This window comes from Pangasianodon hypophthalmus, chromosome 11, assembly GCF_027358585.1.
Source record: "Pangasianodon hypophthalmus isolate fPanHyp1 chromosome 11, fPanHyp1.pri, whole genome shotgun sequence".
Classification (NCBI taxonomy): Eukaryota; Metazoa; Chordata; class Actinopteri; order Siluriformes; family Pangasiidae; genus Pangasianodon; species Pangasianodon hypophthalmus.
This window is the reverse complement of record NC_069720.1, coordinates 20,671,468-20,815,646: the sequence shown is the minus strand read 5'-3', so window position 1 is coordinate 20,815,646 and position 144,179 is coordinate 20,671,468. Positions and strand designations below refer to the sequence as shown.

General features: G+C 38.3%; 7 protein-coding genes across 10 annotated transcripts in view; 5 read left to right on the top strand and 2 right to left on the bottom strand.

Annotated features, from left to right (window-relative positions):
• Positions 1-13,505, top strand: part of homer3b (homer scaffold protein 3b) — a 17,864-nt gene extending 4,359 nt beyond the window's left edge. Inside the window, exons 2-9 of the mRNA XM_026927301.3 lie at positions 2,303-2,459; positions 2,548-2,679; positions 3,359-3,466; positions 7,094-7,233; positions 8,425-8,581; positions 10,173-10,283; positions 11,044-11,124; positions 11,215-13,505. Coding sequence (XP_026783102.1) covers positions 2,303-2,459; positions 2,548-2,679; positions 3,359-3,466; positions 7,094-7,233; positions 8,425-8,581; positions 10,173-10,283; positions 11,044-11,124; positions 11,215-11,400 — 1,072 coding nt within the window. The 3' untranslated portion in view covers positions 11,401-13,505. The remainder of the gene's footprint in view (positions 1-2,302; positions 2,460-2,547; positions 2,680-3,358; positions 3,467-7,093; positions 7,234-8,424; positions 8,582-10,172; positions 10,284-11,043; positions 11,125-11,214) is intronic.
• A 146-nt stretch (positions 13,506-13,651) lies between these two features.
• On the top strand, positions 13,652-22,644 carry si:dkey-13m1.5 (uncharacterized). 2 transcript variants are annotated; one of them, XM_026947945.3, is made up of 9 exons: positions 13,652-14,628; positions 15,069-15,694; positions 15,794-15,900; positions 16,063-16,157; positions 16,629-16,729; positions 18,737-18,855; positions 18,990-19,179; positions 19,538-19,626; positions 19,869-22,644. In XM_026947945.3, exons 2-9 carry the CDS (start codon positions 15,157-15,159, stop codon positions 20,007-20,009), a joined length of 1,380 nt encoding a protein of 459 aa, XP_026803746.2. In that variant the 5' UTR covers positions 13,652-14,628; positions 15,069-15,156; the 3' UTR covers positions 20,010-22,644. The 2 variants fall into 2 exon arrangements, with proteins under 2 accessions (XP_026803746.2, XP_053094050.1); XM_053238075.1 differs by having other exon boundaries at positions 13,652-15,694.
• Positions 22,645-22,786: 142 nt separating this feature from the next.
• arrdc2 (arrestin domain containing 2) lies at positions 22,787-30,340 on the top strand. Of its 3 annotated transcripts, none has more exons than XM_026919482.3 (9): positions 22,787-22,900; positions 23,081-23,347; positions 27,515-27,584; positions 27,699-27,846; positions 27,942-28,044; positions 28,143-28,399; positions 28,541-28,703; positions 28,801-28,955; positions 29,054-30,340. In XM_026919482.3, the coding sequence occupies exons 2-9, from the start codon at positions 23,086-23,088 to the stop codon at positions 29,105-29,107; spliced, it is 1,212 nt and encodes a 403-aa protein (XP_026775283.1). In that variant the 5' UTR covers positions 22,787-22,900; positions 23,081-23,085; the 3' UTR covers positions 29,108-30,340. The 3 variants fall into 3 exon arrangements, with proteins under 3 accessions (XP_026775283.1, XP_034164606.1, XP_026775275.1); XM_034308715.2 differs by having other exon boundaries at positions 22,813-22,900; positions 23,084-23,347; XM_026919474.3 differs by lacking the exons at positions 22,787-22,900; positions 23,081-23,347 and adding an exon at positions 23,383-27,113.
• Positions 30,341-54,872: 24,532 nt separating this feature from the next.
• Positions 54,873-58,229, bottom strand: si:ch211-1a19.2 (uncharacterized protein LOC100142650 homolog). The gene is made up of 3 exons (XM_034308861.2): positions 58,066-58,229; positions 57,891-57,976; positions 54,873-57,025 (listed from the first exon to the last, which is right to left on the bottom strand). Exons 1-3 carry the CDS (start codon positions 58,104-58,106, stop codon positions 56,685-56,687), a joined length of 468 nt encoding a protein of 155 aa, XP_034164752.1. The 5' UTR covers positions 58,107-58,229; the 3' UTR covers positions 54,873-56,684.
• Positions 58,230-59,734: 1,505 nt separating this feature from the next.
• sid1 (secreted immunoglobulin domain 1) lies at positions 59,735-61,104 on the bottom strand. Its single transcript, XM_034308874.2, has 2 exons — positions 60,962-61,104; positions 59,735-60,378 (listed from the first exon to the last, which is right to left on the bottom strand). The coding sequence occupies exons 1-2, from the start codon at positions 61,008-61,010 to the stop codon at positions 60,044-60,046; spliced, it is 384 nt and encodes a 127-aa protein (XP_034164765.2). The 5' UTR covers positions 61,011-61,104; the 3' UTR covers positions 59,735-60,043.
• Positions 61,105-66,723: 5,619 nt separating this feature from the next.
• On the top strand, positions 66,724-71,462 carry si:ch211-1a19.3 (uncharacterized). The gene is made up of 5 exons (XM_026927865.3): positions 66,724-67,181; positions 67,940-68,036; positions 69,052-69,205; positions 69,359-69,471; positions 69,602-71,462. Coding segments are annotated over exons 1-5 (690 nt in total). The 5' UTR covers positions 66,724-66,857; the 3' UTR covers positions 69,604-71,462.
• Positions 71,463-74,440: 2,978 nt separating this feature from the next.
• On the top strand, positions 74,441-143,961 carry wdr18 (WD repeat domain 18). Its single transcript, XM_026922371.3, has 10 exons — positions 74,441-74,688; positions 82,583-82,693; positions 84,138-84,271; positions 97,963-98,104; positions 112,095-112,238; positions 118,743-118,807; positions 120,431-120,555; positions 135,030-135,196; positions 139,395-139,463; positions 142,628-143,961. Exons 1-10 carry the CDS (start codon positions 74,479-74,481, stop codon positions 142,754-142,756), a joined length of 1,296 nt encoding a protein of 431 aa, XP_026778172.1. The 5' UTR covers positions 74,441-74,478; the 3' UTR covers positions 142,757-143,961.
• The last annotated feature ends 218 nt before the right edge of the window (positions 143,962-144,179 follow it).

Below are 144,179 nucleotides of genomic sequence, written 5' to 3'. Positions count from 1 at the left end.
GCAGAAAAAGCGAGGACTAGCAGACATTGAGGATGAATGCGCACTTTAATGGTGCAAACACCCATTCACAAGCATGCCAATACTTTAATCTTTAGTGAAAATACAGAAGAGTTTAAGTGCAAACTTTCCCAGATAACACACAGGCAGTCTTGTGAGGCTGAATCTCAAATGTCTTTATACACTATTCAAGTTGGGCATTCAGCTGTATTGTTCTATCCTATGTAGGGCACAAACAAAGTGAATAGGAAACCATTTGGGATTTGCTCTAACTGAAAGAGTTGGCTCATGGGAAGAAATGTAATATCAAGCTATGAGAAATTGTCACTATGGGTAAATCAATAAAAATTAATATGAAGCATTAAATTGCTGCTTAAAATTGTGATGCCTTTTAAATCCAGGAAAAATAATTAAAAAAAAAGAGAGAAACGTTGGCAAACACTACACTAGCCTACTATTGAAGATTTTTGTGCTGGCAGAGAATCAGTTCCAGCCAGAGATGTTACAGAATGGTGAATGGATGCTAAAGAAATTTTACGTTTGTGTTACTTCATATTTATATCCCAAGGAAACAAGCTCTAAGGCATTTAGCAGTTGTTTTCCTGTAGGGCAACTTAAAAATGTTCAATTTGTTTGCATTTAATTTAAATATTCTCTAGAAGTGCCTTTAATTGTGCCACATGTTTTATAGATAAGTTACTATTCTAAAAAAAAACAAGGCCATATGAAAGTCTTTTTTACTTTTTTCCTGCTGTTTGAGTGGAAAATCAAAATCATTGTGTGTAATGTTCATTTTATGCCATCCTTTTGCCCATTATCTTGAAGGGTGCCAATAGTTCTGGAGCTGACAGCTAAATTGCTTAGCATAGTTTTGTTAATGCAAAAACATAGATGCTCAAAGGTCTGTATCCACTACAGTATGTTACTACATTATACTCTGTCTGCACTTTCGCTGATTGGGAAGTTTGAAACCTGAGGAAGCTGCAGAATCAGTTTTTACGAGCTCATTACTGAAGCAGACAGGACACACACTGTCTATTATAACGACTTTCAAAACATCCAACAAGTGACTTGCAATAAAAATCACAGGAATGCCTCACTGCTGCAATTAGGAAAGTTAGAATCAGTACCTAACCGTTGGCTATTAGTGATTCAATCCATGTGAAATCACTGGAGGCCTCATGACTGACCATCTCAGATTTGCTTCATACTTTCTGGAAATAATGTCACTCTTCCCTATAAATAGTGTGCAAAATTTCAGGCTTGTATCTGCATTAGTTTTTGAGATTTAAAAAGGGGGCTCGGCCCTAATTTTACTGTAAAAATGAGTGCTACAGAAAAAGTTATAAAGTTTGATAAGTTGTTATTTTTGAATTATTCATGCTAGATGCAAGAAATTTTCAGGGATTGTTGTCTAGTATAAGATGTCTTTAACTCCTAATATATTGCATATTTGTTCATTTATGGCCTGCTGAATATGGATGGATGGATGGATGGATGGATGGATAAATAATTACAATTCTTCTTTCATGCTTTGGAGCAACTTTGGCCCTCTATATCTCCACACTAAAGCACATTAAGTCTTTTAAATTTTCATAAATATTACTCATCTTACAGTTTGTTTTTAGCAACTAGGTGTATGTCTGAAAGAACTCAAACTTTCTTATTTATGAGGTGTTAAAAAATGAAAAAATAAAATCATTTCATGTCTGTATTTCAAATGCATATTGCCCATGTATGACAAGGTCTACCATAAAATGAAGTGTACCACTTGAAAGAGCATATTGTAATTAGGAAATGCACAAAATATGAAGTTGGTACCTTGAACCTATTTTTGAAGTGAAAGACATCTTATACTAGACAACAATTCCTGAAAATTTCATGCATCTATCACGAATAGTTCTAAAGTAATTACTTATGGAACTTTGTAACTATTTCTGTAGCACTTGTTTTTACGGTAAAATTAGGGCCACACACTCTTATTAAAGCCTCTATATCTCAGAAACTAATGCAGATACAAGCCTGAAATTTTGCACACCGTATACTGGAAATAGTGACATTATTTCCAGAAAGTTTGAAGCAAATCTGAGATGGTCAGTCAGGAACATTTTTTAAAATCTGGTGATTTCAGGTGGATTTACCATATTGTTTTAAGACTACTGGCTCATGACGTGGTAGATTTTCTCCACTTTTTTTGCTTTCATGTGTCTTTTGATTTTGAAAATGTATGTTTCTTTTAAGAGTGCAAATTATTCTTAATGAACTCTTTGAAAAGATTTAATGTGAGTGTTGTGGTGTACTACAGGGAGCAGCCTCTCTTTAGCACAAAGGCACACGTCTTCCAGATTGATCCGGCCACTAAGCGAAACTGGATTCCTGCCAGCAAGCATGCCGTCACTGTGTCATTCTACTATGACGCCAGCAGGACTGTGTATCGCATCATCAGTGTAGGCGGCACAAAGGTAAGACCGCTAGATCCAGAGCACTACAAGTTGTATGGTCTTTGTTTTGAGTTAAGTGTACCTCTTGTTGCCATTTGCTTTGACTCAGGCAATTATAAACAGCACCATAACACCTAACATGACCTTCACGAAGACTTCACAGAAATTTGGGCAGTGGGCAGACAGCAGGGCAAACACTGTGTATGGATTAGGCTTCACTACAGAGCAGCATCTTCAACAGGTAAGTAGTTTTCTGAACAAAGATTTATTCTTTTGCATTTCTTCCTGGATTATGATTATATGATGATATGATTATGAAGTGGAGTTAAATAAGTAAAAAGTATAACATGCAATAAACCCATTTTAAAAATGTGACTTTAAATTGCAGTTGGATGACAATTTGCAATTACAGTTGTCTTGATTTTGAAAAAAAATTATGTTGAGATTGAATGCTGCTTATGGACTTCATTTATGCATGGTGCTTTCTTTGACTGCTATAACAAGCCAGTTCCCTTAAAAGATCAATAAAACATCCATCCCATACCCATTTATCCATCCATACCCATTTATCCAATCTCATTCCCAGTCCCATCTCAATCCCCTCGCAATCCATCCATCCCAATCCAATCCATCCATCCATCCATCCATCCAACTATCCCAATCACATTCCAATCCCATCCAAATTGCAGTCCACCCATCCTTGTTTTATTCTTCCCAATTCCATGGATGGAATGGAAGGCATCTATCCCAATGCCATCTAATCTCAATCCCAGTCCCATGCATGCCAATGCCAACTATCCCAAACAATCCATCACAATTGCATCCAATCATCTATTCCAATCCCATCCATTCCAATACAATCTAAAAAATATTTGCTGAAACTAAGGTTTATTTATTTTTCTTTTGTGTACACTGTATAGTTCTCAGAACAGTTCAAAGAAGTCAAGGAAGCTGCACGTCTCATGAGAGAGAAATCACAAGAGAAGTTTGAGCTGATCGGTCCTGGTTTAAACATGGCTCCTCTACAGGTCTGTTACCCTGCTTTATATTAAAACACTTTATTATACATTCATACTTATAATGTAGTGACCTTGATTCCTTCATGCAACACTATGCCTAAATTAATAGTTAAGTTTATTTGAAGTTGTGACTTGAAATTTACTGCACAAGATTCATACTCAGTATGAGACGCGACACTATCCAATGCCCTTAAGATTACCTTGGGAAAATGAATACATTTTACATATAAGGTTGAAAATGCTAGGCCAAATACAGACAACTGTATACTAAAATGTATCCAAAATGTTGTATCAAATCCTTTGTAGCTTCCAACACTTACCGAACATCTTTATATAAAGTACTTTTGCTATCTCTAGCTAAGACGTTTCTATGCTTCTCTTAAGCCATATGGAAGGTCTGTATGAGTCGGCCAATGAATGAGAATGATTCATCTTTAATCTGACCTGAGTATTATGAATGATTCAAGTAAACAGAGTGTGTGCCTGTAGCTGGTAAAATGGACATCTTTTCAATTAATAAAAGCCATTTTAGAGTGCTGCATGAAACCAATGGTGCATAGACACAAAGAAACATGGAAACATACATAAATGAATAAGGAGCCCCCATGTAAAATCTATGGCTCTATGACTTCACTCACTGTTAGTGGTTCAAAATTTTATTTTAGAATCTCTTTCTTCTGTGTCAGGTTTTTATCTTTGAAGATGTAGCATCTCAGCCATTTATAAAGTTAAGTTTATTTATGTATTGCTCCTCCATATCTTTTTTTTTTTTAGCAGTTAATCTTTTATTTATTATTGAAATGTATTACATATACAGTATGAATAAGAAAGCATGATGTATAATACATACTTTCATTCCCTCACATGGCTCTCTTCTTTATGTGACTATGGGACAGCAATAAGCCCTTCAGACTTCCCTTTAGTTTCAAATGTACTTTATCTTGTTGGACCTCAGTAACCCAGTTACTGCTTATCTGATGTCTTCTTATAATGTGTAAGACCTAGTTTGCTTGACCTCTATGCAATGGATTGTGCCCAATCTAACTCTTGAAGGAGGTGTTTTTCCTAAATATGTCCTAGTTAATATACTTTTATTATCATCATTTTATGTTTGCAACGTCTTGAGCTTTTGTAGGTATAATTCATAAGTCCCTCGTTCCCATCTATTGACGTTAACCAGCATGGAGCTGTCTTTGATGAGTTGTCCATCACTGATGATCAATTCTTTCTGTTTGAAATTGTTTTAAAACATGCAGTGAGAGCAGGCCTCTAAATCTCTTGCCTCTCGCTGTCAGCTAAGGAGTTGATGGTATTGAGCCCTGCAAGCAAGAGTGAGCTCTTCTGGCTGAAGCTGGCGTTTGAGATGGATTAATAATAGAAGCTTTTTCCTAAATGAAAGCGCACAGGACTTGAAAGAGCCAGTACAACACTGACTTTATAAGTCATGCTGGTGTGGTCTGTGGTGTTGAAAGAGAATGTAAACCCATAATCTTTCAAAGCCACAGATTGAGTATAGGGACACTAATAATATGAACAGTATTAAATTGGTCATGTAAACATACTAAGATAAGTAATGAACTGATTATGTGGTTTGTTTAAAGAAATGTGTTGATTCACCCTGCATCAATGTTAAATGTGTCTCATCTGTTCAAAGTCCATGGAACCAGTCAAAACTGGGAACATGATGCACCACTGTGGAACATTTTACATTTACAGCATTTAGCAGACACCCTTACCCAGAGAGTTTAACATTCACCTCATTTATACAACTGAGCAATTGAGGATTAAGGGCCTTGCTCAGAATACAACTAAAGTGGATGGTCACAGAATTGTTTCCTTGTTGAAGGAAAAACCCCTTCACAACATCTAGCCAAGTCAAGAACACTCTCGAGGAGGTAGGCGTATCATTGTCAAAGTCTACAATCAAGAGACGCCTTCATGAATGTAAATACAGACGGTTTACCTCAAGATGCAAACCACCGGTAATACTCGAGAACAGAAAGGCCAGATTAGACTTTGCGAAAAACCTCTTTAAAAAAAAAAAAAAAAAAAGGCTTGCCCAGTTCTGGAACAAGATGAACCAGAATGTTGGGAAGAGAAGAGTATGAAGAAGGAAAGGAAGAGCTCATGATCCAAAGTATACCACATCATCTGTCTAACATGGTGGAGGCAGTGTTATGGCATGGGCATGTATGGCTACCAGTGGAAATGGGTCACTGGTGTTTATTGATGATGTGACTGCTGATGGAAGTAGCAAGATGAAGTGTATAGAGCTATACATTCTGCTCAGATTCAGTCAAATGCTGCAAAATGCCGATAGGACGGTGCTTCACAGTGCAGATGGATAATGACCCAAAACATACAGCGAAAGCAACCCAATGGCTTCTTAAGGCAAAGAAATTAAATGTTCCTAAATGTCCGAAGACCTCAACACCAAGTGAAAAGCATGCTCAACTGGGAAGACAAAACTGAAGGCAGAAAGACCCACAAACAAGCAGCAACTGAAGGCGGCTGCAGTAAAGGAAACTCAGCATTTGGTGATGTCCATAGGTTCTAGACTTCAGGCAGTCATTGACTGCAAAGGATTTGCATCCAAGTAAAAAAAAATAAAATAAAAAACTTAATATTTATGATTGTTAGTTTGTCCAATTACTTTTGAGCCTTTGAAAATGGAGGGAGTCTGCAAAAAAATGGCTGTAATTCTTAAATGGTTAATGCAATATTTTTGTTAAACTTGAATTAAAGCTGAAAGTCATTACATCTTGATTGCTTCATTTCAAATCCATTGTTGTGGTATACAGAGGGAAAATTACATAAATTGTCACTGTCCAAATACTTATGGACCCGACTCTCTCTCTCTTTCTCTCTGTGTGTGTGTGTGTATGTATATATATTTACATGTATAGGTAGCTTAGTGATTAAGCTGTTGGACCTCTGATCAGAAGGTCGTGAGTTCAAATCCCAGCATCACCAAGCTGCCACTTCTGCGCCCTTGAGCAAGGCCCTTAATCCTCAACTGCTCAGTTGTATAAATGAGATGAATGTTAAACTCTCTGGTTAAGGGTGTCTGCTAAATACCATAAAGGTAAAATGTTCTATAGAGGCGACTTAATGTACCATTTGTTAGCTTTGTTCAGTACTTCATAAAAATAGTTGAACTATTTAAGCTAAAAACATAACAGTATGGCCTCGCTCATGAAAATATAAATAAACCTCTTCACTACTTGCAGTGATGCAACTAAAAGAAATCTTGACATGTAGGCCAAATCCTGACATGCTAACTATCTGTAAATGTGTTTCAGATTATTGCAAAGATTTGATTTTTTTTTTTTTTTTTTTTTTGCATTTTTTTCAGATTTTTCTGTGCAAAAAAAAAAAATCCCACTCTTCTAAAAGTGCTTTGTGTGGTTTATTTTTCATCCCCTGTCTTAGAAAAAAAACTGTATGTGTTTTATTTCATTAATGCATCTACCAGTAAAAGTGTAACATTATCTTCTACATAGCAGACTACTTTGCAGCAGTTAGTAAGAATACTAACTAATTGTAAGTGAAACTGTGGTCTGTTATTCTTGGAGTCTAATTAGGGATTCTTATCAAGCCAGAATCCTTTTCACCTCTTGGCTCTCCTTTGTTCAGGCTCTGTCTGAAGATCGCCACTCTCCAACAGCGCTTGTGTGTGTAAATGGCTCTGGGGAGGACAAGCTGTTTCGCAGCAAGAGCGCAGACCTCGAACTGGCCTCGAAGAAGGAGTGTGTTAAAAAGATCCCCTCGGAAGGGTAATACACTGACTCTTACCCTGAAACATCAGTTGGAATTTATGATTTTATGTTTAGGACATTACACCTGTCTTCACTCATGGCAGCATCTCTCCAGTGAACGAGAACATATATATATATATATAATATACACGTGTGTGTGTGTGTGTGTGTGTGTATATATATATATAGTGAAGGGGTTGTTCTTCAATAAGAAAAGAATTCTGCAATCATCCACTTTAGTTGTTTTCTGTGGTCTCCCAGGCCTTTTGGTGTTGCTGAGCTCGCCAGTGCATTCCTTCTTTTTAAGAATGTACCAAATTGTTGATTTGGCCCTCCTAAAGTTTCTGCTATCTCTCTGATAGGTCTGTTTTGGTTTTTCAGCCTAATGATGGCCTCCTTCACTTGCATCAACACCTCTTTGGACGGCATATTGAGAGTTCCCATGAACAGCTACCAAATGCAAATTCAACACTTGGAATCAACTCCAGACCTTTTATCTCCTTAATTTATCATGATATAAGGAGATATATATATATATATATATATATATATATATATATATATATATATATATATATATATATATATATAAAATGTATGTATATGTATAAAATGTATGTATATTTTTGATGCACGGCACGTCGAATCCCATTCATGTCTCAGCCATGCCACAAAAAAAAAAAAAAAATTTACAGTTCCACCAAATTGGCTGAGCTCTCTGGGTGGAAGGGATGACATACTCTCTCTCCCTGTCAGTCACAGCAACACTAGCCAATCATAGGTATCTGTCAGCTCATATATGCAGAAGAGGGCAGATCTTTCCTCTGCTTTCCCTGGTGTATGTTACACTGCCCTGTGATGCAGCATAAGCCACAGTTTGAAAAGATGTGGTTAGAAAGCATGTACTAACCCTCACCCTTCCCATCTGGTAGCTGTTGTATGATAAGGAAGAGCTGGCTGGCTGATGGGTGGGAATTGGCAAGTGACCAAGATAGGGGGGAAATGGTGGGGTAAAAAAAAACCATGGATGTGAATATAACAGCGTTTACAACAGAACTACAGGATGTCTGTTTCAGGACATGTTCAGATGTTCAGTTCATACTTATATTATATTCATTACTGCTTTACCTAAATATGTGTTGCTCTGACTATGAGTTTGACTCTGAGTTCGTATAATACTCTTACCATATGTGCTCTGGGTTTCTATAGATCGATATGTGAGACAAACATGGAGACCGAGCTATTCACTCTGAGGGAGCGCAACGCTAAGCTTGTCACGGCGCTCCGTGAAGCCAACAGCAGTATTGAACAGTGGAAGAGTCAGCTTGCTGAGTATCAGCAGGAGACGCACAGACTCCGAGACCAGGCCAGTTGTTTTCTTCTGCTTGATTTTGTTCACAGCAGAATCTTCATGGCCGTGTATCTTTGGCAAGCAGCACACCAGACTTGGCTGTTGTTCAGCCTACTTATAATAGAAGTCTAAAGACTGTTTCAGATTCTCTTGATGAACCCGACTGTATTACACACATTCAGAACTACAAAAAAAGTATAGTAAAAAGCAATTCTGAAGACTTTATGGTGTTTCTGAGTGTAATCAAGGAGACACAGAGGCATGCTGGTAATACGTAACCACAGATTCTTCCTTCTGAAAATGTAACCTCATCTCTGAATTAGCTTTAAACATATTTTGCACTTTATTTACAAATAAAGAGGAGTGCTCACTCAGCTTATCCTTCAAACCTTCAGCATGTTTTTTATGATTGCAGTGCAGTTGATTTATTTATTGATCTTTTTATGGTAGGTATTATTCCTGCTGCTTTCATCCTGCAACTCTTTTCGAGTGACCTCTTACTTCTCTTACCTCCCTTATTGTTAATCTGAGCTGCCAGATATAAAAATGTATATATAATTAAAAAATAATAATAAAATGCTAACTAATAGGATGTGCTGGATCAAGTGGTATTTCATAAGCTTCTGAATAATGAGAGTGAAAGCCATATTGTTAAATTAAACCAAATTTGCAGTGATTAATGTGAAAATCACAACTAGAACTATTCATTCAGCAATATATTGGCGATATGCTACACTCCTATTAGATGTTTATGTCAATGCTTGCAATCTTCTTATTCATAATCATTGTGTCAGTTTTTAAAAATATTTTTAAATTGTCTTTTGCTTGTATGCTGCATTGTATTATGTTTGACAGCAAACAACAGTCCACATTTTCTCTCCCTGAATTTTTTCAAGCTTAAAGCCAAGTGCTTGTGTTTAAAGGCAGTGGTTTAGACACTGTTGAAAAACCCTGCTTAGCCAACTTAAGTAGGTGCTTAACCCATCTCAGAATATGTGTAACTTTCCCCCCATAAATCTTTGAACTTAATTCGCCTACTTTGAATGCGGCCCATGGTACATAAAGGAAAACACAAGTAGGTGATGCTATGTAGTTCAGGTCTCATGGGAAGTGTTGCAGGAGAACAATGTATCATCCTGACTGTAATGTAGGAAAAAGAAAAATGACTGTGGGGAACTTGGAGCTGTTAGTTTGTTCTAATATAAGCAGAAACATGATCAGTGCTCTAAAACCTGAGTGTGCTAAAAATGACCCTGTTTTGCCTTGCGTCAAGGGTTTTTCAGCAACAGAGCAAAGATTTGTCACCTCTGAATTGGGCACACACTTAAGCTTTGGAAGAACTGTGTGTAGGTCATGGCAAGATTACTGTGTGAACTGTAAGGAGGGGGAAACAATTTAGAGACAGCGGCCAATGTGCAGGTTGTGCTTCAGAGCTGCAAGGTTTCTGAGGTCAGTGCTTGTGAAGGGACTTGACTGATGTGCTGCTAGTATTATGATAATATTTTGTGGGGAAAGTGTTTTTTTTTTTTTTTTTTTTTTTTTTGGAGAAGAGGAAGTGGATGATTTGTGAGGAAGTTATTCACGGTCGTCTCATTCTGGATTTCAGGTGGCCGAGCTGGAAGAGCAGAGTGGACATACTGCTTCATGTGAGAACAGGAACGAGGATCTCTACCAGTCTGTAGAAGATATGGAGGCCCTTCTAAAGGCTAAAGATGAAGTACGAGCATTCTTCATTTGTAGCACTTTATCTATTTTCAGAGAAAATGTGAGCATATTTATAAGCATCTTCACGGTTTATAAGATCACTCTGCACATATCATAGTCATTACAGTAATTTGAATGTTGTGAAGCAACACTGCTACATAGCCTCCTTGCTGCTTTGTCGACAATTTGTTTGCATTTATTTAAACTATATTGGGGTGGGTCAATTTCTTTGTTTGTGATAAAATACTATTATTTAAAAAAGTGATTCTAGTGAGAATAATTTTTGTTAGAACAAAGAAAGATAAATAGTTTCTCACTGATCGAGTGGGAAATTTGTATTATTGTGTGTAATGTTTATTTTTATTTTTATGGAGGTGCCAATGATTTGGTACTTTAGGTGCTACTTGAGCAATAGCTCTCCCTTGTGGAGAATCTTCAGCTTGCTAAATGTGACTGAGTGTGTGAGATACAGATCCAGGGCAATCATTTTTTAACAGTGCCTGCTCACAAATTTGTGATAATTTGTGTGTATGGAGTGTGAGATCAAAGAGTGATCAAAAGCGATGTTTGGATACAATTGCCTTTAACTTTAGACAAAGCTTTCAGGTTTAGCTATATGGATGACATAAGGATTTGTTACTTTATTATTTAATTACTGCATTACTGATTTGTTTACTGATTCTGGCAGCTGTTTGGGACACACACACGATTTGTACATTTTGCAAAACAGTCCAGTTCTGTCAGAAAACATTTGGATAAATATATGCTTGCAGGAAATTAACAAGCTACAGGGCAGGAAATCAGATTTCCAGGATTTGGAGAAGGAGAGGGAGGAGATTAATAAAAGAATGCAGGTAAGCTTGAGCTTCTTTGTTAATAATCCTTCTTGGTGCAGCAGGGAAGTTGATTTAATGTAACTGGAAGCGTTTTTGCTTTGTCATTAGGAGCTGGAGCAGAGGAACTTTGAGCTGGAACAGCAAGTGCAGAAAGCAGAGCAGAATTTGGCGTCTTCGCTGGACGCACGGCAGCAGGCGGAGAGTGAAGTGCGGAAAGTCATCGAAGTGCTGGATGTCAAGATTTTTGATCTAAACAGCTTGAGACAGAGCCTGGCCAACTTTCTAGATAAATAGCAGCCATCACCTCAAGCATCAGACTGCTGAATCATACAGGCATGTAGAGAAGAAGCATGCCACTTAATTCCTCTTAAACATACGTCAGCTACAGTGGTATACCTAACTTTCTTAATCTCAGAAGAAAATTGGTAAAGTTGCATTGCACTTGGTCACTAAGATTTAGAGGCAGACCCATGTGCATAGTAGAATAAGACTGGGATTTTATCCTTCACCATTTCCGTTATTCTTGTAAAAAGCATGTTATTTGTTACTGCATTTTTCCCTGATGTTTTCCCTGCCTCCAGTCTCTTCATGTCCTGATAGATCAACACCCCCCATGACTTATTATTTTCCATAAAACAGCACATGAGGATATACAAAATTGGACTGGAAAGTGAAGTGAAAGATCAGCTCTATATTCAACAATCATCCTAAAAGGTACAAGCAAGATGAGTGTGTTGTAGGCTGTACGAGTCAGCTAAAAGATTCCTGTGTTTCTCTGATTGCAGAATATTTCTTGAGTGCTTCATCTAAGTGTGCACATAGGCTGTTCTTTCCATTTAAAAGCACAGTGTAATTAATGGGAGTTCACAACTTGGGGGTTAAAAGTCTTGCATTAAGTAGTAAAATGTGCATAACTGGGATTAAACTAAAGGTATTAGGGATTAATTTAGATCTCTTTAAAAAATTGTAATAATATGTAATAGTATGTATATTACTGATATGATTTGTGTATTATAAACCATTGAATGATTCAAAGGACATGTAGTCACAGAAACACTAGTACTCTATATAAAGTTGAACTTGTAGCAAAAATTAATGTTATGGAAATATTAGATACCTCTGCCAGAGTTTCAGACTTGGCCATTGATAGAGCTTTCAACAAGATGATGAAACACTAAGCCATTAGTTTACAGAACCATCGCCGTTAACTTACCGCTGTCATCATTATAAAGGCTGCTTTTCTTTTGACTTTGTAGATCTATATATTTAACTGACATGAAGCTGATACTCAATTATTGTTCATATAATCTACTCTATTGCATATACACTATATGGCCACAAGTCTGTGGACACCTGACCATCACATTCATATGTGGTTCTTTCCCAAACTTTTGCCACAAAGTTGAAAGCACACAATTGTATAGGATGTCTTTGTATGCTATATCATTACAGTTTCCCTTCACTGGAACTAAGAGATCCAAAAATGTTCCAGCATGACAATGCCCCTGTGCACAAAGCACGGTATATAAGGACATGGTTTGCCAAATTTGGTGTGCGAGAACTCAAGTGACCTGCACAGAGCTCTGACCTCAAACTCCCTGAACACCTTTGGAATGAACTGGAACACTGACTGAACCCCAGACCTCCTCACTGATCTCACTAATGCCCTAGTGGCTGAATGAGCACAAATCCCCACAGCCATGCTCCAAAATCTAGTGGAAAGCCTTCCCAGAAGAGTGGAGATTATTATAACAGCAAATGAGGGACTAAATCAGGAATGGGATGTTCAACAAGCACATAGGGGTGCGATGGTCAGGTGTCCACATACTTTTAGCCATATAGTATACATGTTTGACTGTGGGATATTGGGACAGCTCGGACATCTAGAAAAGATGATTTAGAGAAAGTGGAGAGTTCCTGTGAACTGGATTGTTTCAATGCTTATTTATAGTACTTTAGATTACATCTGATTCTTAACACTTCCTTTACTTTTGGGAGGAATAACTGACATATCACTGCTTACCCTTTACAATTCTTTGAAGAATATGCTGTCACTCCTCAAGGACTTTAAACTAACTTCCTGCTTCAGCTGTGAACTCATAAAATTAATGTTTATGTGTCATATTGTGTATTTGGATAAAAAGATGCTATTTCTACTAACATCAGTTAAGCAGAGCGATTAAAAATGTGCTGAGGTTCAGACTTACAGCTGCGCACCAGCTCTGGTTCCTCACCAAGCAAACTATTAATGTTGATCATTTTTGGTATTACCATTCCTTCCTGAGCAGCTCTTTGCTCTCCATTCACAGTAACTTTTTGCATAAATGCTATTTTTCTAATGCTTGAATGTGAGAAATGTTGTCATTTTTTAATGGTTTACAATAAAAGGTACTGCCTTATCTTCTGTGAACAACTGTTTACACTGTTACCTCTGCATTATATCAGATGTAGGCCAATTACAGTCCACTACCTTATTTCATTCGGCCTGTGTGAACTTACAAAAAAATAATACTGAAACACCTTGTAGTAGGAATGAAATATTACCTTTAAACTGCTTTTTACCATCTGCCTGCATTTCCTTACCATCTGAAAGTAAGGCAGAAGGGTAGAAGGGGCTCTTAGTGGGGCAGCAGAAAATTATTTGATCTATTGTCGGTAGATTGCAAGTTCAAATCTCGATGATGCCATAGCCATGCGTGGCCGCGAGTCTAGAGAGCAAAATTGGTCGTGCTCTCTGGGTGGGTGGGATGATGTGCTCTCTCTCTCCACTGTCAATCAGAGTGAGACTAGGCAATCGTGGGCATCTGTGAGCTCTTATATGAGGAAGAGGATAGATAGCACTTTCCTCTGAATGTGTTATACAGCACTGTTCAAAAAGAATTCAAAAAGATGTGATTGGCTGGCTTCACGTGTCTCGGAGGAAGCATGTGTTAGACCGCACCCTACCCAGTTGGTGGTAGTTGTATGATAGGGGAGAGTTGGCTGGTGGGTGGGAATTGACAGATGACCAAATTGGCGAGAAAATGGGGGGAAAACCACTCGCATACTGAAGAAGACATGTAAATTAGTGACGTATCACTGTGTCACTATCATAGGTCACTGTTTCGCTGCAGGTTGGAGGATTCTTGTCAAATGTCTTGAAAATCCCAAGGCATTAATCATAAGGAGAATGGCTAACAAAAAAAAGAAAGAAGAAAACAAAATGTAGTAAGGTTACACAGATCTTGGTTCATTTGGAATTAGGAGACTGGTGAAGGTTTTTTTTTTGTGTGTGTCTATAATGCAGGTTCGATTGCCACCTAAAATTTTGTTGACTTCCATTCAAAAGGATGAATTTTTACCTCACTGAGATCTACAGTTCTAAGGAGAATCTCAGGCTATTTATATATTTCAGGAACCTGAAGTCAGAAGAGATGTTTTGGTTGTCTGGGGAAACCATTAATAATTAAACCTCCAACAACAAACTGCACGTCTGTGCTTATCGGACAGGTTATATTCACCTCTTGGTGGACGCTCTGTAAGGTAAAAATATTTCAGTGTATCTCAGTATGTAATGTAAATATAGAAGTGTGCTAAAACGTACTGGACTTTAATTGGGTATGTTTTAATGACTTTGTTGTTTGTTTTGAGGTGTCACCTTTATTTGGTGAAGTAATAATTAGATTTAAGTTAGGCATTCGAAGTTAGTGTGGTGTTCTGCTCTGCAGTGTAAATAACAGATATAATAGAGGGACAATAATAGATGGGACAATATTTTCTTGACCAATACATTCAATCATTTTATATATGCCTTAATCAAAAGTATTATCAGAGGCAGGTTGGGTGAATTCTGGTGTTTCTGGGATTTCTGATGTCTTTTCTTGCAAAAAAACAACAGAACGTTCTTACCTGGTATTACCTTGGTTTCAAAAATCCTTCACATTTTCCATCTCAAGTTCCATCTCATTTCTGCACACCTCCAGGTCAGACATTATTTTATAGCAAGGATCCTCACCAATAAGTAGATGTTGCGATCAACAAAACTGGCCAGAGTGACCTAAAGGCTTTTAAATGGCTCTCACTGTAAATGTGGGCGCGTCATTGCCTCATCCTTCTTTTGGAGAGAATCTCTCCAGGTTATCAAACATCCCATTTTGGGGTGGATATCAGACAGATGAGAAGCCTTATGAGACGACTTTCCGACAAGATTTCAAATCATTTGCCTCCTTAATAAAAAGAGCCGCTATTCATCACCCCTCTCTGGCGAAAGTAGAACACAAGGATCTTCAGCACATCAGGGAGTACGAGACAGAAGTTGCCAGCTCCTTCACGCCTCATCGTCTTTCACCTCTCAGCCGGATCCCAGCATGGACCAAACTTACCACCAACCTGAAAATGCATTCAGACCAGAGATACAAAGAGTTCCACACCACACAGGCTGAGAGTTTCCAGCATCTTCCCATGCTGTCAGCTGTGCCCAGGCCTGTTCATTTATTCTTGGCTGCCAGTATGAAGCAGGGAGATGACAAACTTCCTGAAACCACTCAGAGAGCGTCGTATGTCTCGCACAAGGTCTCGCCGGTTGTTAGAGCAGATAGAAAGCACCAAGGTCAGTGAGGTCTATTCATGTCCTGATTAGCATCATCTCTTCATACTTCGCCTTGACAGATATTTATTTTCAGTGTTCATATTACTATTTGTGGGTTAGATGCAGCACCAGGAATCACAGGAGACAGAAAACGCTCATTCTTCAGCTCCTCTTATAATGATGCCTTCCAGTATAGATGGTCCACTCCTCCACCAACCACTGAGACGGTAGAATTCAGTTCAATTGAATTCGGTAGAATTCAAAGTCAGTTTTCAACTTTTTGTCATTTGGTTGCTCAATACAAGTTCTTGATTCATGATTCTGTAACCATATCTGTGACGTGACAGTGACAGTGACAATGTCCCAAATGTATTCCAAATGTCTTGCAGCAATTCCACTCTTCCTTGGTAATGGGAGACAAGGACAAAATATCAGAAAGTGAAACAACTCATTCAGCCTCATTCCATTATACAGGTGCCCAGAGGTATGTTTCCTCATGTATTACATATTTTTGAAATTGGTGGTGTTTTATGTATATGGTGGTGTGTATGGAGTTTGGGTGTTTCAATCCATTTAGACAATTTTATTTTTTAAGGAATACGATCCAGTTAATGATCAGAGCACCATGCACACACACACACATTCACACAAAAACATTTTCAAGAAAATGAAAGCAAAAGTCTGCAGAAGTATAAAACTGCATAACTGTGCTCTTTTAGAGAATGAATGCAGTTTTATAGGCAAAGGGTGGTCACACCCAACAGTCATGTTTTTTACTGTTACTGCTCTTTACAGTAATTTTTTATTTAGAATCTTTTGTTTCTTTACTTCTGAAAATATCTTAAAATTTCAAACTTTTCTTTACATGTGCCTAAGACTTCTGCATATTGCTGTTAGTCAGAAAATAATATTTGTATAAAATTGGAAATGCCTATGGCCTTTCTCATTACTACAGCCCTGTATTGCTAAAGAAGCGTCTGCATGTCAATCTTGGAGATCTTCGAGATCACGAATGGACCACAACTACATCTGAAGCTTTTAATGCAATCAAGCCTGGTATGTCTAAAGAAATGCACTCTCTGAATTCTGTCTGAATAATGTTTATTTACTGTACTGTAGAACTGCAAAGTCTCAGATACACAAACAGTCTCACAATTTTAAACAGCTTCAATTTAAGGCAAGACACTACAGGCAGAAATGACTTTGTTCACATCAATTTTTCAGATAGCATGTCATCTAGAGCATGTCGTCTAGAGCATGTCATCTCTTAAACTGTAATAATAAAAATATCAAAACTTACAAAATCATGTCATGTGTCCCTGAAAAGCTTGTTTCCTGGTACAGAATGTATGTCAACTTTATAGACATTATAAACCATACTTACCTGAGTGGAAACCAATTAAACCACATGATACCATTTTTCTCAACATCATTTTTTTCCTACATTCAGAACCAGATATTTCTGTTTCTAGATGCTGTTCATTCCAGTCCCTAATTACAAGAATATTGCAGAGGAATTTCCTAAAATGTTGGTTATTGTTGGATTTACCATAGATTTTATACTTAAAAATGACCTGTAATATTATTGTATACCAGTGCATGGTATTTTCTTGAGTAAACAATAAATAAATGACATTCCAAAAAAAAGTCTTTCTCCTGAGAAATCTCAATTGAGTGAAGCCAAAAAGCTCATAAAGATTATATTGGGTTTATCACAGACTTATGGACAAATAAAACTCAGTACAAAAAAAAAGAAAAATCAGATGCAATAGAGAGCCTACACCAGCTGTACATTTGAGACACTTATTTGTAATGGGAAACAGTTTTAATCCTGCAAAGTTAAATATGCACTCATTTAAGAAGTGACTTGTGGCCAAGTATGGTGACCCATACTCAGAATTTGTGCTCTGCATTTAACCCATTCAAGTGCGCACACACACACCATGAACACACACCCAGAGCAGTGGGCAGCCTTTTTTGCTGTGGCGCCCGGGGAGCAGTTGGGGGTTCGGTGCCTTGTCTCACCTCAGTCGTGGTATTGAGGGTGGGAGAGAGCGCTGGTCATTCACTCTCCCCCCACCTACAATCCCTGCCGGACCCGAGACTCGAACCCATGACCTTCAGGTTCACCTTCGGGCTGCAAGTCCGAGCCGCTATCCATTAGGCCATGAGGTTAAAGCCTAATATGTCCATGCTAATTACAGAGCAGTTTCTGAAAAGCACTGTAAAGTTAAGATAATCTTAACTGGAATAGAATCTGTTAAATGATGTAGTTTGTGCTGCAGTGGTTTTGGGATCAGGTTGTTTAGTTTGGACCAGCAGGTGGCGCCATTTCAGCTGTTGCTGACCCACAAGACAAGCTCTAAAACATTGTGGTTCAGTTTGTGAAAATTGACACACCACATTTGACCGGAAACCATATGTCTTGGACTTGTAGATATAACTTTGGTATGTATGCACACTCACTGGCCACTTCAATATGAACACATGTACACTGAAAATTGGGAAAAGATCAGGGGATGTTTATCCAGTTTGGGTGAGTCTGTGCCTAATCTAGCCTCAGATTCCTGTTCTGTTCCTGTTCTGACAGAAACAGAACTCAATTTGGGCTTCTCCTGTTGTAGCTCATCTGCCTTAAGGCATGTTATGCACTCTGAGATGATTTTCTGCTCACCACGGTTGTAAAGAGTGGTTATTTGAGTTAGCTCCTGTCAGCTCACACCAGTCTGTCTATTCTCCTCTGACCTCTGTCAAGAAGGCATTTTTAAAAACAATATTCTGTGTAAACACTAGACACTGTTGTTTGTGGAAAATACCAGGAGATTCTGAAATACTCAAACCTGCCTGTGTGGCACCAAAGTCACAGTCAAAGTCACTGAGATCACATTTTTCCCCATGTTGATGTTTGTGGACATTAATTGAAGCTCTTGACCTGCTTCTGCGTGTTTTTATATAAGAAAGCTACTGTCACATGATTGGATAACTGCATGAATGAGCAGGAGTGCAGGTGTTTTTTTTATTAAATCTCTCCTGTTTCAATCATTGTTTTCATTTTTCCACCAGAACAAGTTCATATACAATTAGGAAATGTGACTCTGAGCTCAATTCCTAGAGGAGACACGGACACAAAGCGCAACCAAGAGCGATCAACAACTACAACCAACCGAGTCTTCTTCTCAGAGGTGCAATTCAATTTAAGTTTCTTTAAGTCAGCACTTCTGACTAATCAAAGTTTCAGTCTTTCAGTGATAACACCGGTATGTTTGTTCCTCAGTGCCATTTCAACGTGTGCTAAACGTCTTTTGTGTTTACTCAGGAAAACCACAAACATTTCCCAGTTCGCATGGACAACCCTAGCCTAAGGACCAAGAGTAATGTTGAGTTTGGGAGGCTCAGTATGGCAGGAATGTTTTACAGCACCACAGCTCAGGAAAGCTATCCACATAAATATGCGATTCGAGTCAAGCCTCGGATTTATCCGTCTGGTCGAGTGCTGGCAGATCAAGGTGACACCAGATGAGATGAACTCAAGTAAAACAACACTTGTACAGTACTAGCATTGGAAATGCAGCCTGTGGAACATTCTGTCAGAAACTGAAATCGTTGACTCTTGATTCTGTCTATGAATAGTAAAGGGTTTCAGTTCAGAAATTAATTTGAATGAATAAGTGCATCACCATCATCCAACAACACACAGCTACCAAGGTAGCTGTAAAAGTTTATGTACAAACAGATCCAGCTAGCTAAAGATAGAAAAGATAGAAAAAAATCTAAGAAATCCTAACTACCATGTAGCATGTCTGATAAGACCTGGGAAATATGTATATTGTAATCTGTGTTTTGTCTTCTGTTTAATATCTGTAGAGCCTGGTCCAGCTGTTACTACTGTACAAAGTGACTATGTTCCACTAAACACTAGAAGACGTATTTTAAATCCTGAGCAGCTATATCAGGTAAAACATTTAGTGTGCAAATCATTGAGTTATGATTTTTTTTGTTTGTTTGTTTCTCACTTGCATGCAAAGATTCAGTAGGAACAGTCCATAAAGTTTTGCGTTATTTTTCTGCTACTAAAATTCCCTTGTCTTGTGTTTTATAGAAATGACCGTTGACTATTTGGAAACTAAGCCATAAGTGTAAAATGGTTTAGAGATTTAAGAACCTTAGTATGTTATCTCTTCTGCTATCTTTCTAGATTAAAGCCAGTCACATCAGGCCTCCTAACAGTGAATTTTACTTCACAACAACCCACAAAGAAGCTTTTTCACTTAAGCCTAAATCCAAGGTCTCTTTGGACAACCCACCAAGACAGCATTTCAGCCACATGCAATTTTGAAATAAATTATTAAATAAATAAATAAATAAATACCCCACACGCAATATATTATGGAGATATGTCCTCCCATGCTGTTATATTAGTTAAAATGCACTTCACAGTGCTGTTGAATCCTAGTTTCTGACTGTTAAGAAGGTGTTGATGTTAATATTCTATAACAGCAGCTCTGATAGTAGTTCTGGCTGCAAGGTTTATATTAATGCACTCATTCTGAAAGAACGAATTCTATGGCGGACGCTCCACATCTAAACAGATTTTTAATCATCGATATAATGAAGCTTTTTGTAAGGACACATTTATTTAGCATTTTTGGAAGGTGTCCCCAGCGTCAGCATAGAACCTTTTGGGCATACGTAAGTAAAAACATATATTTTTGGTGCAAATACAAGACCGCTTATCACCCAAAGAACACCATGACCACAGTGAAGCATGGTGGTGGCAGCATCATGCATTGTGGCTGCTTCTCTTCGGCTTGGCAAAAAAAAAACAAAAAAAAAACTGCAGGGCTCTGTTAGACAACTGAAGATGAAGAAAAATGTCACCTTCCAGGATGATAAAGACCCAAAGAACAAATCCAAGTCAATAAAGGAATGGCTTCAGAAGAAGAAGATCACCGTTTTGGAATGGCCCAATCAGAGGGTAGATCTAAATCCTATCAAAAACCTGTGAAGTGATTTGAAGAAAGCTATGCACAGGAGATGTCCTCACAATTGGGGCATTTTTGCAAGAAAAAGTGAGATAAAATTGCCAAATCAAGAGGTGCTAAGTTGGTAGACACTTACGTAAAAAGCTTGAGTGCTGTATTACAACTAAAATGTGCTTTAACAAAGTATTAGTTAAGGGTTGTCCACACTTACACAATCAGGTTACTGGAGGTATTTTTCCCAAAACATTTCAATTTTTTTTTTCACTTGAATCCTCCTGGTTGTTATATCACATTAAAGGTGGAAAAAAAAACAATCAATGGTTTCATTTTTTTACATCACAAAAACCTGCCATTTTAGCAGGGATGTAGACTTTTCATATCCACTGTACGTACATATAACTGGAAGCTGTTTTGAAACTTGCTGTGAAATCATTTATGTCAGAGATCAGAGCTTGTTGATAGCAGCAGATGGTTCAAGCAGAGACAGTAAACATTAACAGTATTGTAGTTTATATGAGTTTTGAACTAATATGCTGAATGAATCTTGTATACGCAGGTCGTGACATGCAGACATGGTATGTCAAAATTTAAACATGTAGCTTCATAATACAGACAGTTCTGTACACTGCTATGTGGAGACAAAATTATTTGCTGGGGCCCATCAACCCCCTGTTTCTACTGAACCGTTTGCCGCCCAGTCTCTTGGGACATTCCTGTTGATTTTCCTCTACACAAACAGTGAATCGTTTGCTCCTAGGACAGTCATATAACCTTGAACTTGGATAGATTTTGTTTTACAAACTATCATTGTTGACCAAAACTGTATCAGCTTTCTTTAGCCTGACATCACCTCTAAGGGCAAATAAGATTCATTTTCACTTTGTTTTGTGTTTAGTGATTACATTGCCTAATTAACATTATACCTTACCAAAACATGAAGAGCAAAAGTCTGTGAACTTTCAACAAATAACAAGCTTACCAACAACTACTCTATTAAGCAATAGTTCTAGAAGTAGACTATGTATTTGCAAATCTTTTCTTTAATCAGTGATAACATCAAGGCTATGAATATGTATGGAAATGTGGTCACGTGGTATAGAAGATCTGAATTGTCTCAAGAAAATCTGTGATGGTGATGATGTTGATGATGATGATTAAACATCCATCATCATCATCATCATCATTAAAGTGATGAAACGACTTCGTTTAATCAACGAAACACAGACAGTCTAGCCGATGATTTTGGAACCTGTATGGATTTCCAGGCATCCCAAGAAATCAAGGAGATATTTTTGAGTGAATTTGTGTAAATGCTAACTTGTGTAACAGTAAGAGAAGTGGAGCAGGGAAAGGTGCTCGCAGCAGCTGTGATGAAAAGCACACTGTACCTGATCCAGAGGAGGAGCAGAAACACTACAGTGGCACTTCTTCAGTAAGATGATACCCTTTATTAAGCTCATCTAGCTGCACTATTTGGTCAAAAGTATGTGGACACCTGACCATCACACCCACATGTGGTTCTTCCCCAAACCTGTTCCAGCATGACAATGCCCCTGTGTGCAGCTTCTAAACATCTGTCCTTTAGATAAAAGTGACTTTATCTTAATTTACATTAATCACACTTTTTTAAATCACCTGATAACATTAATTATGCCGTAAATAAGCATTTTTTTAATTTTAGCATTTATTTATTGATTATTAAAAAAAAAGCAACATATTTAAGCGCTTACCTCTTCCTGTTTTAAAATAATAAACTGGAAAAAACTGGAAAACAACAATAAAAAAGACTCGATTAGTGAATTCACCCATTTATTTCCTTGGAAATGATTTGGTTCGGGTGATTACAGCAGCGGAGAGGGGGCGTGGTCTAGGTGGTGGACGGCACGACAGGGGGCGTGGTCTTGTTGGTGGATGACGCGGAGAGGGGCGTGGTCTTATTGGTGGACTGCGCAGAGAGGGGGGCGTGGTCATATTGGTTTACTGCGCGGAGGGGGCGTGGTCTTGTTGGTGGATGACGCGGAGAGGGGCGTGGTCTTATTGGTGGACTGCGCAGAGAGGGGGCGTGGTCATATTGGTTTACTGCGCGGAGGGGGCGTGGTCTTGTGGGTGGACGGCGCGGAGGGGGCGTGGTCTTATTTGGTGGAGGGCGTGGTGAGACAAACAGTTGGCGCGGATATATTTCACTGGCCCTGAGTGTGAGAACTGAGCAAGTCGCTCGTCCAGGGCAGGGTGTGATCGACTGCAGGTAGGTTACTTTCCTAACTGTCGGCTTTCCGGTACTTGTTTATGAAACTATGTTTCAGTGATGAGAATTAGGTTAGATGTTAGCTGCTGGTTATGGCGACAGTGTGTAGATAGTAGGCAGGTTACTGTAACTAAGAGAAGAGGCTTCATGTCTGTTTTCATTTCCTCTTGTAAAATCCAGCAGCGATGGATGTTAGAAGTATCCGGCGCTTTGCTGTGGAGCTGGACCGGCCCGGGGGCGAGGCGGTGTACAGCAGCGGGGAGACAGTGAGCGGCAGGGTGCTGCTGGACCTGCACAGGCACATGGACATTAGAGCTCTGAAGGTGCAGGGCACAGGAGTCGCTTCTGCACACTGGCTGGAGCACAGGGGTGTCGGTGTCAACACCGTCTACAACGACTACACGTCCAAGATCACATACTTCAGGAAGAGACAACATCTGATCCCAGGTGTGTAAATGTTCCTGACTGCTAGGCTTCGTTTTCGGGAGTGCATCTAGTCGGTTTGTGCGTGAATTTGGTGATCTGTCGCTCAGTATGTTTCCACTTTGGGAACTCATGGTAGAGAAGTAGAGCACCAGTAGGGGGCGCCTTTATCTGCCCTGCAAGTTTAACGTCAGCTCCAGATGCTGACAAAACACCACGTCCTCCATCGAGCTGCCTGGAAAGTTGCATGGTGGAGAACACTTCTCATTTCTGCAGCCAGGAAGCCCTTATTATTATTATTACTATTATTATTACTATTATTATTATTATTAAGTCACTGACCACCTTAATATCTCAGCATAGATTTATTTTATCAACATAATCCAAATAACATGCACATTAGGCAAATATGTACCCCCATCATATTAATTTATAAGGGTACTTATGGGTTATAAGGCTTGCTGGAGTGGTACCCTTATCTTTTCTCCCCCTTAATATGCATCTTTCAGCTGGACATGTAGATATAATGCACCTTTAAAAAGACTTAAAGTACATCATTGGACTGTAATTAACTGTAATGAACTTTTCTAGGTAAAAGATACACACTAAATGTACAAAAGGTACACGCTGAGGGTATTACAACAAAGAACGGTAAAGTGAAGAATGTTTTATTTCAAAACGTTCCACCCACAGAACCCAAAATTATCATCAGCAGCACTTTTCCTAGTTCAGATTAAACTAAAATTGCAGTAAGATTCAAGCAGACATTATTTATGCTTGTTTGAAGTTATTGGGCTATAGACTGAATCCATTCAATCTAGTCAATCTGTTGCATTATTAAGTATAATAACCAGATAATAACTAGAGATCACTATTAGTGAGCTCCACCACTATTATGTCATTAAAAAAACAACTCAAAATAACAGTGCGAACCCTCTGGTTATACATGACAGATCCCTGTTAGTTTGCACACTCCAGTAGTGTAGGACATTCAGATGTTTATAGCAGTAATTCTGTAATAGTGATTTGTAATAGTGCTTGTAATCAAGGTGGTTGTAACACTTCTATCTGATAAAGAAACACACTTTAACCTTGAGTCTGGCATGTAACGTAAGTGGAAAATAGATGACATTGAGGCTATAATCATGTGTATGATAACATTTTTTCCACTTATAATATGACATTATAAAACTCAGAGCAAGACGAATAGAGATGAATAGAGAGGAAATACCTGCTGAAGCAGCACATGGTGTTTATTGCTAATGTTTATTACCAGATCTCTCAGGCAAAAGGGATTTTAACCTTCACGGACCGGCTGGGCTAAATAAAGCTCAATCAATAAAGAAAAGCAAACTGAAGAGATTTTCTGGGCTAAATAAACATTAAATAAGTAAAAATGTTCCAACTATTTGAAGTTAATTATTTACATCCCAACAACAGACTAACCTTTAAAAACAAGATTTTTTTTTTTTTTTGTATTTAATCTTCCACTAAAGTGCAGTAAGGGACTACAAGTACAGTAAGCATCCCTGCATTAATGCTCGACAGCATACAGTTGTCACTTAGCCGTGTGCCTCTTATGTTCGATGGAGATCCTGCTCAAGCCATACGCAGACAGAGCTAGTCACATTGTGTCATTTCCTGTGGATGCAGATTAGTATTGAGTCTTTTGTAAAAGCTCTGATTAGAATTGAGGCATTTTGTTTACATTACATGGCAAAAGGAACATCATTGCTACAAAAAAGAAAAAAAAAAGTGAGTCAGCTCTCAATGTTCAGCTAAAGAGTTGAGTCACTCGTGAACGACACGTCACTTTGGTCTCAGAATTTGAGTCATTCTGTTTTTATTTATTCACTGTTTTCCCCTACCATAGCTATTACTAAAATGCTGAAGAAATATATCTAAGTGGTTGTTCTTTACAACAACAAAAAAAAAAGATACCAAATGGCAGCACCAGGTACCAGGCAGCAAGACAGACCATATTTTTATGTAAATTTGCGTGGCAGTTTGTTGAAGGAAATAAACGGTCCATATTGACATTCGCTCATTAGAATGATATCTCTAGTTTTAGGTTAAAAAAAAAGAATCTCTCTTGCTTAGTGATACTTTAAATCTGATCTGATTTTGAATGAAATACGATACATGGCCAAAAGTATGTGGACACCTGACCATCACAGCCATACAGTATGTTCGCCTTCCCCAAACCCCAAACCTTCCCCGAACTGTTGCCGCTAAGCTTGAAGCACACATAGCACGACAATACCCCTGTGTACAAAGCGAGCTCCATGAAGACATGCTTTGTCAAGGTTGGTGTAGAAGAACTCGAGTTGTCCTGCATGGAGCCCTGACCTCAACCCCACTGAACACCTCTGGGATGAACTGGAACACCGACTGAACCCCAGACCTCCTCGACATCCCAACATCAGTGCCTGATCTCACTAATGCTCTTGTAGCGGAATGAACACAAATCCCCACAGCCACGCTCCAAAATCTAGTGGAAAGCCTTCCCAGAAGAAGCAGCAAAGGGAGGACTAAATCGTATATTCACATACGAGCGTGCCGGTGAGGTGTTGACATACTTTTTGGCTGTATAGTGTTTGTCATGTTGTGGAAGAATAATGCGTTTCTTCAACAGATTGTTCTTGTGAAGAGATTATGTAGTAAACACAGGAAAAAGCTTGACTTTGATCACTTTTAACCAAAGAGAATTATTCTTTATTTGGGACTGGTAATGATGGTGACTTTTCTTTCTGCATTCTGGTTTGTAACCACCAGAGGGAGCCAGAGATACACGGGAAGCCCATAGCACAGGCGCAGAGGCAACGAGGAAGCCAGATTTACTTTACTTTTCTGTGCACAGAGAGTGGAGATGGCGATAAGAACTTTTTTTTTTAATAAACATCTCTGTCTTGTTCTTGCTTGTCGACTGGTACCTCTGTGTTTAAACACTAAATACTCATACTGAAACCCTTTCATCGACGACACGAGAATGCACATATTTGCCTCATTCATTTCAGGGTGTTGTGTTTTATATGAGTTTTATATGAGACATCATCAGAAAGTTTTATAGATGTACGTGTTACTAGTGCTCCAGTTTACCTCCAACTCTTAAGCAACATTTGACTTTATTTCGACGTCAGGTCTAATTTACATGAAACAGTTGTGTACACTGTGTCTCGGTGTGTTTTGTTTTGAATGGCTGCTTTCGGGCATGCTCAGTCAGCTTGTTTTTCACCAAGAACCTGCAAGCATCAATCATCGAGCAGCGTCTGCCCCCGCGCGCTCTCCACACCCAGTGATGTTTATTAGGCGCAGCCAATCATCACTCCGAACCGCGCATAATTATGACGATTTCCCCGCCCCCTTCCCTGCCTCCTAGTTAAAGGACCTATTGAGCTATGAAGCTTTTCAGTTTTGTTTTGAATCGAATGAGAAGCATCGCTACTAAGGCACTTTAACAACTTATCCCGGATAGAGTTTGGAGCCTTTTTTCTTTCCCCTGCATCACCCCTGAAGATGATTTTCGACAAGGTGAAAAAGTTTCAAGTCGTCTTCGACTCTCCTGATGTAGACTCTCCGCCTGTGTTCAGCAGTGGAGATGTGGTGTCTGGTCGAGTCGTGCTCGAGCTCTGTGCACAAACCCAAGTGCACTCGGTAAAGCTGCATGCTGAAGGTTATGCGAAAGTTCACTGGACTGAGTCTCGGAGTGCAGGATCCAGCACGGCTTACACGCAGAACTACAGCGACGAGGTGGAATATCTGAACCGCAGAGAAGTGCTGCTGCAGGCAGGTCTGTCCCATCAACATGCACAGGAAGCTGACATGGCTTTGTTTGTGTTGATCGCTTTAACTCACTGCTCTCTGCCACTTCAGAGTGCTGATGATAGCCTTGAGCCTCTAAAGAAACTACCTTTCACATCCTAAACCCTCAAACTGAAAGAGTAGCTCATTCAGGACATGACAGTATTGCTAGAATACCTACATGTTAATGGCTCTTGTTTATTGACTTGTTTTTTTGTGCTTTACTTTGAAATGTGTGACCCTCTGACCCTCTCTCTCTCTCTCTCTCTCTCTCACATACAACATTTTAGAAATCTCTAAGATATAATCTGAAGCATGATTGTCTTTTCACATCTTTAAGTCATGAGTTTTGAAGTTTCAAATAACAACATGCAAATCTTTTCCTCACAGATAATGGAGAGCTGACAACCCTTCCTGCTGGAAGACATGAATACCCCTTCAGCTTCCAGCTTCCCGAAGAGTGAGTTTGCTTCATTTTATATTTCTGCATCTTAAATAACATTTCAGATATCCTCAACCAGGTTAATTTGGATGTGAGGAATAACCTGATTGTCTGTTTTCTCTTCTCTTCCAGGACACTGGTGACTTCCTTTGAAGGCAAGCATGGCAGCATTCGCTACTGGGTCAAGGTGAAGTTGCACCGGCCGTGGGCCCTGGTGAAGAAGATCAAGAAAGAGTTTACAGTTATCGAGCCCATTGACATCAACACACCGTCCCTACTTGTAAGCTTGAAAACATTCTTGAGGACTTGAGGCGTAATTTGGAGTTTGTTATAGAAGAAACACATTCTGAGTATTGTATCTGATACAATTTGCAGGCACCTCAGGCTGGAACCAAAGAGAAGATGGCTCGTGTCTGGTACCACAACTTTGGACAAGTGTCTGTCACCGCAAAGATCGACCGCAAAGGCTACACACCAGGTGAGAGCAATAACCTTACGCACATTTGGAGAATTCTGAAACATGAAAAGTGAAGTGAGAAAGTCCACAAATGCTGACGCGTCGTTATCCTTCCACAGGTGAAGTGATTCCAGTCTTCGCTGAATTTGACAACGCCACTTCTCGATCTGTGGTGCCCAAGGCTTACATCACTCAGACTCAGACCTTCATTGCGAGGGGCACCATGAAGCAGAAGCAAGCCGTTGTGGCCACCCTGTGTGGAGATGCAGTAGGAGCACGGCGCAGAGAGACCTGGCACGGCCGCGCCATCAAGATCCCTCCAGTCGGTCCCTCCATCCTTCAGTGCCGCATCATCAAAGTGGAATACATGCTCAGGGTGAGTTTGAGGTTTCTGCATCTGCAATTCTCTCTAATTTAGATATAAAAGAGGCGTTCTTTATGTCTTGTAAGTTATTTATGACTTGCGTTGTTTAGCCTTAGCCAGATGCTTAATGATTCACCGCTATTCATTCATCAGGTGTGCGTGGACATTCCTGGCACCTCAAAGCTGTCTCTGGAGCTTCCACTGGTTATGGGGACCATCCCTCTCCATCCTTTTGGCAGCCGCACCTCCAGCGTCAGCAGCCAGTACAGTCTGAACCTGGACTGGCTCCGCATGGCCATCCCCGAGCAGCGTGAAGGTGAGCGCCTCCTCACGTCTTCCAAACCTACCTGAGCCCTTTCCCTGTATAAAATACATATTGCTCACATTGGATTTTCCTGCCTGTTTTTCCACAGCCCCTCCTGACTACAGCTCGGTCGTCACCGAAGAGGAGGCCGAGCAGAATTCTGCAGCTAGCCGTATTGAGGAGGATCTCAGCGCAGTGCTGGAGCGCCCCTTCATGGCATATGTGCAGGAATTCCGCTTTAGGCCACCTCCAGTGTATAGCGAGGTACGTAGCACGCAGGTATTTTTGAACAAGGAAAAGCATAATGAGGTCCGTATTAAAGACAATACGTCGTCCGTTCTGAATCTTATTTTTGTTTCCAGGTGGACCCGAATCCACAGCCTGTCAACATGAGACCACGCTGCATGACATGTTGAACATCACGCTGAGCATCACGCACTGATGTCATGACTGAAATGAAGCAGAGATTTGCTTTCTGCCAGAGGCTCTGGATGTCTGAGACTGGCACACGCTCTCGGGAGCTGCGTTCATCACCTTAGGATATGTGTGGTGACGCCAGTTAAGGATGAGAAGGAGGAACTGTCTGGACTGATGGTCAGATGGATTCTTGAGTCTTTGCAAGAGATAAAAAGTAGAAGAAGTGCAAGACGGATGCATTTTTCCGCTCACGTATCTGTCTTTAATCTATCTCTGAGTAGACTTTGGTCAGTGCCCGCTAATGACTAACAACCTCTGAAGCTTATTTTTGTATTATGGAGGCGGCTAGACTGAGAAAGGTTTGCTTGTGCAGGAGCCTTTTTAAAGTAATGCCTAACCATGTGGGCTAAATGTTTAGGTGACTTTTCTGTACTTAAAGTCAACATTGGTGCCACTCCATATCCTGTAATCACCATCTGCTAGGCTGGAGCAATAATGCTTTAAGTGACAAACCATTGTTGGTAGTCAAAGTGCTTCCGAATGCATTATTTCTCCTTTGTATATCTACCATCAAGAACATAATGTTAATCTAAGCTCTTTTTGGTGTTTGTTGTATGCGGGTAAAAAAAATAAGAGAGTTGTGCATGTTTAGACCTGCCTGAATATGCACGTGTAATACTGGGCAAAAGGAAGTTAAAGCTTTGAGTTGAGGAGTCTGATCCATCCTGGAGGCAGGATGTTTTCCTGAATAGAAAACTGCCCATGTGATAATGTTTGTTAAGAGGGAATTGTGCTGATGGCATGAACAAGAATATAAACATTTAAGGCTTTAACGTCACTCTAACAAGGTGCTTTTCTGTGTTTTTGCCAGCGGCCTTATATGACGATTACAATGCTGTAGCAGGCACAAACAGTCTTAAAGTCATTAGCTGGATAACAAGCCATGTTTGTTCAAGGTGCCTTTTTCTGTTGTTACAACAGCAGCGCGACTGGGTACAGGGATTATGCATGATGATGCATTAAGCTTTAAACTTGTTATACCACTCTGAAGTGTACTTAACATTCCAAAGATAGCTAATTAAATTCCAAATTGTGAAAAACAACATCAGGTAATAACACATTGAATGTACTGTTTATGGCACTCATGGAAAACGAATGTATTTTATAGTTTTTTTTTCATGTCAAAAATATATTTTCTTAATTGTTTTCTAATAAAAGTAAAACAAATCTGATTTTCTTTGGTGTGAGTGTTTTTACTAAATTGCTTGTGATTGTATGATCTCAGTTATACCACATGTCTAGTCCAAAGTAAGATATATTTGTCTCCTACTACATCACTTTGTCTTATCTTGGCAAAGTATAGATTATATTTTGAAATTCAGATGCTTCTCTTCTGTAGGTCCTAAGGCTTTGTCAAACTTGTAATAGTTCAGTGTTGCTTCTGTGTGATAAAGGCAATTTAATTTAATCAGCTGAATCAAGTAAGAAGCAGGGACACACACAATCTCGGATATTTCATAATGTTTTGTTTAACTGATGAACTGAAAAACGGATTTGGCCTGCAGCCAAGTACTCGGTGGAACCCAAACAGCGCAAGTCTGGTAGTTTTCACCGTTCATTTCCCATAAAACACAAACACCCCATGTGCTTTATGTGCTTTAAAGAGAACAGAAAGTAAATCAGATTAGGTTATCGTTAATCACGTTTATGCTTTCTTTCCTGCTTACCTCGGAGCACGTGACCTCAGTTGCTCAACTTTACTGAAAGAGGAACAACAACAAAAGGAAAACAGAAGTTTCTGTACTGAGTAAAGCATCGTTGAGTGGTGCTTGAATAGGGGTTTTGGTTGGAAAAGGCTATTACAAGACAGCTGCTCTAACTGCTGTTGTGATTTTCACTGACACACGCTATTATGGATTTCATGCACAGTTTCATACATGGCCATGTGATCATATGTGAGTATACAGTACATATGACCTGTGGGTATACGTATATACACTGTGTATCCAGTGATGCAATCCACAAGCATTTTTTTCTCCTTAAAGATACTCACTCATACTGACTCTGGTGCAGTAGGAACCACTACAGTATGGAGAACATATGGAGAATTTGAAAATTAATGTGCACACAGCACATTAGTGTGTGCACATAAATGTACAAGTAGTACAAGTGTGTGTACTCAATTTAATGAAGGATACATACATATATATATATATTAATGTTTCCAAATGGGAAAATGGGATACAAAAGGGTAAACAGTTCCTCTGTGGTAGACCGGCAACTTCCCAGCCATGCGATCATGACTTAATAACTAACTTTGCTGATTTTTTTATAATCTAACATAATGGCAAATGTATTTTAATACAAATATACTTACACTCAGCATTTTCTTTATTAGAAGCACCTGCACCTGCTCATTCTTGCAATTATCCATCAGCCAATCATGTGGCAGCAGTGCAATGCATAATATCATGCAGATACAGGTCAAGAGCTTCCGTTAATGTTCACATCAAACATCAGAATGGGAGAAAATGTGATCTCAGTGATTCTGACCGTGGCATGGTTGTTAGTAGTAAACTGTTGTTTAAAAATCCCTCTCCTGGGATTTTCAAGCACAACAGTCTCTAGAGTTTACATGGAATAAATGTAAAAAAACAAAAAACAAACAAACAAAAAAAAACAAATTACTAAAAAGTCTGTTCAGATGAAGCCGTCCACCAAATGTCAGTGACCAGTTAATGAGGGCATTATTCAGAGAAGCAACCAAGAGGCCAAGGGTAATGCTCAACATGATGCTACCACCATCATGCTTCCTGTAGGGATGGTGATGGTGATCTCAGGGTGATGAGCATTATTGGGTTTCCAGTAAACATAGCAAGGCCAACAATTTCATTTTTGGTCTCATCATACCAGAGAACCTTTTTCCACATTCTTGCTGAGTCTTCAACATGTATTTTGGCAAACTCCAAATAGGATTTCATAGTGTCTTGGCTATGGTTGTCCTGTGAACAGGACAACTCTTCTCCCATCTGAGTTGTGTATCTCTTCAGCGCCTTCAGCTTTTCCCTAGGCCTCTTGGTACTTTCTCTGACTAATGTCCTCCTTACATGGTCACTGACATTTGGTGGAGTTGCAGTTCTACCATATCCTTTCCAATATTTAAATAACAGTTTTAATGGTGGTTTGTGGATTTAAAAAAAAAAAAAAAACAACCCATGATTGATACTTTTTCAGAACTTTGTCTTGGACTTGTTTTGATATCTCCTTGGTCTTCATGATGCTCTTTGAGAGATGCTCTTCCAATAACAGGTGTATTTATCCTGAGATCATATTACATGTTAACTGCACTCAGGTGGACTCCATTTAACTAAGTATGTAAGTGGGTTCACACCAGTGGGGTAGATTCCCATCTCACCACTTTAATCTGGTCTTTGTATGGATTAATGACATATAATCCCAGTTAAGTCCATTTCAGATCCAGGTTGTAACACTACATAATATGGCACTTTTGAAGGAATTTCTGCAAAGTACAGCAAGAGAATGAACCAGAAGGCTGCAGAATTTATTTAAAATGCTTACACTATTATACAAACAACTGCAGTCTAGTAAATAGATCAAACCCAGGACCATCCTGTTTGGTCAAATGTAATGAGTATACACCTTTCAAATCCAAAGCACATAAAAATAAAAATAATTTTTCACACATGGAAAAAATTTGGCATTAAAATGTCAAGGTCAGCCTAGATCTCAATTACTCACATTAATGCTTTGGTAAAGATATGAGTCCATGACATATCTTGGCAAATGCTAGAGAGTGCACAGGCCAAATGTCTACTATCGAGGTTAGCAGTCTGGTATACAGACACATATTAGTAACATATCCCTAGTATATCAGACACACACACACCTTAATAATTCAATATATTGCATTAATGCTTTAAATAACTCCTGGACACAAGAGGTACTTGTATTAAGTCTATTCAGTACCAAGTACCTAATTCACTTCCATTCAGACTTCCATGTCTATATCCATAAATACACAGAGAAACTTTTAATTTTGCAAAATTATTGAGAGGAAACTGCAACCAGACACATGATCAAATGAGCAGTGGTTATTTTTTTAACCTTCTCGCATGCAGGCTAGGTTTCCTTACATGGGACGGTGACGTTTAGAGGTGTGCATCTGGAGTCAAGCTGTTTACTGTGCAGAGGGAGGATTTGGTAACAGATTCATGGAAACCACGAGAAGTTCCTGAGCACACCAGGAGGCTCCTGTAACACCTCCAAGAGCCAGTTGGAACATACCCAAGAAAAAAAAAAAAAAACAGCAGGCTGCAGTGTCTTCATTCTGATGTAATAAATCATGTTAAACTCTTTTTTTCTTTAAATCAGGGCTGTTTGCTAAGCTGAAGAGGTCAGAGGTCAGAGGTTCGTATTTTGGGGTGATGTGTTGTATAACTGCTTGAATGCTTTGTTTTCCAAACAGATCCTCTTTGTTTGTCTTCCAAAATTATTCTGATTCAAGCCTACAATCATTACCAAATGGATTAGGTCAGATTTTCAGCATGGATGTGACACAAGCAAGTCTCACACTCCATGCCAAGAGAACTGTGTCAATGTCAAGTTAATAAGTCAACAGTATCAGCATTACGCTAGCCTGTTTTTACAAACAAAATGCTTTTATTTGTTACTTAAATTAGGGTTATGCTTAAAGAAGTAACAACAGGGACTTGTCTGTTTATAAAGCCTTAAATGTGAAAGGCACGGGTCCGTGAATGGTGCGCATGCGCAGTGTTGGAATATGATGGTCTTTTTTGGTTGGATTTTTCAGCAAAAATAAACTGATTGGATTTACTGTCAATTTGGGGTTTAAAACATTTATAAATTTTGTCGCATAAATATGCTTACTTCACATCAAATTAAAATTACTAACTGACGTAAATTGTTTTCTCTTGTTGGGATGAGATAGGCAGTGCAACATCTTTGCTGGAAAATCTGGCAAATGAAAATGTTCACATTAAAAGACGTTATACAGCTGACAAATGGGATTTCATATTCCATTCACATATCTTATTCAAAATTGATATGGTCTAAAATAACAAATATAGCTATTAGGAGGTGTAATGAATAGCAGCCAGAGTAGAATTAAGCTCTGTTATTTGTTAAAAATATACATAAATCATTTTAAACTATATCAAATTAATAATTAGACATGCCTTAAATTTTACAGATATGCAATGACATGCAGCAATAATAATAATAATAATAATAATAATAATAATAATGATAAAGGCAGGAAAGAATTCTGCTCTGAAATGATCCCACTACATTAACATATTGGTTTAGTTTGCTGGCTTCAAACTAAACCACTAATGCAAACATACAATTTTCATATGACAATCACTGCTATTAACAATGACCATATGGCAATGACTATATCAGAATTGTAATTTTTTACATTTCTAAATTTGGATCCAAAACTATACACTCACGTTCAGTTATTCAGAACAAATATTAGATGTATATAGACTCAGCTTTTGCTAGTCATGGTTACATTCATATCCTTTTTGATATTTTTATGACTACTAGACATTTACTGTTCTCTAACCAATCTTTGTCCAAATTATTATTTTCTATGCACACCACATATAAATAACATAATTCATCCAGTGAAAAATGGAACAAAATGGTAATAAAAAAACATAAAAGAAGGCATCTAGGGGTGGGAATATTTCCTTCATACTCTTTTATCATTTTATGATAGCCTCAGGGGATATAATGCCCTTTAGTCTGCTGACGTCAATCTGTATGTACAAGTAAACAGCAGTACACAAGGGGATGCAGCAGATGTAAACAGTCTTGTAGTGACTGTCAATAAGATTAAAATTTTGAAAAGAGCGCAGGAAAACACGAAGAGCTCAACAGGACGAGTCAGATGATGAGAAGACCAGGCTATGAGTATTGTCTCACAACGGAGATGCTGATTATTTTGTTTTTATTAGGCTATGTTGGGAAACAGTAAGAATTTATAATTCAGTGTTGTCACATATCGTTGAATTATATTGAAAATGAGTCAAACAAAAAGTCTGATTTATTCCTGCAAAGATAACCTGTTGGCCTGCTCAGTTCTTGCTGTGGCAAAAGTATGGGTACCCTGCTAGTTAAGAAGAAACTGGTGTGTGTGTGTGTGTATATCTGGGTCAAACTGCCCTGTGCAGACAACAGCCAAGTTCATGGTATTTTCTGTCATCAGCTTACATAACATGATGGGAAGTGGTAGCTCAGTGGTTAAGATGTTAGGCTTTTCTTAACTGGAAGGTTAAGAGTTCAAATCCCAGCACCAACAAGCTGCCACTGCTCGGCCCTTGAGCAAGGCCCTTAACCCTCAATTGCTCACTTGTGTAAATAAGATAATTGCCCTGGATGAGGATGTCTGCCAAATGCTGGAAATATGAATTTAACTCTACACAGATGAGACACACAGTTTCTTAAGAGAAGCTGGGGATATTATTATATTTCTGATTCGCAGATCTACACTTGGTTCATGGATAAATGAGAACGCAGTGTTGCATCCCAAATAACATATTGTATAACCCTCCTTCAAATGGTATTGTTGTTCACTTGTTATCATTTAAGTAAGGAAAAAACATGACGGGGTGTGCTGTTATACAAAAAATAATCACTGACAGTGTGCTGAGTTTCTATTACCACCCCAAAGTTGAGTATTTTCCATTCCATCCATTTTCTGGACCACTTATCCTACACAGGATTGCAGGGCACAATCACACACAACAGACAATTTGGAAACACCAATCAGCCTACGATGCATGTCTTTGGACTGGGGGAGGAAACCGGAGTACCCAGAGGAAGCCCCAAAGCACGGGGATAACATGCAAACTCCACGCACACAGGGCAGAGGCAGGATTCAAACCCCAACCCCAGAGATGTGAGGTAACAGTGCTAACCACTAAGGCACCATGCCCCCGAGTAGCTTCCAATGCCATAATTATTTTCTTATACCACATATTACTTATACCATAACAATTTGCCAATTATTGCAATTTATAATTAATTAAAGAATATGTCATGCATTTTATCCATTTATAGTTACAGTGCAGCTTGTCATGTTACAGAGAACCTGAAAAGCCCTCACTCTTGAACACTTTCCCATGTTGGAAAACTTAAAGGAACAGCTTTACTTCAAATGTTATAAAGCATTGACACTGGAGACTCCTTGCTAAGATATATATAACTGAACACTACATCTTATTAAGTTTCGATCCTTTTATGTGAAGCTTTAAACATACAAGTCCCTGTGAATGACCTGTTACGATAGAAACAATAAATTATTACAGTGAGTGCATTATTATAAACTGTGTAGCCAGAACTACTGAGCTGCTGTTATAGAAAATTAATCAACACCTTCTAACCAATCAGAATTGATCATTCAGCAGCACTGTGGTTCAATTATAAAACAACACCTGGTTCTAATCATGTTATAAATGCATGGACAATAAGGAAAATTAGACTGTAGTTACATATGCATTTCAAATGTTTTTACATGTAGCAAAATCTCACTTGCCTGAAAGTTACAGCTGTTATGTCTAATTGAAGCGCAGGAACACAATGGATGTAGAAAGGAGCGAGTCATTGTGACGGCAGCCCTCTACATCCATAGCAGTTTGAAACCAAGAAGCCATATTCTGGCAGTAAAAAGAAAAATTTACAGGCCCCTTCTGAAGTCCTCCTAATGTCAAAGACCAAAGTGGCATTCTTATGAGAGCTACACTAAGAAAAGTAGTGTACAGGATGTGTATTTGTAGCTAGTAATTGAAGTGACTGGTAAATAATATCAGGAAAAGCATGGTCTTTGGAGTAACAAGTAAATATGTCTGATTAGCCCATTTTCTACTTCCCAATCCAAAATAAATTGATGTGTGACTTTCAGTCATAACAGCACATACTGTGGAAAGCAAATCCACTGAATGAAAGCTGTAAAACAAAACATCAGCCCATTTTTTTCAGTGTTGGATCATGGGAAGATGGGAAGGTACTGTGGGTTGGTTCATAGCGAGAACTTGGCTGGCAGTATGGATAAAATGTTCATGGGCAAGCTGCCAAGACGAGTGCACACAAAACATCTCAGATTTTTATCAGTGCTGTACTTGGACATACTTCTGAATAAAGGCCCTAATTCCATACACAAGCACACTGAAGAAGAACAGGGCTGAAGTTCTTAATACTGTCATTACATCCTATCAGAGAGTTCAACGAGGGCACTGTGAGCATGCCCTCTGAGCATGAATGTAACACGTTCATTGCTTGAATCATGTGGCTGTGGACTGATTCATCAGGTCATGTGACACAGGTGGAAACTGGCTGACTATGCATTCAGCTGTCCTGAGTCACGCTTGTTAGGAGGCATGTGTGAAGATGTCCACATGGCATGCTTGACGTTCTCTGGAGGCTTACACTGCAGGACTGTAACACCATCCTTAAAATTCTGTGCTAGTTTAAACACTATGTCCTCTCATGTCAGTAAGCAGAGTACATACCGCATTATGTAGCATTTTCTAATGTGTTGAGCGCTGGGTGAAAGGGGCATTTGGACATGCCTTCATTTGAAACTAACAAGATAGTCGGGCATCAACTGCGAAACAGCACGGATGTAGGGTAAGCATGTGATCTTGTACTGTTTCCTCAAGCGCTAGAGAAATAAGAGCGCTCACAGATAGCTGGTCTTACAGCAAACATCCATTCCTGCGAAAGCCAGCCTTGTCTCATGGCCGGGCCAGAGGAGGTCATGAAACAGAGCCCTGGTGTTTTTCTTTCACCTGCACGCCAACATGGGTGATGAGTGCTTCAGTATGTTCAGTTCTCCTCTGGCCTTGCCCGTACTTTCCCCTTTTCCATGTTTGCTTTTGTCGCTTGTGAAGGAAATCGAAACCTTTCATGTTTTCATGACCAGAGGAATGTTTTGATGGTGTCCACGCCTTGCAAGCGGGTGTCAGATTACTGAAAAACACAGTTAAGTATAGCTGCTGGCAACAATTCTACAGACTGGACTATCATGCTATACACAGATTTACCATGAATTATGGCTAAAATGAGGAGAACACAATGTTCCCATTCAAAAGTAACTCTGCTATGTTGTAAACAGTGTATTCTGTCATGCTCAGAAACAGTAAAGAAAATCACTAGTCTGCTGGACAAAAAAAACCAAGTCTTGTTCTTTGCCAGTGCATTTGTCTCAGTTGTCAGATCCTGGAGTCAGTGCCAGGGATACCAGCAGGATTAACAAGCTTATTCTCAAGGCTGGATCTATCATTGGACACAAACTGGAGACGTCTGAGTCAGTGAGGAACAGGAGGTCACTGAACAAACTGCTCTCCATCATGGACAATCCGTCTCACCCACTCTACAACACACTACAGAGTCAGCAGAGCTCATTCTCCAAAAGACTCATTCAAATTCGTTGTCACAGAGAACAGGAGTTCATTCTTACCATTCGCAATAACATTGTACAACAGCTCACCCATGTGTGACAGATGATAACACTTTCACATTACACTACTACAAGAAAGCTATTTAGCTATTTACTATTTAGAAAGCTGTCATTATATTCTACATTCTCAAGGTTCTTCATATTCATTATTCACTGCCAGTTTTCACAAGTGTACTTATGTAAATACTGATGTAAATCTGGTTAAATCTACGACTGTGTTCCATATCTGCACTACTACATTTAATTTAACTTATTGTATTTTATATTTTGTATGTGTACGTGTTGTATCTTGCTACTGACCATGCTGCTGTAACACAAGAATTTCCCTCATGGGATCAATAAAGCATATCTATCTATCTATCTACATTTACAGCATTTGGCAGACACCCTTATCCAGGGCGACTTACAATTACCTCATTTATACAACTGAGCAGTTGAGGGTTAAGGGCCTTGCTTAAGGGCCCGGCAGTGGTAGCCTGGCAGTGCTGGGATTTGAAATCACAGCCTTCCGATCAGGAGTCCAACATCTTAACCACTGAGCTACCACTTCAGCTGCCTCTGTCTATCTATCTATGCATGAGAAACATCACATGGTACAACAAGAACACAAGGAGAAGATCAAGATTCCTGCCAGTTCATTTTTAGATTAAAAGAGGAAAATAGGGATCTTTCTAGATCACCAAGCATGAACACGGACCCTTAAAGAAGAATTTGGACATAGAAAAAGAAAGACATTGGCAGGGACAGTCCTGAGGACAGCTGGAGATTCTGGCTAATCGCAGGGTGAAGTGGTGATCACATGTTAATAACCTACACTCCTCACAGGGTAGAAGGTTTAGCATATGAGGCGGAGTGTTTGTGACGTTTTCCCATCCTCAGTGTTGAATTAACACCTACAGCAGGGATTCCTTTTCCCGCCACATCATTGGTGCTGTCCATTCAGAAGTGATGAAGTCTGCACAAGAGGTTGGGAGGAGAGGCAGCCCCCATGGCAGCCATTTGGAGTGTCACTGGAAACCGAAGTGCTGAGAAACATTTACTTCAAAGGGCCCTACTAAACAGGGATCAAGGGTACCAAATGATGGACACTTTGTCCCTGAAATTTTTTTCCTTCTGTTATTTCTCTGAATTGTAAAATATTTTGACATATACATAAATTTATTTCAACTTCAAGTACAAAAAATTATGTTTTTTAATAGTAAATATTAGCTAAAATAATGAAATGCTAAAATGTAAGCTCTCTGGTATTGGTTCTCATTGCTACGTAACAGCCCATAGTTTAGGACAGACCATGGGAAAGCCTAATGACATTTATGTTATGTGTGGAAGCCTGGGAAAATCTTTCACATGGTGAAATATTGCCTTTTTCTACTATACGACGTTCTGAAAACTACATGCTTCCCCAAACTGAAATATTTCTTTTGCACATATCTCAACTAAAGTTATAGCATTTTTTAAAGTCTGATTATCCCCAATAATGAAAAGGGAGAAAAATATTCCATTTTTGGATTCACTCCACTCAAAGACACAACACACTGATTGTCTAAAAGAAACTGCTATTTATTAATTTACTTGCATTTGTAATAAATAAAACTGTTATTATAAGACTGTAGGATAAATATGACCATTAAAACTATACCGATACAAAATTAAACCTAAATGATGAAATGGCTCTGGATGAATTGCATCACTTGAACTAGTACAGGTGTAAACTTGTCAGAACAATGTTTTCTGTTAGAGAGAAAACCAACTCTTATTAAACACTGCTGTAGTTTCACTTAGCTAATGTTAGTTCAAGAATGTTACGAAGAATTAACAAGGTAGTTAGCTATCTGCCAGTTACTTAACATAAAAATTTACATTGCTTTACACACTCCAGGGTCCGTGGTTTGATCCTGAGCTTGGGTTACTGTCTGTGTGGAGTTTCTCATGTTCTCCCAATGTAGGTTTCTACTGGATTCTACAGCTTCCTCCCACTGTCTAAAAACATGTAAGTAGGAACATGAATGAGGTGGATTTACTCTATGATCTGTTTTTTTTTTTTGCCAAAATGCCTTTTGGAGAAGAAATTCAGGGTAGACAGGCAAAGTGAACATTGTCCAATGAAAGTACAAATTACACAGAAGGACTGACACCAGAACTTTAGCCAGTATTGCATTACATATTTAAAACACTTTTGAAAAATTTGAAATAATGATTGCAGCTGCCTAACTGCCTTTAAGTGTGTGATAGCTTGCCGCTCATCATTCTTACTATGCCATTAGTGAGACCTTGACATAATGATGCTAATGCATTGCTCAATCCTAATAGATTCATGGTCAAGCTATTGATATATATTAGATTTTAGCCCAATCATCTACTATCACTACCAGCCCTCACAGCTTAGGAGAGCTCAGATAAGCCTTTTGTGGCTTGTGGAATAATGTGATTAAGTTTTACAACTGGTCAAGTCATACAAAGAAGGGTGTATATCAGATAAAACAGCAATCAAAATGAATAGCTGGAGTCTGCTATAGTACCCAGGAAAGATTTTAAGGGGACAGAAAGTCAAACAATGGATCCTTTTTTTTTTTTTTTTTTTAATAATTTATGGAATTAACATGAACATTAATCAATGGCAATTAATTATAATGCCATGAACATCTCACAATTTTTCAACTGTATCAACAGTGACAGGAATCTTAGCTTTCTGAGATTGAATCCCTATATTACCAAGAGGTCATTATTGGAGTGATGTCTACATGGGAAGGGTGACGTTACTCTCTTCCCTGTCAATCAGTCAATCAGAAGGACATTAGAAACTTGTGGGCGTCTGTAAGCTCATGTATGTGGAAGACGGTTGTTAGGACTTTCATTTTTAATATTCTTTTAATTGCAATATTTTAAATACTATATAAAACAAGGTTTTTACAGCTTGTTTGTTAGTTGGTGCTTTCATCGGAGGGTCTTCAGCTGTCATGTGACGTAGCATGAGCAGTACTTATGAAAAGATGCTGTGGTTAGCTTTATATGTTTCACTCTCCCCTACTGGTAGCTGTCATGTGATGGGGAGAGTGTGTGGGAATTGGCAATGGCTAAAATTAGGATAAAAAATAAGGTACAAATATATATTAAAAAAGCATTTACAGGAGTTTTTCATTCCAGACTGAATGACTTACTTTGCCCTGAAATCAAATCTCATGTGTGGCAGAAACTGACAGGGTAAACCAATCAAAATGATTTGGTAAGCTTTATATGAAATTGGACAATGAAATTCTAAACATGAAGACATGTTTTATTTTTCCATTCTTGCAAACAATGCAATACAGAAGAAATAAGTGTGTAAAAGAATAAATTCATTAGAAGACAGTATATATGCAAGCAGCCCTGTAAAAATGTGAGAATATGGTGTATACGTGCAACTAGCCTCGACTACACTGCTGAACATCGTCATTCATCAGCTGAGTTGCACAATGAGTTACACTGGTGTTGCAACATGAAGTGATACTTCACTACGTCAGCTGGAATTTCCCTATATTTCTCCACACCCAAAACTTCTGCTTTGAAAATACAAACAGCTAAGTTATGCATAACTAACACAATAAAAGCATTCAGTTTCAGTTTTGAGTTTCTCTTATTCACACTCGGTCTTGACATTCTGGATATTACATTGTCTCACTATTCATAATCAACCCACACTGAAATTGAGGTAGAAGCTGATGTTCTCATCATGTGAAGTAGCCATGCAGACAATGATCACAACATACCAAAATCCACTGTACTCTGACTCATACCCATCAGGCACCAGTCAAATCTGAAGAAGGCGTGTGAAAAAATTGTGTGAAATAAACAGCATGTGAAATATAGTCGCAGACATAATAATAAACATCAACGAGGTGGATATAATTATGATCATTTTTTCCCCAAAATACCTTTGGTGAAAAATTTCAGGGTAGGTTGACAAAGCACACATTGTCCGATCAAAGTACAAATTACACAAGAACAGATGGCGGAACCATCAATTTTGTGTTTTTTTTTTTTGGTTTGAACAAATAATTGTTCTGCTTACCAATTGGTATTCGGGGAAATGAAGCCAGTAGAGCATTACAGACTTTGAAAAAAAGCACATAATCACTTGCCCCACATCCTTCTTATTATGCCATCAGTGAGACCTCATGGTGTAATGCATTGTTTAACCCTGATAGTTTCATTTTCAAGCTACTGATACATGTGAGATTTCAGCCCTCCCATCTAATATCACTACCAGCCATCACTGCTTAGAAGAGTTCAGATAAGCACGTCTCCTTTTGTAGCTTGTGGAATAATGTAATTAGGTTTTACAACTGGTCAAGTCATACAAAGAAGGGTGTATATCAGATAAAACAGCAATCAAAATTAATAGCAGGCCTGCTATAGTATAAGGAAGATTCTAAGATTTTAAGGGGGCAGAAAGTCAAACAATGGACCCATTTTTTGGACTAATTTACGGGATTAACATTAACATTAATCAATGGGATTAACATTTCTCAGCCGTGAAACTTATTGCGGAACCTGCTCAGCTCTCAAAAGCATGTTTTTCTTCAGTGTTTCATATGGTAGTGTTTTAAAAACATGAATGAACAGACTAAACGAATATGGTCAGAGTAGGAACATAATGTACAAAGTTTGTCTTTGAAATGAAAGCAAGGCGATGCTAATAACTCAAACCAGAGGATTAGCACCTGATACATGCTGCATATTGAAATATTTCTAGCTTCAATTATTTTGATTCATCTGTGCTTAAAAATCCAGTTTATTCTGACCAACTACGTACTGCTGCCAGAACACAGGCCAAGCTGGTTAGAAAGGAAACAGTATCTAAAATTCCCTACATTCACGCTAGCAAACCCAAAGTGTCAAACCCTGTTGCTTGACTGACAGTGGCTATATACATCATTAAACTGTGAAAACACAACCTCAAAATTGCTTATTTGAAATAGTTTTTAGTGACCTTTAAGGTTAAAGACCTTATGGCAACTTGTAAGTTTGGTGTTACAAAACAGGCTTTGCTCATTTCTATAACTTCGTGTCCTACACAGACGCGGGCCTTTGCGAACAATAAAGAACCAGCACAAGCCTTATCAGCACTCTTATCTCAGATTTCAGCAGTGACACTAGACTGGAGCTGGGTACCAATAAAATTGTTTGAATAGTGAGAAAACAAAGCCAGGTGCACTCTACTGTATAGTTCTGTGCCTAGAACTGTACAGAGGAAGAATGCTGTGCCAAAAACAAATGAATCCAAAATTGGACACAAAGGCCTGCTTGTACCACAGACATCCGTGCCAGATGCAGTCACAGACAGACACTTATGTATAGAGCAAGCATCTAAAACAACAGACCTGAAGTTCTGTGTTGGTGTATTTTCACCAGGTAAAGTATGTCTTGGAAGCACAATTGTGGTCGTTTATGTGCAGTGGCTGTGTCATAGGGCTTTGACATGCTTTATCCTGTGACTGTCAGAACAGCTGTGTTTGCTGCGGTCAGCATTGTGTGTGTTCAACCAGCTGCTCAAGAGTGCAGCAAAACAATTTCACACACAGCCTTTGCTAAGTGGCATCGTTCTTGAGCTCAAAACATGAAAGTGAATGATAACGACGCTGTACAAAGCAGTGTACAGCTGCCCTTGTGCGCCAAGTCACATCCGGACAAATGCTGCGGTTTTGCAGGAAACCAGACCTCCAGCAGAGCACTGCACCTAGGCCACACCCACCGCTTCTTCTCATTGGCTGTCCTGTCACCAGGCGTGTGTCTGCAGAGAACAGAACATTTGCCAGCCAATCAGATCGAGGTGTGAATTTCCCCTTCTTTCCATGCAGCCTGTTCTTTCATGTCTGAAAGTAAACATTCGTGACATCATGAGGCTTTTAAACTGACAGCCACAGACATTTAAAGGTACGCGGTTAACAGGCTGCCTGCTGACACGCTGCTGGTGAAATTAACATTTCTCAGCATGCAGAACCTGCTCAGCTCTCAAAAGCATGTTTTTTCTTCAGTGTTTTGTATGGAGCTGTTTTAAAAAACAAATCAGCTTGACTAAAAACTAATACTGACAGAGTAAGAACAATGTTAAGAGTTTGGACTTGAAATGCAAGCAAGCCAATACTAATAAGTCAAACCAGAGGATCAGCACCTGAGACAAATGTTGCTGAAATATTTCTAGCTTCAATTACTTTCATTTTTAATCCATCCCTGCTTAAAAATCCAGTTTAATCTAACCAACTACCAGCTGCCAAAACACAGGCCAAGCTAGTCAAACATGGTAGACCATCTTTGTCATCTGGTAAGTGCTGGTAGAAAAGAAAGAGTTTCTGAAGTGATAGGTCACTCATGCCACTTGTAGTTTGTCTCTTGTTGGTGTGTATCCAGAACTTCAGTGGGAACTAATTGCAGGTAGGAACTAAAGATACAAGTGGAGAACAGTAGGGACATTGGACCACATGTGCCATAGGATTGGTCCAGGAAGTCCAAATGATCGGATTTTTCACTTAATGTAAACAAACATCATACCTAATTTGCATAGAAGTTCAAAAAGTCACCTGTCGCACTGTCACTTTGTTGCTTGCCACTGTGTGTAAAGCTCTGTGTCACACAAGTACATAGAAGACGAATGGTCACCTCTCGCTTTGTCGATTACCGTGAATGTACACTCCTGGAAAAAAAAAAGAAAATGGGCCAAGCCCAAAATCGCAAAATATTAAGCTTTTAATGGTGTTAACAACAAATCATTGGTCCGGAAATTAGCAAGAATTTAACAAATAGATAAAGGAAGCTAGTATGGGATAACTTTTCCTTTTGATTTCTTTCAATGTTTAAGCCTTGTGGCCTGTGATGGGCAGATAACCAAATAATGACTAAAGTTTTAGCAAAAATATCCCAGAAGATATTTTTGGAAAATTTTGTACACCCAGACATGTATTAGTTTGAATTTTACATCAAACATTTTAATCATTATCATGATTTTACGTTTGCGTACAAGAAGACTATATAAGTGAATTTCGCTGTTTCCAGCTTTTCCCCAAACAAACAGTTCACTACAGCAAAAGTAAATGAGCAAATGGTGGCACAGGAGCTCTCAGGAGTGCATTTGTTTCATTCTTGCTCATTTTCTGACCAATGATGTGTTGTTAAGACCATTAAAAGCTTAATATTTGCCATTTTGTGCTTGGCCCATTTTTTTTTTTGCCCAGGAGTGTAGGGTTACCACTAATAATGCTACACAAGTTGTTTTTAAGAAAAGGCAATTAGAAAATCTCAGATATTTATTGATCAGCTTATACATACATATACATATACATATATATATATATATATATATATATATATATATATATATATATATATATACGGCTGATAGATGACTTACAGGATCTTTACATCAGATTTAATGATAATCCACATGCACAGTGCACATTTTGGTAATATACAACAAATTGACTACACAATGCCATAACATTCCTATTTATTCAAAAATAGATAAATTTAATCATATTTAATATTTGCAAAAAAGCAACACAGAAATTAGGATCAAGATAAACATGAGTGCTGCACAGTTCATTTGATTTGGTAGTTTGTGGTAAGATGCTAGGGATATGGAAAAAAAAAAAAAAAAAGTTTGTTCTTTGTCTGTGGTTCAGTGCATTCAACCACAACAGTGGAGGAGGAAACAGCAGAGCCCTCCTACTTTTCTGTTTATACCGAGCAAGTGCTTAATGTCACTCACCTCCATCTCAGAAGATAATTAAGTCAGTCCCCAACCCCCACATTTTCTGTAAAAATGGTGGAGTAAAGAAACATGCATTACTGCTTGCTCTGAACATTTCTAGCCAAAGACAACTATTAAAAGAAAATCACGTGTGCCTTGTGCTGAACCTTTTGGAAGCAGGAAACAGAGAGACAGGCTTATTTGTGTGTGTGTGTGTGTGTGTGTGTGAGAGAGAGAGAGAGAGAGAGTCCTTTGTTGATGGTGGCATGAACTATTTAACCCAGGAAAGCAGGCAAGTGATTTGTTCCTCTCCTCTCACGCAGCATTTCAAATTACAGAAGGAGCTATAGTACTCAGTTAACACTTAATTCTCATGGTTTTTGTATTAGTAATGGATGGGAGTCAAGCACATGGATTAATCAGGCTCAAAATCTCCCTCAGTTTTTCAGCCCAGCAATAATAAACAACCAACAATGACTAGTGCTGATTCTGATTAATGCAGGCTTGAATGTTTGAGTGGGTAATAAGAAGAGGGTCGTGTTAACATAAGTTAGACCATCCGTGCATTGATGATGGAGCATCTGAAGCTGAGCCTAATGTTATTACGTATACAGTAAAGGAGCTTAAAATGTTTTGCATGCAAGAATGGACCAAGATCCCACTACAACTGTCTCCACCCTAGTTAGAAATTACAGGAAGACTCACAAAATTTGTCACAAAATGTATCTCAGTGTTTAAGGTATTGGGCTACCTTACTGGAAGGTCATGAGGTCAAATCCAGGCATTGCAATGCTGCCTTTGGGTCCTTGAGCAAAACCCTTAACCCTCAAATGCTTGGTTGAATCCTGTCTCAAGCTGCTTTGGATAAAAGCATCAGGTAAATGTAAGCTCAGAATCTAACTTAGTGCATGTGTTATTCTTCTTAAATATCAATTTTTATTCATTTTTATGAATAGCTCTGGAGGCCACTGTACTCATTTACTTTTCTGGCCATTGAGTTCCAGTGAGGCCTTGCCAAAAAGCCAGCAGGCAAGTTACCACACAAAACATAAAAAGAGAACAAAATACATTCAATTTTAAACTACAGAACAATTAATAACAAGTGAAATTAACCTTAGGAAATGTTCTAAAACCTAACAGTGAAATTAGTTTTTAGATTTAGATTAGATTTTGCCAACAAGATGATGATACTGGGTTCACATGTCACAGCCTCACTATTTTAAGTGCCATGAACCATGGCACGGTCCATCTGTGGAACATGAAGGGTGCAGGGATAGTGGTGTGTCATTTACCAAAAATAGCATATCAAAAAGGCATGTTTGTACCATAGCTGCTTTTGAATTTTAGTAAACAAGGTGACCAAGTTCGTTGACTCAACTCGTCTGGGAGCAGATATGTGATGCTTAATTGCATTAAATCTAAAAAGGTCCATATGGGCAAAAATACACTGGCTATTTTTATGGTTCTGGCATTGATACTGTTGCACTGGAGTTACTTTGGAAAGTAATGTGCTTGCCTTGAGCCAAACACATACCAAGCAGAGTTTTTTTCTTGTGCTCATAGTCGGCCATTACTACGAAGTGTTACTCAGCTGTTTTTCTCAGAAATGATTTGGGAGTTGTTTTCCAGTCCTGTCCAACATTAGGACCTGATTTGATTGAAAGCACGTGGCACTAACATTAAGTTTTCACTTCAAACTGAGAGACACGGCTGAGACAATATCAAGCAAAACACTGCACTGAGGTTAAATGGTTTCAAACAGCTTACTTGTTAAACATGCACACCTCTGATCGAGCAGAGGAAACACACTACTGTGTATGAGCCTGGAAAAGTGCTTTCAAAGTTATAATATTGAAGCTGTTGCTTTCATGTGTCGATTCCTGCAAAAGCACTTTTGTCTTTCGGGAGTTGTCCTCTTTCAGGAAGAGAAGTCGAATAGCAGTGATCACATAGATGCTGCTTAGTAGTTGAGACGGAAAACATGGGAGAGGGCAAGCAAAAGGGCCCAAGAGTGAGAGATACAATGAGGTAGAGGAAGTGGAAATGCATGTGGGTGAGTGTGTTGGGGTTGTGAGGGCAGGACCGGCTTACGCTGGTTTGCGCTGCTTTTTCGACTGGCCCAGTGCCAGGGCCGGGTGGAGAGGTTACAGAGGGGATGGCAGTCCTGCTGGCTTCAGTGTGTTGTTTGCCCTTTAAGGAGAATCAGTGTCTGGGGGATGAAATGGCTGTGTGAACATTGGTCCCCTGCCAGATTTTTGAAAAACAAAGTGATTTAGTTACTACTGAAAAGGAGACACAACTTGCCTTTTGCAGCATTCATATATACACCATCTTGTAGCACCATCATGCACAGTTTTCTGCACTAAAATACCGAGTGCTTGATGAGATCCATGAGAGTTTTGTTGAGAAACAGACATAAACAAATGACATCATGCAATATATCAGATTGTCAGACTATCAGAAACAAACTGAGCCTCATACTTCTGGACAGATTTGCTTTGAGTTGGATTATTTGGTCTTGCTGTGATCAGTGTAAAGCCCAAAAACATATGACCAAGTTATATAATAAGACCTAGTGGCATGTGGTAGAAGGCTTCACGTGCTTTCATGCTTTTGTGCTGTTTTTGGTCTTAGCAGTGTTTTTCAGTTCCTAGTTTATCAATGTGTGTGTTTCTGTGCATTATGTACTGTTTTGACAGTCGTATTATTTTGTTTGTCCTCCAATGTCATGTTTCCTGGAAGTAATTAGTTACACTTAAGACACACAGACAACAGATAACAACCCAGACAACAGACAACAACCCAGAGCAACAAAATGAAGCGCTCAGTAAGCAGACTAAATGATGCCACCAGTCATTAGACAGGCTTATCTTTCTACTGGGAGCCACATGGACAATGTTGAAAACCTTTGGCTGTCTTTGTTCTGCAGCGGCCATTTCTTGCTGTGTTTGCTGTGGTTTTCAGCATGAACAACACATGCACCGTGTGAAATGGTGGCTTGTGAAAAAGGGACTTGGCAGGAGGCCTCGTACAGCTGTTCTGCAGAAACGCTTCCAAAAGAAACACCTTTTATCATTTGGAGAACCCTGAGGGCTGAGGTGTTCATCCTGTAAGCAGATAAATACACAGGGCAAAAAGGAAGGACAAAAACATAGTGAACATGATGAACTTTTTATTTTTGTTGCAAAAGTTAGAAGGTTCTGGACATTCTGAACATTGGCTGAAGGTACAAGGGGGAAAAAGATCTCGGTGTGAGAAGAATGCAACCCACCCTTGGCTGTCTAAAACTGTAGCTATTAATGAATTCCCATCAATTGAATGTCGAAGAATTTGGGTAAAGTAGGTTTGAATCCATAAAATTTTACAGAAACATGCAGAAAAGAATTTAAAGCCTGTGAAGTTTCTGAAATCACTGCTTGAACTGTGTAATGGAAAAACGAAATCCCCTGCAGAAGGAACCGATTTCTCTGGGTGGGTTAAAATAGTTTCTTCACTTTTATAGCTTGGACATATCTGCAGCTTTTATGATCAGTTATAGAATATAACATTTTGCCCTGGAATTTGTACTTGAGCTCCTTGCTAGATAAATGTGACCTCTGCACCTGGAAGTGCTTTACTTTAGTTATTAGGAAAGGTCAGATGTCATGAACTCTGGCTTCACAGTCAACGCTCGGCAGCTACTGTGATGTTTATGCACAGGTGTAAACGATAAATGATGACAAAGTGAGATAGCAGACCTTGAGCTGCTCAGGTATAAGATTTTGTGATCTTTACTCATCCATTCCACTGTGAATTTGGTTTATTTTGGTGTAAATTAAACATGGTCTAACACAAATAGCTAACAATCATACAAATTAGCAAAACAGAATAAATACATAGTCAATTCATATGAAAACTTATGATGGTTCGGACTGGGTTGAGGTTAGTGTTGACATTTTTTTCATTCATATAAAAATGGAATGAAATTTAAATGCATTGTTGTTTTCCTGACTTCAGAGACATTTTTACTGAAATCAGGTTGTTTAAATTATGATCTAGTGTAATTTCTTGTCATCCCAAATCATTTGAGATTTCTCAAACTATAATATATACAACGTAGTTAACTAACTCTTGTAGCTAGCAATGCTAGCTGTGTGGTTTAGTGCCAAATGCCTTTTTTTTTACAGAAAAAAACTTTATCCAAGTTCACTACAAGTACATATATCATGTGTATTTTAAGATAAATACACAATGTGCCAAGTAAACTTGAAGTTTAGCTTCATAGCACAATAGTTCTCAAAGTGGGGTCCCTTTTTTATGAAAACAAAGTATAGAACTCGTACATGGGTGGTATATATAGCAGCAAACTTTAGGTGTCCTTTCAGTATACCGTATTTTCAGTATAATATATGTATTTAATGCATTATATTTATCTTAAATGCTAGCCAGGTGAACAGTGTACAGACTTAAGAAATGATTTCTCATGTGGTATTCAGATGATTAAATGTTGGATTCTTCTTCTTGAGCTAACCCTTTTTTCTAACTTGTTATATCTAAACGTTAGCTAACTAGCATAACTAGCATATCTAATTATATATCTGTTAGTGCTTAACTGTGAGTGTTGTTTGCTCAGATGTAGCTTACAAAAGTGCCATTGTGGATGCAGCCAAGTAGTTTCACTTCTAGTTAATTCTATAAATTCCATCAGTGTTTAGCACTGCTAAATTTCTTGATGTTATATTAGCTGTGTAACTTTTTGCATGGAACAAAAGCACTGTTCTCTACCTTTTTTTTTGTCTGACTGTAATGTGTGCATGTATGTCTTTGCAGAAAGGGGCTTTGGACAGAGTTTCGGATGAAGGGTGTGGGACTGAAAGGAAGAGGTCAACTTTTTCAGTGGAGGAAGTTAGCAAGAACTGATAACATCGCTTACAGCAGCTTTAACAGTAGTTAATGATGGGAATGTCCTGAGGAAAAGCGTTTAGAAGAGCTAACTCAGCAACTCTGCTTCTGGAGACCTTTTGTCCTGCAGAGTTTAGTTGGAACCACAATCTAACACAAATCACGCACCTGGCATTCATGATCCTGAAGACGTGCAATGGCTGAATAATGCATTTTGGTGGCTAAGACTGAAAGCCCTCACCACACTTTTCTGCCCACTGAAAACTGCTAGTGAAATGCTGAGTGAGTCAGGAAAAGTTGGCATGAGAAATACAAATCAGAGAAGGGTAGAGGGGGAAGGGTGACCCCCCCCCCCCCCCCCCCCCCCCCGCCCGCTTAACCTGCAGAACAATCCGTCATCGTGTTTACTTAGTCCATCTTTGTTTCATGTCAGTTTTACATAACAGCAGGCTCCCTTACATTCCCACTAAGCGTTAGTCTACTGGATGAGTGAGTGTAGCCATCTGGGATTATGTAACTGATTTTTAGCCCCTTACTTTCATATTTAAAAATGATGTCTGACGCTTCGTTCCTCCCCACATTTGGCAATAAAAGAGTACAATACCTCAAGATTCGAACATGTACTAGAAGTAAACACTGCAATTACTTTCCATGTGATGCCTCAAATTTGCTTATTCAACATCCAGTGGCACCTGTGAGCCCTATGGGAATGAAACAGGAATCCTCTGTGACTTTCCAGGAATTTGCACCCACATTAAATGTAGCGCTCTAGTCTGAGAGGGGGCAAGAGCAGACTTCTGGAATAGCCTTGTGGGTCAGTATGCACTGGTTCAGACCGGTTCCTCTTCTCCTAAGTGCAGACATGTAAACAGTGGGCTGGGAAGCAGCCAACATTAGTCACCATTCTGTCTTCAGGGAGAGAGAGAGAGAGTTAGAAGGAGAGAGAGAGAGAGAGAGAGAGAACGAAAGATACAGATTTGCTCACACTCATAAACAGCTTCCCCGAGGCTCTTAGCTAGTTATTGCTGCTCGTTCCGAGAATGAGAACAAAGAACAAAACAGTGAAGGCACGCCATCATGTTTGTGGAGTGGAGTGAGGGTTACAGACAGTACAAATTTTTCCACTGTTGCCAATCATATGACAATAGCATCTCTTGGCATATGTACTATTATTACTACATTTAATCTAAGTAAACTCTTATACTTCACAACTAATAATTTTAAGTTTTATTTTGACAAATACTGTTATAATATTACACTGTAGCTTTTATTTTAGCTTTGACAGTAAAAGAGGTGTAATAAACAAGTTATTTAAAATCAGCATTTTATCTAATTTGACATTGAACAGGAAATCACTTGAGCCGCGATGACTTCATGGTCATAGAGATAATTAAAGCTAGCTTCCGCTAAAGACACCGGTTTATTTCCCAGCTCTTAAGGGACTGCCTTTTCATATCTTTGATGCAGCAGATCTTAAAATAGCCCAATGACACAGCCAATGTGAACGGTAGCCTAATTAGGCCAAATGAAGCCGCACCAGTTCAATAGATTTTGCTCCTTTATTAGAAAACTGGCTGGCATTTGGATAATGTTGAATCTGTTCCTGGAATCAGGCTGTTAGGTCCTACAACATTCTTTCATTTAACTTTTTTGTGTTAAGAACACAGGTGATGAGGGGAATCCCTGTGTAATGTATCCTACTAGACCAGGTGGTCAAACTTGCATAATATGTGATATAATAAGTTTAACTGTTATCCTGATACAGGACCGCCCCTTGTTTATGAATTACGAAAGGCTGATGAGGATGATGGTACATGTTTATTAGCTTCTTGCCCTGCAGACATACCCAGCCTCTCAAAAAACAATCTAATTTAGTCTCTTCTCGGGTGACATGTCTCAGCCTGTCTGTTCAACTTGAAGGACGAGCCAGTTCTTCAGGCGTGCTGTCACGCTAAGTTGTTCCAGGTCGCACACCTCACGTTCCCTCGCTCCACTTCCTCTTCGGAATGATCAGAAGGCTGGCAGACAGTGACATGAAGTTAGCACTATCTGTTTTTTGCTGTTAGCAAGTAGGAGGAGCTGTTATGCCTGTCACTGCACAATGCAATAACCTATGCCCCATTTTGTTCAAAACAATGCTATAAACTTTCTCTATGTGTCCCTTTTAAGGAAACACACACAGCCATGTCCCATCAACGAGGTATGCAATGAATGGTTCTCATAAACAGGCACACATCTATTATGTCTACAGTTTTATTCATAGTTGTTCTCTTTGCATTGTGGAGAAAACCAGGCAAAAATATGACAGATATTTGTTTACTGCAAGATCTGTCTAGCTTCACACAGAAGACAAGCACAGCTGTCTAAGTGGGCTGCTTGGAGTCTTGGAAATGATAAAAAAAAGTCAGAACAAAAAGTCAGCAGGAATGAGATCATTTCTGCTCTTAGTTTCAAATCACATAACAGAATGTTGGTTAAGATGTTCCTGTTATGTAACAGCGTTCCTAAAATATAAGCACAAGCTGAATTTGTCCATGCATCAGCACTTTAAATCAAACAGACTGTTGATGCTTTTGCAAAGTGCCGTCTTCCTCTGATGCCGTGAGTGTGTGTGTGTGTGTGTGTGTGTGTACCACTGTGTGTGCCACTGTGTGTGCCCTTCAGAGCTGTTCCCCCATGTGGGTGCATGCACATATGTATGTGGTGTGTGTGTGTGTGTGTGCCCTGTACAATGTTCAGAGCTGTTCTGCCATGTGTGTGCACTCACATATGTATGTGTTATGTGTGTGTGTGTGTGCACTGCACAATATTGAGAGCTGTTCTGCCATGTGTGCACGCACATATTTATGTGGTGTGTGAGCCCTCTGTAAAGACAAAATGTCATCATTTATAATATAATTATAGTAATACGTGAACATTTATTGATTGTAAGAACATTTGAGAATGAAAGAAAGAAAGAAAGAAAGGATGAACTGAATGAATGAAGCAGCTTTTATCTGATCAAAAATAAAAATAAAAAATAGTTTTCCTGTTAAGACAATGTTAAGACAATACCCATTTCAGAAAAATGTATTTACAGGAAAAACAAGAAATTTAAAGCTCTCATTTATCCACATATCAAAGCCACAAAGTGTTTTTTTGAGCAAAAGTCCAACTGGTTGTTACATTTAAGATATTTCACAAGGAACATGTAAACATGCTTTTTCTCAGTTTCCATCAAGTGTGAACCAGGTTTTACCCTCCACATGAACTCCAATCACAATTTTAGGAAAACTTCCACAGCAGTCTACAGGCAAGTGCACCCCCATGTGGTTCTCTAATGGAATGATCTCCTAGTTACAGGTAACACACTATGCTATTACAAATTAAATGTCTAACAGTTAACATTGTTGTAAATCAGAAGAGGGTCACTCAGTGCATTAAAATCATAGCTCTAGCAGAGACTAAAAGTCTAAGGTACACTCCTACAATGTAAAAAAAAAAAAAAAAAAATCCTGGTAAATTTAAAACCTGGCAGCTGTGGTTGCCAGAAATCTACCGTAAAAAATACAGTACAAATGTTCATTAGTTTACGGTAAACCTAAAAGTAAACTGTAAAATTTACAGTAAAAAACTGGCAGCTGTGGTTGACAAAAATTTACCATAAAAGCAGAAATTACAATACAGCAGAACGTTTATTGGTTTATAGTACACATAAAAGAAAGCTTTAAAATCTACAATAAAATCAGGTAGCGGTTACTGGAATCTTACTGTAAAAATTAAGGTAGGGATGTTTCTTTTTAACAGTATAGTGTCATATTTCACAATTAAAGCCTGTTCTATTTACATGTAAATTTAAAGTAAAATGCATGTATTGTATTATGTACAGAATTTCACTGTAGAAATTGCAATACGTCTGTGAATATCATTAAAACATCCTGTGCATTTTATCAGCTTAAACAAACAAACAAAAAAAGCAATGCAATGACCAATTTATGACTCCCTGCATAATTACATAATGTATTGAACACATATTTTTTACACACTGCCAGACACATTGCAGCTTGAAGATATTTGAGTCTGTGACCTCTCTCATGGGTGTGTGTCACTACATAGCATGCACACATCTTCCAGACAGCTTTAAATATTATACATATTTATGAATATGTATGTAATTATTGGCACAGTAATTAAAAAAAAACATTTCAAGAGACTTTTACAGGCTTTGATGCTCTGCATTTCACTGCACAGTCCACATTTCTATCATAACATCTTTAGCATAATGTTTCTTTTTAAAGAAAAGGATGAAACAGCCTATGGTTCACCTCATACATAAACCTTTAAATATGGTCACCAGTTGCCAAATCTGCATGATAAATCCTTCCCAAAGGATTTTTATTTTAGCTCAGAAAGTAACCCAGTGGTCAATAAAAACAGTCCACTATCACAACACAAACCCAAAACTTTATATTAAACAATAAAATCACGACTATTGCTAAATACACTCATTTTAATAGGAACACCTGCACCTGTTTATTCATGCAATTGAGCCAATCATGTGGCAGCAGCGCAACATGTAAAATCATGTAGATACAGGTAAAGAGCTTCAGGTAATGCTCACATCAAACATCAGAATGAGAGAAAAATACTGTATGATCTCAGTGACTTTGTTTGTTGGTGCCAGACAGACTGATTCGAGTATTTCAGAAACTGATAGATTTTCATGCACGACAGTCTCTAGAGTATGCACACAAAGGTGCAAAAAAAACAAACCAAAAATGTCTAGTGCGTGGCAGTACTGCAGCTTGAAAAGCCTTGTTGATGAGAAGAGTTGATGGTCAGACTGGTTCGAGATGCCAGGAAGGTGATGGTAACTCAAATAACCACTCTTTACAACCGTGGTGAACAGAAAAGCATCTCAGAACAAACAACATGTCAAGCGGCAACAGGCTCACCCAAACTGGACAGTTGAAGATTGGGAAAAAAGCAGGATAACTGCATGAATGAACAGGTGAACATATACTGTAGGTGTTCATATTAAACAGGATGGTCAGTGCATATTGTGATATTTCCATTAACATTTTACGATATATTTTAAATGAAGCAGTACTCAAACTACACATTATATCCTAAAGGTCTTCAAATGGTCTTATATTATTACATTATCACATACATATTATTACAGGTATTATTATAAAGAATACCTTTGAGTAAATCAATTTACTGACACATAACAGCACATTCATACAATAGAAGCAGTCTTTTCCCACCAACATACGTAAGAGTGTATGTATTTTTAAATCCATTTATTAGGCTTGAATAAATCGATATATTTAATGTAATATTTACAGAATAGAAAGTAACCTAATTCCACAGGAAAACACAGACCTGGCAACTCTGAATAGGGTCTTTATATGGTACTATCCATATAAGTAGTAAATATAACAACCCAACGAGTCCAAAATGCATCATATAAAACCACAAGATGTCACAGTGACTGTTCACAGTGAAATGGCCATACTTCTTCATAGTAAGTTATTCCTCCTTGCTCAACCTCACACCTGTATAAGTCATCGCTCTTCAGCTCATGACCTGGTGTGGGGTAAAAGAGCCCTAAAGCAGTGAATGTGCCATCAGACTCCATGAAGATGTCAGCCGTGGTGTGGTTTTGTGTCACTGAGATCTTATTAATCTTCCAAGTGATGTGTGTTGGTTTGGTGTGTAATCCTGTGATGATACATGTAAGTATGGCGGCGTCACACGTCTCCATCCAAAGTCCAGCGGGTAGCAAGATCTGTAGTTTGGGAGCCACAGTCTTGACATGTATACCTACGTGATACAATAATTTATGATTTGTGGTAAGACCAAAATCTATAGGCACAAAACGCATGTGCAGAAATAGAGAACGAACCACAATTTCACTGGAAGATCAATTAAACCATCATTCTTTCATTTGTCTTCAGTAACTGCTTTATTCTAATTGGGGACATAGTGGATCCCAGGAGCAATGGGTGTGAAGCAAGATGACACCCTGGGTGGGACGCCAGTCCATCGCAAGCACACCATACACACACTCAGCATAGCCAATCTACCTACTAGCAGGTTTTTGGGAGGTGGGAAAAAACCAGATAACCCAGAGAAACCCCCAAACAGACAGTAACCTGAACTCATGATTGAACCTAGGGACCCTGGACCGGTGAGGCGGAAATGCTACCTGCTGTGCCACCATACCACCTTGGACACGTGAAGCTGCATTTTGCCATGTTAAGCTTTGAGCTTGCAAAGGTGAAGAGGTGAAATGTCATGAGCAATATGTAATTACCTGTGAAAATAATTATTCCTATGAGGGCATCACATTTGAAAAATGAAGCCACATGCTCTAAATGTGCAAAATCCACATGGGAAAATAAATGAATTATGTGGGAAAAAGTTGCATGGGAAAAATAAATGATTCATGTAACTCATTTATTTACACATGTAACTCATTTATTTATACTCATGTAAGATAAATAAATCATGTGTAAAAAAATCAGATTTGAAATTTAATCTATCGTATCTATGTATCACACGTGAAAACTAAGCCATGTGCATCATGTCCAAAAAACCATGTGTAAATGTGAAATTCATGTGACCTGTGCTGTAAGTGAAACCAATGAAGGAAATAAATGAGTAATAAAAAATATACATTACTTACCTTTAACAAATAGGTGAACACCTCGACTAAATGAAATTATTTTAGGGTCCAGTTGTCCTTCACTTAAGCTGTGAAATTCTGAAATTCTGAAACACAGAAATTCTGATCATCACAAGCTGCAAGAAGCTTGAGAGATTTAAACTGATCAGTTTTGAGCATGTAAAATAGTCCTTACCTCAGCAAAAGTAAGCCTGTAATCAGGGTCTCCGCTCGCATTGTCAGGGTGTCTTCAGTGTACACTCACTGCACACTCAGGTGCTTATGGCGTGTAGTGGTGGTTATGTCGAGAGATCCCGAGTGTGTGTTTGGATGATCAGATGTTGCACAGCCCACTGCATGTCCAGCCTCCTAAATAACTGACATACATATACTCTGACTGAACATAACCAGTAATATGTGACTGCTTTCCTCCTTTTTTTGATTTGCAAAAAGATATTCTTAGCACTCTTTCTCTGAGTGAGTGTGTGCGTGTGTGTGTTTGTTTGTATATCTAGGTGTGTTCTTTTGGTGTATTTCTCATGTAAATGTAATTAATGCCCCTTAGTTCAATAAAGTTTTCTTTTACTTGTATAATTGTGTTATTTGTAGTTGCACTGACTACTTTGTGTCCAGAATGTGTGTTTAGTTGTATTCTATAAACTTGTTTGTATTTGTCTCCGATTATTTGATGGAAAATTCATTTTGTGACACTTGTATCACTGCCAGCTTGTTGAATAGTTGAATCTGCATGATTGGACTGCATTCTGTGTCTCTGGTAAACCACCTTGAATTAAAGCATTACTCAAATTTATCAATGTAAACGTAGATAACCTTCGCTGCATTCATTTCTAAACACATGTATATGCGATATTTAAATGCAGTTTGAATCCTGAATACAATATGATTGTTGCCTGGATATTACTCGAATTATTTTTTTGATAAAAATGATTTGTTCAGTAGAGACAGGCTATGAAGTTTATGTGTTATTTGGTTGTGGTTGGTGTTTTCCAAAGGCACCTGACAGTTATACAGTTAAAAACAAGCTCATTTGACAGTTGTGCACTTGGGAGCTGTTAAAAACAGGAAAGAGCTGTTGGCATTGTAGCTGAGCCAGATGCACCCACTATAACTACTTCTGCAAAGAACTTACAGGATGTTGCTGTGTAACTCACAGAGTAGCATTTGTGCATGTGTGTCATTTTTCCCCCTTCCCATGACAAATTATAAATATACAGTATATACATATTTGTATATACAGTTTACAGTATGTACAATTTGTATTTTGAACATAGTTCAAATCCCAGTACCACCAAACTGCCACTGCTGGGCCCTTGAGCAAGGCCCTTAACCCTCAACTGCTCAGGTGTATAAATGAGATAATTGTAAGTCGCTCTGGATAAGGGCGTCTGCCAAATGCCATAAATGTAAATGTATTTTCTAATATCTCCTAAAGTACTTGGTGTAGTGATAACATGTAAACTGACACTCATGTCATAATGTTGGATATTAGAGCAAATAACTTTCTGGCTAGAAATTCACTGTAGCAGCAAATGCTATTATAGTCCTTCTAAATAGCATGAACTCATCAGGCAGGATATATAAAATGAAATGTTTAAAAGATTTCACATGACTGGGTTATTAGCAAGCAAAATTGCTATGATCTTATAGTTACTGTATGCCAAGCGCTCGCTAACTTAAAGGAGAAAATGGAACAGGAATAGGTTACATTTGTGGTACAATCATGGCCGCAATTAGCCATGAGTTCCTGACCTCAGAGTTTAGTTTTTGTGTATATATGGGTCTTTACCATAACAAAAAGCTGCCCCTTGTCTGTTTTAGATGAAATCACACTAGAAAAGTTTACATGCACACTTTATTATTAATTACTGTATGTAATGTCTTTTCACTAGAATACAGTGTTTGTTTTGAACGAAAACAATCAATCAATGAATGATCAATGAATCAATAAAATCAATGATGTCTATTGGTCTTAAAAAAGCAAGAAAAAAAGAAAGAAAATAATAATATGAGGAAATAATGATATGAGGATGATGAAAGGTTAAGTCTCAAGACAAAATAAAGGGTATCAAAAAATAATGGCTAACAAAAAAAATCAGCCTAACCTAAGGACCTTTGTAATCACATACACAAAGAGAGCTTTACACATCTCTTTTTCAAGGCTTATTATTCTTTTCCTCTACTTTTTCTGAATATCCACAGTAATACGTTGCTGTGTCATTTTCCTCAGCACGTAGGATCCGTAACCGAGGATGGGCTCTGGGTCTGTTCCGGGGTAACACCACATACTTGCGTGTGTTAATTCCTTCAGCGTAGCGCACATGCGGGGGCACAGTGAAGTTGTAGCTCAGCAGCAAGTGAACGCCTTGACCAGGATTCTGCTTGTACCAGGTCATTATCCCGATGTTCTCTTTGGTCTTCAGTGGGCAGATGAGGGTGATATTTTGGCCCCGTTTCACTAAGATGCCTGTGGTGTTTTGCCATAAAAAGCCTAGAACACATGTGTGAACACACATGCACACATGCATGTACATACACATACACACACACACACACACGTCTTACTATCCTTGTAAGGACGTTTCAATGACATAATTATTAATGCAGCTAATTATTGCTATGCTGCACCTAAATCTAACCCTAACCTTGACCTCACTAACCAAAAGGAAACCTTAAGGCTATTTTTTTTTTTTTTTCTTTTTAGGAGTTGCAGTGTTTGTTAAAAACCAATTTCCTCATGAGGACCAGCCAAATGTCACTATGGGGACACAATTACAGAGTGCCTTTAGAATGAAACTGGATTCAAGACCAAAAACTAAAATCTAAAGTCATAAATAAAATCAAACTCCTGTTTCGATTTATGTATGATATTATTTATCAGTTGTCAGATCTTACTATTATGTAGTAGTCATTACATAATGATAACAGCTAAAGAGAACTGTACCATTAGATCAGCAACATATTATGAATGGATTATTATAACAAATGTATACTGATCTAATATTAACACAATCTAATATACTTTTCAATTTTGTTTACTCAGTGATTATCAGAGGAAGAAATGAGGTACTCACAGAGCAATGTGATACAGAAGAAGAAAAGCAGAGCAACTTTAGGAATCATTTCGAGCTCCACAAACTGGTTGTGTGATGTGAGCTTATGGGATGGACTGTCTGCATGACAACACCTATTATCTCACTGACTAGTGATAGCCTGTTTCTTACAGCCCTCAGGTTGATTGGGTAGGCTAAAAGGAACTGAAACCACCACAATGAGTTTTTTTAGTAGAGTGCATTTAGAAAAAAAAATGTATTTACTTGGTTTTCATGTTTTGTAAATGTATTAAAATAAAAAAATAAAAAATAGAAACGTCAAACAGTGTGATTTCTAACTGGAAGACGTTCAATAACATTTTAATTGCATTGAAAGCTATATCTTTCAGTTTGTAATTTTCTTAACTATAATGCATCTCTTAGGTCACCTATAATAGGGACAAATGATAAATATATCAAGACAGTGGGCCTCATTTATCATTATTTTACTAAAGTTGTGTGTAAATTTCATAGGCAAAACTAAACTAAAAATGACCAGCAGATTTACAAAACATTTAATTTGTTTATTTGTGCCATGAATACACTTGGTGATTTATGACTAATTGGCATTTATCACCATACACACTTGAAGAAAATCGGCCTTACTGGACGTTTTGTAGGCAGTACAGTGGTGTATTGGCAAGGGTGGAAAAGTACTGAGAAATTCAACTTAAGTGAAAGTATCGAAATCTTATTCGGTTAAAAGTGGAAGTATCCAGCTAAAAATGTACTCAAGTGAAAGTAAAGGTTGCTATTGTAAATGTACTCAGGTATTAAAAAGTGAAACGTATTAAAGTAGTAAGTTTTTAACTGATGAAATATGGTAGGTCATGTTTTCAGAATCAGAATCATTTTATTCACCATATAATCTACATTTACATGTATTAGGAATTTTTCTTGGTGTTTGGTCACAACGCGATACATTCAACACGCACATCTCAGACAACACAACACAATTATCATACAAATATTCCACATAATATACAAATATTGCACCTTAAGCTGAAATGGTAGGATCAATTGTAATTTGCATTACAGTGGAGGGAGAGATAGCAGCTGGATGCAGTTAGGGTGCATTAATTAACTGTGATATATAATAAATAATAGTAATGATATATAGTTCATAAAAACATTTAGTGCAGATTGCTTGTTACTGGCAGGTCAGCACTGTAGTGATTACTGAATGCTGCCTGGTTAATAATAGAAATTGGCAGTGGAAAGAAGCTGTTTGGATGGCATGCAGTTTTTGTTATCGGGGAGCGAAATCACATTCCTGATGGTAGTTTTTGGAATAGGGAATTATCAAAGTGGGAGTTGTCACTGATGATTTTTCCTGCTGGCCTCTGTTCTGGTAATGTACATGTCTTCAGACTGCAACCAATGATTTTATCAGCAGGCCTGATAGTCCATTGCAGCTTCCTCTTTTCTCTAGAGGAGGCTGCACCAAACCAGATAGTGGTGGCAGATGTAAGGATGCTTTCTATAGTAGCAGTATAGAATTGCACCAGTATAGCCTGGTGTAGATGGAACTTTGCAAACTGCCATAAGAAATACATCCTTTGCTGAGCGTTCTTGGTGATGGATAATGTATGCATCTCCCATATGAAATCCCATGTGATCGTAATTCCCAGAAACTTGAACGAAACTTGACAGTGCTCACTGATGAATGAGTAAGGATGAGTGGGAAGGGGGAAGATGTGCGTTTCCTGAAGTCGAGGTGCATCTCTGTGGCTTTAAGAGCGTTGAGCTCGAGGTTGTTCTGGCTACTCCAAGAGGCTAGCTGTTGAACTTCCTGTGATTTCATGTGAAAGATATGAAATGAGACGACTCCTTGAGTTTAGATTTGAGAACATACAATGAAAAAAGGGGTGAAAGAATCCATCCTTGCCTCTAATCTTCTCGATATAGAAATTAAAGTGCTAATTAATCAGAAGTAAAATATCCTCTAAATAACTGATATTCACGATTAGCTAGAATTTGACTAATTAGCCTAGCTAATGTTAGCTACTGGAACTGATGCTAGTCTAACCTGGAATTAGCAAAGAAAACAGGCGAATGTAGTTAAATAGAGCCAGTTAATGTTAGCAAATTAGTGAAAATTAACGTCAACTTACCTTAACATGCTTTGTCTAACAGTTGCTAACAGTTGCTAACACTTTGCTAACAGTTCATGCTTGACATGAGGCAAATAAGGCACCTCATTTTATATGAGTATTTGCTTACTCCTGTTTATTGAAATATTTTATGAGGTATGGTCAGGGCTCTCATCCTCAAGGTCAACACTGTAGTCTTGTGGCTTATCAATCTTCAGACAAACATGAATAGCTATACACAAAACTTAACTTATAAACTTAAACATAAATAAATGGAAATTAAATGCACAGAAGCCCATTCTACTGATATATAGTGTACAGTTTAGTGGCTGGATTAGAGAAGAAGAGACCTTGAAATTTGTAACAAGTACTCTGAAGGTGTAAATAAAAATGCAAGGAGTAAAATATTTTTAAAAATCTTATAAATGTAATTAAAGAAATGTATTAATATTCAACACTGTAACATAGTACTATTAATTAATGAGTATTGTTGCTGCTTCATAGCTCCGGGTCCCTGATTCGATCCTGAGCTCTTGTTACTGTCTGTGTGGAGTTTCTGTGCATGATTCCCTGTGTCCGCGCAGGTTTCCTCCAGGTTCTCTGGTTTCCTCCCACCTCCCAAAAAAATGTCAGTGGATTGTGAATGCTAAAACCCTAGGGGTGAATGAGTGTGTGAATATGTGCATGCATGTTGCCTTGTAATGGACTGATGTCCCATTCAGGGTGTATTCCCACCTTGTGCCCAGTGTACTTGGGATAGGCTCTGGATTCACCTATTTAGGACAGCAGTTAGTGAAGATACATTATATGGCTAAAAGTTTGTGGACACCTGACCGTCACTCCCATATGTGATTCTTGAACATCCCATTCCAGATTTAGTCCCCCTTTGCTGTTGGGAAGGATTTCCACTAGATGTTGGAGCGTGGCTGTGGGGATTTGTGTTCATTCAGCCACAAGAGCATTAGTGAGGTAAGGCACAGATGTCAGGTGAGGAGGTCTGGGGTTCAGTCGGTGTTCCAGTTCATCCCAAAGGTGTTCAGTGGGGTTGAGGTCAGGGATCTGTGCAGGTACTCGAGTTCTTTCACTCCAACTTTGGCAAACCATGTTTTCATGGAGCTCGCTTTGTACATAGGGGCATTATCATGCTGGAACAGGTTTGGGCCTCTTATTTCCAGCGAAGGGAAATTGTAAAGCTATAGCATACAATGACTTTCTGTACAATTGTTTTTGTCCAACTTTGTGGCAACAGATTGAGGAAGAACCACATATGGGTGTGATGGTCAGGTGTCCACAAACATTTGGCTATATAGTGTAGATGAATGACTGAATGAATAAAACATTTGTAAATCTGGCAGTTCTTTTTAGTTCTGTTTTACCTATGAAAACTGTATACAGAACTTTACTAAGTGATTGATAAATGAGGCCCATTGTCTTTATGACTTAATGAAACCTGGTAAATACGATAATATATCGGTTGTGTGAACAGTAACAAAATTAATTTTCCTTATCTAGACACACAACTAGTAAATTTTTTTATTTAAAATTGATATTTTTAGCACATCTATGAGAAAGTATAGGGTTTTTGCCTTTATTTGTTTTCTAGGAACACATTTAATACTCCAGAGTGGCACAGCAGAAAAGCTTTCGCTTTAGTTGGGAATACCATGAGTTCAAATCCTAACAATGCCACAACAATTTATTTCCAGGAGACCAGCCAGCAAAATTGGCTGTGCGCTCTGGGTAGGAGGGATGATATCCTTTCTCCTTCCTGTCAATCAGAATGAGACTAGCCAGTCGTGGGTGTCTGTGAGCTCTTGTATGCAGAAGAGGGCAGATAGCGTTTTCCTCCGTGTGTATGCTGCTGACACAGCATGAGCAGCAGTTTGAAAATATGCAAATGTTGGCTTCCTGTGACTCAGAGGAAGCACGTTCCCTTAGGTTGGTAGGTGTCATGTGATAGGGGAGAGTTAGCTAGTGGGTGAGAAATGGCAAGACCATAAAGGAGAAAATGTGGGAGATAAAAGCAGTGCATTTAATGGCTCTATACATTGCTTCATTTAATGTGTTTACAAATAATTTTCCCTATATTTACATTTCTTCTCATATTCTTAATTAGTAAAAACACCTGAGTAAATACAGTATTCCAAAAATAAATCTGATTAATCTGATATTAAAAATCTTTAAGGGAACACAACACAGTCATATATCAAGAAATATCAGAGGCCAAGAAACAAAGAATACCACTGTTTTGCCAAAATTCCTAAAAACAAAAAAGTTGCACTTTCAAATCTTAAAACTTCAAAGGCATGTTTTACTCAATTGCTTTAAGGATTTAAATTTATGGTATGAACTGCTATCCATCATCATTATATAATCATGCTCAGTGACTCACAGTTTAAGTGAGTCCAGTGCTGGATTCCAGCATGTTGAAGAACGGCTGAGTAATGTGTGAACCAGAAGAGGGTGCTCTTGGAATTTGGTATAGACCATGTACAAACTTGAGGCTGAGACTACACAAAGCAAGACTGTCCTCAATGCAAGACTGATGGACCACATAAGAAACCGGAAATCTCTTTTGTGAAAGTGTAATGGGTAAACGATCATTTTGTAATCTGCCCTGCGATGAATGTCATTCCCATCCAGGATGTATTCCCAACTTCGTTCAGCAGTGTTCCTGTCTTTGGCTTTGGAGCAACCACGACTCTGTCCAGGATAAAACGGTCGCTCTTGATGACTGAGTTAGGCTTACTTGTTGCATGGAAAAATGATGTTCACTTTCAACATGACATAGTAATGGTTTCCTATCCACATTTGTATTTTTAACTCCTTTTCAACTTACATTCTTCACACTGAATTCACAGTAGTTACTAATATTGTATGTTTTAAGATGCATAACTGAATGATAAGATGCAAGTTTATGGTGTAAATTTGATTATACAATCTTTTAGCATTTAACTTTGGATTTAGATTAAGTTTTTGTATTAGAAAACTCCCCCAAAATTCCATCTCAAATCATGAAATCCCCTGTTTTGTTTTTTTTTGTTTTGTTTTTTCCCCTCTCTCACTTTTGCTCTTTAGAGATGCAGGGGGAGGAATCCAGACCAACGCCTTTTAGCATGGCAGTTAAAGGAATGGCTGTACAGGGTGGAGACCCTGTGTGTGTGTGTGTGTGTGTGTGTGTGTGCCTGCCTCCTCTCAAAACCTGGCATGGCGTCTGGAAACAGTGAGTGGCTCCTGCTCTAGTGGTCTTATGAAAGTGCCCTAAACAAGACATAGTTAACGGAACAAACAAGCTGCGCTACTTTCCTCTCTCCAGCAGGCTTCTTGTCCCAATGCTGGAGCTGGGAAACCTGCCAGAGCACTCCCTGAGACTGAGAAATGGAATCTGAAACATATGCACAGTCGAACCCTTTCTGTGGAAATCAAGAGTGTCTTTAACTTTCACTTTCCAAATGAAATGTTATAAGGAGATCCTCATTGCTCTGCCTTTGAGCTGTACATCCTCTCAAGGGATAAGGATCCTCACATAAGGATAAGGAGGAATGGTATGAGCAGGTTTTCCCGGGCACACACCCCACCACCAGGAGCATGGCCACACCTCTTTCCCTGCCCAGCAGTAGGCAGAAGTTTAAGGGGGAAGTCCAGCCCTTATAAACCTCCCTCCACAGCAGCCAGCCTCTGCCTCAAACACTCTCTCTCACACACACACACCCTCTTCGAGACTTTCAGCTCTGACTGGACTTTTTGGTATTGCTGGGATTTTATTCGACCAGCTCTTTATCAGGATGGCTGGCTCCAAATCGTCACACGCGATGCGCAAAATTGTCGTCATTTTGCTGGCACTTTGGTCGATCATTTCACTCATCATCATAGTGGTGTGGGCCACCTCACCTGACTTGAAGGGGGCCAGTGAGTGCAACGCCAACCTGAAGACCCTCAAGGAAAAGTTTGCTGAGGAAAAAGAAGTATGGACCAAGGACCGGCATGCATTGGAAGAGCTGGCGAGGCAGGGCCGCACCAACCAGAGCCTGTTGCTGACTCGCATAGACCAGCTGAAAGACCAACTGCAAAAGCTCAATCAGTCTCTGGACTCTTGTCTGAAGCACACTGTAAGTATTTCTGTCTTGTGGTTATTAAGGCTTGAACAATGGTCACTCAGGTGGATTATCTTGCCCTTGGGGTGTTTTTAAGTGCTTTCTATAACGTGTAGTTGAAATGAATTCGATATTTTAAAACGGACAAGCTGTGCTATTCCTGAAAAATAAACCTGCATTATGAAATGTTTGTCCCAGATTGTGCAAGAAGAGGCAAAAAGAGCTTTTAACACTTAGTGGACTGTGATACGTAAAAATACAACAACAAAAAAAAAAATTACAGGAAGAACACTCACATTAATTACATTTAAAAGTAAATAAATGAACAGAAAATCATAAAATTGAACAACTAAGCGCTAAACACAAACAATAAGAGTATAATTAAATTCTACAGCGATATTAATTTATAGAACCTCATACTGTATCATTTTACTGTAACCTCATAAACCCACTGGCACTCTTCACTCTCCTGTTCATTTCATTAGTTGTTACTGAATAAGATGCTTTAGCATGAATATCTGAGTAATAAGCTGTGACTTTAAGGGGTTAAAAGGACTGCACTGGCATTCACAGTTATGTATCAGAGGTCCCAGGTCATTTCTGACACTCAGAGATCCCATAGGCACTAAGCGCTCACACCCTCTTGCAATGTGAAACACTCCTTAACATCACAATGCTACTATCCAGAGCCAAAGCTGCCGACTCTTCCCTAACTCATGAACCCATGAACTCAGTTAATTAACTTCCATCTCATGTGTGCATGTGTGTTTCAGGACATGCTGAATGCCAACATCACTGTGCTAATGGAAGAGATTGATCTGCACAAAGCCATTGAGGCCAACCTAACTGCGAATATCACACAGCAGCAAGGTAGGAAAATTCAAGTCAGTTTTTTCCCCCCTCCCATTCCAGGCTGCCGTGAAAGGAACACTCTCCTACTGACGATATTCTTAGAGGCTTTTCTCCCATGTAGCCATAGAAACCGAGAAAAGAAAACAAATAGGCCCGATTTGTCAGTAATGCAGTTTAACATGAAATGTTGGATTGTAATATTGAAAATGTGATGTTAACACTGATTTGAGTTTCAACGAAAATCTTTTTTTAGTAATAGGTCAAATTGTTCATACTTTGCCCAGATAAGGCCAACACTGTCTGTCTGTGCTCTGGGATAGAGTAACTATGACTATATGAGGAATTTTGTTTTGGAAATTTGTTTGGCAATTCCTAGTTTCACTCCATCCTTTAAAATCTTTAAAAAGGGAGTTTCAACTTCAGAATAAAGAGTGAAATTCATATTACAAGCTGCACGGCCAAATCTGATCTTTCTTTTTTTTTTTCTTTTTTTTTTTTATAAACATATTTCCTGTGAAACTAAACCACAGGAAATGATTTGCTGCTAAAAGTAAGAGATAAGCACATGATAATAAGAGAAAGGGAGAGAGCTGCAAGTGGTGAATGAAATCAGCCATACACTCACCATCTCTACTAAACATGGAAAACATGAGGAAAATGTGATCCAAAAACAGGATGCGGTTTCATGCATTACTTAATTAGCAAACCTGTGCCAAACATAAAACATTGTTGATGTGAACAGGACCTCCACTTCTGCACGGTGTTACCCAAAATAGCCAAGTGACATCATGGAGGCCTGAAACACGCCGAAACATTGTTCTCTGGCAAGACATAGCCTTATAAGACAATAGAATTATATTTTATATTTTCACAGAAGATGGTTGCTGTTGGTGTTCAAAGATTGTTAACATTTTTGCATGTTGTTGCCTCTGTTTTAGTGCTGTGCGCTTGTTTACACGAGTCTGGAAATCCATCCTAACATAAAGGAGTCATATTTATATGAGTTGCATGTTGCTCTGCGATTTCATTTTAGACGTGATTGAACTACTGCGGCATAATCTGACCCAGACGCTCATTGACCTGGAGTCATGCACGAACTTGCAGAAGGCTGCTGAGATTCTTCAAACTACAGCTGAGAAGCAAACGCAGGGCTGCCAGTCCAGCAAGCAGTTCTTACAGAAGCAACTGTGAGTCATATTTCATATTTTATATGCTTCGTCATAATTCAGGTCAAGTTTCATTACTGGAATGGGAAGAATTTTGGCTGAAACATTTGTCAGACAAAATAAAACATCTGCTGGCTGAGGATGTGAAATTTCATGTTTCATGCTTGATTGCAGAGACAAGTGCAAAAGCACACCCCAAACTTCATCCAAAAATGATGGACCCCCTGGACCTAGAAGTGGTGTTTTCCTAGTCGGGCTTTTGTGCATCAGCTTTCTTTTAATACCATGTAAGTACTCAGAGGATGATTACGAGTTTTTATTTTGAGCTTGTTCATATAACTTGACTGATAAGGCTAAATGTTACATGGCCTCTTTGTTGAAGGTTTTTTTGTTTTGTTTTTTTTGCTTTCATTTCAGAGCGGAGCTGAAGAGAGAGTTTGAATAAGATAATTGGATACATATTTCAGTACAACACTGTGTCAAGACACCAGTATGACGTGTGCAGTTAACCTGGACTTGAAGCACACATTACTTTTGTATGGAAAAATCACTGCTGTAAAACAAACAGGATGTTAAGGTCACAAAATAAGGATATTCCTGCAAGAGTTATTTATCTTTTAGGGGAATATAATAAGATGTGTTTTTTTGTTCCAGTGATATAAACAAAATGGTTTTTTTTAAGTCAAATAAGCATTCAGCATTAATCCTTTTTTTTTTTTTCTCCTTAAATTTAAATATAGTCTGGAGTTTTGGCTATTAATTTATGAGAACATTATCAGAAAGGTGTCTCTCCAAGTGAGAAATAGATTTTGTTGACTGCTGAGGAGTTAAAACCTGCTAAAATATTCTGGCATATAACATATTTCAAATATCTCTCAGCTACCACTGTTTGAACTTCATTAGACTGATGTGTTTCTGCTTATCTCTTATTGATTACTGGATTAGGACAAAAAAAAATATCATCTTAAACTGTATTATCTATTATTTTGATAATTTCTGACTTTACGCAAAAAATAATGTTGCACTACTAATGTATTTTACCAAAAAAAAAAAAAAAAAACAAAGTTGTGGGCTGGCCTTAGATGATACACATGCACATTTTGGTCATTTGGTCTGATCTCGACTTAAAGCCTGTTGCGTTTGCACTGTCAACAAAACTTAACAGCAGCAATGTTTTTGCCTGTTACATGTCTAACATAGCCTGTATTGTCTTTCTCTGATCTTTGTTTGCTTCTTTATCTTGCAAAAAAAATGTTACTCTAAGGATTACCCTATATGCTATGACGATTCTTTAAATTCATTGACCAATCTGTGAAACTCATTTGCTCATTTGGCACCACCTAACAAAGGTTAGACTAAACTTAAGCAGTTTTCTGAAACTGGTCTTCTTGCAGCGTGGCCTGCAGCAGAAGAAACTAAACCTAGCTATTCATGACAGGAAACATAGCACAAATAGTGCCATTCATTAAAGCAAATATCACTCCAGAGCTTCTTTTTTAAATTCAGATTTACTCGTACAAAAACGACGCACATTTGAGTTTGACCGAAGTGGATTCACCCATTTCCTTTAAACAGTCTCATAACTTTATGAACACTGGCATCATTTAATATGAAGAGCTGGAATGTGATTACTATGTACCCACCGTAAGCCTAACTCATGAACACTTATCACTTAGAAAAAAAGGTAACAATTAGGCTGACTGTGCATAGACCCAAGACAGAACTTTTAACTTTTAACCAATATATTTTGATCAAATTGAACTACTTTTCACGTCATGAGCCCCCAGTAAAGTGCAAGTGTAAGTGCTGAATTTGTTAGGCTGCGTACTGAATATCTCTGACTATATTTGGCCTGGCTTACATTTGGCCACCAACTGCAAGAGATTTATTCTAACAACACTGTCATCAAGCAGTGTGTGGCTTGGTGATCTACAGGTCTAATTCACATTTGTAATTGTATTGATGTAGTGATGGTATTTTACTTAAAATGTTGTCCTCTTTCCACCTGCAAAATATGCCAAAATATACTGAAGATTGGAACCTCCTTTTAAGTTATTCCTGTAACAAAACAAATAAAGTACTGTCAAAATCGGACACTTCCCAGAAGTGAGTTGGGCTGTAGCTCAAATTAGCCCACACATGATAAGGCTTAGTAACTGTTGTTTGGTTTGGATGCCATGAGAAGGAAAAATATGGAAGTGATCACAGAAAATGAGAGCACTGGCAGGTATGAGTGTATTGGAAATACTGTTGCAATAAATTTTTAAAAACTAAACTATTTTAAGTCTTCGAGTTTGTCCTTGCAACCACTTGAATATGCAGTCATCTCTTGTTGAGTAGTAGCCTATAAGAAGGGCATGATTAAGACAACTAATGAGATTCAAGTATAGTAATAACTTTTAGACAATGCTAAACAAATCACTTAGAGGTTTACCATTACACTGGTTTTGCGCTCTAAAACGCTCACCAGTCACTTTAATAGGAACACCTGTACAACTGCTCATTTATGCAGTTATCCAATCAGCCCATCATGTGGCAGCAGTGCAATGTATAAATTCATGCAGATACAGGTCAAGAGCTTCAGTTAATGTTCACATAAAACATCAGAATGGGGAAAAATGTGATCTCTGTGACTTTAACTGTGGCATGGTTGTTGGTGCCAGATGGTCTGGTTTGAGCAATTCAGAAACTGCTCTCACAGACCGGACAGCTGAAGACTGGAAAAAGACCAGGTGATTTTTTTTCTAATCTTCAACTGCCCAGTTTCGATGAGTCTGTGCCCATGATAGCCTCAGATTCCTGTTCTTGGCTGACAGGAGTGGAACCTAATGTTGTTTTCTGCTGTTGTTGCCTATCCACCACAAGGTTTGATGTTTTGTGTGTTCTGAGATGCTTTTCTGCTCACCACGGTTGTAAAGAGTGATTATTTGAGTTACTATATCCTTCCTGGCAGCTAGAAACAATATGGCCATTTTCCTCTGACCTCTCTTATCAACAAGGCATTTCCACCCACAGAACTGTCACTCACTTAATGTTTTCTTTGTTTTTCACACGATTCTTTGTAAACTCTAGTGTTTGAAAATCCCAGAAGAGCAGCAGTCTCTGAAATACTCAAACCAGCCCACCTGGCACCAACAACCTTGCCACGATCAAAGTCACAGAGATCACACTTTTTCTTCATTCTGATGTTTGATGTGAACATTAACTAAAGCTCTTGACCTGTATCTGCATGATCTTTTGCATTGAGCTGCTGCCGCATGATTGGCTGATTAGATAACTGCATGAATGTGCAGGTGTACAAGTGCTCATAATAAAGTGGACAATGAGTGTATATTTAAGGGAGAAAATAGTGAACTATAGCTCTGGTCAGACCAGGTTACTTTTAAATTCAGATGTGGAATATAAAGGGACTTGTATAAATAACCCCAGGCAATGTACGTTCCATCCAAATTGACATGATAGTAAAGATTCTGCTAAATACTGTGGGAAAAGAGGATTTGTGCTTGCTTTTCAGTACAGAGACACTCCAGGAAGCACTTTTTTTCTACTGTCTTCTGCAGAAACTAAACTGAAACTAAGCTTAGTATGAAACTAAACTGAAACTAAGTTTAGTATTGGCTGAGTTTTCAAAACCGAACAATAAAAAAAAAGTGTTTAAAAAGTATTGCCAGGGAAGTGCCCCTTCCTGGAGTTTTAGGTTGGTATTGACTTTCTAGCACAGGTAAAGGTTACATACATGTTAATAGGAATGTTGCAGCCAAAAGCCCTAAAACTAGTGCTTATAATAAAAGTCAAAGCAATAAGTTTGCATTAATATGTGGTGTATGTAGTAGGCATGCAACTTTTGGTGTGACAACCATGCATACATTGTGAAAACACTCCCATCTCTGGGATTTATAGAGACACAGCTGACTTGTGTTAGTTGATCATAATTACTATACAGTAGCAAAGTAAACAGTTACGAATACATTATTCGAGATAATGTGTTCTAAACAGATATAAATACAGATACAAATAGGTGGTGCACTATTCTTTCTTTTGGCGACTGGAATCCCACATACCAATATAAAAGTCCTGTGAATGGGAGGTATTTTATTTTAATGCGGGTGAGCAGTCGTATATAAAACTTGTAGCAAAAAGAAAGACCACATTCATTAACGTACATTCACAGTGTTCCTTGCATTAATCCTTAGTAACTGCCTGTTCAGGGTCATGAGGCTTAAATTAAGTTACTAGTTTGTATATATTAATGGAAATAGAACAAAAGAATGAATAGAAAATGTTGAGGGCAGAAAATAATAACTGTGTGAGCAGGATTAAAGAAACAGACTTGTGCAAATCTTTAGTTGAGACCAATTATGACCTCCAGTGATGTAGCTGAGGCTGAAGAACTGTCAGAGGCAGAATTCACATACCATGCTGACAGTGCTAACATTTCTAATGATGGGTTGTTTTCCAGTGTTAGTTTTCCAGTGTTCCAGTGTTGTTCATGTTAAAAAAAAAGATGCAGATATAGATATTTAAAGCACTAAACAGCTACAGATACAGATATTTGGAGCACTAAACAGCTATAGATACAGATATTTGGAGCACTAAACAGCTATAGATAGATATTTGGAGCACTAAACAGCTAGAGACAGATATTTGGAGCACTAAACAGCTAGAGACAGATATTTGGAGCACTAAACAGCTATAGATACAGACATTTGGAGCACTAAACAGCTAAAGACAGATATTTAGAGCACTAAACAGCTAGAGATACAGACATTTGGAGCACTAAACAGCTAAAGACAGATATTTAGAGCACTAAACAGCTAGAGATACAGATATTTGGAGCACTAAACAGCTAGGGATACAGATATTTGGAGCACTAAACAGCTAGAGATACAGACATTTGGAGCACTAAACAGCTAGAGACAGATATTTGGAGCAAAAACAGCTAGAGACAGATATTTGGAGCACTAAACAGCTAGAGACAGATATTTGGAGCACTAAACAGCTAGAGATACAGACATTTGGAGCACTAAACAGCTATAGATACAGATATTTGGAGCACTAAACAGCTATAGAGACAGATATTTGGAGCACTAAACAGATACAAATAGTTTACAAACATAAGTCCAGAAATTTCTTATCCCCAACAGTACTTTTTAATGTGTTGCACTGCTCTAACGGTAACAAAAAAACCCCAAAAAAAACTACATTTCCCATCATCCATCGCGAACCCATAGCGGAAATGATGTTTTACAGACGAACCCCCTCGTTCCAAAATAATCGCGCTTTGTCCGTCCAAGATGTCGGCGCCCGTGGAGGTTGTAGTAACTGCTGATTCGGCAGGGCAGCTGTGGAACTGCGCTATTTTCGACCCTCATACCGGAACAAATCTCTTATCTTACCGAGGGGGGAATTCATCAGCCCGCTCTTTAACCATCCTCAACGGAGAATACATCCTCGGAGCTCAACTCGGCAAGAACTTCATCAACGTGTGGGAGATACAAAGAAAGGTAAGAGCGCTTGGCTACAGCCGTATCCCAAACAACTCCATTCTCCATATATAACTGCACTTAATAGGGCATGAAATAATGGCGTCCGTGGCCTCATATAGTGCACTATATATCCAAAACAGGGCTGTTTGGGATTATACCTGTGATAGGACACATGGTAAAGCGTGTTCCTGTGCAGTAACAAGTGAGTTAGTAATGAAAAATGTCAACACAAATAACATTCATTTGATTTTAGTCATTAATAACAAGTTTTTATCTATAATTAAAAGATTAAACACTGCTAATATACAGTCCTGCCCCTTTACTCCCTGTGCACTGCACTGTAGTGTTGTCTCCGCCCAGACACACCCACCTCATCCCATCAGTCCATCAGTTTAAGTTCAAATGAAGTCACTGCAATGACCATGATCACCCCAAGCCAAACTTATTATTAAGTTATACCTATAGACCAAATTGACTGGTCAGTCAGCCTTCTCATTCATTTATTCATTCATCTTCAGTAACTGCCTTATCCTGGTCCAGGTGGCGGTGGATCTGGAGTCTATCCCAGCAACACTGGGAACGATAATGGTAATGATAATGGTAATTCGGTAATGATCTGGTTGGTACTGATTAAGGGCATATTGTGCCCAGTGCTCCTTGGATAAGCTCCGGATCCACTGCCACCAGTTCATCACAGGGCCCCATGAACACTCTTGTTCACACTTGGGGGCAGTTTATCTACAGGGGTGTCCAAAGTCTGGCCCCAGGGCCAAACGTGGCCATGGACAGATGTTAATTGGCCCGTGGCTTCTCTCTTAGACTGTATAATAAGTGGCCCACCAGCCACCACATTACCATGTTTCCTTTCACCTGACAGGGGTAGCAGGCTTAACTAAACGGCAAGAGCCTTTATTTCTCTGACTATGACTGCAAATTAATTTAGCAAATGCGTGTGCAAATACGTGTGCCTTGCGTGCCAAGAGACTGTTGCGGCAATTAAGGAACTTAATATTCTGAGACATTATCACACAAATCACGGGCATTTCAAAAACTATTCAGAGGATGAGAGGGCAGAGAAACTGAAGTAGCTGGAAGCTCTCCTGGCAGAAGCAACTTTTTTTTTTTTATCAGAGCAGACGGGGCACAGAACTTTACTAGAGCTAATATGTGGCTCTAAGCATGGAAAACCTTTTGGGAATTCTTGAAAGAGTCCTTAATTAAAGTGATCATTGTCATTTAAACTGTGATTTATATCATCTTGTGCATGTCACAACTACAGCTGTCAGGTGATACCCTGCTGCAGTTATCCCACTAAAATGAAATTCATTATATTGGAGCTTTAACGTAATATTTTGGTGCCTTGGCGTCAGATATTTTGGTGTGGCCTAATCTGGCCCGTTTTGAATAAAGTTTGGACACCCCTGAACTATTTTTAGCCCTGAACTACTGAATTACAGCGGGTACTAATGCAAAGCTCCTGTTATAAAAAATTTATCAATATAAATTTGAGAATTCAACAATGCTGTTGTATAATACAGTACAAAATATTCTGAATCTGCAATATAACACAGCGTAACTGGTTTGCTTTTCAGTGAAAAGTTCAGGAAATAAGCTTTAATGGTGCTAATAAATAAATAATTGTCCATACAGTGGATATAAAAAGTTTACACACCACTGTTAAAATGGCAGGTTTTTGTGATTTAAATAAAAGAAACTAAGAAAAACCATGTCAGAACCTTTTCACCTTAAATGTGAAATTGCATTATATAAAAATCAAGTGACAAACAACCAGAAATGCTTTATGGGGAAAAAACCTTGCAATATCCAGCTTGCATAAGTGTGTACACCCTTTTATAATTGGGAATGTGTCAGTGTTCAGAAGCAATCAGTCGCATGCTCGATACTAATTAGTTCACAACTGCCATCAGTTAAAGTGACTGATTAACCCCAAATAGAGTACAGCTGTTCTTATAGGATTTTCCTGACAACTTCTTGGTGACAGCCAACTGGAAAAGCCATGGGCTCTAATGAGCTTACAAAGAGGGTACGGGATGTCATTGTCGAAAAATATCGATCAGGAGAGTGTTACAAAAAATTTCCAAGGCATTAGACATACCATGGAACACTGTAAAGACAATAATCGACAAGTGGAGAAAATATGGCACAACACAGACATTACTAAGAACAGGACGTCTCTGTAAAATTGATGAGAAGACCAGGAGAAAACTGGTCAGGGAGGCTGTCAAGAGGCGTAAGCACACATTAAAAGAATTCTAGCAATTTCTGATAAGTAATGGTTGCTTACTACCATTCTGAATTCTTCACATGTCTGGGCCATGGGGTAGGGTGGCAAGAAGGAGGCCTTTTTTAACCATCCAAGCCCGGCTAAAGTTTGCCAAAAAAAATAAAATAAATAAATCTCCCAAACTCGTGTGAAATAATGTGTTATGGTCTGCTGAGACCAATGTTTAACTTGTTGGCCATGATACCGAAAGATATGTTTGGTGCAACAAAAAAAAAGCACATCACCAAAAGAAGACCATCCGCACAGTGAAGCATGGAGGTGGCAGCATCATACTTTGGGGCTGCTTTTCTTCAGCTGGAACTGGAGCTTTAATCAGAGTGGAAGGAATCATGAGTAGCTCCAAATACCAGTCAACTTTGGCACAAAACCTTAATGCTTCTGCCAAAACACTTAAGATGATGAGGAGCTTCACCTTTCAGCATGACAATGACCCGAAGCACACCCACAAATCAAATGAATGGCTTCACCAAAACAAGATCAAGGTTTTGGAATGGCCCAGCCAGAGTCCAGATCTAACTCCAGTCAATAATCTGTGGGGGACGTGAAGAGAGCTGTGCACAGGAGATGCCCAGCCAATCTGACAGAGTTAGAATGCTTTTGCAAGTAAAACTGGCAAAATATTGCTAGGTCAAGATGTGCCAAACTGATTTACCCAAAAAGATTGAATGCCATGATAAAATCTAAAGGCTTTTCAACTAAGTATTAGTTTAGGGGTGTGCATACTTATGCAGCCAGGGTATTGTAAAGTTTCTATTTAAAAATTTTTTCCCCCTAAAATGATTCTTATTGTTTTTCACTTTAATTTATAGGATGCAATTTCACAATAAAGGTAGATAAGGTTCAGACATGATTTATCTTGGTATTTTTTCAAAAAAAAAAACTGCCATTTTAATAGGGGTGTGTAGACTTTTTATATCCACTGTCTAATTCTCCTAATATACAGTCAGGTCCATAAGTATTTGGACAGTGACAAAATCTTCATAATTTTGCCTCTGTACACCACCAATGGATTTGAAATCAAGATGTTTTTGAAGTGTATACTTTCAGCTTTATTTCAGTGGGTTTAACAGAAATATTGCATTAACCGTTTAGGAATTACAGCCTTTTTTCAGAGTCCCTCCATTTTCACAGGCTCAGAAGTAATTGGATAAACTAACATAAATATTAGGATTATTTTTAATTCTTGGATGCAAATCCTTTGCAGTCAGTGACTGTCTGTGGTCTGGAACCCATGGACATCACCAAATGCTGAGTTTCCTCCCTTGAAATGCTTTGTCATGAAACCGATAAACAGGTGTGGCCTCTTTCCACATTATCTCATGACAAATTAATGAGATAAAAGGTCTGGAGTTGATTCCAAGTGTTGAATTTGCATTTGGTAGCTGTTCATGGGAACTCTCAATATGCGGTCCAAAGAGGTGTCGATGCAAGTGAAGGAAACCATCATCAGGCTGAAAAAACAAAACGGACCTATCAGAGACATAGCAGAAACTTTAGGGGTGGCCAAATCAACAATTTGGTACATTCTTGAAAAGAAGGAATACACCGGCGAGCCCAGCAACACAAAAGGCCTGGAAGACCACGGAAGGCAACTAAAGTGGATGACTGTAGAATTCTTACCTTGTTGAAGAAAAACCCCTTCATAACATCTAGCCAAGTCAGAGGAAACTCAGCATTTGATGATGTCCATGGGTTCTAGACTTCAGGCAGTCATAGACTGCAAAAGATTTGCTCAAAAGTAATTGGACAATCAAAAATAATCCTAATATTTATGATTGTCCAATTACTTTTGAGCCTGTGAAAATGGAGGTACTCTATAAAAAATAGCTGAAAGTCTACACTTCAATGACATCTTAATTGCTTCATTTTAAATCCGTTGTGGTGGTGCACAGAGGCAAAAGTACAAAAATTGTCACTGTCCAAGTACTTATGGACCTGAGTGTATGAACAGTTGGATTGTGTTTATAAGATAAAGAAGTGGTGTGAACTTTAAGAGGGCTTCGGACTTCCTTTCTACTGAAAGTGTTCCTTGCTTGGTTTGTCATACTGAGAGAAATCAGGTTTTCATTGTGGTAACGGACATCGAATCTAAGTCGAGATTTTGACATCTCAACATAGGGGATTTGAAATTCAGTCCTCTCCCAGTCTTGCTTTCTGCTTCCTCATGGCTGTATCAGGTTTGATGGAAAAGGCATGAGACTGGTGTTCAAAACACTTTCATTAGAGTCTGTATGACAGCAACTTACATCCCAGTGTAAACATTCATTAACAAGAAGCTTCCAAAGTATCTGGACAATACATTTGCACTTAACACAAGTGTGGTTCACACAGCGCCATATATACGTGTTATACACTACCCAGTCACTTTATTAGGAACACCATGCTTAAACGGGTTCTTGGCCTCTTTCGCTCTCAGAACAGCCTTGATTCTTTGTGGCATGGATTATACAAGTTGTTAGAAACATTACTTTGAGATTCTGTTCCATTTTGACATGATTGCATTACATAAATATCATTTTCATGGGACATGGTTCATTTTTAGACGACTTGTGTTTTGTGACATGATGCATTATCATGCTGAAAGTAGCCATTCTAATATGGATAAATTGTTCTCATAAAGGGATGTATGTGATCAGCAACAGTATTCATATAGGCTGTGACATTCAAACAATGCTTGATTGGTATTGAGGGGCCAGCGTGTGCCAAAAAAACATTCCCCACATCATTACACCACCACCATCAGCCTGAACTGCTGACACAAGGCAGTTTGGGTCCATGGATTTGTGCTCTTTATACCATCTGATTACCATCTCCATGTCACAGCAGAAATCAAGATTCATCAAACCAGACGATGTTTTACAATCTTCAATCTTCAACTTTGCTGTTTTGGTGAGCTTGTGCCCAGTGTAGCCTCAGATTCCTCTTTTTGGCTGACAGGAGTGGAACCTGATATGGTCATCAGCTTTCGTAACCTATCTGCCTCAATGTTTGACATGTTATACTTTCTGAGATGCATTTCTGCTCAACACAGTTGTAAAGAGTGGGTTTTTGAGTTACTGTAGCCCTCTTGTCAGCTCAAACCATTCTGACATCCTCTGACCTCTCAAACAAAAAGGTGTTTCCGCCCGCAGAACTGCTGCTCACTGGATGTTTTTCTGCACCATGCTATGTAAACTCGGAAGACTCTTGTGCATGAAAATCCCAGGAGATCAGTCTCTGACGTGGTCAGACTGGCTCAGATTGGACTCATCTGGCACCAACATCCATTGCACGGGCAAAGTCACAGAGATCAGTGACTTTTTTTCCCCCCGCATTCTGATGTTTGTCCTCATTCTAATGTTTGTGAACATTTAGCTGAAGCTCTTGACTTGAATCCACATGAGGCTCCTGTGAAACATTTGGCTGATTCAGACTGTAAAAACTCAAAATGAGATGAATTGTTTGGAAACTAACACACTTGGCCTTGTTACCGTTTGCCTTCTTTCACTCATTTTCAGTGTGTACTATTAATAACACAATAAGTACTAATAATGCATTGCCAACAAGTCTTGCACTGTAGAAATCTGTTGCAGGCTGTGTTCCATCATTTTCATAATAGGAAATGGAAAGTAGTACATAGATGTAGTATAAAGAGAGACGTCCATGAAAGCATGTGTCATGAGAACCATGATACAGTATATCTAGCATTATAGCATATAGCTTGATCCTTCTGACCTTCTGCTGGATCTCATTCAGTCGTCTTCTCTTATCATATGGTTGCTGTTCATGTCTTCAGCTCAGCATGGCTTGGTGACAGATCTGAACCCAGGACTATCTGTATCCTCGTTGAGTGTGTATGTTGGTTTTGTATAAATTAGGAATGGTCCACTGGAGTAGGTCTGAGCCGATTGACGATGGTTACTGGAATTGCTGATGCATTCCACCTGAAATCAAAAGCCTACACATCTTTCTTTTGAAGCAATATCAATACTATATGAAGTTAAATGAAGTCAGTATGATCCATGATTTAAAGCAGAGTTATATTAAATAAAACTGCGATAAAGGATTCTGAGAGAGCTCTTTGCTCTAGGCCCTTTGCTTGTCAGTTTTGTCTTTTAAGAGAATCGTTATACTTTCCTCATTAAATCAGACTGGATACTTTAAATAAAATGACTAAATAAAGTTTATTGCATAACAAAACCACTACTGGCAGCACACAAATGTATTAATGTTTTTTTTTTTTTCTTCAGATATCAATACTGGTTTGAAAGCTAATTCGATTTTTATCACCTGCTGCAGATTTGCTCATGCAGGATACACCCTGGATCGTTCCATTCATCTGTTACTCTTTTCCACTAAATGTAGTCTTTTGTTTCTTCTGTTGAGTCTTAATTGTGCTGGTTTAGGGTGCATTGCCAGCGAAGGTCATCAAAATGAGACGTCTTTTCCGCTTCATGTCTTTCTTGGATTTTATAATACAAATGTGAAAACAAAACTGCAGAGTCTTGGCTTTCTAAAAAAAAAATAATGAGTATTTTAATGAAATTGTCTTCCTGAGAAGCCACTCTGAGAGTCCTCCTTCCCTTCAGCCACCTCTTAGGGAGTCATCCATCCTTTCCTTGTAATGCACTGGCTTCTCATCACATCTGAGCCTCCAGAAAAATTCCTCCAGAGCCTCCAGTTTTTAAACCTGGCTGACCTAAATATAATCTGTCCTCGTTTAATTGCCATTAATTGGGTGAATGTGTGTGATGGATTTTTGTTGAAAGTGGTACGTGAAAGAACGGTGGGTGTTTAGATGGTCATTAACCAATCACATTGCTCTCCGCTACATATAGAGAACATGTTACAATTTTCACTGTTGCTGTGTTACCCTATAGACACTATTTTCTGATTAGGAAGTCATTTGTGATTCAGTACTTTTAAATGTGAAATATAAACTTGAAATAAACATTAGTAGCAAGCGAGCTTTACTGTGCGTAAATGAATAAAAAAGTACTTGAATCATGCATGTTGCGTAGTAATTCTGTCAGGAAAAAAGGACATTTGAGAAAGAAGAGAAAGAAACTTTGATAGAAAATCACTACAATACTAAGGAAGATTGCTGTGATGTAGTGTCTGGTAGAAGATGAATTGTAGCCAGAGACATATTTTGGGTGATTTTGTGACAATTGGCCTTGATTCAGCTCACATGATACCTCAGCGAGAAGGGAATACAAGTTCTCCACAGGTATAGCCTGGGTCATATGATAGTGTATATATATAATAACTAATAAAAAGCAGGATATTGAACTAATTTAACCAATTTACCATAATTTATTAGTTGCACTACTCTGCCTTTGTTCATTTGCATCTGGTTCGAAAATGTACACGCAGACAAGCCTTTAACCCTGACTCCTTATGAACAGTGTTTTTCTGTTGACTACATGTTTAAAATACAGAGTTCTATATGATTAAGGTCTGCTTAATTCAGGCATGAAAATGGCTTTGTCTGTTTCTTTACTGTACATAAAGTGTCACTTTATAGCTCATTATGTCTTGTAGCCAAATGTCTATGTCTTGAATCCTGAATCTTTTACCCCGTTCTCTGTCCTTACTTCTGTGCTCTCTTCTACTTCTTACTCTCAGGACCAACTGCAGCAGAAAATTGTGTGTCCTGGGATTGTAACCTGCCTAACAGCCTCCCCAGATGGTCTCTATGTGCTGGCGGGCATTGCTGAAGCGATATATCTATGGGAGGTGAGCAACCATAATACAATCTGTGTGTTTTTTTTCCCCTAATAAGTAGTAGTTTTAGGAAATAATTACCTTTATTATCATTCTGTAAAAAGATGCAACTGACTGGGCTTGAAAGAAAAATTCTTACTTTAAAGGGCAACTCCAGCTGGTCTGTTGGTGTTTGCATATCTGTGTCACCTGATATTGATTAAATTGATGATTAAATCTTTAATTGTGTTTTTTTAAAATTGTAATTGCAACCAGGGAAAAATCACTATCGCACAAGCCTAGTACACTGAAAAGTACGTTCTAGTACGCTCACTGAATTGACTAAAATGTGAATATCCTCGAAATGCATGCATCAGTTCCACATGACTCAATTGAGTTACATGAACACAGTTTGTTAGAGCCCAGGCCGTTGGCATTGTCAGACAGTTGCATTTCCCGCTGCGCTATTATCCCATGCTTGTTTTATTTAGGTTAATTTTCATACTGAAGTAATTTCTATGCATCCACCCTAATTTCCTCCCGAGATTTCATAATGTAATTAGATCACGTTAATACTACATGAACTGATCACATTCATTCTACATAATTGAAACAAGTAATAAGAAACTTGTTTAAATTACATTTAGTGTAAGCAAATAATCATGTTTTAATGACAAACTTAATGATTTTATGTAAACAATACATAATATGTTCTCACAAATCTAAACGACCACATATTCCCTTCTTGTTTTTTTTTTTTTTTTTTTTTTTTTTTTTTTTTTTTTTTTTTTTTTAACCAGTGTAGAAAGTTTTTGGCTGTTCTGTATAACACAGCCTGTGTACTCTCTAGTGTCTTCTCTTTCACTCTGTTTCACTCTTTGTGAGGCAAAAGTGTGGAGGACTAGAAGAAGAAGAAGAAGAAGAAGCAGCCTTTATTTGTCACATATACATTACAATACAGTGAAATCGTTTCTCTGAAGATCCTAGCTTGTTAGGGATCTGCAGTCAGCAGAATTAAAATCTCATTCAAGTGTTTTTATCCAGCACCTCATACAAGGAAAGAGGCTTTGTGTAAACTAAGCATGTTTTGTTGAGCTAATAACCTTTGTTTGATTGTATACAGTGGTAACGCATGTTTATACCAATCCGATGATGAATCGAAAAGCCAAATTATAAAAGTAAATGTTCCAAACGTGGATATGTAGGTGAAATGTTTATACGCCATCAGTAAACGGACCTGCTGCATAATAAAAAAAATGTCTGGTCTATTAATGAGACTTTATTTGATAAAGCCGCATACTTTTGGTACTCCAGTGTCGCTTGTTGTCCAGCAAATACTATATATATTGTTGTACCTCTGGACAGATTGGTACGCCATTGTCGCTTATTGTCTAACAAATACTATATTTTCATATCTCTGGACATATTTGAACACCTTTCAGATGTAAATTAATTATGATCTCTTTGTTTCTGGTAGGTTTCAACAGGAAACCTGCTGGTTATTTTGAATCGCCACTACCAGGACTTGAGCTGCCTGCGTTTCACTGATGACAGCAGCCATTTTGTGTCAGGGGGAAAGGACAATCTGGCACTTGTATGGAACCTTGCCAGGTACTTGATGATTTATTCATTTTCCTTTTTCTATATGCCACATCTCACTTGTGGTGGAGGGCAAACCCTGTTTCCTCTCAAGGAGTTCACTCAGCTTTTTAGTTTACCTCCTTTTTTTTTGCGTGTACTCTTAATGTGGAATTAACGTTTTAAAAATGGCTTTTTGTGGTATTATCAAGTTAATATCTCAGTTAATGTTGCATGTTGTTTTCAATTTTTGAAATTATGTATTCTTATTTTAGCAGTTTGTTTCATTCTCTAGGTTTAGACGAATAGCCTGTTTGTGTCCAATGTGTATTAATTTGCAGTAAGAGATTATTTTATTAGTGGTTTTTAAAATAATTTTTAGTAAAATGTCACTGAAAAGTGTGGAGGAAAAAAAAGTCAGTATGCGTCGCCAGTCTTCCGAATACGAGCAGGGTTACGTGAAATTATGTTTGTGTGATATGCAATATGATAATACTATGTTGTATTCTCTATTCTATATATAATGCGCTTTTATATTATACGTTCTCTCGCATTTGAAGTTATAGGAAAAGTTATAGGAAGCCTTCTTTGCTGTTGGGTGCACTGTAATGACAGCAGTAGCTTTTTCCACTAAACACTTTGAACACAGTTCAAGTATTTGCTCATATTTTGGATTGAACATTCCAGGAGTTCATCTTGATTCTGACTCAGCTTAGTGTGTGCAACTCTCTCATCATGCCCATAGATGGCAATGTATGTCTTTTACAGCGTGTCCATGAGCACTGAGAGAAATTAAAACCAGACTCTGTTTCAGAAAAAAAATAAATAGTGCAGAATCTTTATTCCCCAAATATTAGAATTCCTGGTCTGTTGGTGAAAATAAATGTAGGAAAGAGCTGGGTGAGATTTACATCTGCAGTTATTTATCTGGCCAACGCTTTGATCCAAAGCAACTTATAAACAAGGCATTATACAAGCCGGTCGGGTTGTTTGAGGAGCTGATGGTGATACCAGTGCTTTAGAAATGAAGAAATGAGCATTCCCCAACTGGCTAGATGCAAATGCAGATAGTTGTAGAAAGACAGTAGGAGCAGCAACTAGACACAGTAGGGCAGGACACTCTGGACACTAAACAGTCAATCGAGCTGCGAATGATGTAGTCATGATACCTAATAATACATACATAATTCAATAAAAGTGTAGTATAAGTAACTGTAATGTACATTGGGTTGTGTTACAAGGTAAACACATGGCAAGAAGAAATGCATCTGGATATAAACAGACCTGAACAGATATATACACATAAACATATATGGTCAGGGAGAACTGAAGTTGTTTTAGCATTAATATTCAAGTGCTCCTCGATGAGCTTTGTCTCGAGATGGTTCATGAAGATTAAATCTGCAGATTCAGCCAAGTTGAGGAGTAGTGATGGACGATATGATAAACATATCACATTACGATTCTCGAAGCCTTTACTAAGGTACACTATATGTATCACGATATTTAGGTTTGTGAACAAACCGCCAGAGTACAGTAGGGAAAAAAACCTGTTCAATGATACTTTATTTAATGTCTGCAAAAATATGTATAATTTGAAATTACAGATTAATTTTTTCTCCTTTTCAGTGTTAAATATTTATCTTTTTATAAATATTTAACACTGAAAAGGAGAAAAAAATTTATCTGTAATTTCTTTCCCTCTATTTCCCCCCTAATCTGATAATTTGTCAATTCCCACCTACCAGCCAGCTCTCTCCTATTATACGACGGCTACCAGTCGGGTGAGGGCTAACGCGTGCTTCCTCCGAGACATGTGAAGAAAGTCAAAAGCATCTTTTCCTACTGCTGCTCGTGCTGTGTCACAGTGCCGTATAACACACTCGGAGGAAAGCACTATCTGCCCTCTTCCACATACTTCTGCTCACAGACACCTGAGATTGGCTAGTCACAGTGCCGTATAACACACTCGGAGGAAAGCTCTATCTGCCCTCTTCCACATACTTCTGCTCACAGACGCCTGAGATTGGCTAGTCACAGTGCCGTATAACACACTCGGAGGAAAGCTCTATCTGCCCTCTTCCACATACTTCTGCTCACAGATGCCTGAGATTGGCTAGTCACAGTGCCGTATAACACACTCGGAGGAAAGCACTATCTGCCCTCTTCCACATACTTCTGCTCACAGACGCCTGAGATTGGCTAGTCACAGTGCCGTATAACACACTCGGAGGAAAGCTCTATCTGCCCTCTTCCACATACTTCTGCTCACAGACGCCTGAGATTGGCTAGTCACAGTGCCGTATAACACACTCGGAGGAAAGCTCTATCTGCCCTCTTCCACATACTTCTGCTCACAGATGCCTGAGATTGGCTAGTCACAGTGCCATATAACACACTCGGAGGAAAGCTCTATCTGCCCTCTTCCACATACTTCTACTCACAGATGCCTGAGATTGGCTAGTCACAGTGCCGTATAACACACTCGGAGGAAAGCTCTATCTGCCCTCTTCCACATACTTCTGCTCACAGATGCCTGAGATTGGCTAGTCACAGTGCCGTATAACACACTCGGAGGAAAGCACTATCTGCCCTCTTCCACATACTTCTGCTCACAGACACCTGAGATTGGCTAGTGTCACTCTGATTAACAGGAGAGATAGAGTACTCCATCCCTCCCACCCAAAGAGCACAGCCAATTTTGCTCTCTTGGCTCCCAGTTCAGTCCACCATTGTAGAACCAAAAGTGAGAAGAGTTTGGTTTTACACTGGTGTTAGTTTCACCAGACATTCTTCACCCACATACCCTAGTGATCAGGCTGGATCACATTGGTTACCCGCATCAAGGACTTGATGTGAGCAGCTCTGTGGAGTCGGAGGAGTGAGGTAAAGTGGGGTGAAACGTGCACATTTTGGATGACTGAACACGCAATGGGTTTAATAATGCAAGTGGTAAGGCCATCCAGCAGAGAGTTGCAGTAATCGAACCATGAGAGGAATAGTGCCTCAGGGGTGGAGAAATCATAAATTTATTAGCTAGCCCACCGTGCAAGTAAAATCTCCAATATACTGACCAGTCCCTTACTTTAATTCCCGTGTATTGCTCAAAAGTAATGGTTAATAACATAATTATGTATTGTGAACTACAGTTTGCTAGTTAAATGCATTAATACAGACTAAGGGAAAACATTCTCCTATTCTAACAAAATTTCTAATATAGTGTATTTTGTTTGCTCCATTGGCAAAAAGTCACTATAGGGTGCCTGCTATAGGAGTTGATGCATAGTCTGACAAGTACTATGTTAGTTATCTGCAATTAAAGGTCCAAGTCCTGGTACTTGGACCTTGGTGGCAATGGCATAACTTGGTTTCTAATAAACAGTGGTCATTAACGCAACAGAGCAGCAACGTGGAGCCTCATAGTGTGTATTGCCGGACCAGCCTGGATCCACTCTTATTTTGATGGATGCCAGCGGTTCAGGAGATGACTCATACTGGAAATCATAGTGCTCAGCTCTAATGGAAGCTTGGAAGAAAGTCAAGCAGGAGTTTCCACATACTGAAGACTGTAGAGGGAAAACCAAGTGGTATTTCAGGGTGTTAACTTGCAGTGAAGGCTGAAAAAGCACTTGCATCATATTTGTTTTTTAGCCGGTGATAGTATGCCTTGCCATCTCTTCGGAATGGATGTTGGGCAGTGACGGATGTAGGAAGACAGAAGGTGCTCAGCTCTTCCATGTGGAAAATAAATCATTTATTATCTCTCATTTTGTGTATTTTTGTTTTTATCTTTCTCCATAGCCAACCACTCAAGTTTCCAGAAGCCAAATGTCTCAAATGTCTCAAGATGTTCTTGCCTTAAAAATTCAAACAGTATTTTTGAACTCTCGGCAATACCCTCTAGTTCACCCCTTCCAAAAATTATTTTTTCAACAACGCCTGAAGTCAAGCACTCAGTAGTGACCATATAAAATGCATTTTTTTTTCACCCACCCTTTGCAGTTGAGCTGTTTTAATATTACACATGGTGAGTTTAAAAAAGCTTTATGTTATAAAGCTTTGTTTAGAAGTTTTGATTTGTGGTCTCAGTCATGCGCTGATGTGGTTCTCTGAGAAATCTGAATGCATCCTCTTGGCTTTCCTGATGTCCGTGTCCTTTCCTGTTAAGTGACAATGTTGAGTGCAATGTAGCATGAAGAATTAGGCGATGAGGAGTATGAGGAGAATTTAAAGCACAAAGACTGCTGGCACTGTATAATTACCCTCTTGCCCGTGAAGGATTGGGACTGCAGTGAAGAATCTTGATCCTAAAATGAGCATGCTCAAATTACACCAACATTTTACATCTTTGGCATGTCTGAACTATCAAATTCACGCTTTGTCAAAATGAATGTCGATTTGAGTGTAACACTTAAACAAGCTGGAAAAAAAAGCTTAATTGGCTGTTAAATAATAAATGCATTTCATTAGTGAAGTACGTAGCGTGGTATAAGCAGTAATTATAAAATAGCAAAGTTGATCATGACAATTGCGCATGCAAGAATGTCAGATTTAAATGGAAGTAATGGGGATTGTAATTTGGAAATATGAGTCAAAATGCTCAGATGTGGATCTGTTTCGACTCATTAGTTCTTCAGTTGATAAATTTTTTCGGAAGTTATTATATAATTACTAGGACTTTAACGATACAGTGTATGTTATTGTTTGATACGAGGCTCTCAGTTCGTTATGTTTGTGCATTGAACAATACATTCAACAGGATGCACACTAAAATAGAATGTTTGTCATCAAATAGCACTTATATTACATGAGGTGTAGCCCACATGCACTCCTCTGGAAAAGTAGCTTTCTCTTTATCTTGAATCAGGAGAGACTACAGGAATTTAAAAAAAATATGCAGCGCAATGCAAAAATTCATGCAAATGCAGGTCAAGAGCTTTAGTTTGTTAATATTCACATCAAACATTAGAATGGGGGGAAAAATATGATCTCAGTGACCGTGGCATGGTGTCAGACAGGCTGGTTTGATTTCAGAAATTGCTGATCGGACCTTTGATCTCGGATAACTGTACCCTGCTGAATGCTTTCCTATTAATTGGCTCACTGTTGCAGCACCTGCATAACTTGTATTGTGTTTCACGTAAATTAGTTGAAAAGTACGACAGGTTCATGAATCAGAGATCGATTCTGTCTTACCTCTTTCCCTGTGCATTTGTTCATACGCAGCTTTGACGAATAAGGGCCTTTGTCACTAATTTAATTGTTTGTCGCATTGATAAAAACTGACCTTTTGAGTATTGATACAGATACTGGAGTCAGTATCCTCTTGGACACGTTTGAAGCTCTGATTATGTTTAAAGCTTAGTCATGCCCCTACCTCTTTTCCCACATAGACACAAAGGCCATTTTCATACTTGCTCTCCTGAGTCAGTACCCAGGATTGATTCACATATGGTGCATTCCGCAGCCAAATTCACTTATATCAAACCTAACCACTGTTTTCAGGTGGAGCGGAGTTTTTTTTTTTTTGTTTTTTTTTTTCCTGAATCACACCGGGGTTTGATAACAGCTTTCATGCTTTCTTACCAGACGTGGTACAAATAGCTACAGGTACAGGACAATTTGTGAAACTGATCAAAGGGCTGATGTTCACTGAATATTTATGAGGTATCAGTAATTTACAGGGCTGGGCAATGTAAGGACATAAGTTTTTTTTTTTTTTTTTTTTTTTTTTTTAAATTGTAACAAATTGCCATATTGTTCTTTTCTGAGAGTAATGGGAGTATCAGCAGCAATTTAGTGAATCTGTTGCTTCTTAGAAAAACTACAGCTAAGAAAGTTTTTTTAAAAAAAGATGCACATTTACTTTATATTTGATAAATGTACAAAATAGAAAAAAATAAGTAATTGTGCCATGTGCAAATGTTTGGACAGCCTTCTACTTGTAAAGCCTCCAAACTCAATTAACTCGTTAGACCTTAATTGACTCATTAGGATTCATTAGGCAGATATTTGGAATAACAATTCTCTGACTCTTCTAACCTTCCTTGCGCTAACGCTCAATAAACATGGGCTCCTCTAAGCAACTGACTGAAGTTCAGAAAATAAAGCTAATTGATGCCTACAAAGCAGAGGAAGGCTATAAAAAGATATCAAAGCACTTGTAGCTTGAGATTTTCCCTGTCCAAAATGTCATCAAGAAATGGAAGATAGGGGGAACTGTGGAAAGATCTGGAAGACCAAGAAAACTTTCTAATAGAACTGCCTGTATGGCCTGTTTCCTAGGCAGAAAGGCAAAACAAAACCCCATATGACAATAAGGACCTGCAGGAAGATTTAGCTGACACAGAAGTGGTGGTGCGCCATTCTACTGTGCAGTGTTGCTTGCATAAAAATGATCTGCATGGAAGAGTCATCAGAAAGAAACCTTACCTGCAAACTCATCACAGAAGAGAACATTTGATGTATGCAAAACAATATCTAGACCAATCTCTTTGTCGACCTTAAGATCTATCTGTGATATGTAATTTCTTCTGTTTTTAACATGAATGCAAACTTGGAGCAGAATTATGTTAAATATTCTTTCTGCATTTAGTCTAAGCAGGAAGCCAATGCATATATTTCAAGAGAAATCAGGTGGGCTGTATTATGTGTCCTTTAAAACTGTCTTAACAGTGTTGTGCCTGAAAACAGCTATGCGCACAGCATCATGTGGTGCAATATTCGCAGCACTGCTACTGCCGTGTACATCTTCACTACTGCATTACATTCTAATCAGGATAGAAGCCTATGTCTGTGCTCTTAGATTATAACATATTTCTTTTGTTACTCAAATAAGCAACCTGTCCAGTGTAAAAAGCCATTGTTCGTTTTTTTTTAATAATCGAGCAATTAATGATGATTTTAAGGTCTTACTCTAAAGTGCTACCAAAATAGTTTCTATAAAACAATTTTTTTGAATTTTTAAAGATTTGTAAATTTATGCCTCAGTAGGCAGAACGGTTTGGTCCACCGTGTTGTATACTATGTGTACTTTCTATGTGCTTTCATACTATGTACTTTCATGGAACTCGGCTGGTGAACAGAATTATGGGATTGCATTTGCTGATAATTCATATGATGTTGCCTTCATATTTGCCAAAACACCCTCCATATGTAACAACTCTTATCTCAGGAGGGAAAATGCCCCCCAAAATGCTGTCAACCTGGAGATAATGAGCGTCTGTGGAATTCTGGGGATTAACAGTTTGCTATGCTGCTCAAGTTCCCAAGCCAGGCCCAGGGTTGATGTTTGTGACAGCTGTTTCAGCAGACAGGTTGGCTTTGCCAGAGGTTCTGCCAGTTGAGGCAGGGTTGACAGAACTGGGCTCAAAATTCTTTCTCTTTTCATCTGTCCCGCTGTCTGTTCCTCTGTTTTCCTCTGTCTCCCTCTTGCTCTCACCCTGCCTCTCAAGTATGTTCTTTTGCTCTTGATTTTTGTTTGTCTTTCTTTGGCATGTGTTCCTTTTTTCTTTTTTTTCCCCTCCCCTCCGTTGCGCTCTCTGCTGTCGCTGGATCTTGAGCTCGGACTGAAACAAAATAGATGAAGGATAGATTAAATGTGATATGTTAACTTGGATCTCTGATATCCAGTACAGATACACACCTTGTACACACACACACACACACACACACACATCCTTTGCAGTTTGTCTTGAGACATATAAACAAAATATACACAAATGCAAAAACTGCAATGTGTAAATACGTATGTCTAGTTCAGAATTGAGCTGAATAACAGAATCTTTGGTTAACAACCTCCATTATCCAAAAAGAAATGGGATAAAACACATCATTTGTGCTAAAATGTATATTTAAATTATATTTCAGTATAAAGGATGTCACAGTGAATTAAACCATATTCAATTCAAAACCAACCAGAAAATCTAACTAAATTATATGAATTTGTTTGTGGGGATTTAAGCCTTAAGCCTGTACCTTGAAGATGACCTCAGTAAGTGAAATTATTCTGGGTAAATGCAGGTGCAGGAGAGATAGGGAAATGTTGCTAGGGAAGGTTATTTCCAAGTAGACGAAATGTGACCTTGAGTACTGAGGCACAGGTTGCTTCAGGCTGTACTAAAGAAGCTTCACTATACCTAACCACATTTTTTCCGTAGGTTTTTCTGCCTCTCTGTATCTCTTTTTTTTTTTTTTTTTTTTGAAGAAATAAGGAGATTCTACAATCTAACATGCCATACAAAAACTAGTTTGTGACTTTTTCCCCCCAAATTACACATTCAGTCACTGTAACATCACTCTCAGCCATTGACTTACACTGTTATATAATGCTTCAATTACAACAACAACCAAAGAAGAACAGTATTATTTTATGAGCACAGTGGTTTGCAAACCATGGTTACTATCTGTGTGGAGTTTCAAACATTCGTCTTGTGTTGGCATGGGTTTCCTCTGGGTTCTCCAGTTTCCTCCCACCTCCCAAAAACATGCTGGTAGGTGGATTGGTGACGCTAAACTGCCGATTGTGTGTGATTGTGTGTGTGGAGCCCTGTGATGGAATGGGCCAGTGTCCCATCTGGGGTGTACTCCCACTTTGTGACCCTGACCAGATTAAAGTGCTTAATGAAGAAGAGTGAATGAACATTTAATGGACTGGGCAATCCAACTAGATAATATTGGTATTGTAACACTATGCCTTTCTGTGAGTGATATCAGTAGGAACAATAATTTATCAATGCTGTCATTTCCCAGAGAGTACAGTGCAGTCAGCTGCAAAATTATTGGTCCCCCTGGTAAATGTATGGAACAATGTTTTTTGTGGTTAAGTAGCTTAATTGTACACCGAAATGTAATAGAAAGCTAGCATTTTAATTGAAGTAAATTAATTTTTAGGAAAAACCTATCAAATAGAAGAGATGACCTAGTGCCCTGGAGGACATGGAGAGATCATGCACTGAGGAGTCTCAGTTTCCTTGCTCTGTATGCTCCAGTCTCATTATAGGAGACTTGGTGCTTTTATGTTGGTAAAGGGCAGGTGCACCAAGTACTAAATGCAGGGGTGCCAATAATTGTGACCATGTGATTTTGTGAAAGAACAAAACAAAACAAAAAAAATTCCCATAAGGGATTATTGTCATTTCTTGGAATAAATTTACTTCAGTTAAAGGTTAGAGTTCTCTTATATATTCAGCAGGGTATTAAGCTATTTTGCCACAAACGCAAGCTTTTTGTCCATCTTTCCCAAGGCTGCCAATGTTTCTGCAGACTGTACTTATTGAAAATTAAATATTATGGCAATTGTGTTGTCAGTAGTTGTCTTTATTAGCAAGCTGAAAAAAGTTTGCACCCCTTTTGATGTATGCTCTTGTTAATTTATGGGAATGTGCCTCATTATGGTGTCTAATGAATTAGAACCCATATTTACTTTAGTCCATCTTATTTAAGGCAAAAAAATTCAAATGTGATCCAATTCTCAAGCCATTTTCTTTGAAAAATCAAAAGGGTATGGAAAACAGTAATGGCAAGACCTAAAGACATCCCAGAGACCCATAGATCCAGGCACAGAACACATTGAAATGTATAAATATATATACATATATAAAACTAAAAGATCTGCTGGAGAACTTCTCAAAAATCCAATGCAAACAACATGCGACCTGAAAACAATTCTTAGAAGCAGGTCTAAATTGTAATATACACCTTTGGATCCTTTTCATACTTAGAATAAGTGTAATGATGTAAACATAAATATAAAGAACCACCTGTAAAACCTAAACTAAATTAATGATCATTTCAAAGTAAGGGTGTGTAAAAGTGTGCACTTTATTATAATGTAATGTAATGTAGCATAATATTATTATAGATCATATGTTTGTTAATGAACTTGTAATTGATAGTGAGGATCTTTTCCACCAGACTCAGTAACTAAAGTTAGACAAGTCTGTTAACTAAGTTTGTTCGCTCCCTTCAGTCCTACATCCTTTATCTAAACCTGTCTCCAAAAGCCCTCCTCAAAAAAAAAAACACATGCACGCTGACAGGGCAATTGTGTGATCATGTAGCATTGTGGTCCAGAACGTGCTGATCTGGGTGCAGGGTTTTGTTCCAAGCAAGCAGTTACATGCCTGATTACAGATCAAGACACTTTCCTGTGCCTGCAGCCACAGTCATCTAAGTTGCGTCCATCTAAACCCTGCTCATAGACATACACCGGCGGACCTCTGAGTGTTTATTTTGTCTAACTGACTACATTATGCATGTTTTAATGTTATACTGTGGGAGGATATTAAATTTTGCACTAATTTTTGGTAGGATAACTCATCACACCAGAAACCACCGGGAATAAGAGGTATCTAAGTAACAAACTAAGCTGAGCATCAGTCCTTTGTCTCTCTCTGGATTTAAAAAAAACAGACCAATTTTCGCTCTGTTCATCCTTCTAGCCTGGAACCTTTGGTTGAAGGTCAGCTATTGCTTCCATTACATGTATCATTAACTCCTCCATAATCACAGGCTTATCTCATACCCAAGCAAGCTAAGAAGCATAGCCTACCCTTGTTAAAAAATAAATAAATAAATAAATACTAATAATATTTGATGGGCAGGGAGATCCGCCTCCTTGAAGTTTCCTGATTGAAATGATTAGTTATTGATTACAGGGCATAGATCAATCACAGTGACACATTTTTCTCTCAGAGCATTTATTTAAGTGACAGCTATCAGGATGTAGCTGAACTGTTTTTAAAAATTCATTGCAGCAGCATATATTGTATATTACATATCGCATATAAATATATTGTGTCCTTAGTATTAGGTTAACCACATAAACCTCATTCAATTAGTTTCTATTTGTATAACGCTTTTAACAATGGATAATGTCACGAGGAATCTTTACAGAAGTTCAGATATAAAAATTTATTTTAAATTGATCTCTAATGAACAAGCCAGAGGTGACAGTGGCAAGGAAAAGCTTTCTGATGTGACAAGAGGAAGAAACCTTGAGAGGAACCAGATTCAGAAGGGAGCCCATCCTCATCTAGATGACACTGGATAGTGCGATTGTAAATAATTTCCCTTCTATAACTGTATACTACAGAGAGGGGTGGGGGAAGAGAGAACACAGATTATTAGGTGTGCTTTTATCCTGTAATGGTTTAATGTACATTGTGCACAGAGTGTAAGCAGGGACTCCGGCAAGATGAGCTATGGCAGCATAATGAAAAAGGAGAGCCGGAAGGTAACACAGACATGAGGGCGCCCTGGGACATAAAGCGGCCAGCCTCTCCACTGTCGACAAACCTGAGTAAACGTCCCAGTTTCCCAAAACACTTGATGAAACAAATAGGTTTTCAGCCTAGACTTAAAAACTGAGTCTGTCTTAATTATAAAAGATCAAAAATTCACTTAGGTACTGTGGCACAAGATTATTCAATGCTTTATAAGTCAATAATAGTATTTTATAATCAATGCAAAATTTTACTGGGAGTCAATGCATTGTGGATAAGATGGGGATTGTGTGGTCATACGTTCTGGTTCAAGAAAGAACTGCTGCATTCTGGACTAACAGGAGCGTGTTTATGCACCTACTGAAACATCCAGACAGCAAGGCATTACAATAATCCAATCTAGAGATAACAAAAGCATGAGCTAGTTTTCCCTGCATCATATAGTGACATTATAATTCTTATCTTAGTAATATTTCTGAGATGAAAGAAGGATATCCTAGTAATATTATCTACATGAGCTTCAAATGAGAGACTGAAGTCAATAATCACACCAAGGTCTTTTACTGCTGTGCACGATGCAACTGAACGACCATGCAGAGTTACTGTGTAATGAGAAAGCTTGCTTTTAGCTGTCTGTGGTCCTAGCAGAAGTACTTCTGTCTTGTCAGAGTTAAGTAGGAGGAAATTACTCAGCATTCACTGTCTAATGTCCTTTACACATTCCTCAACTTTACTAAACTGCTGTCTCTCATCTGGCTGTGCTGAAACATAACTGTGTGTCTTCAGCATAAGAGTGGAAGCTAATACCATGTTTATGAATACTTAGAATACTTAAATTATATATGCTCCCAGAGGTAGCATATATAGAGAAAAGAGCAGTGGGCCTAGAAAAGAGCCTTGTGGAACACCAGACTTTAGAACTCACCATTTACATCTACAAACTGATAACATCAGTTAAATAAGACCTGAGCCAGGGGAGGGCCACTCCCTTAACTGCAACAACATTTTCTAGTCTATTTAGAAGAATATTATGATCTAGGGTGTCAAAAGCTCCACTAAGGTCAAGCAACACAAGCAAGGAGACACAACCCTGATTGGAGGCCAGTAGGTCATTTACCACTTTAACCAGCGCTGTCTCAGTACTGTGAATCCTGAATCCTGACTGATACATTTCATGAGTGCTATTCCTATGCAAGTATGAGCATAAATGCTGTGCTACAACCTTTTCTAGGATCTTGGAGATAAATGGGAACTTTGATATTGGCCTATAGTTAGACGGCTGACAAGGGTTGAGGTCGGGATTTTAAATTAGGGTTTTGATAACGGCTAGTTTTTATATAACTGCATGGATTTATGTCCATAGCCAGTGCTAAGGGAAATAATTTTTCTTTGAGTTTTTGATGTAATGGTCTATTTACAATTCACAGATACACTTGGTTTTATAAGGTTCTATCTGCCAGCCAATCATGTTCTAATCTACAGTCATGGGGCACTTTATTAGGAACACTATACTAGGTAGGACCTCCTAGGCTCTCAAAACAGTCTCAATTCTTCGTGGCATGGATTCCACAAGATGTTGGAAACATTCGTTTGAGATTCTGGGCCATGTTGACATGATTGAATCACATAATTCCTGCAGATTTTTAGGTGCACTTTCATGCTGCGAATCTCCTGTTTTAGCACATCCCGAAGGTGTTCTAATGGATTCAGATCCAGTGACTGGGAAGGCCACTGAAGAACACTGAACTCATTGTCATGTTCATGAATCCAGTTTGAGACGTCTTTTGCTTTGTGAGATGGTGCATTATCATGCTGGAAGTAGCCATTAGAAGATGGATAAATTGTGGCCATGAAGGGATGTACATGGTCAGCACCAATCTCAGATAGACGGTGGTATTCAAGTGATGATTGATTGATATTAACCAAAGTGTGCCAAGAAGACTTTCCCCACACCATTACCCCACCTACACCAGCCTGGACTGTTGACACAAGGCAGGTTGGGTCCATGGATTCATGCTGTTGGTGCCAAATTCTGACCCTACCATCTGTGTGCCTCAGCAGAAATCAAGCTTCATCAGACCAGGCTACGTTTTTCCAGTCTTCAACTGTCCAGTTTTGGTGAGCCTGTGCCCACTGCGGCCTCAGCTTCCTGTTCTTGGCTTACAGAAGTGGAACCCAATGTGGTCTTCTACTCCTGTAGGCCATCCTCCTCAAGGTTTGATGTACTGTGCATTCTGAGATGCCTTTCTGCTCACCACAATTGTACAGAGTGGTTATCTTCGTTACTGTAGCCTTTCTGTAAGCTCGAACCAGTCTGGCCATTCTCATTTGACCTCTCTCATCATTAGGATGTTTCTATCTTCAGAACTGTGACTCACTGGATTTTTTTTTAATTTTTATTGTGAAGCAATGTTGTGTACATCGTGTAGTTTTTTTTTTTTCTCATTTGATTAGAAATGGTGATATTGTGATTAAACTGTAGGTGCCTCTGTGTTGCAGTGTCGTACAGTTGGACTCATCTCACACGCCAGAGCCTCGGCATGTGTTATCACGTCACTCTCTCCCCATCACAGACATACACTGTGGGCTGATGGGACCTCAGGCAAGAGTGGCCACTGCGTCTTTAGACCAGACTGTTAAGGTAAGCATATTTATACACCGAATAATAACCATTTGACCATGATTATAAATCACAATTATTATAATAAATAAAATAAGTTATCACAAATAACAAAAGTGGTTAAATAGCGTATAGAAGGATATTGTGGGCATAGTGGCAAAATCTCAACAGTTTAAAAGTTTGCATCTCCCTTTCTGCATGTGAGATATATATATTTATTTATTTATTTTTGTTCAAAGTTTTAGATGTTCCCTTCTGATGTTCCCTTCCCTAAATCTATATACACTGACCAACTACTTTATTAGGAACATCCGTATACCTGCTCATTCACTAGATCAGAAAAACCTCACCTGCTCTTTCTCCGCTTTTCAACTGTCCTGTTTTGGTGAGCCTCTGCCCATTGTAGGCTCAGATTCCTGTTCTTGGCAGGAGTGCAACCCGATGTACAGTACTGTGCAAAAGTCTTAGGCACATGCAAAGAAATCCTGTAGAGCAAAGATGCCTTCAAAAAACATTTTTTATGTTTCTACGTAAAAAAAATCCTATAAAGAGCAATAAACATTAATAAATGAAACGAAGTCAATATTTGGTGTGACAATCCTTCACTTAAAAAAAAAATAAAAAATAGTAGTCTCAGGTACAGTGTGTGCAGTTTTATAAGGAAATGAGCCGTAAGTTTTACTGAGCATCTTGCAGAAGCAGCCACAGTTCTTCTGGAGACTTTGACTGTCACATTTGCTTCGTATTTTTGCAGCAAAATCCAGCAGCTTTCATTGTTTTTTTTTTTTTTGTTTGAAAAGTGTCTCTTATGTAATATTCTGCTTTCTTTACTGACATACAAACATCGTTCTGTAACGTTTAATTTTGTGCTGGAAACTTTTGGTTTTGTTTGGAAATCTAAAAAGTTTTTGTACTGAATCAATAATGTAGAAGTCATAAAATAAAAATCTATAACAAAGTTTGTACTAAAAAAATAGAGTGCCTAAGACTTTTGCACAGTACTGCAGCTGTCTGGTATTCCAGCCCTTTCTCCTCAAGGTTTGGTGTGTCGTGTGTTCTGAGATGCTTTTCTGCTCACAATGGTTATAAAGAATGGAGTTACTGTAGCCTCCCTGTTAGTTCAAGCCAGTCTGGCCATTCTCCTCTGAACCTCTCTCATCAGCAACCCTTTTCTGCCAGCAGAACTGTCACATACTGAATGTTTTTTGGTTTTGGCACCGTTCTAGAGACTCCATCCTATTGTGTATGAAAGTCCCAGGAGATCAGCAGTTTCTGAAATACTCAAACCCGCCTGTCTGATGCCAACTTCCATGCCATGACCAAGATAATTTTTTCCCCCATTCTGAAGCTCTAGACCTGTATCTGCATGATTTTACACTTTACGCTGCTGCCATATAATTGGTTGATTGGATAATTGTATGAATGAGCAGGTGAACAGGTGTTCCTATTAAAGTGGATTGTATGTTGTACAATGAGTGTGAGTTTGGAAAAAGTATTATGAAATGTATTTTCTTAATGTGTGCTCATCTGCCCCATATGAGTAAGCTTTTGTCGGTGGGTATTCAGGAAACGGAAACATTTTATTGGGAAACATTTTCCCTAATGATGCCATGGTTATTATACTGTACTCACAGTAGTAATAATAGTTAATATCCTTTAGTGACTGTACCCCAAAATTAAATCTTGGGTCATTGGAATGTTTAATTTTCAAGTAGTAACTTGAACGCACACAGAAATAATGTAGCTTCCACTGTCGTGATCCCTTCTTTAAGCCGAACACTGCATCTCGTTTATAGATGGCTCTGTGTTCATCATACCTTCTGTAAGTTCTTCAGCAGGAGTCGTTAACAATTTGGCATGTGTAGTGATGACTGATTTGTGTAGTCATGTGTCCCCCTCTGTATTCAGCTCGTAGTATCATTGTAGTGTCAACTGCTCAAGGGGCCTAAATATTTATAAACATGTTTAAAGACGTGCACACCCACTACCTTTAATCCTATTAATCCACAGTTAAATATGGTAATGATTTTGAACTTGCAGTATAGTAATTACAGGTTTAAAAGAGACTAAATTACAGAATTACTTTTCTGACGTGTGTGTGCCATAAGAAGCATCAGTGTAATTGTGCTCTAGTGGGTCTTTGCCATTTTATTTTGTTTGCACACAGTGGTTGGTGACTTTAACGAGAGCTCGCCAGGCATTTACAAGCCTCTCTGCTTTTTAAGCAGTTCAGTAGGTTAATTTTCAACAAGAGCATAAGCATCCTCTTCCTCCAGCTTTTTTTTTTTTTTTTTTTTTTTTGTTAAGCTCTGTAAAATCATCCTTGTCATGTAATGAATGTGACCTGGCAGTTGATGCTCTTGAGTAAATGAAATTGGATCACCAGTAATCCATTCAGTTGCATTTACCATGCAGCTGTTCTCCATTTTTCTTCAGTTCTTTATTGTGAAACCTGTAAATGTTAAAGTCAAGGTGTCTGTACTTCTGCTTCTGTATGTCACAATTTCTATGCTCATAAATTGCAGTGCAGTCTGTAACTACACCCGTACATACCTCTGAATTACAGCTAAACATATGCCATTAAATGTATTCATTGTTTCATTCTAAATCCAATGACTTGGAGTACAGAGTCATAACAATAAAAATATGTCACTGTCCAGCTATTTATGGTCTGCGCTGAAGCTGTTTCTCCTGGGTGGTTGAGTTTTTGTTTGTCACTTAGAATAAGATCAATACTATATAGATTAAATGTCCAAGTGGGAGGGCCAGAGACTGCTGTGATTGACTGAGGGTGGTGGCGTGCTGTCACGTTTGGTCTGAAGGCTTTGCTAAGCCTCTTATCCTCCTGCGAAACAAGACATGGGGAAAAACAGTATCTGTCACACTTGGATCAGTTTTGATGTTCGGCTTTTAAGGGAATTATACATTGTGTGGTGTAGCCTTTTCCATAAGCTACACTTGTGTTCAGATGTGTCAGATTGCCTGTAACTGTTGACTCATGACTATAGGTGGAGGCGTTTTGAGTCTGAAACCCCCTGAAATATTTTATCACTGTTCCAAATGCTTATTCACAGGTGGTAAACATAACACACATAACACAACACAGATTATTATGTAGGTGTCAAATAACATTATTTTGTGCAGTAAATGCATTATATCGAAGTTCATAAAAGGTCAATGAAGTCAGTACTGCGAATGCAAACTACCACATAGCTTAGTTTGTTTAATCACGTTTTATGGGCTGCTGCTATGGCGAGAAGCAAAATTAACCCAACAGGATCATGTGTTTTTTCTGTTTCTCTTTGAAAGCTACTATACAGATTGTGACACTCTTGACTATAGCGATATCGAGGAGACAGCCGATGAAATACTTAAGGTTAAAGTAGAGAAAGATAGACCTGGATTTATAAGATTAAATGTAAATTTCCCCCAATTAGCATCTCATTTTAATGATTTTCAGTAGAAGTGTCGTAATGATATTTTTATATAACTGTTAGTTCCAGTCCACTAATTTGATTGGTCGAGCAGTGTTCCAAGAGTGTTTATATTTCTATAAACCACACTGCAACGTTTCACTGTGTGTATCATGCCACTCGTCTGTGTTCACCACATAAAATTCCACTTCCTAGGTCGAAACCGTTACTACAGTAGGGTTAGTGATGACATCAGCGGACATGGCAAACGATACATTTCAGGAATATAACTTTTGAGAAAATATGAAAGCTCGACATTTGAAGATGAAAGGGAAGAAAAGAATAAAATTTACCGGAAGCACCATTAACAGGAATGTACAAATCAATGTGTGCCAGCTAGCCAGCTAGCCGACGGGCTATAAAGTGGGGCTTCTTCGGGATCTATTTCTGCTAGTGGAGTAAAAATAAACAGAGCATTTGGCCATATTGTGTCCGAAATGTCACTTACTCCATATTAATTTTGTGTTTATAGAACTGTTGTATAAAAGCAATATCGCAATCACAATCAGGCTGTTATGCTGAGTAATGGCACAGCTGTGATTACCTATAGCCCTCACCCTGCAGCCTCATGCCTAATGCTGAATCGCAGCTGTAACAATATTCAGTATCACTGCACTCACGCTCGTGCGTTATTAACATGGCAAGATTGAAAGGCAGTAGGGGGCTTAAATTATTAAATAGCAAATGTGTGCAATCAGTTCTCCTGCTGCTGACTCGCATCCACCCAAATGCACGAACGCATCAGATTATCAATACAGTTTAATTGTACAGATCAGGTGGTGATTTAAAAAAAAAAAAAAATTCAGCACCTGTTTAATTAATTCCTGGCTTTGTTCTGTAGGTGATTTTTATAGCAAGTGATCATCAGTAGTGGTAGGAATCACTAGACACTTTTTAAAAATTTTTATTTCTGTTTGCAGTGCCACAAATTGATAATAAATTTTATTTTTAAATTCATGTTGATTTTTTGATACCTATTTTAGCCTGTGTGTGTGTTTTTTTTTTTTTTTTTTCCTTCCTAGTATATCCACTTCAGGCTTTTAGAACATATCACTGAAGATCCCATGTTCTGCTGTTTCCTCTAACACAAGCCTCTTAAAGAGCTCTTTGGCTGAATGACTCTATCACTTGATGTGCAAAAGGTTATATGAATACATACAGTGCCTTGCGTAAATATTCACCCCCTTTTGATAAAAGACTGGAACTGAAACGAATTGGGATTTTTACCATTTGATTTACACAGTAGGTGCAAAATATTTTCTGGAGTGGCAGAAAGGTTAATTCCACAAAAAAGCAGATGTTTATTTGGTTGCACAAGTATTTACCCCTCTGGATCAGTACTTGGTACAGCCACTTTTGGCTGAAATTACAACTCAATTCAAGTCTTCTGCAATGAATACATGGGCACTGTAAGTAATCTGTGGCATTTATATATTTATTTTTAAATTATGTATCAAATTTCTGATTAAATATAAAAATTGAATGAAGCTTTTTTTTTTTTTTTTTTTTTTTTTTTTTTTTTTATAAAGTGAGTTTACTTCCTAAAGGAATTATCCCAGTTACTCTATTCTTTGCAGAATCTCATGGTTTTCTATTGGAAATTTGGTTATCTAATTAGGTTCCACAATGCTATTATGTTATGCCCTATGTAGTGAGCATATAGAGTGAATAGAAAGCCATTTAGGATTCAGCCTCACTGTGTAAATCATTTCTTCATGAAGATAGCAGAAATCAGGGGAAATATCAGTGACAGGAAAGTGTTACTGTGCATAATTGTAGAAAAAAATTACAGTATTAAAGTTTACGCTAAGTATGATTTTGCCTTGTATAAGTTATACACACACACACGTCTATGTAAAAGTCAGATAATAACATTTTGTGTCGAATGATTTGAGAGGGAAATGTGATGGTGTGATGTCAAAGAATAGATTGATTAAAGAATTTCTGTTAAATTTTTGGTATATCCCCTAAATGTTCTGTATGTCTTCATTTATATGTACAGCAGAAATAGTATTATTACTAATTGACAGGCTGGAAATAGATTCCTATAAATTATAAACTGATGCAGCTGGTGCTGTTCTGCCACTTGTGCATTCTGGACATGTGTGACCTCGTGGTGTGACACAGATTGTTTGGACTTCGTGACAACATTGCTGTGAGAGGATTAGGCGAAGTAATCAAGCCTGTTAACCATGACTGATTTTGAGAGCGTACAGGAATGAGTTTTCTAACCTCGAAAGTCTCATAGTCTTCGTGTTATCTGGGCAAGTACGTGTTGTACAGAGACACATAGGTGTTTTTTTGAGGTAGCGATTGTTCTCAGTCGTCACCAAGAGCCCTCTGGATTTTTCACCTGGATCATTGGTGATGTTCACAGAGAGCCCAGATGAGCAGAAATGACAGGAAAGGTGTAATCAGGTTTGTTAAAGGCCAGAGGAATGCAGTCTTTGGGGATTGAGGACCACAGAATACATCCTTTTGCTCGTCGCAAAGTACAGCTGGATAAATGAGATGGCTTGTATATGGCAGAAACATCACCGCACTACAGAACCATACGGCACAAGCTGTTACACCTACACTTTCACAGAGTAGTGAGGAGAACACGGAGCATATTAAAAAAGTTTCGAACGTTTCTTTCTAAAAGTGCATGTGTGAAAGACGCATTACACTGCAGTGAAAATAATTGAGTTTAAGAGTAGTTTGTCATCACATCTAAAATCCCCTTCCTCCTACTTTATATCCCTATGTCCTTAAAACGACATTTAGATTTTGGCCTGATAAATTGGCAGCATTTTTGATTTGATAAAACAGAATCAAACTGCTCTTAAGTGTAATAACGGCTTAAATTATACCCCTATAGGCACCATTTCATTGTGTGAAATAAAGATAATAGATTAATAAGTTAAAGCTTCAGTGTACTTGCCTATTTCCATGGAGATTGCCTAGGCTAAAAAGTGGCAACTAATATTAACTCAAAAGTGTGACAAGACGATAATACACATGAATAAATGGAAAATAAACGAATATTCGAATCCCTGCGATGGACAAAAAGGCAGAAAGTCTTTGGCGAACATTTGAGCTGTGGTGCTCTTTCATCACGTGCAAAAGTCAATATGGGGTAGAGTTTTATTTCTCTGGTTGTTGGATGAGTTAAGTTTAGGAAAAAAAAATGCTGGTTACAATTATATCATCTGCTGCTCCTGAGCTTGTCTTCTAGGCAGCTGTGAGTGAATGAATGAATGAATGAATGAATGAATGAATGAAATGCTAATAGCCTGGAATCTGCTTGTCCCAGGCACCTAGCGATTTCTCCACCCTAGGAAAAGTGTAGACCTGCTCATCTGTACATCACTACAGCCTACATTATCCCAAGAACAAATTATGAAATTTATATCCATATAGATCAGAACTGCCTTCTTTTTTGAGAGACACTGAAAACCTGTAACCCAGTCAGTAACTGCGTTATTTCTTCAGTCAAAATATATATTTTTTCATAAAAAAAAATTAGATAAATGACATTTATAGATAAATGACACATGTATTTGTCAGTTTTATTTATACAGCATACAGAGCAGTTTATTTCTTCAAATGTGCGTGACTGTAACAAACCACGATCAATCATATCTACAGTAACACGACAAGCCCAAATAATAAATGTCTCCCAGAATGTCCCATGAGAGCTTTTTTGAAAATCTGCCAGATGTTCTGATTGTATAAATACAAAACTAACTTTATTCGTATTTGAGATTTAGGAGTATGCGTTCACAGTAATGCACTGCGGATTTCTAAAAGAGTAAGTCTGTAATTTCTACTAATTGGGAGAGAACCCATGATCTATACATAATTATTGCAATCATGTACGTTATGAAGAAGCTACATTTTTCTAGATCTAGTCACAGATGATTCTGCTGCTTTGACTTTAGCTTGGTCTTCCTTCTCAGATGATTATGCTGGTTTGGTTTAGCTCGGTCTTCCTTGTGTTCTTGCGCACGCAGCAGGGCTTCAGACGGCCCCATACTCTCGTGTTTCTCTCTGATTTGGAGAGGTGAGATGGAATTCAGAGTGTGCGTACGTTGTCAAAGCGGCTTTGTCTTCACGCTGAGATGCCTGATTGCTCATGATTGGTGAGCGACTAGAGGCACCTGCCCCATTCATTGCTATTCCTTTTTTTCGCTGGTTATAAATCTTACATGGACCATCTCTGCAATTTTTTTAACCACGATGATGATTTTAGTTGCTTTACACTTTACGCTTTTACAGTTTTAGACTTTGCTCTTCTTGCATTATAATATTCACTTGTTCTTGAGATTTTGAAAGAATGCTTATGTATGAGAATAAATGACTCCACTCAATACTAGTACTTGATTTGTGTAAATCCTCCATTTTTTTTTTTTTTTAACCTGCCAAGGAGTGACAAAGAGGAAAAAAAAGGTGGTTCAGTTATGCTTTGGGAACATTATGCCAGCATGGTGCAGTTCTACGGGTCTCTTTAGACAGAAGAATCCCTGCAAATGAATACAAATTAATTCTGACTGACCACCTCTATCCTATAGTGAAACTTTTCTATCCTGATGGGATATCTCTCAGCCCAGATGTCCAAAATGGAAGATTCTGGACTGACGTGTTAGACGCCAGTGCTCTCTCCCACCGTCATGAAAACACCAATTGTGTGAATATCCTTTAGGTGTTCATCCCATCAAGAGAGATCCAGACACTTGTAAAATCGATGCCAAGTCACATTGAAGCTTTTCTGGTGGCTTATAGTGGCCGAACACTTCACTAATAGACTTATGTTGCTTTATTTTTTGTTTTTTACTTTGTCACCCATTCTGTCTGTCAGACAGAAATTGTGTAGAAGGAAGGACATAAATATGAGGCATTGGTGGCTAAGTTAAATGTAGATTGTCCACCATTAATATAACATTAATCTAAACCTGTGATGTGAAGTACAGCTGTAACTACTGGATCAGTCCATGTCAATTCATATAGGGTTGTTGCTGCATTTCTCATTTTGTTCATTATTATTATTATTATTACTACTATTATTGTTATTATTTTTTTTTGTTGTTTGAAATTTGGCTGAATTCTAACATCACATTTTTTTCAGTCCCCTGAAAACTATAATATATTCTAATTAAACACGTCTTATCTGGGAAGCCATGTTTAGGATTTAATATCTCCATAAACATTATTTCCACCCACGTGAAATTTGGCAGACATAAAGACAAACTTGTTTTCTATCTGTATAAATGCTCAGAATATAGCACAGAAGGCCATTTTTCATCCCCTAACGGGATCCTGAAAATGGCAAAAAAATAATAATAAATTTCCTAACGTGAGTGATACTAGTGGGTTATAGACCCCACTTTTAAAGACAGACGCTGTCATAGTTTTTTTTTGAATTACTGTATTTTACTGACTTTTTGTCGAAATCTAAGGTCTGAACAACCAATAGAATTCAAGATATTAACAAAATTACTGAATAAATTTAGGCATTTGTGCTAGCAAAGCTGTGTGAAAAGTGTTTAAAGTATTGCCATGTTGTCAAGCAACAAATACAAACAGAACGAACAAAATCTGAGACATGCCGAAACAACCCTAGCTGAATTGACATGGAATGAACCAACTGTTTGCGCTGTGATGTGCTTACATAATGTTTATGTATTTATTACATAATGTATTACACATTATTACGCATTTATTACATTATATTACATATGGTGAGTCACTATAAATATTATAAGCACCAGTAATTTATTTCAATAGCATATTTTTGTGCCAAGCCTCAATGTTCTCCAAAGAAAGCCTTCCTCTGTTTGTCCCAACCACTCAGATTGTCGTTGCCAGATATTTACATCAATCAGCTCAATCATTTTTGGGTTTAATTTCTCCTGGCTGCTGCACATTTGTTATCAGCCGGCTGTCTGGTATTCGGTGTCGTCAGCTGTGGTGGATGTGTGTTTGTCGCTGTAGATGAACGATTCTGTCTGATGTAGTTTGTTACATCCGAGCCAGAGGTCACATGAGTCAAACCACTGGAGGACCTAATGAATGGGGAATAAATAGGTTTCCTGCATTACCTTTACTGTCGAACAGAACCTGACTAGAGGCAGCAGACCTATTCCCATCCATCACGTTGAGTCCTGTTCCTTTTATGAATGTGCCGATATTATATTTTAATATTATGGTAATTGTCTAACCTTCTTTTTGATTTATGATCGTATGATATTTCCATTTTTTTTAATAATTTTCATTTTTTGTGCTGTTCCTCAGTGTTCATGAAACACTGCGTGTTCAACAAGTGATTTTTTTTACTTTGAAAATCATGCCTATATTTTTTAAAATAAATTATTGTGCCTTTTTCTACCAATCCGGTGAGTCAAGTTCTCTTACCCTGGTAAATCATCTCCACTTAGAAGAATAATATGCAGTTTGAGATGTAGCCTGTGTATTCTTTGTGCTGTAGGTTTATTGGCCAGGACAGGCCAATGACAGTAAGTTATTTAAAAGAATCCTTGGTGTGAGGCACTGGCTTGTCTTGTATTTAAATTTCAGTCGTGGGCCAATCACAATGAGTTATTCAAATGAATCTCTTGCTTGATATAGATATAGAAGTCTGTGGTTTTAAGCAGCATGTGAATATAGGGAGAGTTTATCGCCTATGCTGAAATGAAGGTAAAAATTCACTTGGTACAGTCAACTTCCACAATATAAACCGTTTAATAGTACTGATATCCAGATATATGTCTATTAAGTAATGCTGCCGGAGGACATCTGTAGAAATTATGATCAATTTGCAAGGGATAAGATAAATGATCTCTGTATAAATCACTGAGATTGGAGTGTCTTTATGATGTACGCATGGTTATCTCACGGAAAATTCCATGTGCTTACACTTCATTTTAATGCATACTGATTTTTTTTTTATATATTTATTATAACCACTATACCACAGAGGAGTTGAATCAGTTGAAGGAGTTGCGCATTAGTTTTGTATAGCAGCACGGCTCGGACAGAGGTTCTGGCTGTAACATGAACAATAGGTTCAATATTAGTAGGAACAATATTAATGCGCTCGTTCTAATACGTTATTGTTGCTATAGTAACAGCTCATATACAGGGACTTGCACGGTGGACGCTCCACATAATCTAAGACTAATAATAAGCGGATTTTAAAATGCGTTGATGTTTAACAAGGTAATTCTTATAATCATTGATGTGGTGACATTTTTTGTTAGAAGACATTTATTTAACGTTTATCGCAGGCGTCTCGGTTGTAAGTGCTTTGTAACAGTCAGTGTGTTTAGCAGAGTTTCCCAGCACAGGGAAATCTTCAGGATAGAGGAGCTTATGCTTTCCGGTTTCTCAGTAAAACGACAGGCTGCATTTTTTTGCGAGAGAAAGACAGAGAGAAGAGGGGAAGGAGAGGCTGGTGAGGGAATGACTGTTTATTGTGGCTATAACATAAGTGAGAACAGGAACTAACTTGTGTCTCAGATGTTCCACGACGTTAAGTCTAACTATAAACCTTTAAAATGTGCAAAGTGTCGCTCGTTAATAAATTAAGTGTTGTAATCACTGGCAAACGATTACAATGTTTAATTTATTATAATTTATTATTTAATTTATTACTTGTCTCTCGGATGTTCCGCAACATCAATTCTAACTATAAACCATTAAAATGCACCATGTGCCATTCATTAATAAATTAAACATCGCAATCGTTTGCAAATCACTGTGGTATAAAGCAAATAACACACTCCAGACTGTGCTGTTATATGAAAATAATGCATGCTTGCAGGTTGTGCTGAATCACATGTCAGCTTGGGTGAGATAAAAGTACAGTACTGTGCAAAAGTGTTAGGCACCCTATTTTTTTTTTAGTACAGACTTTGTTATAGATTTTTATTTTCTGACTTCTACATTATTGATTCAGTACAAAAACTGTTTAGATTTCCAAACATTAGTTTTCCAGCACAAAATTAAATGTTACAGAACAATGTTTGTATGTCAGTAAAGAAAGCAGCATATTACATAAGAGACACTTTTCAAACAAAAAAAAAATATATATATATATATATATATATAAATATATATAATGAAGGCTGCTTGGTTTTGCTGCAAAAATAAGAAGCAAGTGTGACAGTCAAAGTCTCCAGAAGAACTGTGGCTGCTTCTGCAAGATGCTCAGAAACACTTACAGCTCATTTCCTTATAAAACTGCACACATTGTACCTGAGACTACTATTTTTTTTTTCTTTTTTTTAATGTGAATCACACCAAATCACACCAAATATTGACTGTTTCATTTATTACTGTTTACTGCTCTTTATAGTATTTTTTAAATGTAGAAACATTTAGTTTCATTATTTTTGAAGGCATCTTTGCTCTATAGCATTTCTTTGCATGTGCCTAAGACTTTTGCACAGTACTGTATATTCCATGAGACTATTTCTCTGGTCAAAAATTACATAACAGTCTGTTTTTAAAAAAAAAAAAAAAAACTCAGATGGTGGATTCGGATGGAAATAATTACATTAGCCCACCGCCCCCAATGTAAAATGAGTCTCATCTAAATAGGGATAAAGATGAGGTTTAATGTTAAAGAACATTACGTACTTACATGGACAAATGAAATTGAAATATAATTTAAGTTATATCTTCCAAAACATTCTCAACAGTTCCCAGTGGAGAGACCAGCCAGCATGTATCATAAATTCAAGACAGTGTAAAATATGGAAAATACACCATGGCTACAGATCCAGAAATGAAATCTGATAAATATATACAGTCTTGTCATGTCTTCCGATATTATTTTAATTAATCAACAATTATTGTGTTGGAGATTTCATCTTGTATTAGTCAGAGCAAACACCTTGTGAAAAAATACAGAGAAAAAAAGCTTTATTTAAATAGGACAGTAAAGTGCTGAGAGATTTTGGCTCACTAGACCATTATCAGTGCAGCAGCATTAGAAATGACCTAAATGTTTTCACTATTGAATCCTGTTGAATCCTGATTCCTCTAAGCTTTCTACATAAAGATAGTGTGTGTCTTTCAGAGGGCAAAAGACACACAGGTTCTTTTTCCACTCGACTTCAGCACTTTTTGTTTTACGACAGGGTCGTCACACTGATCTCGTCCAATTATTAGTCCAATCCCGGCTTTATTTTATGGTCGGTTTGTCTCCTTTATGATGGCCCATCCATCACTCTGAATTGTGGAGGGTAAGCCAAAGAGGGAACGCTAGAACACTCTACTATCTTATAGTTAGTGTCCGAAGAACACGTTCAGAATGGTGCAGCTCTATTGACAAGGATCCAGACTTCTACCATGTCAGTAAGAGCTGTGGTCTGATTAAAAATCAGACAGGAAGGGGCATCTAGTAATTCCAGCATGGCCATTTCTGCATATTAATCTTTACCCGGTAAAGGTGATATATATGTGTGTGTATGTTGGATTTCTTTTAACTTTGTGAGCTGTCTGTTGGATTTGAAAAGGTAGTCGGTAAGTTGGATTATAGGAGGATGAATGGCCTTAACCTACCTCTCTATGAGATAAGCCCCATTTCTACTGTGGACTTTTAAAACCTCCTCCTCAGCACTTCTTCTAAGCCTATATTATATTGGCTCAGGGCACAATGACCGACCATCAAAGTTCTTGGCAAAAGTATTATCGTCTCTAAATAATTAGATCTGTCGAGTCATTAATTTAGGGAACAGGTTGGAACAGAAATGTGCGATGCAGAGCAGACTGATATTTATTGTCTTCAGCGTCAGATGGCTCATTGCTCTTAGTCTTCCAAGGTGATAGAAGCAGGGTCTTTCCTTTCATCTCTTCTCTGTGGGAGGGTTTATTTTCTCCATATTTAGCTTGTTTGTTTAATTCATCATCCCACATTTTCCAACTGAAATACAAAGAAAGCCTAGGGTGGGGTGATAATTTTATAAGTATACCCCAGAATCACTGGCACTGTTCTAGAGAATGGAAATTGTACACCATAATTCAAACTTGGGAGTGAATACAAAGGAAAGCACCTGACATTGAACCATTAATGCTTTAGGGGCTGTTTCGCAGCTGGTGGTCTAAAGGCTCTTGTGAAGAGTATAAATTCTGCTAAGTTCCAGGATATTTTACCTCTGCCAGGAGTTAAGGCCAGATGGATCAACAAACCAACATCCAAATCAGCACAGAAATGGTTGCGGGAAAACAAAATCCAAATTCTACAGTCCTGTGGTGTGATTTGAAGAGGACAATTCACATGAGAAAACCTAAAACTTATCAGAGCTAGAAATGTTCTGCAAGGAGACGGAGAGCTCTAGAAAGGTCTCTAACCTTTTTAGACTTTACAGGAAGAGACTCCAGGGCAGGCTTCACCAAAGAAGAATTGTGAAAAACTTCTGTTTAAATGATTTACTATATGTAATTTGTTATATATTTGTGAATAAATAATTTAAGAAATTAGGTTTATCAAGAAAAGATAAATGCTATTCTGTACCTGAATACAGCAACATGTCTTTCCTTATGTGTTCTTACAGCTGTGGGAAATTTCCTCTGGAGAGATGCTTTTGTCAGTCCTCTTTGACGTCAGTATCATGTCGGTGACCCTTGACCCCTGTGAGTACTTCCTGTTCTGTGGAGGCAGTGATGGAAATATCTTTCAGGTGTCCCTCTGTAATACGGTAAGTGTAATTGTAATTATAATTTGACCCCACTTTAAATAGCTTTTTAAGCATCCCGGGTTCTACATGTTCATCTGTTTTCATGTGAATTTAATATAAAGTTTTTATTAGATATGCAGGGTGTAAAAGGGTTAAATATATCAGCAATCGTGGGCTGTATTCGGAGTCAAAAGTCACATCAATATTTGCACAGGTGTCATGAGGCAGAGGCAGATGCAAGTGCAAAGTGTGTTTGTTTACACTGAGCAGGTAGCAAACAATGCAAAATCACGGATTGTTAAAAAACTAGCAAGGGTCAGGTGATGAACTGTCAGAATTAGCAAGAGAAACCAGGGTCTCAGAAGCCAATGGACAACAGCAGAGTTCGAATTCCAGAATATCAATATCAGTAAACAAAGCTTGGCACATCAGGAGCAAAGAACAGTGAACAATACTACACACTGAGGATATGTTTGGTGGGTGCTTATAGAGTAGTGATTGAGTCCCAGTATGTGCAATGAGAAATTGGGTGACAATGAGTGTGTGCTCGGAGTCCAAGGCGGACAGGCAGCGGAGCCGACTGGGACCTAGAGTCCTTCGCCATATCTATGACAGCGGGGAAAGTTCCTTGTATTCAGAGTCACCTTACACAGGTATTTAAGTTGATATTCTGTGTGGCTTATTCAGATTATTAAAATCCCCTGTGTGTAGGTCATACCTCAGAGGCTGCTAGTTTTTTTTTTTTTTTTTTAGAGGTTTCTGAGATGATGTCGTTCACATCTTCATCTAGACCACCACCTTCAAACACAAACACTTGCCTTTGAGTCTGAAAACATTTTAACATTTGGGGATAGGAAATGTGAACCAAGATAGCAAATGTAATATGATGGAACATAAAAGCCTCTGAGAATTTAAAAATAACCAAATAAAAAAGGCTAATATGATGATTTAAATGAGAAGATGGAAAGCATTCAAATAAAAAATCTAATAGGAGTCTAGTATATTGCCAATATATTGCTTGCAGGAATAGTGCTAGTTGTAATTATTACATTATTCGCTGTAAATTTGGTTTACTTTAACAGTATGGCTTCCACCCTCATTATTCAGCTTATGAAGTAGCTTATGAAGTAGCTTATGAAGTAGCAGTAGTTGCAGCACATCCTATTATATTGCATTATAAACTGAAAGTACAGCTGCAGAAAGAGTGTTGCTTAGGCTGGGCTGAAAAACGTCTACTGAGTCTACTGCTGAGCGTTTCAGCAAAATATGTCCTGCTCTATACACTTAACTGGCATGTGCACGGGATGTAAACTATTTTATCATGCTTTTAATTTGCTTTTTTGATTGGTCAAATTAACAAAATCACTGGCATTATTTTACTCATTTAATTTACTTTGGTTTAAAGAAAACATGCCCAAGGTTTAAGGGATAAGCTGAGCACGTGCTCATGTGCTACTCTTACAGCTAACTTTAAGTAAGTGTAGATCATAATTTTATTTAATTTTATGCATATAAAATTTGGTCCTTGAGATAGTAATTATATATATAATATTGGCCTTAATATTTCCCTTGTGTTTTGACTACATTTACAATGTCGGAAACGTTGTATTCTGCTCCGTCCATTTCCCGTGCAACTGTCCGAGTAGCGTGCAAGTCTGTAGTCACGTCTGAAGTCTGAATGCTGATGTGTGAAATTAACTCCTCACTACATGTGCGTTACTCAACTTTGAATTCAGTCCATTGTGTGAACAGAATTAGAGTTCCTGTAATCATTAGTTGTACATTAGAGTTCCTGTACTCGTTAGTTGTACATTAGAGTTCCTGTACTCGTTAGTTGTACATTAGAGTTCCTGTACTCATTAGTTGTACATTAGAGTTCCTGTACTCATTAGTTGTACATTAGAGTTCCTGTACTCATTAGTTGTACATTAGAGTTCTACATTCACAATGGCAAGAACTCTTCAGAATAAACACTGAATGAAATGTTGGTGCAAAATTCTTTGAGATTGAGATCCTGTAGCTCTAGTAATTGAAAACTCCAATGAAGTGACTTTGCACTTGAATCACACGGCAAGATCAACTTTTACATGACACGGTCATATTTTCCACGTTTTGTTTGTTTTGCCAATACACGACAGACCGTGCTGTTATAGGAAAATAACACACAGTCGGGTGCTGTGATGCAGCCTTGACCCCCAGCAGAGGGCTGTTACCTCTCTGTGTAAGTGTATTATTAGTATATATAACAGCACGGTCCGATGTGTGTGTTTCCGCAGTGATTGTACATTAAGATTTGTTGTGGAATGTCCGCAAGACAAGTTAGTTCCTGTTATCACTTACGTTATAGCAACGATAAGCAGCTTGTCACTTTGCAGAGAAACTGGAAAGCATAAACTCCTCTGTTTTGAAGGAGTTAAATGCACTTTAAAATACTTTACAACTCACCGTTGCTGTTAAAAAGCTCGGACACACGAGACTCCTTTCATAAAAGTTACATGAACATCTCTTAACAAAAACGTCACCATATCAAAGATTTTTTTCTTTGTTAAACAGCATGTTTTTTTTTTTGTTTTTTTTTTTTTAAATGTTTTTTTTTTATTAGTCTTAGCTTATGTGGCATGTCGGCTATACAAATCCCTGTGAATGAGCGGTTACTATAGAGACAATAAGATATTAGAACAAGGGCATTAATATAAACCTGTCATTCATGTTACAGCCAGAGCTACTGTCCGAGCCGTGCCATTACACAAAATTAACACACACTTTCTGACCAATCAGGTAAGAAGTCAACTGAACTGGCATTATCCGGTCTACAGAGTAAGGTCATTTCTTCACAAATCCACATTTGTCCTCTGACTCTGTATGAACCTCCAAGTCCTATAAACAGTTGCTGTTTTCATTCAAGAGGAATATTAATTTAATAGGTGGTAGGTGTAAGCTCAGCAGACAGGTCCTTCATGTCTTCCTTCAACAGCGCTGATTCACTGTGACAGGTTCATCTCTTTGAAAGAGTGCTTCAGCTTGGTTTTTTTTTTTTCCTCCCTGGTTTTCTATTTTCTGTTGTGTGAAGGTTAGGGCATGAGCAGAAAAGCATACATTGTAATAAGGAGGAAGGATGTTCTTCCTTCCTTTCTTTCTTTCTTTCTTTCTTTTCAAGAGCCTTGGCCTTGAAGATTCAGATCATATGTGCTGTCACCTCAGTCGGCCTTTCCACAGGAAGACCTCATTAAAGGGAATTTTCAGTTAAATCAGTAAAAAAGTCCAGATTAATACTCAGTTTTATGATCTTAGAAGCTTACTTTTATAGAGATTCTTTTTCATGTCTGGTTGGATGAGATCTGTGCTGGAAATTAGGACTTCAGGACAAGATCACAATTTAGTGTTATAACACATGGTTTATGTTATAAACCATAACATAACATTTAAAGATTTACAAAGGCTGTTTCCTGATTAACGCGAGTCTCTGTGCCATTGTGTACACCCGGTATTAACACGTGTCTCGTGTGATCGGATCAGAGGAAACAGGTAGCCGTTCACATCTGGCTTTTTCACGCGTCTCTGATGACTTGTGAACAAAAGCAACACATCACTAACATCAGAACTCAAAAGAAGAAGTGTATATATTATATATCATATAATATCATATATATCATATATTATCATAGTATATATCAGTTGGAAGGCATTTGCTGATTAAGCCATTTTGGATGTGCCATCGATAGCAGAGTGCACAGCAGTTTATGCAGCTAAACACATTTCATGTGCTTTTCTTCATCAATCACGTCAAGAGAAAATCAACTCTTAACCAAAGTGATAGAAGTAACTAAGTGAATTAAATGTGAATTGCAGGCACAATTACTGCGTAGTGGGAGCGCAGACACCACTGTGAGTGTTCAGGCATTCCCCTCACACACACACACAAACACACACAGCTTTTACACATGCAGCTCTAAGGAACCTGACCACTGTGCACAAGGCTCCATTGCAGGGAGTGTTTTATTTGTCTTGTATGATTCTCTCCCATTATTGCTGAGAGGCATCTCATTAATCTGGAGAGAAGGCATCACATTTTGTATAGTCCTTTTTAAAGCTGGTCCAAACATAGTGATCAGTGTCTAACAGACTGAAATTTGAAACTCAGTATTTGGTGATTTATTTGTTGTGTGCTTTCCGGCAATCTATTGCGCTTGACAACTTTAATATTGCAAGTGTAATAATATTTCCTATAAAAATAACATCCTTGTCTTTGCCTTGTCTTTTTATCAATCTTACAGTCTCGATCAGTCCAGTTTCAGTGAGCCTTGACCACTAGTATTCCCACATATTGGTTATTATGTAGAGATAGTAGCTTTCAATTAAATTTAATCAGGTTTCTCAGCAAAACATGATTTCATTGCTTATACTAAATTTAATTTAAACAAGTTTGCAATTACGAGATTGAATTATGTATAATGAGCATGATCAATTCATGTAGTATTAATATAAACCAATTACATTCTGAAATCTCGTGAGGATGTTTTCACTGACCGTTTAAACCATGCGATGAGCCCATGTGTGGTAGAGTAGCGCAGGGGTAATATGGCTGTAGCAGAACACCAGCAACCTGGGTTCAGCCCTCAGTTCGGGAAACTTCGATTTTATTCATGGCTTTGAAGATACGTGATCAGATCATGTTGGATGTATGAAAACAATCGGTGTTAATGTGACTCAGTTCAGTCGTGAGGAACCCATGCACATAATTAAATTAAGTAAACTCAGTGAGCTTTTTTTTTCAGTGTAGGAATGTAGCTTGGATACACCAAGTCCTATCATTTAATTTGTGAATAGAAGAGCCGAGCTAAAAGGTCTCATTACATTAAAAATGGCTGGATATTTTTGCCTCCTCTCCGTACAAAACTTGGGCTGATTAAATTTTTTTAACGAAAGCAATAAACAAGGTAAGTGAAGGACTTCAGTACTTGAGACAGATGTTTTCCAAAATAACTGATGCCAAGATGAAGGAATTTTTGGTCCAGAGATCAATCAGGTCATCGATGACAGGCAGTCTGAGGAACTTCTAATGGGACAGAGAGAATTGCATGGAAGGCATTCAAGAATGTTTCTGGAAATTTTCTTGGGAACTACAGAGCACCAAACTACATCCAGCTGGTTGACAAAACGCTTTAAGCATACAGAACCATGGGGTTCAACACATCACTAAAGATTCATTTTCTGCACTCAGATTTAGACTTCTTCTATTCTAATCTTGGTCAATGATGAACTTGGTGAAAGATCTTAAGTCATTGTGATGATGGAAAAACAGTAGCAGTGAAACTGGAATCCCAAAATGTTTTCAGATTATTGTTATACACTTCAATGAGACATACCAGATGCTATGTACAAGTGAAAATCAGCTTCAGAACATTTTTAGGTCAGTGGAGCTGTTTCAGTGTGTTAGCACCATCAAATAATTAAACACATTCATTCAACGAAAGTCAAATTTACGTTTCTTTATATTCCTACATGATACAAACAATCTGAAATCATATTTGTGTTGAGTTTAAAGAGTTCTGTCCTGATCAGTAAAAAATTCTGTGATAGCAACACTTTTGTTAAAATAAATAAGATAAAAAAATAAAAATGGTTGTCCAGTGTTACTTATAAGAGCTGTTGGTGGCATATCAAATAGTACTTACTAATGACTTCCAGGCCTGGTGAGTCAGAGTGTGCATGGCACGTTAACCCCTGAAAGAAGGCTGGTGTTGAAATAATCTTCATTGAGAGTTAGCAGAAACATGAGTTGTGCTTGTCATACTTGCATACATTCATTAATACCGAGTGATTGAATGTAAGAGTTTGTTTTCTGTAGAGGGCTAGGGAGCAGCACATGCACAGTTTAATCCTGCCAAGAACCATTTCTTTTGTAGTTAAAGGTTTGGACAGCCTTGGTGTGTTTAAGCACTCAATTTGTGCATGCATGTTAAACATATGAAGTACGTTTAACATACTCGTGTGATGTATATAATGTATCTTCTTATTAAAAATGTAATGCTTTGATTCATTACTACTAATTGTGTGAATTTTAAATCCTAGCCAGGCCAGAGTGCCTACTGAAAACGTTCATATATGAATAGGAAATAAATGACTTCGGGCTGTCTATAGCATAATCCATGCCTTTGAACTCCACTTGTCATGTTTAATTGAGAATCCTTGAGCAAGCCATTAAAAAAGTGGTGTAATGATTTGAGTCAGCAGCAGTGCAGTTTAGTAATCTGGACCACCCACGTATCTGCAGCGACTTTTTCCCCTAATTGAGGCAGTTAAGTCAATTGATCAAACCATTTAGAAGATGGTCCGGGCCAAAAAACACACTTTAAGCTAATGGATGTTGAAGCGAGGATCACGCTAGCTTTGTACCTGGGTTGTGAGCTAATTTGCTTAGAGCTTGTTCTCAAAGCATGCAGCATTTGTCTTCCTTTTATAATAAATGTTTCTCTTTTCCCTTTTCCCTTTTCTCTCTTTCTTCCTTTCTTTTCATATTGACAGGCTTTGAGTCGGGATAAGACCTTCCAGTCGGATGGCGAAGGCAATCAGGTGTTCAAAGGCCACAGGTAAACTGATAATCACTTTCAGCACTCATACAGTCCAGGCTGGAGGGAGTAGGGAAATCTGACTTTTAAATAATGACTAGATTGCCCTTTCACTGCTTTGATGTTCTTCTGAAAGCAACTTACCAAACTTTTTATTTGGATATTTACCCAGATTTTCCCCAGTTTTGTCATAGCCAATTCCCACCTGCTCCTTTATTGCTTGACAGCTGCCAACCTGTGAGAGTGATGCCTAAGGCTGAGAACACTCATATGCATTGCTGATGTGTTGTAGGCGTGTTTGTCGGTGAATTTATTTATTTATTTATTTATATTATTTTTTTTAAACTCTTGAAACTGGCAGTCATGTGGCCATGTTCAGACACGGATGGTCTATCTCAGATTATCTCCAGTTGGCTGAAGCATGGTTATTTCATAAAATGTTCAATCAAATTTTAACTCTGGTAAACATTTAAATGTCAGCCAAAAGTTATTTTCACACATTGCTCTTATTGAAAGCAATAAGGGGGGCCTTCCCCTGGATACCCAGAGAGCTGATCCTCCGCCAGTTGGATAGCCTTGTTCAGAGATGCCGGGGATGGCACTGGACCCAGGCCATCATTCTTTCTGGAAGAGGTGTGATGAACTGCTCTACTACCAGCAGATCGATGACTTCTCTGGTGAGGTTACAACCCACTGTGTCACAGGCAGTCAGCATGCTCTCGAAGAACTCCACATAGGCTTCCAGATCACTCTTGGAGACATCTTTGCAAGTGTGAACTTTTTGTGATATGTGATACTTCACGCAGGTGAAGTGACTGCAGCTGGATTATTGGCGGTTAGTAGCAAGCTCCAGAGAATCTACCTGCGAAGGGGGAGGACTCCACGGTGGCGTACCAGTCTTCAAATACTTGGTTTCGGCACCTCTGCGATACCCCTGGTTCGTCAGGAGGGGATTGAGGATGCAGGAGGAAGGAAATGGAGAGAGCAGAGACTTTCTTTTTATTAATGGGTGCTTTCAACGCTATCTTTTTTGGTGCTCTGAAGTGCACACGCACAAAACAAAATCAAATCAAAAATCAAACTCAGCAATCCACTGTTCGGCTCAATTTCAGTTTAGCTGAAGACACGGCAGATGCTGCTTTGTCTCTGTCTGGAATCTGGCAGCATCACTGAGGAGAAAAATAAAGCAAATAAATAGGCTACCTTCCCATTTTCCCTGACCCCTCGCATTCACAGCCGGTGCTTGACCATGTCCCTGCTGGCCCTGCTGGCAAAACACTCTTGCGGTTGAGGTCTAATATCAAGCCAGAGAGCAAGGGCAGTTATGCCTTTAGTGGTCCTCTGCAGGTGTCATTTAAAGCAGGAATAGGTTTTCCTCCTAAACTATCATAAACAAACTATCATTTGTTTAGACACATGTTGATAGTATTTAGTGTGCCATATCTGAGCAGTCATAAAATTAAAAAATTTGCCTGGCAAGGACCATCCTGATACTGTCAACTGAAGCATTTGTAGTGTTTGCATAGGCAGGTACGTTCCTTCCTCAAGTGAGAAAACTGGTACATGCAGCCTAAAGTGCATAACTAATGCACCCTAAGTATGCCAAGCAGCACTGACTCAATTGCAAATTTGTGTTGTGTGCAGGAACCTAGTGACGTGCCTGTCTGTTTCCATGGATGGTACGCTGCTGCTCTCAGGTTCGCATGACGAGACTGTCAGGATGTGGGACGTTCAGAGCAAGCAGTGCATCCGCTGCATCAACCACAAAGGTGAGTTCCACCCACTCTTCCGGAAACATCTCTCGTTTTCTGTCCCACTCTCTTCTCTGCATTTTAAATCACGCCACGCTCTTCACCGATACTCATCAGTGCTTAGTCATGTTTCCAGCACTCACCAGATGACCCTTGAGCCATGCGCTCTTGGAATGATACCATAGATCATTGCTTGCTTTTGAGGTTCTCTGTTTCTCAGATTTGTAGCCATCCTTTCTGTGGAATAGGATTCTGTGGACAGCTTATGTGTGACTTAGCAAAAAATGTAAATCCTTGTGTGTCCATCAACTTTCCATCAATCTTGTGTGTGTCCATCAACACTTTCCAGTCATGAGTTACACCAAAAAAAAAAAAAAAAAAAAAACACCACATGATTACCATGTAAACAACTAGTCCAACCTAGTTATTTGTACAGTATAATATGGTTTTTGAGAAACTGGGACTTTGTAAGTCAGTTTCACTTTTTGTGACCAACTTTCCCAGACCTGGAAAAGTTTCAAAAAATTATAAATTATACATTAGGTTTAGGAAAAGCCTTTTTAATTAGCTACAATATTATCACCAAGTTTTTTAATGAGCTAATTTTGGTTTAACATTATAAAGAGAAGAAGAACTTACAGGATTTGGTTTAAAGGACAGATGTACAGGTAATTAATTCATTAGGTTTTAATTCTCTAAATTAAGGAGCGGTCACATTAGACTTTCAGCATGCGAAGTTTCTTCGGGAGACCACTGCAAATATGGGCGGCAACTGAATATGACACACATCATTTATCCACACATGATGGATTCTGATGTGCTTGCAATAAAATTTATTACAAATATTTGTATATTCTATAAAGCTGTGTTGTATATCACTTGGGCAGTGGTGGCTGAATGGTTAAGGCTCCGGCTTACTGATCGGAAGGTTCAAGCCACAGCACTGTCAAGCTGCTGCTGTTGGGCACTTGAGCAAGGCCCTTAACCACATCTGCTCCAGGGGTGCCGTATCATGGCTGACCCTGCGCTCTGACCTCAGCTTCCTAGCAAGCTGGGATATGCGAAAAACTGCATTTCATTGCCTCTGTACTCATTCTCTGCACAATGACAATAAAGTTGAAGCAAATCTAATCTAATCAGGGCTTCCTCCATCTTGGATTTTCTGAAGCAGTCACACCATGACATGTCAATCTTCTATTGGCTACACGTCTTCACATGATACAAATTTGCAGGTCAGAGTTCAGCAAACCTGAACTTAGGAACACAGCGAAACTTCTTCTCATGAGCTTGCGTTTCCGATCTCCAGCATTTGCATGCGTATGAATGGAAGTCAGTGGAATGAAAAGTGTAGTGTGACCATCCCTTTATGCAGATGATTTCCATTTGCAGTCGCAAAAGGAAGGTTTATTAATACAAAAAAGGAAATTTTGCTTAAAGTTATAGAAAAAGGCATGGTATTTTTCCAAAATCTTGCAGTGGCATACAGTTGCAGTAACTTTTGTGTGTTCTTGCAGTCTGAATAGAGCACCAACAAAGTTCTCTACGTGTTCTGGTGAATATGAAGGCCTTGAAAGTTCTGGCTGCATGGCCAAAATCTCCTCTTTCCCTTCCCTTTTCTGTCAGCTTGTTTGGAGCCCTGATGAGCTGCTTAACATACTGATGACTTGCTGCCAATATGTTGAAAGCTTTTTAACATTTATGTTAATGCTGCCAAGTCCAGTTAAAGGAGTTAAATTGCAGCACCTCACCTAAAGTCCAGTTTAGAATTCCTTCCATTACAGTGGAGGTTTTTTCCACCTGAAATTCTGGCAAATGGAGAAGCAGCAGGTTCGAATTGAAGAGTCAGTTTTTTAAAATAAACTTTGTACATTTTTAAGCAGAGGTTAACACTTCTTTCCTAAACGATCAGTGGCTATGAACTCTCTGGTACATTTCATGACATATACAATGAAGGGAAATAAGTATTCACACACTTTTGTTTTCGTTATTTAATATAGTTCCGCTGCATATATCCACTTCAAATGTACACACTTTCCTTTGACTTTGTACTTATAAATATGAACAAAAAAGTATGTATTCATAAGCATCATAAAGCTATGTTTTAAAAAATTAAAAAAATGAAAGTGATAGTGGAAAAAAATTGATATGGTTGGGGTTGTTGTCTTGTTGAAACGTCTGGGTTCTCCCCATATTCAGGTTCTTGGCCAATGAGATTAAATTCTCCTCTAATATATCCCAATACATCGCTCCTTTCACGTTTCCTTCAGTGATGCGTAATGCCCCAGTATCGTTTGCAGAGAAGCGGCTCATATCATGATGCTTCTGCCTCTGTACTTCACTGTGGTGATGGTGTTCTTGGGATCATACGCACAACCCGTCTTTCATCAAAATGCTCTTAGACATGCATCTCTGTGCTTTTTTTTTAATCATCAGAGTTTTGCCTGAGGTGTAAGAACAAAGATGATTGTGGCGCATTTCTTTGCTTATTGTTTCCTGTATAACTGTTGTTCCTGCTGCTTTCAAAACATGTTGTGAAACCTTGCGTGGTGCGCCTGTCCGGAGACGATTAGCTGTGGTTTAATGAACTTTCCACCTGCATATTATCGAACTAGTTGTACTGACGGGGACGTGCCACAGCTCTATACCTTTTTCCGTTCGATTTAGGAAGCTTCTTAACCATAATTGTTACTTGTTGTGTGAAACTTTGGCAGTGTGTTATAATGACACCTGGTGCAATTTGCACATGAAATTTTTTCAGCATTACTATCTGTGTATAGTCAGGACCATAAATATTTGGACAAAGTTATTGTTTTTTTTTTTCCACTGTCTACCATAGTATATTAAAGTTGAAAACAATGTATATGAGCTCAAAGTGTAGACTTTCCACTTTAATTTGCAACTATTGTAGGAATTACAGCACTTTACACAGCCACCCCCCTCGCCTTAAAGGGACTAAAAGTGATTGGAGAAACTAACATAATAAATTAAATTTTTAATATGAAGTTGTAAATCCTTTGCAGTCAATGACTGCCTGAAATCTGGAACCCGTAGACATCATCAGACGCTGGGATTCTTCCCTGATGATGCTCTGCCAGGCCTCGACTGCAGCTGTCTTCAGCTCCTGCTTGTTCATCGGGTGTTTTGCCTTCAGCACCTGAAAGCAGTCACATCATCAATAAATGTGTCAGCAGTCATATCCTCAGTAAACGCACATCCACACGATAAGATGAGGTGATATGCTTCAGATCACAAGCACTTCCTTCCTTTCTCCAAGCTCTTCTCATTTTGATACAAATTTATCTTTGTCTCATCTGTCCATAGGATGTTGTTGCAGAACTGTATGGACTTTTGTAGATGTTTTTGGCAAACTCTAATCTGGTATTCCTGTTTTTGAGGCTTACCAAAGGTTTACATCTTGTGGTAAAGCCTCTGTATTTACTCTGGTGAAGACTTGTCTTGATTGTTGACTTTGAAGCAGATACGCCTACTTCCTGGAGGGGTTCTTGTTCTGGCCAACTGTTGTAAGGCTGTTTCTGTTTACCAGGGAAAGAATTCTTCTGTCATCCACCACGGTTGTTTCCGTGGTCCTCTGGACGTTTTGGTGTTCCTGAGCTCAGCAGTGTGTTCTTTCTTTTTAAGAATGTACTAAATAGTTGATTTGGCCACAACGAATGTTTTTTGCTATCTCTCGGATATGTTTGTTTTGATTTTTCAGCCTAATGATGGCTTGCTTCACTGGCAGTGGCAGCCATTTGGACTTCATATAGAGCGTTAACAGCAACAGATTCCAAATGCAAACGCCACCCTTGATGTTGACTCTAGACATTGTATCCACTTACTTGTAAGTGTAATAATGAGGGAATAACACAGACCTTGCCATGGAACAGCTGAACAGCCAATAGTCCAATTTCTTCTGGTCCCTTAAAAACGGGTGACCACATATAAAAAATGCTGTAATTCTTACACCATTTACCTGATTTGGAAAAGTCTGCACTATCATTATTTACTTTCAACTCCAATATACTGCTTTTCTGTTCATATTTTTAAATACAAAGTTAAAGGACATTATGTGTGTAAATTTGCTGTATAACACTTTATAATGTTAAAAGTGGATATGTGCATAACAAACAAGAAAATAACAAGTATAACAAAAAAAATAACAAAAACAAGTGTCTGAATACATATACATAATACATGAATACATATTTCCCCTCATTGTACCTTAAAAATTACCTTGATGACTATCATTGGTGTCCTATAGACACGGAGTGACAGCAATGAATTGGACAGAGAAAGAGTATGATAAGGCTTTGCTGTCTCTTTGAATATGTCACTTGACACTGTAATACCTGCTGTAATTAAACAAGCATCAAGAGCTTTACGTGTTTTAGTTAATAGCCCACCATGTGCTTGTCGTTCATCCCCCTAAATCTTCACAATCCCTCTAAATCTCAAACTGCTGTTCAGCCTCGTTGCCTCCGTTCACTGTTGACAATAAGTCGAGACATACAATTTTCTTTCTCTATCCAGTTTTTATGTCCTTTTGCAGTACTCCTTTCTTTAACATGGGAACCTTGAACTGGCTGTGAATTGAGAAATGCTTTCCATTTGGACAAAAAATATCTTTTCAATTTGAGTGTTTATTCAACTCTTTCATCTAAAGCATTTGATCTTGAAGGCAATTAAGCCCACTTTCACGCTTATTCCCCAGATGCTGCTGATCCCTGCCCACACTCCCTTTTATCTATTTTCATTAAGGTCTGCAGCTAGACACGTATGTAGCTGTGCAATGAGCGAGACCCAAACAAATCACACTGTTAAACTGGCAGACATGCGTTTAACAAAAATGGCTCTTAGAGCTCAACATGTAGGCAAGAGTGGTTATGTATCAGCGTGTTGTATCCTCAGGATTATATGACATAAATGGATCCTCCTTCGTAACTGTCAACATAGCTACAAACCCTTTTAATCACCCACTTTTTATGTATTGTCAGTGATAGTGAAGGGTGAATCGTTTTATAATTACCAAAAACAAGCAGGAGTGCAATAGGGTAGCAAGCTTGGTGGTTCAATAAGACGGCACCGTTCATTAAAAATACTGTTCACGCTCAGCACGAGTGAACTCTGTCAGAAGTGGCTGGCTGTGTTGTCGAAACTTGTGTTAATTACACAGCTGATTGCTATCTCGTCTAGGCAACTTCAATCAAATACCTCCTCCTGGAATGACTTAAAGCTGGAAATTTAAAACTATGTTCAAAATGCATCCCTACTTCCTATTCCCTACGAATATTGTATTATGTGCAGCATATTGTATTATGAGTATTCTGTTTGTACAGGGCATTGTGGGATTGCATGAGTACACAGAATACTCTCCACTGTGCCTTCAGACATAACAAAAGGCAAAGAGTTCAAAATAATGGACAATATAGTGAATGTGACATCAGACATGGCGATAGTCAGACACTTAATTAAGAAGTCAGACCAGTTCTTCTCTCATCCTGTCTTGATCTCTGCCTCTCAGATTGGAGTTGCCTTATCTGATACCAAGTGCATTCTTGTAGAAGTCTTTGCTAGGTGTCTAAGAAAGTTTTCAGTCCTGCACGTCATGGAATTTTCTGTTCTGATAAGTCTTAACTTTTTATTTTTTACTTGTCTGATAGGCTTAATCACTTTCCTGGCATCATCTGTGATTCACACCTATACTGCAACAAAACCTAAGGTCATGTTTACAGTCTTTGGACTGATCAGACCTAGTACTTTTCCCAGCAGCAGTGTTTCAGGGTAGCTTCAAGTGTGAGCAAAAATAACAGATAATCATGCACAAAGATACTGTAGCTCTCAGCGCAGATGGCTTCTCCATGCTCCAGTCTAGCAACTGTGTCTTGTTTTCCATTTCCATCAAAACTGAGCATTGTATGTAGCATGAGTTGTCTATGTTAAGAAAATATCAGCAGGTTACTACTGTGTTTAGACACTTTATTCATTTTTATTGTTTTACTTCTTGCTTATTTTTCTTGTTTAAAGTTGTAGGCATTATGTCTTGTTAATTGTTCATTTGGTATCACTTAATTGACACATTAGTTATACTGGACTAAGGTGACGAGCATAACTATGTTTGCTTATAACACCTGTGTTTAATTGGGATGGAGAAATAAATGTAATGTGATGATGGCCAATTGCTGTTGAAAGCTGAAATCATTTCTGAAATGGTCTCATGATCATCTTATGGAATAGATATTTTAACTAGACCTCTGTATAGTGCAGCATCAACAAACTGAACCTCAACATTACTAAAAATGTGGAACTGATAAGAGACATCACAGAGCACAATGAACACTACTGTTTTTGTAGCCTAAATACTTAAAAACTAGCAGTTCTGAAACAATCAACTGGGATAAAAAGACACAACACAACAGAAAACTAAAAGTGCATGTATTCCTGACATAGCTCAAGAAACATAGCATCGCACAACTTATTCTTATGCTGTTCTATTGAACCATCATTACATTTACATTTACATTTACATTTGCAGCATTTAGCAGATACTGTTCACAAATACATTGTATGACCAAAAGTTTGTGGACACTTGACCATCACACCAACATGTGCTTTTCAAACATTTCAGATTTAGTCCCCTTTGCAGTTATAATAACCTCCACTCTTCTGGGAAGGCTTTCCACTAGAGCATTAGTGAGATAAGGCACTGATGTTGGGTGAGAAGACCTGGGTTGCAGTCAGCGTTCCAGTTCATCCCAAAGGTGTTCAGTGGGGTTGGGGTCGGGGCTCTGTCCAGGACACTCGAGTTCTTCCACGGCAACCTGACAAACCATGTCTTCATGGAGCTCGCTTTGCACACAGGGGCATTGTCATACTGGAACAGGTTTGGGCCTCTTATTTCCAGTGAAGGGAAATTGTAATGGTTCCACATGCAAAGACATCCTATACAATAGTTTGCTTCCAACTTTGTGGCAACAGTTTCGGAAGAACCACAATTGGATCTGATGGTAAAGTGTCCACAGACTTTTGGCCATATAGTGTAGGTCAGAGTCTAAGAATACTGACTTAGCTTAAACCATGTTAGGGAGGAGATAGTACAGCAAGAAAAAACATACAAGTCAAGTTTTTTATTTAGTGCTCATTTGCATGCTTGGTAAAGAGATAGATGTTGGTTCTTCATTTGGAGACAGCCAGAGACTCAGCTTTTTGGACAGCCACAGGATGTTCATTTCACCACCAGGGTGCAAGCACTGAGAAGAGTCTTTATGCATGGGATGGTGGGTCAAGTGGAGATGGGATGGCATCATTATCTGGATGGGCTCTGCTGCTGTGCAGTCCAAAATACAACCACCCCTTGCAGAGGGGTAAACTAGGAAAACCCCATCCCCCAAAGACTCTCTAGCTAGTGTCCAGATAAGCTAACAAGCATCCCAACAGTTGTCTGTTTCTTAGTGATTACAATAACTATAGAGATATGTTGAATCACAATTTAAGGCCTTCGTGTATGGTACACACCACCAATCGGTCTAGTTTTTCTTAATTTCACAGGCAAATTCTACCAAATCCAGAAGTCTGCAAAGACTAATTTACCCTTCTCATACATTCCTCTGTACCAGTATATCTTCTACACCTTCCTTCATAAGCCTTGGCATAGTGAATAAATGTGTTCCAGTATATTAGGGCTGTGGTGATGTGTTGTGTAGACTAACGGCACTCTGAAAGCTGTTATGAAAAATACAATGCAAATCAGTTCGGCTTAAGGCTACATCAGAGCAAAGCAGTCTTTGGAAGCCGTGCAATTGTGCGAGTTCTTTTGCATTGTTGCCGCCATTAGCTACATGCGTAGCTTTTATGTTCACTCCCTCCATCCCTGTGGGAGTTTAGTGTGCCAAGAGGCTGTATCTGCAGTGTGTTGGCAGAGCTTGCATCGAGCCCACCTCCCTCCCTCTACGTGCTTCTATAATGCTGTGATTCTGTGACCCTACCTGGCATTGTGCACAATTTATAAATGTGTGTTATGTCTGGAATGGCCCAGGCCATTAGTGTAATTCCAGCAGTAGGAGCCAGCACGCAATGAATCAATAGTTGTAATTGAGTGAGAGATAATTGGCCGGCACTGATAGCGCACAACAAGGAATAAATGCACTCGGCTACTCGCACAACATGCAGTCTGTGATTTAAACAGATGATAGGTTTATTGTTTGTTTAACGCCTTAGTTCACTTCTAATGCTTAAGTCCACTAATAAAGGTAATGTGTCAATTTTGGATTAGAGTAACCAGATTTGCGTTCTATTTTGTTTGATTACTGGGTATGTTTTACAGGCTCCTAAATGAGCAGAAACGTTGGCCCAGTCTTCAGCTCTCAGCACCCACCTTTTATTTCCCTATCTTTATTTATGAGGTTCTCAGCTGTTAAGCTGGAAATTTACATTTACATTACATTTACTCATTTGGCAGATGTGAGGTAGAATGCAGTCCAAGCAAAGACATGAACTGTTGAATGTTAAGGCTTAAAGGTGAAATTTTGGCACAAACTTCTAGTCACTAGTACAGCGTGGTGGTCACAGCTCAGTGACCAGTGTTTGTTCTTTTTTTTAAAAAAAAAATCGATATATAATCCTGTTTTCTTGTTTAAGTTTATCTATATCTATCTTTGCCCTCCCTTTTATTTTTCATTCTCTGTCTCTCTGACGCACATTCTCAAACTCTGTCACTCTTTCACAGCCAAGCTGAACACCACTTGTGCTACTTAAGACTTCCCATGATGCAAATGCATTATTCAATTCCCCTTGTCAACTGGAAGGCAAACAGAAATTGGAGTGCACATCCTAATTCTTTAAATATGGACTCTTTTCCCATTTTCCTTTGGGAAAACACAGCATCTTTGACATATTGATGAGTTTGGTGGGGTTATGAACTGTAAAGTAAACTTTATGAAACATTTTCAGTGCTTTTACATTCATTTATTTTCCTAAAATGCTGAAAATAATGATCCAGCAAATTCTAAACTGCTGAATGTTCAAAAATGCTCTGGCACACAAATGCAGGCCCAGGGTAATTTTTACAGTCCATAGTTACCTCTAGCATGTAGTAGCTGATTTGTTTTTTCATGCCAGTTGCTTTTATTAATCAGCATTATGCACTCTCAGATTGAAAGTACAAAGCCTTTAGCCAAACTAAATTTCAAATATTAATAAGATCACATTATTATTTAACAAGTTGTATTGATGTTAGTTGTTATTTGCCTGTGGGGGATTAAGTAATGTACACGAGCAGTGGGTAATTAATACATTAATCTTCCTTTTTTAAGAAATATGGGACTCAGCATTATATTACAGTCAGTCTTCCTGAAGGGAAAAGTTTGAAATAGAATAATTGAACCACAAAATGTGTGACATTTTCCATCACTCTATTACTGAAAGTCCACTTTTCCCAAACCTCAACTTTTATGTTTATTTCTTGTAAGTACCATATAATTACATCCAGATTTATTGTGACTGCATCTCTACTCTAACTGAACAAGCTCTCGGTGTAGAGTTGAACAATCAAATCAGCCAGTTTGCAGTTCTAAAACTCGCTGATAGTCGAATCAAAAAGACTTCTTAATTTTTCACTTTTTTTTCTTGCACTTTCCAGCTGATATATCAGGTGGCGTCAATGCTGCGTGCTCGCCAAGGAAGGTTCTTTCCCTTTGTGTTGAGGCTTTTTACAATTGGAGGTTATCACCTCCAGGTTCTCTTGCGTTAAATCAACACCCACATGCTCTTATTCTTTCATTTGAACCACCCTTTGGCATGAAGCTTGGTGCACTGATGAGAAATTAGCTCCCCGTCCAACCTACACCCGTGCTGATTGAAAAGTCTGATGATGGAGTATTTGAAGCCTTTGGAGAACTCAGCCACGATTAACATTTAAACGAAATTCATCCGATGCCTGTAAGGTCTTCGATTCCCTTCAAAGGAGCCAGCTGACGAGAAAGCTACGCACTGAAGTACATAAACCTGTTTGAGCTCACCAGTTTCACAGGGTTTCGGCCTGCCAGTGTAACATTCAATTTCCATTTAAAGCTCAATCTGTGCTTAATCTTGACCCAAGACGCTGACATTTAAGTTAATGCTGTTACGTCACTACCTAGGGGGCAAAATCTGAAACATAGTAAATTCTTTTGTTTATCTTGTCCTTCATTTATTTATTTTAGTAGTAATGCAACTCGCCAAGCTTTGTGATCTGTAATGCAGTTTAAGGTAGTATGTATATTGTAAGAGACTACTCATTTTTTATGGTATTTTTTTTAAATACCGCCCTCCTGTTACAGTTTTGTGTTGATTTTGATTCCTCCCTGACTCTACGAGGCACATCCCTTTCACCTCGCTACCATATCCCTCAGCCTGTAAGTGCAGGGCTATAATATAGCAATGATTCGTTTTTATGGCAATGTCAGAGAATCATTTAATAGATTCGCAAAAGTTTGGAGAGGGTATGTGCATGTCTGCACTATTTATCTGCAGTGGAAACTAGACAGAATGCACACAGAGAGGCGGCCCTCCATTAATAAATCATGGCCAGTTCACAGAAAGCCTCGAAAAGAGTTGGTCAACCCTGAAATGTCTGCCACTGAGGAATTTTGCAGATCATTTGTATCATTAACAGTGGAAGATACCCTACAGTGAGACTTTGTTCTCATGCTGAAGTGCTCGAATCATCTTTACTTTCTTTACTTGGTACCTGAATTATTAAACTGTCATGGCATAGTGTTGCAATATGATAATGTCTTGTTAAGTTCCAGATGCCAATAAAAGGTAGAGAGGAGCTATTTTTCATGTGATATGTTTTTATATGCTTAAAAATGTCCCGAAATTCATTAGAATTATACAAACCCTGATGAAATAATTGTAGAATTTGGAGGTACTCTGAAAATCAGAATGCAGAAGGAGGTACAATACTCTTCAAAGCTGATTTAGTGTGGCTCGGCTTTGCACGAATGTAGGAGCTGCTTTCGTACTACTGTTTCGTTCGCTTCAGGCTTTTCAGTTTATGCCTTTTGGAATTGTGAAAAGTAAGAACCATAAGAACAGCCTTAAATCTGGGAAAGAATTACTGTCATTTATTATTCAGAAACCAGATTATTAGGTACAAAATATCCTATACAGGGTTCAAATTACCGAGTCCATTACCAAATGTGTTGTAAACATTACATTTTCTCAAATACGATTACATTATTCTTTGCCAAAGTAGGTCAGTAAAGCTTGTGCTTAAACACAAATATAAAGACTACAATAAACAAATCAGTTTATTAATTAAGGAATAAAACAATCAACGACAGAGAAGTTTTCCAACACTAAAGATTTATTTTTAGAGAAAGACACATTGTACATTTTATCGTTTATAGTTACGTAAACACATCATTTTCACTAGATGGATTTAACGTATTTAATTATTTTTTCCGCATAAACAGTACTATACTGCAATGTTCTGAGCATATAATGTTCTGTAATATTTGTCCTTCCTCACATTTTAGTAGCTGTCAGTGAAATATCTGCTCAGAGGAAAAACCTATGAGGAAAAGTCTATGTTGAGGCCCAACAGGAGGGGGGAAAAAATCAATAACACTAATTAGGACAAGGAAGTGTCTTTACTTTCCTGTCAGTCATGTTGCTCGCCTTTCCTTCTTGGAATAGCATTGGGGAGTTTCGGACCATGGCTTTTGGTGGAACACTGAACGTCTTAGCTGTTTTGATTTTGAGTTTTAAAACAGCTCGCTTCAGTGAAATACTGCCAATATCTTTGATTATCATTAGTGCCTCGAAGCTGCTTAAGATTTCCAAATCAGTTATGTTGAATGAAAAGAGACTTACAAGAAATTTGACTTAGCAGCTGCTGAAATTACACTTTGTTGTCAAATATACATTAAATAAGAATGACAGTATAATATAAGATAGAAGAGATTTAACGTTGATTGCAGGAAGAACTGAGTAAGTGTTCATGTATTTGTTAAGAAACAATAATGAGAATAAGAATAAGAAGTTTTATTTAAATTTCACACCCTTCTCAAACCCATGCTTGCTGCATGATAATATAATATTTCTTATATAATACTGCTTTGTAAAGTGGCTAAGTGTGTGCAGTGTGTAAGCCAGGAGTGATATTGTACTTCTTTGAAAGATTTTACAGACAATTGTCGCTGAAAATGACTGCATCTCAGGGAATGATGTAGGTTTTTTTTGGAACATGTTTGTTGTACTGTTGTTACTGGTGGTATAGAGGGCCATAAGGAAGGGCAGATGACAGCTAATTATCTTTTCTGCAATCTGGATCATGTGCTCCAGTTAAATGCTCTCCTGTAGTCACTGACCCAGAGCCGATATGTATACGGTAATTGGTCCATAAGAAAACACTTGGAGCTTGTGTTTGCACTTGTATTGTTAGTCCTGGTTAGTTGGAACCTGTCAGAGGCTGCACTCATATGCTCAGGCCTGGATCCTGAATAAAATTTAAAAAAAAAAATGAAAAGCTAGAGACAACAAAAACAGAGGCATGTCTGGAGGCTTGTGGCATTGGTTTTTTAATCTGTTTTCAAAAGATTAGCGGCTGCCTGAATTAGATCTCCATGTTGACATGTTTTGCACAGTGCTGTTTGTGCTTTTTTTTTTTTTTTATTCTTTTTTTTCTCTAATTAGACCACATGGGCACTGACATGTGATTCACTGTGATTTGTGGTTTATGTTTAGCATGTTATGCTTTGACTTTTTCAAAACCGTGGATGGTGCAAGAACCGCTGTAGAGGCTTCCCATGTGGTTTGTTTTAGATTTTTGATGTGAGTCTCAAGAACCAGACTTTTCTGCACTCTATTCTCCGGTCTATTCTCCACTCTAACACAGCGCACTGTTTCCAGGGTGAGTCATTTCCCCTTTAACTTTTAAAAATGTCTAGGGGAGACTAGGAGTGGGCAATATGACAAAAATACATCACAATATTTAAAGAAATGTCTACGATACATAATATGCATTGTGATCTATAGGTTTGCTAAGAAACTAGCCGCAAAACTGTCGTTATATTAAAAAAAAAAAAAAAAGAGAAAAAACTTTACGCTTATTTATTGTCTAGAAAAATCGTTTAATATTGAAAAGGAGGGAAAATACATTCAGTAAAATCTAATATATCTAATCAGCAGTTTTCAGAGTTTGTGACTGTCATAAAAAAAACATTAAAATCTTATAAAAAGATTTTGTGATAACTATGATATCTCAGAAAAGTCTTTTGTGATATAATTTAGATAGAAAGAGTTCTTTATTGCTTTATTGATCCCTGAGGGAAATGTGTCACAGTCCAAAATCTAAAATTACAAGGTCACATACAGTCAGACAGTGTGTGTGTGTCTGTGTGTGTGTGTCTGTGTGTGTGTGTCTGTGTGTGTGTCTGTGTGTGTGTCTGTGTGTGTGTCTGTGTGTGTGTCTGTGTGTGTGTCTGTGTGTGGGTATATATGTATATAGTCGTGACACGACAGGTTTTTGGGACATCAGGCAGTTAATTATATGTATGCTGTTTCAAAAATATCATTTATCCCAAAAGTTTTCTGTATTATTTGTCTCAGGTGCTTATTGCTGCAAATTAGTGAGAGACAGTTACCAGTTTCTGACTATGAAGAACTTGCAGTAGATCTTTGGCTTCTTATGGTGCTTTCGGATGTGCAGAAAATCACTCTCAGTGCCTGTTCTGAAGTAGAACGACTAATCCCCAGGATCCTTTAGAGAAACTGTTCCAGAATCTCAGAATTGTATACCTTAATCTTCACCGAACTCTGTCCATGTGATTCTGAGATAACAGGGTACATTGTGCTGTCTGTTTTATGGCTCTTTTTCTAAGAGGCAATAACAGAGAAAGATCCTTTATTTAGTTGGACAGATGGGCAGTTTAGATGATGTGGGACTTATGTGTCTGACTGGAAGTAATAGGGAAATAAAAAAGGAGGGGTTCAGTACTTGAAAAGCACTTGAGCATTTGTTTCAGTCATAAAATTTGAAGGGCATCACATTGAGTTAATGCGGTTTCCTGATTTATCATCCTAAAAGTTGAGCGTAAGGTTTCACACCTGAACAGCTCATCTTATTTTCTGGAACTTTCTCCAAGTCTAGGTTGTTTATTCTCTGCAGCCATACGTTGTCATTTAAACTTCAGTCATTGACAGTGGTTTCTGTCAAATCACAAAGAAGGAAAACCGTTTCTTTGGCACTGCCTTTTGTTTTTTTGGTCTTTAATGCCTGCGTTTTATTTGTTTAATGCTAAGAGCTTCAGCTTTTGTGATTTAAACTGGAAAAATGCGGCTTACTCCAATCAATGTCCCTTGTAAAGCTAGTGTCCTTAACATATCTCTTATCCTGGGCCAATTTATCGAAGTGGAACAGAATGAAATATGAGTTTACAGGATGGCACTTAAATTTATTGAGGCCCCGCAGGAACCTAACATAGAGATGCATCATGTATTTTTGCCAACAGGTCAGGTGACCAATGCTGCTATTATTCCAGCCCCTGGCAACATGTTCCTGCCCGACAGTCGGCCTGGCATCCCGTTACCTCGCTTCAGCCGTCATCTGAACAATTCGGAGCATGCTGAGGGAGCCGGAACGGGAGGAATGTGTCTCAGGCTGGGCACCAACTGCCAGGTATTGTGTATGGTTTGAAAAAATATGTCATTTGGATGGGATTTATCTGAGAAATCCAAATGAACAAACTTATTTTATAAGGTGTTACTGATTTAGTTATTAATGATTTAGAGTTATTAGTGAGGCTATGTGGAAGCTTCCTCACAATTGCCAAGCTGGCAGTATAATTCAAACGGGGAAAAAAAAAAAAGTTTCAATTTGTATGCTGATGTCTATGGAAGTTTCTAAACAGGACTTTTAACCGTTACATTTTTCTTCTGAGACTGAATGGTTTGTCAGTTTCATTTCCAGGTTTGTTGTATTTTTTTCTGTACATTCCTTGCAGTCGTGTATCCCTGAACTTAACAAGCAGCACTGTTAAGAGATAGTCAATGTTATTCGCTACTGTGAGTGGTCATAACATTTTGGCTCATTGGTGCAAAAAAAAGTCTACAACCAAGAATTTTTTTTAAAATTAAAATCGTATTTATTTGCTACATATTATTCAGGTGGAAATTATTTAAATCTGAGACAAATGGTCCCATGTTTGCCATTAAAACAGTGTAATTTGTACAGTAATTATTTTAATCATGCTGTGTTTGGTACACATTTAAAGATTGGGTGTAGGATACGTTGTGATTGCCCAGATAGGCTTTTTCCACTTCTACACTAGAGTATGATAAATGTTACAGTATTGTTAACAAACAGCTGTTTATGGCTCATCGGTAATGCATTCAACGTCAGAATCAGTTATAGGCCCATGAATAATATGTGTTCAAATTGTCTGCCACCTGCTGTGTGTTTACACCCTTCTATTCGCTCTTTAACATTTCCAGCCATTTCACATTCACTGTTCACACTGCTGCCTATCTTCCTCATACTCTCTTATGCTCCATGCCTTCGCCGTTCTCTAGCTTGGTTGTTTGCTCTCCTTGTTTACTTTAAGGCTAATCCCCATAGCCTGTGGGAATATTGTCATCTTTCCAAAATAAGCCTTTTCAATAAAAGGTTTCAAATAAACCTGTTTGGTGTCAGAGAGCCTAAAACAATTGATTGGATAAGTGAATTAATATATAAAAAAAAAAACGACACACACAATATTCCTCCAAATGCAAATGAATTTCTCTTGCAGAACTGTTTCTAAATTTCTGTTATTTGGTTATTTGAAGGAAAGTTAGGATGTATGTCGATAATGCTGCATAAACACAGGAAGGTCCATCACCTTACTAGGAAGTGAAGATCAAAATGATACGTTCAGGACACAAAGGATTTAACCTGGAAGTTCATCTAATTCCAAAAGTGTGTGATGTTACCCCCTTGTTGATTATTTTTTTATTAAAGCATGTCCCACAGTGTTTTATTCCTCTTATACCAGCAGTTTGCCAAAGATTACATTTTTTAAATTTTATTAATGAACAACATGTTATACTTATTAATTCGCTTATAGTTACGTTTAATGATGTGGAACATCCACAAGACAAGTCAGTTCCCTTTCTCAGTTATGTTACAGCAGCTGTAAACAGTCGTTCCCTCGCCAGTCTCTCTCTTCTCTCTAACTTGAAAGAAAAAAAGTGCTTATTACCAAGAAACTGGAAAGCACAGAGTCCTCCATCCTTAGCATCCGTGGCACAAAACATAAAGGAGCTTTATCTTTGACGGGTACAAATTCTTGACACTGGAGACTCCTTCCATAAATGTTAAAAAAAAAATGGCTCCTTACAAAATGTTTTTTAGCAGCACATTTTTAAAAAAAATGAATTTAAACAAAGCTTTGGTGAGCTGCAGTGGATGCTGTGGTGTGCAGTGTGCTCCTGTGTAGGTTTGTATGTAAAACCTTTACTGAATTGAAGAATAAGTGCTTTATCGACCATGTCGTTTAATAAGTGCTAACTCCCACACTGTTAAACTGAGAGGATGAGGCTGTAAATACTGCTGCATGCGAGCTGACACAGAATCAGACTTGATTGATTGTCGGACAGACCTGTTTAAGATAACCTTATTGGCAGTTCAATGGTTGCAGTCACTGTTTACAGCAAATGGAAATTGGACAGTGGGGAGGAAAGGACTAGGCTCAACTTTGTTTTTGATTCACACATGTACAAGCCTTTGCTGTATAGATGTTGTGTGAAATACATATGAGAATATACTAGAGATACACCAAAAATTCAGCCACCAGAATTTTTTTTACAGCCAAAAATTGCCCAAATATGATGATGAAATGCTGAAAATTTTAGCGAGAAGTTCCCGTTTCCTTTTTTTCCATCGTATATTGTGTTTTGAAATAAAAAAATAAAACTCCTGGATCGACAGTATTTGGCAGATGGTCTTATTCAGAACAACTTTCAGAAGTGCTTTGTAGTCTCCACATCAAAAACATATCCTCATGTTAATACAAATAGGTCAGGGCCTAAGAACGCTATTAAGCTAAAACCCTGTTATAAAGGAGTCAGTACATAGAGTTGGTACAGCAACAGAAGCAAGACAAGTTGAGAGTTTTTTAAAATAGGTTTCTAGTGAAGAGGTAGGTCTTCTTTCTTCGTTTGGAGACAGCCAGTGACTCAGCTGTTCAGACAGCCAGGGGAAGTTTATTCTACCACCTGGGTGCCAGTACAGAGATTTATACACACACTGTCTATATTCTGAACCTAACTGCTGGAAACCAACAGCAAACCATTAGGGAGGAGTTGTCGTCTAAAAGAAAAGATGGACAGAAATGATTATAAAGCAAGCTAAGATGTGCTGATATTGTGTCAGTCTTTTACTGCTATTGGCGCATTTAAAATCTACTACAACTTAGCTGTCATAAGCTACATAATGATTTACAGTTGGGGTCATAAGTTTACATACGCCTTGCAGAATCTGCAAAATGTTAATAATTAAAAATAATAATAATAAGAGGATCATAAAAATTGATTTTGTTTTTAGTACTTCCCTGAATAAGCTATTTCACATAGCTTTTGAACAGGATGATTGGTGTAAATGATTGATGTTATTAATTTGTCTTCTGGGAAACATGTAAATATCTTAAATAGGTTCTGAAGGGCAGTACTAAATGAAAAAAGTAAGATCTTTAAACAAAATAATAATTTACACCGATCATCTTGTTCAAATTTTACATCCCCCTGGCTCTTAATGTGTTGCCTTCCTGAGAATCAGTGAATGTTTGCACCGTTTGTAATAGTTGTGTGAAAAGTGTGAAAAGATGGATCTGAACATCATATCGCTTCTGTTGGAAAGGGGTCAAAGGTACAGAAGATAGATATATAGATAGATAGATAGATAGATAGATGGATGGATGGATGGATGGATGGCATTTATTGTCATTGTATTTCTACAACGAGATGAATGGAATGACGGGTCACATCTTCCCCCATAAGGAGAGAAGAGGTCCTTAAAGCAGCTGGAAAAGCAAAGAATGTGAAGGACCTGGAGAATTTTTCTGAAGAACAGTGCGCAGTTTAACTGCTCAGGACAAGCAAGGGACTCATGAACAGCTATCACAAAACATAAACCCAGTCGTAGATCATCCAGGTAGCAACACACAGTATTAAGAATCAAGTGTATGTAAACTTTTAAACTGGTTCATTTGTGTAAATTCGGTTATTATCATGTCTTGTGGACTATATGTAAATCTATTATGTGAAATAATGCTTATTCAGGGCAGTACTAAATAAAAAGGAAAATGCAATTTTTGTGATCCCTCTTAAATTTTTTTTAACAATTTGCAGACTCTACAAGGCGTATGTAAACTTATGACCCGAACTGTAAATACCAAAAAGTTCAAATCTTCGTATGTAACACCTGATATTTATCAAAGAACATAAGAACGACAGTAGTAAGCAATGATTTACCTAAGGAGTAACTAAGTAACTGAACTCACCTCACTAGTAGTTATAGTCGTGCTATAATTCTTGCATAATGTATTCATAAAATGAAAACACACATCACTGTCAGAGCTTTTCATTTGTTTAAAAAAAAAAAAAAAAGTGCACCAATACCTGATGAAATAAACACGATTCATGATAGTGGCGAAGAGACTGGTGATTAGCATCTCTTAATAACCCAAACCTGATGTTGACTCATTTTCCTCTGTATTACTTATTGTCAGTAAATAATAGCACACATGTTATCTTGGTCATGGCTTCATATTTTTGGATGTTACTGTATAGGACTGATGTATTTTAATATTTATTTTAATAAGAGTTGAATCATTTTTCAGGAGCCAGAGGAGACGTATCTGGAGAAGGCAGACCGCCTTCATTCTCTTATGTGTGCTGTTACAGACAAGGTGGGTGAGAGAGTCAAGAGCAGTTCTGATCCTGTTATTCGCCCCCTCTTTTACTGCTCTTCTGAGTGAGCTAAAATTGTGACTGATGCTGCAGCTACAGTATTCAAATGCTTTAAATTCTTATACAAATTCTCGAGTGCACTTGTGACAAACAAGCACTGATTTATATTTTTATATTTTCAATCCTGCCGCTAACTAGCTGAAGTTACAATAGTTTCACAAGGTGTTTTTTTTTTTGTTTTGTTTTTTTAATCTCTCATGCAACCTGTCTCCAGATGTCAGTATGGAAACAGCACTGGCCTGATAATGTGGTGGTCCAGTCAGCAGTGAATATTGGTTCTCAACTGGTTCTCTTAAGATTGCTAGCCAAATCAGTGCTAGTTGCTAGTTGCAGCAGCGATAATTGATCGGGTTTGCGCCTTAGTTGGCTACAAATAAACACTTGGTATTAGTTCAGTTTTTCTAACTAACTTGAATGTTAGTTCAAGTTGCTATTTTTTTTTTTATCATTACTCATTAATAACATAATACAAGCATGTTAAAGCTCATTGGGCTTCATTTATCAAGCTGGATACGAACAGATTTATTCGTAAATCATTCGTAGGTGCGTTTATGCAAGAAATGTGGTCTTCGTGAAAATCGCGTAAATTCAGAAACGTGTTTGTATCCTATTCGTGCTCCTGAGTGTGTGTAAATTTATGCATAAGAAGACTAAATAGTGTAAACCTTAATTGATAGACTTCAAATCATATAATTTGCATGACTTACTGCACTTTTATATCTGGATTTATACTGGATTAAAATAGCTTATTTTATAATGTTTTCAGCATTTTGCAGACACTCAAAAAAGTCTCAAAAACACATCCTCATGCTAGTTCACTAGGTCAGGGACTAAGAGAACCGTCGACAACATTTTGTGAAAACCAGTTGTTTTGTATTATTAGCATCAATTAAAGAATATGAAAAGTAAAGAAAGCGAGCCAACACAAACCGATAAATTAAGACAAATAAAACTAATTCAGGTACAACAATAACAAAAGAAATGGTGCCGTATGAACGGAGAAAGGGCTGGTTTGTCTGCACATAGGCATAAACTGTCAACAAATTCCTCAAGGTCACACTTATGAAGAAAACAATGTTAAAAGATCGGTATGATTTTTTTCAGAGCATGAGAGCTGGCTTATGAATCAGTTCCATTTTACAGTGTGGATCTTTTTTCTCTTCATTTTCATGTCAAACCATTTTTATTTTCACCTCATTTAATTCGCACCTAATTCAAATTTTCCGTAATTTGTCTCTAGACAAATTTGACCTTTTCAGGGGCTATTACACTGCTAAATATATTTATTGGAATAGAAGTCAAAATAACTTCCACCTCTGCCTTTCTGTCTTTTTTTTCACCATTTAGTAGTCATTTCTTGTTTCCAGCACGAACGCGTAAACTTTTATGGAGATTGTTACCGTCAGTAAATGCAAATGAACTGTATTGGGAACACGCTTCGCATGTAACAGGTGATCAACATACGCACATGAGTACAAAGAAATCCAGTGTTTCTGAAACTTTTTGTAAAGTGAAAAACTTTTGTTCGGTTTGTCTTACACAAACATTTACGCATAACTTTACTAAAAGATTGATAAATGAGGCCCATTGTTAGCCATTGTATTGATCACATAGTATCATGGAACGTAATTCAGAAATCAAAATGTAACTTCAGCTGTCCTGTAAACCAAAATGTTTATCTAAATAAAATCAAGTAGTTTATGGAAGAATGGAAGGATCGCATAATGGAGGTTAAAAATCAGACGTTGGAGTACACATTCGGCATTGTGATATTTTAATTATGACCCTTATGGACCACAAATTAAAATTTTGATCCTGGTTACAGCAGCCCTGTTTTCAATAGAGAGCTTTAACCAAACATAGATATTCCTTGGGAGAAAATGTGCAACGACAACCAAAAAAAAAAAAAAACAACAACCTAGTGACTTCTCCAACTTCAGACAGGTCACAATATATCCCGAACTATTTGCTTAATTAATAGCTTGGTTAATTACATTCTTAATTACTTGCTTGTGCTATTCCATCAAAGTGCATTTTAAAAAAAGACATTAAACAGAAATGACTTGGACATTAATGCCCTGAGAACTTATTATTCCAAATCCAACCTGCTGACTACAGGAAGGATTATAGCGTGATTATAATGGAGCCTCCAAGCTTGAAAATCTAACCGTGTTAAACACTGGTATTCTTATAACCTTCACATGCAGTTATTTTATTCAAGCTCTTTACCCAAGAGACCTGTTCACAGAAGTTGAAGTGGATCCTTACCCTGTTGACCTTTAGGAGTGCAAGGCAATTTTTTGTTGTTGTTGTTGTTGTTGGGGGTTGAAGCATTTTGTCACTATGGGATCTTCTCCGCTGTGCTCAGCTCTGAAGAACTCGGCGTGCTGTTAAGTGGATTAGTCGCGCTCAATCAAAACAGAAGCGGAATCCTGCGGGTGAGCCGAAAGCCCACAGTGTTTATTTGAAGGAAATGCTGAAATAAATAAATTAATGGAGAGCATGAGAGGTTTCTAACCCACCCCCTGCTTCTTAATCTGTGGGAAAATTGCGTTGCTGTCCTCCACCATTTGCCTGCGCTGCGGAATTCTCCACAATAGGAATGTCGATATCTGCTCTGCTAGATTAGGGATTTTTTTTTTTAAATGGGATTTGATGAACTCATCAGGAAGCCAAGACGTTCTTCAAACCCGACGAGAAAGTTAAGTCGTCCTTTTTTTTGCGCAGAATTGGTCTTTAGTTCTCTTAAAACCTATCCGTGTTTGAGATTTCCTCCTCGGCAGAGTTAATGCTCAGCGTTAGGTCACCCAATTTTCCTTTGAACCACAAATGACCTTTTTAAAATGTACTAAGCGTGATTGCAGGCTGAAGGAAAATGAACTCACTTCCCTGCACCCTTACGCTTGGCAGAGTCGTGATGCAGGATCCAATGAACTGCTTTAATACAGTGACAGTGCTTGTTTGTTTCAAAGGTTGCTGCAGAAAGAACACTGACTTAACAACAGACCTAATGAGGAAATGATTAAGAGCTGTAGCTGTGCATTATCTGGCGTAATGGCCTTTTTAAAATGAACTCCTGTTCCGTTTTGTTTTTCACATTCAGAGCGTATTCGGTGATGGAGAGAACACAAAGGTACGCGTGTCGGAGTTGGAAGAAGAGGTGAGGACCCTGAAGAAAATCAACAAAGATTTGTATGAGTTTTCCACACAGCTCCTTACAAAGCCTAATTAAAAAGACCTTCTTGAAGTGACCTCATTTTAACCAGAGAGGAGCTTGTTTAAATCGTGGCTGTTCATGAATAAAACGTCAGTCAAATGTATGTATGAATTTGGTCACACACGGTGATTTGGTCTCTTTTTTTTTTCCTATGAGGTATTAGAAATTCTCAGAACATGTGAGATGGGTCTGACTTTGTATGATAAACATCTTTTTAAATATTCATCCTGTCCACATTTTTGTATACTGTTTCTACATTGAGATGCAGAACTGACCGTCATGTACTCAATAAAACATGGAATAGAATCCATTAATAATGCAAAGCAATAATTTGGGATGAGCTCGGTTTTAATTTATGAATTCTGCATTTGGCAAAAATGAATTTCCTCATATTGCTTTATAATCTGTAGTGTTTTCTCACGGACCGGTTTGTTCTTATTGTTTCCTCATTTTTTGGGGAAAAAAATACAATTCTTATCAAATTACAGGAAGAAAACAGAACCAAACAACTTTTCACATCTAATTTTAGGAAGAAAAAACATACCCTTCCACCAGTGCAAATGGGTTTCCACTGTTTGATAGCCATCTTAAAGTTTACTGCACTGGGCTTAATGTTCTATAAACACCTTTCTGTCCATTGCAGCTTATTTGCGGGGGGGGGGGGGGAGATTTTCCCTGGCAAGAGATGTCAACTCATCTTTCCTCTTACACTCGTTGTTGCACTTTCTGTGACCCGCACAAGCATATTTCTACCATTTTCTAGTTTCTCCTGAATCAATAAAAAGACCTCAAAGTCAATCTCAACCAACTTATATTTTTAAAAAAGAAAACTTTCTTATTCAGCTAAAGAACATGCCGCTGTTCCAAACATATGAAGCACTGGATTTTTATCTAGTTAACTCATTTAGCCTTTGTGATGTAGATCTGAAACTTCAGATCTCATCGACTTAAGCAGGATGTGAAGATGGCAGATAACCAGTGCCTGCTGCACTCATCACTTTCCTTTTGAATTACACTTTTTCACCTGTTCCTGTTCACAGTGCGGGGAATTGCTTTTGTGTGCTCACACAGCACCTTCATCCTATGCATTTAGGCAGCAGAAGTTTATTGAGAATTGACATTGTGTGAAAATGGGAAATTCAGGGAAAGAAAAAAAAAACTCAAGAAACACCTCAACTAAAACCTTTCTCAGGCTATACAGTTTGTCTTACTTTTTTTTTTTTTTTTAAATTGATAGCTCTTCTGTCTGGATATTCTAATAATAGTTGTAATGCTCTAAGCAGAACGTGTGATGGTATTTGTGATGATGTGCAGAAATTAAAAGAACAGAATGCAAAATGGGAAATCTTGATTACAAATGAACACGACGGCTCGCATGCTGCTGATTCGTGAAGCCTGACCAGCTGCGATGCAGCTTAAAAACCAATGCTGTTTTTGT

Bases quoted from the DNA above. Each gene is read 5' to 3' on its own strand.
- arrdc2 (XM_026919474.3), top strand. From the start codon at position 26,840: ATGATTTTCGACAAGGTGAAAAAGTTTCAAGTCGTCTTCGACTCTCCT. The intron at 27,585-27,698 runs GTGAGTTTGCTT...CTTCTCTTCCAG, and splicing joins AGCTTCCAGCTTCCCGAAGA to GACACTGGTGACTTCCTTTG. The intron at 28,704-28,800 runs GTGAGCGCCTCC...GTTTTTCCACAG, and splicing joins CATCCCCGAGCAGCGTGAAG to CCCCTCCTGACTACAGCTCG.
- sid1 (XM_034308874.2), bottom strand. From the start codon at position 61,010: ATGATTCCTAAAGTTGCTCTGCTTTTCTTCTTCTGTATCACATTGCTC. The intron at 60,379-60,961 runs GTGAGTACCTCA...CATGTGTTCTAG, and splicing joins CTTCTGTATCACATTGCTCT to GCTTTTTATGGCAAAACACC.
- si:dkey-13m1.5 (XM_026947945.3), top strand. From the start codon at position 15,157: ATGGCTCTCACTGTAAATGTGGGCGCGTCATTGCCTCATCCTTCTTTT. The intron at 16,730-18,736 runs GTATGTCTAAAG...TTTTTCCACCAG, and splicing joins TTTTAATGCAATCAAGCCTG to AACAAGTTCATATACAATTA. The intron at 19,627-19,868 runs GTAAAACATTTA...CTATCTTTCTAG, and splicing joins ATCCTGAGCAGCTATATCAG to ATTAAAGCCAGTCACATCAG.
- wdr18 (XM_026922371.3), top strand. From the start codon at position 74,479: ATGTCGGCGCCCGTGGAGGTTGTAGTAACTGCTGATTCGGCAGGGCAG. The intron at 120,556-135,029 runs GTGAGTTCCACC...TTTTGCCAACAG, and splicing joins CCGCTGCATCAACCACAAAG to GTCAGGTGACCAATGCTGCT. The intron at 135,197-139,394 runs GTATTGTGTATG...ATCATTTTTCAG, and splicing joins GGCTGGGCACCAACTGCCAG to GAGCCAGAGGAGACGTATCT.
- si:ch211-1a19.3 (XM_026927865.3), top strand. From the start codon at position 66,858: ATGGCTGGCTCCAAATCGTCACACGCGATGCGCAAAATTGTCGTCATT. The intron at 68,037-69,051 runs GTAGGAAAATTC...ATTTCATTTTAG, and splicing joins GAATATCACACAGCAGCAAG to ACGTGATTGAACTACTGCGG. The intron at 69,206-69,358 runs GTGAGTCATATT...GCTTGATTGCAG, and splicing joins CAGTTCTTACAGAAGCAACT to AGACAAGTGCAAAAGCACAC.
- si:ch211-1a19.2 (XM_034308861.2), bottom strand. From the start codon at position 58,106: ATGCGAGCGGAGACCCTGATTACAGGCTTACTTTTGCTGAG. The intron at 57,977-58,065 runs GTAAGGACTATT...TCTGTGTTTCAG, and splicing joins ACAGGCTTACTTTTGCTGAG to AATTTCAGAATTTCACAGCT. The intron at 57,026-57,890 runs GTAAGTAATGTA...TGTATCACGTAG, and splicing joins TGTTCACCTATTTGTTAAAG to GTATACATGTCAAGACTGTG.